The 121896-nt window shown below is 41.5% G+C and overlaps 2 protein-coding genes across 2 annotated transcripts; both read right to left on the bottom strand.

The window, feature by feature from the left end:
• Positions 1–8796: 8796 nt before the first annotated feature.
• On the bottom strand, positions 8797–25750 carry LOC308301083 (apolipoprotein B-100-like; the record flags this gene model as incomplete). The annotated part of the gene is made up of 27 exons (XM_080744981.1): positions 8797–9798; positions 10117–10303; positions 10394–10499; positions 10618–16008; positions 16110–16474; positions 16601–16710; positions 16797–16960; positions 17183–17355; positions 19102–19306; positions 19683–19801; positions 19918–20097; positions 20189–20394; positions 20493–20660; positions 20757–20960; positions 21074–21253; positions 21360–21555; positions 21678–21889; positions 21982–22128; positions 22221–22335; positions 22453–22900; positions 22995–23080; positions 23192–23316; positions 23444–23596; positions 23765–23912; positions 24811–24956; positions 25088–25200; positions 25699–25750. 27 exons carry the CDS (start codon positions 25748–25750, stop codon positions 8797–8799), a joined length of 10701 nt encoding a protein of 3566 aa, XP_080601107.1.
• A 15106-nt stretch (positions 25751–40856) lies between these two features.
• Positions 40857–85234, bottom strand: LOC308301082 (uncharacterized protein; the record flags this gene model as incomplete). Its single annotated transcript, XM_080744980.1, has 57 exons — positions 85112–85234; positions 84333–84365; positions 84009–84121; positions 83007–83152; positions 82698–82845; positions 82383–82535; positions 82162–82286; positions 81334–81419; positions 80788–81235; positions 80513–80627; positions 80279–80425; positions 79964–80175; positions 79641–79836; positions 79369–79548; positions 79057–79260; positions 78745–78912; positions 78442–78647; positions 78169–78351; positions 77707–77837; positions 76823–77036; positions 76532–76704; positions 76011–76174; positions 75789–75898; positions 75299–75672; positions 69089–75109; positions 68885–68996; positions 68762–68785; positions 68440–68626; positions 67333–68324; positions 56589–56701; positions 56206–56232; positions 55586–55698; positions 55292–55437; positions 54575–54722; positions 54295–54447; positions 54034–54158; positions 53851–53936; positions 53279–53720; positions 52839–52953; positions 52603–52749; positions 52258–52469; positions 51945–52140; positions 51653–51832; positions 51339–51542; positions 51086–51253; positions 50777–50982; positions 50506–50685; positions 50272–50390; positions 49821–50025; positions 49495–49667; positions 48772–48935; positions 48573–48682; positions 48087–48451; positions 42590–47980; positions 42364–42472; positions 41977–42163; positions 40857–41858 (listed from the first exon to the last, which is right to left on the bottom strand). Exons 1-57 carry the CDS (start codon positions 85164–85166, stop codon positions 40857–40859), a joined length of 22206 nt encoding a protein of 7401 aa, XP_080601106.1. The 5' UTR covers positions 85167–85234.
• Between the last annotated feature and the right edge of the window lie 36662 nt (positions 85235–121896).

Here is a 121896-nt window from a genome sequence, read left to right as displayed (position 1 = left end):
ATAGTGATGGCATCATAAACCAAAGGCCAAAACCCAGTGATGTATGTGGAATCAGTGTACAGAAGGTCCAGGTAAGGACAAAGACCATAAATGGTTTTGTTGCATAAAGAGGAATTGTAGAAGCTATAATCTCCCCCAATCATATTTCCAAACTTTATTTGCTTTATGGATATGTTCAGAACCATCTAGCAAAATCAGACTGTGAAGATGATTAAAGATATATACATTAGCAAGAAACTGTTGGGCTTTTGTTGCTGGGCAGATAAGGAGTAATTACACTGAATTTGTGTTTGTTATCATCAGAATTCTGAATTACAGTCTCTGTTCTTTGTGTACACACTGTACATTGATTGATTGATTGATTGATTGATTGATTGATTGATTGATTCATTCATTGATTGATTGGATACTTTATTAGACAGAAATGTAAACAGCACGAGGTATAGTCAGATATTTGGGTTAATACAAATATTCCACCAAAATAGAAACAAAAAACTTAGGTAGAAAATCTCCTTTCTATTGGAAAAGTGAGTTTACATCCCTTTTGTGGTCTCCTGAAAGGTGGATTTTCAGACCTGTTTTGAAAGAAGCCAGGGATGGGGTCAGGGTATGAACATTTTTAGTAGAAAGGGAATTCCCATGTTTGTTCTATAGAGGTGGTACCAGATCGTTGTTGTGTCACTCACTTTGGAGAAGTAATTAGTCAGATAGGCATTAGAGCAAAGCCCTGTTGACTATCTTATCATCATGTGTCATTTGGGGTTAAACCAAAGGGCCAATTAAGACACAAGTCTTGATAATCCTAAGAAACTGCTGCAGGCCATACACTATATTATGTAAACTGAGCTGTGTCTCAGATTTATTGTTGAGACTTGTGAGATGTATAGGCCTACTATAGTGGTATGTTTTACCCTTATTGACCTAGACAACTCAATTCAAACAAGTGTGGTGAGGACCCAAAGGCAGGACAGCAAGGCAGGCAAAGTTCAAAACCCCAGATTGTGTGATTTATTACAAAATAACAGGGGAAAACTTCACAATCACAAACTAACACAAAACATGATGTGACATCAAATAATGACTTGACAAGGAAGGACTGACTCACTGATTACACATGAGCTACAGCTGGGTTGGACAAGAAAATAGAACAATAAAAACTAGAACATATACATAACACATACCACAGACCTAGACAAGACAGGCAAAGTCTGACTGTGACAGTACCCCCCCCAAGATTGTGTGATTTCTTACAAAATACAAATATATTTTCACAATCACAAACTAACACTAAACCTAACCTCGCCTACCAGGCTTTCTGGGGGAAAGCCTGGTGTTCGTTCACAACAGTCCGTTTGGTTTCCGCCCAGCACGGAAACCACTAGAAGAAGCGGCGTCGCTTTGATTTGGATCCCTCCGTTTGTTTCCCCAATCCCTATTAAAATGCTTGAGTAGCCTAGTGTAGTCTTGCCAGTCGCTACGAGTTGGACTAAAAGATGCATAAACCAAATTATTTTTTCAAAAGCAAAACTACTCCGCATCAAGGAGTTTATTGGGTAGGCCATAAAAGTATGTCCTTGAGAGCAGGGGAATTATTTTCTGTTAAAACTGTTTCCGGTGGATAGTTCCGGCCAAATTGTAGTCTTTGAGTACTACAACATGACGTGTTGTGGTTTCCGCTCCAGACCGGTTACAAGCCCAAAAAGTGAACTGATCCCAGACTACACTAAACCTGATGTGACACCAAACAATGACTCAACAAGGACTGACTGGGGAACAGGACTAATATACACATGAGGACTGATAACACATGCGATACAGCTGGGTTGGACAAGATAAGAACATAGAACAACTAGAACTGCACTCGAGGTTCGAGGTGCCAACCTGAGTAGGCCATGTACTGTATGGCCTACTTGTGTGCCAGCCATGATGTGCGCCATGATGTGCGCTCACCACTGGCATCACCACTGGCGATGCCAGTGACATCACCACCAGCATCACCAGGAATGCTGGTCCCTCATTGGCTGTTAATGATGACTTTTCCAGAAATGCTGGTCCCCGATTGGGCTACAGGCTTAAAGTGTGGTTGCCGTGGTCCTCTTTCAAGTCAATGGGAAAAAATGATTCACTAATATTTTAATGGCCATATACTGTATGGAGATATCTGTGTCAGTCCATGTTCCTTTCATGCCCATATATGGAAATCCCTCATGTCATCAATATTAAGCCCATATCTTGGAATGCCCATGTATGGACATATACTGTGTCATTCTCATGGTTTATATAGGGACATACTCTGTCAGTCCCATGTGGTCTATGATGTCAGACATGATGATGTCAGACATCAAATCCATATCTGGGAAGTTTATTTTTAACTATAGTCAATTGAGAAAATTAATTCATGAATACATTTATATAAATTAAACTATATAATGTATCTCTTAAAACGAAATATCACGCAAAATAGCACGCATGCGTGTCCCTATGAAGCCGGTCGATTTGACATATGGCCCAAGTGCGTGCCACTAAAACTGTGGGAGGAATTCTGCAGTAAAAAAAAAGAAAGTTTACTTGGAATATGGATGATGGAATAAAGTCAGACAAGTACACTATGGTCTGGCTTCCCCTGCGGGGGCAACCACACTAATGAAAACTAGAAAATGAACGTAACACATAGAAATAAAAGACCTAGACAAGACAGGTCAAGTCTAACTGACACAAACACGTGCACGCGTGTGCACACACAAGCACGCACGCACGCACGCACCCACCCACACACACCCCCACACACCCCCCCCGCCCCACACACACACACACACACACACACACACACACACACACACACACACACACACACACACACACACACACACACCTCAGCACTTGCATATTTGTGCCAGCAGCAATTATTTTCATCATTCAATCCAGGTGCTGGGGTTGTTTACTTGGTCTCTTGTCATCACAGCCAAAAATGAAAATGCAACGAAAAGTATCTAATATTACAATTAATTAACTGGCCACACCCACTTTGAAGATGTTTGGTAGGGTATCGCTAGGAATCATCGTTGATTGGCTAAAAGTGCTGTGACACACGGACGCATCCTCACGCGCACACATGCACGCATGCACGCACGCACACGCACACACACCCACACACACACACACACACACACACACACACACACACACACACACACACACACACACACACATATCTTTTTACTATAGTGAAAGAAATGTAAAATGCCCTCCTTTCCATGCCATACCTGAAGGTAGCATTCAAGAGAATTGCCTTTTCCAAACTGTCCTGAACTTGAACGCAGCATCACACCGCCAGTAAAGGCTTGATTATACTTTAGTTGAGTGCAGTATCACACACCGAAAATAGACGATCTCCAAGTTCACAGCCTCACAAGCTCATGCTTCCTTCAATGCATGAGGAGTGAGCAAGCTGCTTCTTGTCAGGGGGGAGTTTCCCTGGTAGAATGCATGTGGAAGGAACACGTTATTCCCCTCCATCAGGCACCCGGCTGACCAGGGAGGCAGTAGGATTACTGCATGCTTTTTGTGAGGGTACCTACCCTAGGGGACAAGGGCACTGATGACGTGGAGGAGAGAACATGCCCCCAGCGCCCAAAGTGTCCCTGGCGAGAATCGAACCCGGGACCTTCTAGTGTGAATACTTTATTCGAAGTTTGCATAGGAAAAGGTACAGGACAGTATACAGTTCACTGATACAATGTCAACTAAAAGGATGAAGTCCACAAGAAAGCTGTTAAGCTTGTTTGCATTGGGGTCTGTTATGGCAATATTGGACTGTTAATTATTGATCTATCATTTCATGAGTGTATTATATCATGAGGTTCCATTTTCTCCACACCGGCTTTTGTTGGTAGCCAGCGTGTCACTCCTTTGATGAGGAGATGCAGGACCACACTCCACCTGATATCCCAAGACACCTCTTTTGTGTTTAGTTCTCTGTGTTAAATCAACCCTTTTTGATCAAGCTGTATATGTAAAAGGCCATGCCACCTATTGCTTCTTGGTCATGTGACCTCTTGAGCCTGGCTTGGGAGAGAGGTATAAGACACTGCGACACTGATTTGCCGTACAGATGTTTTTTAATGGGTGTGGCTAGTCATAGAAGTATGATATTTGGTATGGGGTATATCCTTAATGGACACGCAGTTCTGTCAGGTTCTCCTCTAGACTGCTGAACTATTGTCGCACAAGTACGAAACTGAACAATCTGAGCTGTTTATATTTTATTCAATAGAATAAAAAAACAAAAACAATATTCTGTTATTTTGTTGTTGTGTTTTTATGATGATATGGATCTTCCTGGGTCTGAAATAAAGATTAAATCATTCACCAATCAGAGTTCAACATTTGCATACATGGACACTGCCTTGTCTGCTTGATCTTTGAAAGACTCCTCCTATTATTAAAGTGGTGCTTAACGCTGAATGTTCAGCAAACATGAATGTCAAGAAGACATGATGAACATAAACAAAACTATATTTAGAGGACCCCCATTTGAATAGATATGCCAGGGACCCCCATAAGAGAAGATCTTTGCGGCTCTAGCAGTGATTCCGAACCATTTTAATTTCAAGGACCCACAGTTTGACATGCATTAGGCTACAGACTCCCAATTACATGCATTTCCATCTCTGGGACCCCAATTTATATTGAGGTCCCAGAGATAGAAATTCCCTTAAATGGGGATAGCTAACGGGTCCACTTGGTTCCATTTGTACAACCTCATAAAGCTAGCCTTACACCTAACAACTTTGGTAAGATTGTGGACAGATTTGGGAAAGATTTCTTAAAGACTACCCCTCACACTATAAGATTTGAAAAAGACTCCCCAAAGACTGTAGGATGATTTTTCAAAGATTTCAGTTGTTAGATGTGTATGCCTCTAAAGATTTTGTAAAGACTGGTTCAAGATTCCCTTTTATTTGCTGATATATGCCTATTATATAGCCTTGTGTTCCTAAATAAATTATAATATTATTATAAGGCATTAGGCTAACCATAAATGAAAATAGCCGATCTACAAGCTCAGTCACAGCGCGTCGCATCACAGTATTGCAGTATTGATACTTTTACTTGATTACTTTTTCCATCACTGCACATGCAGTGCACTGTCTCACACACACCGAGCTCCGCCTTCCTCCCTCAGCCCTCTGTGCCTCTCCTCTCTAGTTTTCTCCTCTCAGCCGGCGCAGATCGATCCTATCAACTATTATCAACGTTGAATGTTTGGAATAATGGAAACGCGGAAAAATAACTAATAAAGTGCTGTCGTAGTAGCCGCACCAACAACGACCAGGCTGGCAGCTCAGGCAGCGTCTTTTGGGGAATGAATGGCTTGGCTTTTGGCTTGTTCTGTTTTGGTTGTAGGCTAGGCTACGTCATTGTATTCATTCAGACTCAGCCCCGATTTGTGAAAATATTAAACCAGTTTGATATTCTCGTAACATAATCTACGAGAATTATGTTCTCGGCGCCCTCTCCTAATGTAGGGTTACTGTTTGTTGGTATGTATTGTTTTGTCTTCATGTGGGGACTACGGATGAAATTTAGCATTCTTGCTAATTCCGGCTTATTTACATTGCATTCATGTAGTGTTCATTAATATGCATTGTCCCGTCTAAATAAACAAATAAAGTAAAGTAAAGTAATCTGGGTCTCAAATCGGGGTAAAAATCGAGTCGGACCACTACCTCACATAAACGATTGAGTAACGACTGAGTCACGGGAGCGCGCCGCAAATAGCCTCGATTATATTACGACTGAGAAATCTTTACCAAGTTGTTAGATGTAAGAGGGCCTTTAAGGTTACAGACCCATAAGGGTGCATTTGGTTCCAAACCATCATTTAGCTGGGGACCTCTGGAACTCCCTCAAGGACCCCTGGGGGTCCCTGGACCCCACTTTGAGAACCAATGACGTAGGCCACATGATGGTCTAACTTGTAGGCAACACAAAATTAAATGGCGTAGGCTGCAGTTTTTGCAAACAGAAATCCTCTCTCTCACACTTATGCCAGTGTGCCAGTGATTACCCCCGTGCCAATGTTGCCACCCGTGCCAAAGGTTGCCGACCCCTGTCCTACATACCGAAATAATGGTTGTAGATCATTGTTACAAATCACAAGTCAACTCAAAATATACATGTATTGAAGTTGACATCAACACTTCTAAGGGTCGATTCACACTCTAATAAGGAGCCTAACTAATTTCGGTTCGGCACTGTCCAAACCCAAATATGGGTTTCCCCTCCCGGTTCGGGGGGACGTCAACTGACTAAACTCGGCTCCACGGTGCTGCCGAAATGTTGTGACCTCCCGACTTCATTTCGGTACTCAGCGGTGTCTTCTCATTCATTCAGCCCGGCTCCAAGTTCATATGCTCGGCTGTGAAGCCAGCGGTCTTTTGGGAGGGAGACACGCCGACTTCCAATGCTTGTGTGGCCGTGTATTGAGCGTCGCAGAGCTGGTTCTCGCTCTGGCTGGAGACGAGATGAGAGTGATGGACTGGGAGGCGCGCACGCGAGACACACAACACACACACACACACACACACACAGCTTTGCTGCGTGTCTCGCTAGTCGCCGACCGTTTTAAAGAGAAAAGAAGAGCTTAAACACAACTTTGCTAGTGTTCCGTGTTGTTTTCCACGACGAGTTGTGACTGTGTGATGACATGCATGCAGCAAGAGAGAGAGGCGGCCATAGGAGGCGGCACGTCTATAATGTGAGCTTGTAGATTAAATGTTTTCGACAGTGCTCGAGCGTTTGTGAGAGTGAGTGAGAGAGAGAAGAGACCCCGTCACATGCTGCTGCCTGCTGGAGCTGCTGCTCACTGGACCTCCAGTCATTCAGTGTGCAGTGCGAGGGCCAGTCAGATATGTATCCGCTCTGCAACGCTCATTCATCGGCCACAGCGTTGTCATGCCACGGACCTCCAATATTTACAAGCGACTTCGGCACTAGCCGTTAATAAAGTATGAATGGACTCCCGCCAAACTTAAATAATTTTGGGTCGGGGGAACCGAACCGAAATTAGTTAATGGATTGCATTTTTATAGCGCTTTTCTATGCAAGTTGCGAACTCAAAGCGCTAACTAAACTATAGTTATGGAAAGGTATGCACAATGGTTAAGGGTAGTGGTTCTCAACCTGTGGGTCGGGACCCCTAGGGGGGTCACCAAATTATTTTGGGGGGTCCCCAGATGATTAACTTAATGTGCAACATTGTTTTCTCACTCAACAGTAAACAAACCAGCATAAAGGTGTATGGAGCGTTATCTGCACATTCCTAAAGTGACAATTTTTAATACCTCTAAATGACAAATTAAACATTGGCCAAATTGTCAAATATTAGAGGCAGAAATTGTGAAAATAGACGATCTTAGTGCTCACGCCTAACGCCTCGCAACGTGCTTGTCAGGGTGGGGGGAGGTCCCCAGTTAAAATAGGATTATTTTGGGGGTCGCGTCCTGAAAAGGTTGAGAACCACTGGTTTAGGGGATGAGTAGTTCCTATACTCTGTATATGCTGTTAAATTCTTATAATTTGGTTTTCAATCATTTTCCCCCCCAAATCAAATGTTTTATGGTCATGATTCATCTCATATTATGTTGGCTTGGTTCAAAGCCTAAAGCTCTAGTTTAATGTGCCGTTTCATAAGTGAGCAATTCAGCGGCCTGCAAATTGGTCCAACGTCCCATTTTTCCGAAACACCAATATTCCAAAAATGTTTAGGTTGGTGTGAATTTAAGGCTAGGTTTTTATTTTTTGTTGTCTTGTGATGATATTTTCTGCATAGTACTGTGTTCTATTTGTCTGTCATTTAATGTTGTATGAGCTGTAAAAGGGGCCCCAATTTAAACAAGCCTAAGGCGTGGTTCTTGATGTTTTTTATCAATTATAGTGACCTTGAACTGTGAACTGTACTGTCCTGTATCTTTTCCTATATTCAAACCTCTAATACAATCTTCAATCAATCAATCAATCAATCAATCAATCAATCAATCAATCAATCAATCAGGCTTAGTAATAACTAATATTGTACCTTTTCCTATATGGAAACCTCTAATAAAATCTTCAATCAATCAATCAATCAATCAATCAATCAATCAGGCAGACTATATACTAATGCAGCTAACTAACTGCAGTATAGTATAGTAACCTTGTTTTAACATGGGTGGATTGTTTAGCTGTGCTAGGCAAGAAGATCCTACCCCCTATTGTAAAAAATACAGTAGGTGGACTGGTGGAGGATACTAACCTCTATTATGTAAACTACAGTAGGCAATCGTGTACAGTGTAATGTTCACATGTTGGAAAGCAAAGCATTAGGTAGGTTAAGCAGCTAAGTGGTGCAAGTAATGTGAGTGAATTCTCTTTTTAAAGGTTAGATACACAATATACTGTTGGTTAAAGCAGGTATTTGCTTTTATTCAAATGTAATTGTGTTTAGACAAGCAGTGTTGACAGATGTACAGAAACAAATCTATATCTCTCTGGATATAGCTGAACCTTTTTTAATAGTGTGATTCAATACGGAAGACCTTTAGATGACAATAAAAGAGCAACACAATATTAAATAGTAAACAGGTTTTATTTCATACTCATATTGCAGAAAGGTAGATAAGTGGGACTGATGATGTTATATACAGTACAGGTTGTTAAATTCATATACAAGTGGAATGTATATTTTTAAATAGAGCTTCTGTAAATGTCCAACATTCTTGTTAGAATGGTAGTGTTTTAGTCCATGACACTCGCTCACTGGCGGAGGTAGAATGGAAGGTCGATCTCAAGCCTTCCTCCCTCAACCTTCACGTACTCCTGGAACACAGCGGGAGCCTTCTGCATGAATTCAGAAACGGTGTTGCTCAACAGGCCCACCACAGATCTGAAAACCTCCATGAGGTAATCAATGGTGCTATTCAAATGCTCCATATCCACAACGGTGTAACTCTGATCCATGACCTTCTTCAGCAGAGTGACAAGGTTGCCATAGAAAGCATTGATGTAGATGGCAACGGCATCAAGGGTGTCAGACTTCAGGCTCTTATCAACAAACTCCTGAGCTTTGTCAACAATGACCTTCAGGGTCTCGCCCAGCTTCTCCAAGACCATGTCCAGGCTCTCCATGTTCCTAACCAGATCCACAACCTGGTTAAGGAGGGCCTTCACGGTATCTCTAAACTGATCGATCATCTGGGCTCCGGACATGACATCACCGATGGGCATGGTGACCTGAATGTTGCTCAACATGTCAACCATGGCGTTGAAAGTGAGCTCAGCATTAACAAGCATCATCTGGATGGCCTTCTCTAGTACAGTGGCAACAGTGCCGGTCAGCTTCTTGAGGACCTCAGGGAGAGTGGTCATCTCATCAGAGCCAGGCAGCTTGAACTGGGTTTCCCTCAGGAATTTGACAGCAGTATCCAGGAAGACCTGGACAATCTTCTGGTACTGAACAACTGTGTTTCTGAAGAGAATGGACAGCTGGCTGAGCTCTGGGGCCTGGTTGTTGACGGTGGTGTAAGTCTCCTCAACCAGATTGACGATGGCACTCTTCAGTCCGGTGACGTGTCCAATAAGCTGATACTTCTCACCAAAGTCATTCAGGGTAGAGACGATGGCAGGGAGCCTCTCCTTCAGTCCAGTGATCATGATTTCAGGGGCCTCCATGTTGAAGGCAACCTTGAGATTCATCCTATCACCCTCCTTTGCAGAAGCTTTAAGGATGAAGATGTCCACATCATCCTCAGGGGCAGACTGGCAAAAAGAAGAGAAGAAAAAATTAAGTTAAGCGATGCAATTATCACAATTTGATGATAGTTTCAAATAATAAATGTCAAAGTTATTTAGATATCATGTTGTTGAGACAGAGTCGTCGTTTTTACCCTAGTTTATTTGAAGCACTAGGCTTTTGTCTCTGAACTCTATTTATGTGATTATTTACCTTGTTTAAATTCATTCTTACTCCGCTTATTCCCATTTTACCACTAATCCCTCTGGACAAGAGAGTCTGCTAAATGTGTAAATTGTAAATTGTTTAATTATTCAGACAAAATATGAATGTAAAATACTCACAGCATAACGGCCATAAAGTCTGGCATTCAGCTGAGATGGCACCTTGCCCTGGAACTGAAGACCAAGGAAGCCAGTCGATGGGGTGGAGACAGAGGCACTTACACCATTTGTGAGCGCAGCATAGCGGAAGTTTGCATCAGTGAAGGTGGGGCTGGTGATGTCCATGTTCAAGGTGAGGCGGGAGTCACTGAATAGAGAAATAGTCATTAGAAACTTAGACAAGATTATCCTTATGAATAGATTATTACTTAATTAGGAACAAGTATGTAATATTTACCTGCTTTCCAAAACATGCTGAATATCCATGGTCAGGTCAGCATGGGTCAACACAGCCTTTCCAGTCAGGCTCAGGCCAGCATTTTCAAGACTTACAGTGATGGCAGCTATGGAAGAAAAATGTTTGACAATTAACAACTCATTTGAAACAATAAGTAATATGTATGTATTTAATAGAACACAGCAGTGGCATCTAGTTTTATGAAGACAAAAAAGGGCACTCACAGTCAAGGTCATAATCCAAGATGACAAATACAGAGGTAGCAGTGGACTTGAATGTCACTTTGAAGACAGGGGCATCACCCTCCAACTCAGCTGCTAGGCTTGTGGTGTACACTGGAGTTACAATCTTGGCATTGGCAGAGATCCTCTGCTTTGGGGCTGTCAGCTCAACAATGGTCTTCTCAAAGATGGTGAGTTCACCCAGGCTGCTTGGCTGAGACATATCAATCTCAATATCAGCGGTCAAGGAAGAGGTAGGTGCAAGGTCAACGGTAGCCTGGACAATATGCTTTCCCTTGGTGTTGAAGTCAACAACATTTGCCTCGTTGTTGCTGGCAATCTTCAGCACTGCATACACACGGCTAAGGGAGGCCTCAATAGCAAGGCTTTCATCCAGATCCATCTCCACAAGCTTAATGTCACCCTGGTTGAATCTGGTGTTTCCAAGGACCTTGAATGTGGAGCGCAGGCCATCAGCGTTTAGGTACAGATTAGCCTCATTGTTGAGTGCTACCAAAAGTGGATATTCTTCAAACAATGTGCCCTCAATATTTGCCATGGTGGTTGTTTCCATAGACACATCCTCAAATGTTCCCTCCAGCTTCAGGCTCTGTTCTGCCTCTGCCTTTCCAACAGCCTTGATGATGGGCACATTGAAATCAACCTTCATCTTCAAGGTGGAGACAGCATTTGCCTTGGTCTTGGTGTCTGCAACCAGGTTCTGGTTGGCCTCCAGGTTGAGGATTGGCAGGGCAATCTTGCCAACAGTAGCTACAGAGACAGCAGCCTCAAAGGTCTCAGGATTCACACTGATGGTGCTGTCATGGGTACCCTCAATATGGGGGTTCTCAAGGGACAGGGAGTTGGCCAGCTTGATTCCTCTTCTGGTGGTCAGGCTGGTGGTGCCATCAAGCTTAGCCTTCAGGCTCTCAAACACAGAGGCGGTTGTTGCTCCCAGACGGAACACAAGATCCTCCTCATTGTAGAGTCCAGCATTAAGATTCAGGTTGATAATGGCAGACTTGAAGGACAGCTCGGTGATCAGGTTACCCACAGAGGGAATCTGGATCAGACCCATCACATCAACAAGAGGGGCATACTTGCTCTTCTGGTAAACAATCTTGGTAGCGATATCAACATTCTGCTCTGTGGTGGTCAAGATGTTCTTCAGACCAGTAAGCTCATACAAGTTTATATCACTGATGGCTGGTGTGCGTAATTCAACAAATGGCAGATTAAGCTCAGGGATGCTGAGGGGGGTTGCCAGGAAGTCAAGATTAGTCTCACCATCTAAATCAGCAAAGATGCCAAACTCTTTCTCATTGTTGTTCACTGTGAAATTGTAGGACAGTTTATACTGATTGAGACGTGCCAGAGCAACAGTGTTGATCTTTTGGGTGTCAGGTTTGAAGGTAGCGAAGTAATCATTCTGGAGATCAATTTTGGCTGTCAGAGCATCAGTGAATCCCAGAACGGTGTTTCCCTTGTTCTGGAAATCAAAGACAACCTCAACGGGACGGATGACAATGTTGAGTGCATTAGACAGAACTCCACTGAGTGTGCCAACCAGCTCTGTGTCATGGGTCGCCTTCAGCTCAATCTTCATATCATAAAGGTTGACATTTCCAGATGCTACCAGAAGGCTGTTCTTGACAGCTGGGCCCTCTGCCTCAGAGCGGGCATCAAACTTGAAGTAGCTGAGGGTGACAGAATCAGCATTCAGGGTCTGTTTCATCTTCAGAAGAGCTGTGTCTGTATCGCTAGTGAATGTCAGCTTGGCAGTGTTGGGATTGATAATGAAGAGCAGGTCACTCTTGTGGACTCCATCATGAGAGTTGAACTTGGCAGTGCCCTCATTTCCAACAGTCAGGGTAATGGTGGTTCCCTCCTGGCGTGCAACAGCCTTTTGGGTCAGGGAGGTTTCACTGGTGATGCCAATCATTGGGATGTTAAGGACGTGAGTGTATGTGGTGTCAATAGTGGCAGACAAACCACCTGCAGTGGCAAAGAAGGCTTCATTCACAAGCTCAGCAGTGTAAGGTGAAGTGGTGGCCTTCACTGTGGTCTTAGCTGATGCCTGGGCTGAAAGGTCTTTAAGAGTCACAGATGCCTGGTGCTCAAGTCCAAGAACAGAGTGAGTAAACTTAAGGGTCTCAGCAACAATCACATGGCGTGCCTCTGGGACAGCAATGCGGGCTGTAGAATCCAGGTTGAAATTGAGGATCTCAAAGCTGGGAGATGTTGCCTGGGAGGTCACGAATGCTGTAACCTGAGGAGCATTCTCACCATCAACAGAACTCTGTAGCTCAGCAACATTTCTGATAGTGTAGATGGGGGAGTTGATTCTCATCTCACCATACAGTTTTCCAAATCCTGGCACCATGAACTCAGTAGGGAGGTTTGGCAGCTTGAACTCAGGGATCTGGAGAGTCTCAATGAGCTTCTCAACAGGAACTGCTGGGATGACAGGGAATGAAATCTCTGGAAGGGTGATCTCAGGGAGTGAAATCACAGGCAGGTAGTTCATGTTCAGCTGCTCCAGGTAGTTCATGACAGTAGACAGAGCAAAGTTGACAAACTCTCTGATGGCTTCAAGTTTCTGGGGGATTTCGAGTGCCTTGATCAGCTCATTTACTTGAGCGGAATAAGCAGAAATCATCTGGTTGAAATCAGCAGCAAAAGCATTGTAGTTGAAAGATTTAAGCTGCTGTACAATGGTGTCAAGGTAGACATTCATTTGCTCAATCACTTGTTTAATTTCTGTGGCCTTCAGATAGTTGATGGCATTTTCCAGTACCTGCATGATCTTGCCTGGCATGTCAATGGCCTTCAGGTTGTCAGCTAGAACTTGGACAGTTTCATCAATCTTGAACTGCTTGATGAGCTCCACAACCTTTTCCAAGATGGCCTCAACCTTCTGGTCAACTTCAAACTTCACAATCAACTCTCTGAGTTTAGCAATGAGTGTGTTGACCTTTCCAAGGATGTCAAACTGTTGGAAAAATTCTTTGAGAGTTTCAACTGCTGTACCAAAGAGGTTTGTTGGAAACTGTGCCATCAGTTCTTGAATGTAGGCATCCAGGTTGAGGGATGAAATGTATGTTTTCAGCTGTTCGGCAAACTCAGTAATGTCAAAGCTGGCAATGAACTCCTTCAACTTGCTGACAACCATTTCTAGCTTAGCCTTAACATCGAACTGAACATCCAGATCACGAAGGAAGGAAAGGCTACTTTCACTTAGCTTCTGCAAGTCAATCTGTTTGATGACCCCTTCAATGGCATCAACAATGGCAACAATCATATCCCTGATATTATACTCATCAAGGAAGGTATTCAGCTCCTGGTTCAGTCTCTTGATGACAGTCTCAGACAAGGTACCACTTGCAATCATTTCCTTGGTAGCTGAAATAATGTCCTGCATGCGGGAAGCAATTTCAGTCAGGAATTTCTCAATAACTACCTTCAAGTTGATCAGGGAGGCCTCCAGTTCTTCAATGGTGATAACATATTCCTGGGTGAAATCAACCAGGGTCTGCTTGAGCTGTGCTGCTTTGCCTTCAATATTCAGTTGGGAAACAAAGTCACTCACATACTGAGGAATAGCCTCAATCTTAGCCTTTATGTCTTCATTGTTGATGTAGTTTTGCAGTGCTTCTACCATGCTCACAACAACGACCTTGATGTCTTCAAGGAGAGCTGGGAAATTCTCAATGAAAGGCAACATAATCATGTGGCTCTCAGTGCTCTTATCATATTTAACAAAGCCAGAGATGGAAAACTCCTGGTTTTCACTGGATTCTGTGTTGAGAAGGCTAGTAAGGAGGGTGTTGGACATCTCGAGTCCAAGCCTCTCTGCATTGTTGTAGGCATTGATTTCCTGGTTCAAGGCATGGTTGTTCATCTTAGATTTCAGTATCATTGTGGCCTTCTGTTCCTGAGGAGTCAGCAATGCATCCACCTTGTTATCAACAGTGGTCTCAAGGGAGAATCCATTGTTCAGCTGCTGGGTCACTGAGGCTCTCAATTCATTTGAGGTGGCAAGAGACAGGGGCTGTGCCCTAAGAAGGAACTTGCCATAGAGCTGGCCACTCTGCTTGCCATACAGGGTCAGGTCACCATCAGCATTGAACATGGCATCAAGGTTGAAGTCGAAAGGAATGATGCTAGTGCGGATGGTGTGATCGTAGCGCATGGGCTGAGAGTTGAAGCGGGCATCATTGGTGATCCTGGCAGCAAAACCAACAACTTCAAGTTCGGTGTTCTGGTTCATGTGGGCTCCAAAGACCTTTCCAGTAGTGCTGCACTTAGCATTGGCAGTCACATCAGCAAAATTGATCTCATAAGTGTGCTTGATCTCCTCTTCACCATAGGTGGCTTTCAGGCTTCCAGTCAGATCCATCTTGTAAAGCTCTGCCTTCAACTGAGCCTCATTGATGATGTTGGCTGCCAGCAGTTTCAGGTTGTTGTTCACATTTGCAGAAGCGGTGTAGGGCTTCAGGGCAATGGTGATGTCATGAGTATAAGTAGCATACTCACTGACGATTGCTTCAGCCTTGGTGTCGAAGTCAAGGCTAGAGAGAGTGATGGTCAGAGTGTTGGCATTATCAAGCTTGATGTCACGCACTTCAGCCTTGTTGATAATGGACAGCTCAGCCAAACCTTCCTTGGCAATTTTCAGAGTAGTTTTCTGAACAGCCTCGTTCTCAAGGAGCTTCACAGCAGCATCACTGCTTAGAACTAGGCCATTTACATCAAGAGTGGCAGTAAGCAAGGAGTAGATGCGGTTTTCAGAGTGGTCAGCATTGGTCTCCATCTTGATGATGACTTCTTCGGCACCAGCAGAGGCTTCAGCCTGGTTGCGTACCTTCATGCCGAGTACAATAGCATTTGTATCGCATGTCAGGGCCAGTTTGTTTTCCTTGAAGGAAAGCTCTGCAGCTTGGGTCAGGATATCCTCAAAAGCATTAGTGTTTGACACAACACTGAGCTCACCATTGACAAATGTGGCTGCAATGGTGTTCTGAGCCTTAAGAATGGTGGTATCAATCTTCAGAGTGGAGTCGATCTTTGCTTCTGGCCTGAATGGGAAGATGCTGAAAGCCTGGGTAGAAATGGTGTTGCCATAGATAGGCCCAGCTTTGATGGATCCCTCAAGGTTGCTGTCAGCAGAAAGCTCTTCGGCATTGAAGCCAACTGTGCCAGTGTGTTCTAGCTCAATAACCAGGCCAAGAGGACTTGTTGCTTCAACCTTGCTGCTGGACTTGACACTGATTGTGTCAGCGAAGGTTCCAACTTCCATGATGCTCACACTGGCTTCAAGAAGTTTATGGCTCACAGCAGCTTTCATGTGGGCCTTGAGAGAATCAGATGTAGTGCCAACCAACAATCCAGAGCCTGAAACAGAATACAGTGCATTTGTGAGATTCAGACACTTAAAAATCAATCTTTAGATTATCTTTTACTACTGAATTTAATAAACATGAAGAATATTTTACCTTCCATCTTGAGGGACAAGATGTCCACTGGGGAAGTTCCCTCCATTTCAAACTTGGCTGAGTAGCTTGGTGTATCGGCAGCGTCTTTGCCCAGAGCTGCAGAGACCTCTAATTCATACAGGTTGGTGCTTGCTTTAGCTGAAACCTCAGCCTTTCCAAAGAGAGGAACAGAAATGGTCTCAGGGACAACCAACTCTGGGAGAGGAATTTCCATGGAGGCAACCTCCAGACCAAACTGGGGCAGTGACAGGCTTGGGGTGGCCAGGGCAGCTGGGAAGTTCAGGTCAGCTGTTGTTGACTTTCCTCCAAGAGGGATGGTGACGAGGAAGCGTTCATTGTTGAAGTTGTAAAGAGCCTTGCCCTCACTGCCAAAATAATTGAATATATAACATTATATGAACATATTTTTATTCATACGCTACATTCATACCCTCGTGGCTGGCTATTAAAATATGGCAATTCAATTTTTTTCTCCAAAAACCTTTACTTACGCATTGAAGAAAAGCTTCTCTGGCATTGTAATTTCAGGCATGGCAGGAATCCTTATGTAAGTGATGTATGGGATATCAGAAACATATTTGTCCATGTAGTTGTTGGTTGCCTAAATGGACACATTAGTACAATTTGTTAAACTTATCCATTCATGTTGAATTGAAGGATAAAGGGTTATGTGGGTATAGGTATTACCTCCACAGACTTGGCGAGGAATTGACGGACCTTCATGTCAGTCTGTCCAACCTGCATATCAAGAACTTCATTGATAATCCTCTCAACTGCCTCAGCATTGGGGAGCAGTTTCTGGATCTCAGAGTTCATCTCAGACTTGACCTCAGCCTCAATCTTGCTGTCATCTACAAGAAGTTATTTATGTTAGTTTCACATAGAATAATGTCAGTTGTTTAAACAAAGTTAAATAATAAATTCATATTTGGGGCGAGTGAATGAGGAAAGCAAAATTGGTGTAAGGTATGAACACAAGTTAACAGCTGTGATTAATGAGAAATCTGTTTGGGTGCAATAGTAGCACATAAAGGAGGATTCTATTATAGAGAAATGTAATATTCATTTCCTACCATATTTCAAGGCAATCTTCTGCAGTGAGGTGGTCTCTGGGAGCTTGATGTCACTTGCCAGCTCAAATTCCAATGTCTCACCACGCTTCAGATTGGCTGTGAGGGTGGCATCAGCCTTCATCAAGGGAACCAGCAACTGGAGCTGCAGCATAGCTTCCTCCACCGTCGCCACCCTAAGAGGAGGAAACCTATGAGTTGTCTCACACCACCAAATATTGATACAATATACGAGTACACTGATTTGTTTCTCATATTTAACATTATTGGAGAACAAAGGGGCAAATGTGTCAAAAACAAGAATTGACAATTGTCAATATTAAGCTGTGTTCACTTGCTGTTTTCTTTTAGCATAAGAAAAAAAAAGAAATTGAAAAAAAACATTTTTGAAAAAAAAAAAAAAGTTTGAAAAAATTTTTTTTTGAAAAAAAAAAAAAGTTTGAAAAAAAAATCTTTTTTTTAGGGGGGGCCCTTTTTTAGGGGGGGGCTTTTTTAGGGGGGCCCCTCGCGGGGGTTAATCCGTCCCTGGGCTCGGCCCTCGCGGGGGGTTAATCCGTCCCTGGGCTCGGCTGACACAAACACACTACGTTGTCAATTCACCATACAGTAAAGGAGGGGAGCGCACTTTTTATGAACTATATACCAGTTTGCTTGTTTCTCTCCCATAAGTCTGGCAACACGCTTCCTTCCTCCTCTCTCCACACTGTCCACAGTTTGGCTAATGGCTAATGCTAGCTCCGGTAGAACTGGTAGTTTTAAACTCTATTGAGGGAATTAAAAATGCTATCCTTAAATCGCCAACAAGTGCTGTCCCTATAACCCCATGGACATTGTTTGGAATTGGAATTATCTTTGTTTTTTCTTCAGCAACGTTAGGGTTAGGGTTAGGGTTAGTGTGAGTTATCACGCACACACACACACACACAGGCACGCAGCCACGCACACACACACACACACACACACACACACACACACACACACACACACACACACACACACACACACTCCACTGGCCTGGCCTCAGTGTGAAGGAATGGTGCTCCCTGCTGGACAAAATATTTCATTACACCAGTCCTTTTTTGAGCTGGTTTCCATAGTCTGGAGGAGCGGTAAACTCCCTGCTATCTATACTATAATTTTGCGAATGTCTGTCTGTCTGAGTGTCTGTCTGAAACCGCGTTTCTCCTCAGTGGCTGGAGCAATTGATCTGAAATCGCATCACCATCAGCATATGAACACACCTGACATAACTGTGAAGCCCGTTTGTCACTTTCACAAATCGTATGCTGTATAATTGCATTTTTATGGTGTATCTATATCTATTTAGCCTACGGTACCTTTTGTGACCACACATGTTAAGGGAGGGGCGCTGTTGTTCAGGCCATGCACAATCACACACAAACCCACACACACACACACACACACACACGGGGGGGGGGGGGGGGAGTGTGTGTGTGTGCAGGCGGGCAGGCGGGCGGGCGGGCGGGGGGGGGGGGGGGTGGTTCTGGCCCTGTTACAGATGTTGTCCAAAATCATGCAGATCGGTACACAGTATCTCTGTAGCCGTTAAATGGAACGGGTATTTCTTACATTGATGCTCCTACATATTAGCATGCAAGCACCAGTTAAAGTTACTTTCCATCCCTCATATACTGTGTGCACAGTGCACATCCCATAATCCACACACTGCACATCATTTCGGAGCTCATATCTTTGAACGGGTAAGGGCTAGTTGGCCCTAATGCAGTTCTTTCCCCCCATCGTCTGGAGGGCCGCTCCCAATCATGAAACTAGCTCGGTTACCATGTGACATGGACAGCCAACGGGCAAAAAGTCCTCTGTAAGTCCCGCGTTGAGATCACCTCTTAACTGAAGCTGTGTTTCCACACAGCTCAAAAATCATGTTTTGTTTGATTTCTTACTTGGCAAGGGCAACCAGGGAGAGCTGAGGGATGTTCTTGTTGATAAGGTCAAGGGAGACTGCGTAAGCTCCATTGCCCTTGGTGTTGGCGTCAACAACACCCAGCCTGAGTCCAGCCTCCAGGTCGTAATCAGGGATCTGGATGTCAGTAGTGAGGACATTCTTGTTCCTGTTGTACTTCACAGTTGCTGTGGCCTCACCAGCACCTGGTAAAGGTTAAAATGCCTTCAGCTGTTTACACTTTTATGGAGTTATACATTTCATGACAAAATGTGTAGATTATGTACGTAATGATCAGCTTTCATTTGCAAAGTTGCCGTAGTAGAAAAGTATTAATACATTGCTTGTTTTAGGTTTGAGTATGTAGACTAAAGCTATATTGCTAAAAGTATATTGCTCCTATAATATTCTCTGTCTTGTTCCAGATGAAACTGTACATGCACTGTAAGCCCCACATTTCAGCCCCAACAAACGTGTGTGTATAAATGTATGTGACAATATCAAGAGCTCAAATGTCAGAGAAATTCTATATCACATTATTAATTTGTAGCTTTGAAATAATTATTTGCTAAATCTGGTTACCTTCTGCTGCCAGGACCATTTTCATGGTGTCAACCTTCTCATCCTCTGTGACGAGCTCATAGGTGAAAGTAGCAGAGTATTCAGTCACCTCGCCAGTAGGATGGAGCTCCACAGCCAACCTGAGTGGTAGATTATAGTAGCCATTTTACAATTAGATTAAATTAAATACATTTTAAAGGCATTCCATTCATAAATGCTGTCCTAGCACTTTACAAGTTTCAGGGGTTTATCTTACTTGCTGTCTCCGGTGAAGGGGAAGTAGGGGGTCTCATAGTTGTAAGCATCAGTGTACATCAGGGAAGTGCAGTACTTCATTCCAGCGAAGAAGGGAGTGCACTCACTGACATCAACCTTGTCCTCCACCATAGGGGGGATAGTTTTAATCTCAGCACCATTCACAGCCACAAAGGTGTTTCTGTCAATAAGAAAAAAGAAAGGTTGGATTGTTGCATTTATAGATCTTAGATTCCATAGACTATTTGCATACATAGTCAGTTTAGGCTTACGTAATGCTGATGAGCTTGGTGGGAGTCTTGGGAGCAGGCATGGTGAACTTCATTTCACCACTTCCCATGGAGATCTTTGCGCTCAGTCCGCTCTGATGGAAGATGTTGGTGTGCATCTCCAGTCCAGAGTTGACGTACTCAGGAATGAAAGAGCCGATCTGAGTCGAAAACTCAATGCCAGCTGAAGGCATGAAGGCAATCTCGCTCTAGAGGGAAATAAGTGGACAGCCAGTGATGGGTTATGAGAGAGATACTGTATGGAATATTTCATTATAATTCATCTTTGTGAAAATGAGATTTTTACCATGTCACGAGCAATGTTGAGTCCACCCTTGATACCAGGAGTGAAAGTTCCAGACAATTTCATCCTCAGAGGCACACCAGTAGCAGTGGGCAGGAAGAATTCATTGTCCATGAAGATGTAATGAGCGAAGACTTCATTGTCAGCTTTGGTCATCAGTCCCTTCATCAACTGTCAGAAAATAAAGAAGCAGGTCAGTTCAACTGTGTCAAATATCACTAAGTAAATCAGCTAATTCTTTATAGTATAGAATTTATTTTAACGTACATCCATGGGGAGCATCTTGAGCATGTTATCAATCATCATGGCAGCAGAGTAGGCCATCGCCTCCATGTCACTGGTCTTGAGGTATCCCAGCTCATTTCCAAGAAGTCTCAGATAAACCATAGCCTCAGGGGTCTGCTGGGCTTTCAGTTCGTTCACCAGTTTGTTAAGGTTGCGTCCGATTTCTCTCATGATGTTCTGGGTGGTCTGAAGATATAAAACATGGAGATGGTTGGTTGCTTACTTGCTTATGAGTACTTTGTAGAAATAATTCAAAGTAATTATAAATTATCAAACATCCAAACACCTTTGTGACTTACCTGTCTCTTTTTTCTGTCGTTCCTGAGAGCGGGAAGCAGGTTCTTCAGGACCAGGCTGACCTCCTGGGGCATTTTGTCAGAGACAAAGTACATTGTCTTCAGCACTGTGTCTGGGAAGAAGCCGTTCTCTCCAAACAGGGCCTCAACAGTTGGCTCGAGTCCGGTGCCCTCCATGCCGATCTGGAAATTTAAGAATAAACATTTTAGTGTGACAATTGATAGTTAAGTTTGAATAATTGAGCAATTCATCATTATATCTTACAAGGAAAGACTGGGTTTTATCTACCTCCATCATGTCAATGTCAAAGCCAAAGGCTTTCAGGGTCATCTCAAGCATGACCTCCTTGGGCAGATAGCTGGCACCCTCAAAGATCATGTTTCCTTCCACAGATCCAGCCTTGTAGTTGCGGGAGAACTTGGTTGGGTCCATGACAGTTCCGATCTCATTACCCTGCAGGGCATCGAGAATCTTCTGTCTCAGCCTATAAGAAAGATTGATGTACTAATTAGAGGTAAGCATTAAATAGCATAAATAGGATGAAATCCTCTTCTCCACATATATTTTAACAGCTCATGCTCCATAATATTAAAATGCTTTACTTACTCCTGGGTCGCTGGCTCAGTTGAAGACAAGATGTTGGTAATGTGGGAGATGACAAAGCTCCTGGCTTGCTGGTCAGGTTCATTAGGCAGGGCAGCAGCCAGCTGGGCGAGTTCGCTTGGCTGGGGGTCTTTCATGAGCACCAGGTAGGCAGCAACGCGCTTCTGCAGGGGGCTGGCACTGTCCAGAAGAACCTGCATGAGAACCTCTCTGCCCTGTGACAGAGAAATACATTCATCATTAGATTCAAAACATAATTGTCTTCTGTGAAGTATACCAAAAGTAACTGTGAAAACAGTTGACTTGCCTCCTCTGGGACAGGGGTCAGCCTGTAGGCCTGGATGGCAGCTTGCTGAACAGCAAGGGATGCAGCAGGCTGGTTCACACACTCGATCACAGCAGTCCTCAGGGCAGGGCTGGCAGCACCCATGGCTGCAGCCATGTTTCCAATAACCTAAAGTCATGAAACCATTGATGAGTTTATTTTGTCATCTATTAGGCTATCTTTCATTGTATTAAGTATAAATCCATTAGACAACCACTCACCCTCAGAGTCATGAAGGTGTGGTCATTGTCACCAGTGCAGTCACCCAGCTGGGAGCCCATGAAACGAGCAACAGCATGGATTTCAGGGGTCAGTTTGCCTTCGGCTTTGTAGAACCTGTTAAGGAAATCACATCGTATTGAATATTAATGTGGCAGTTGAGTTGTCTACTCTGTAACAATTTGGATTTAAATTTTCTAGAGCAGAGTAAGTATTCAAGTTGCGGTTGCTCACCTCTTGACAACATTGCTGAGGGCATACATGATGGTCTTGCTGGGCTTGTACTGAGCCATCTCCAGCATGTCGTTGATCAGGAGGGCAGAGGGGTTGGACACCAGTCCAAGACCAAACACGGTGGCATCAACCTCAACAGCAGAGCTGTCGTAGGTCCTCAGGATCTGCATGATGGCACTGCTACACTCAGGGGTACCGCACTGGGACAGAACCTGGTAGCTCAGTGAACGGGACACCTCAAGAGCCTCGGGAATGGCAGAGCTCAGGGTCTCGATCTTCCATTCACGGACCACATCCACCAGGATGTGGAAGAGGTGGGCCCTCTTCTCGCCCTCGGTCTCAGGCAGATTAGCCAGTTCTCTCAGGAGAGCCAGACCAGCATCCTTATCCTGGATAACATTCCTGTCAAGAGGAGTCTCCATGTTCAGACCCTTGACATTGGCTGCATCTATTGTAAACAGAGAGTACAGTTGAAATGTCATTGTCCATTTCAATAAAAAAACATCCCTCTATACAAATAGCAAATTCAAAGAGCTCCTTACCAAACTCAAAAACTCCTTCCTCCTGAGCAGAAACTCCCAGCAAAGTCAGAGACTGCTTGCCCACGTTGGTAACACCATATTGTCCCCTATTGGCAGATAACAATTGAATAAGACCTAATAAAGGTATGTACAAGGGATATCCATACACATACAAAATCATGTATAGCATGAGATAACCGTATACATGGTTGACTTACTTGTGAGAGAAAGGAATCAGGATGTGGTTCTCAGTGCAGGCACCAGAGGTCATGTGCATGTTCTCATTGTCAAACTTGTAGTTGCAGATCTGGGAGCTCCTGACCAGCTGGGCAAGAGGGTAGTGCTGCAAGTAGATAATTATTTGTATTACTTATCATTTTTGTGAAATTCAGGGTGCATGCCAGCAATGAATGCTTTTTATTTCATAATCATGCCAGCCAGCCAACAACCATGCTGCTTAGATATCTCACCATGCCAGAGATCAGAGCCAGGGGGCTGGTCTGGTCTCTCATGGGGACAAACTTGTCACATTTGGACAGATCCCTGGTGAAGCTGACGTCAGTAGCGATGTCCTCTCGTGCGTTGACAGAGTAGGAGGTCTTGCATTTGCCATGGATGGTGGGCTGAAATGCAAGATCATAGAGAAATATTTATATTCATCGTATTCTTCGTATATTTTTCCTCAGATTTCAGAAGTAATACTTTCACCAGTTACATACTACTGTATGTAAAGTAAATGATCACATGTGGATGTCTGCTGTGTAAGTAAATTAAAGAGCAGTTTAATGTACCATGTTCTTGTTCTTTTCCTCCTCCAGCAGAGGCACGGCCAGGGCAGAGATGATTCCTCTCTTGATGTTCAAGATGGTCGTCGTCTCATCTTCCTCAGGGTACAGTTTGACATCGTACTCTCCCTCAACCACAACCTTCAGAGGATATCTAAGAAGAAAAAGAGGCACTTGCTATGAAGTCTAACTTGGAAAATATTTTAGTGCTTTTCTATCACATGAAGTCTTATTGGAACTTGAACAGGTTTTCCTTTACGGTATATATAAATAGAAATCACACCCAATGTGAAGTGAGTAGTGGTCATGCTTGCATAACGTCTTCAATTGGTAATTGGTGATGTAATACAGGCTACACACACGCACATTGCTATGGCAAAACGCCCGAGGAAAACACATTGCTATGGCAAACCGCTGAGGAAAAGTGGCTACAGATAGTGGCTACAGATAATTGGTGATGTAATATGATGTAATATGGCTACGCACACACACATATTGCTATGGCAAAACGCTGAGGAAAACACATTGCTATGGCAAAACGCTGAGGAAATGTGGCTACCGACACACGCACAGCCACTCTTAGGAGCGGTTTACCACCGCTCAAAAAAAGGTTATGTGCTGCTGGTGTAGTGATGCGCGGAAGTGGGGATTGAACACGGGATTCCACTTGTCAGACCAACGCACAACCAGTCGTGCTAATAGGGCTGAGCCCGATGCTCAGCCCTATTAGCACGACTGGTTGTTGTCGCTGGTTCATGGCTATACTGTGGGGGCTACAATCACCCCCCCGATCTTTATAGCGCACCCTCTCGCTTCACGCCGCGGACCACCGCACACAACATCCCTCATGTCCCTCACGCGAGAATACCACGCTCCTCATCCTGCCGACAACGCCAGATTGTAGTGATGCACGGAAGCGGGGATTGAAACCGGGACTCCCACTCACCAGACCAACGCACAACCAGTCGTGCTAATAGGGCTGAGCCTGATTAGCAGGGCTGTTGTCGCTGGCTTATGGCTATACTAACTGTGGGGGCTACACTGGCACTTACTTCTCCATTTCAGCAGCAAAGGCCTCAGAGCTGGGTGCAGGGACCACCACAGCATTGCCTTCTGCATCCATGTCGACCACCTCACTCAGGCTACAGCCTGTGGTGCGGACGATGTAGTTGCACATCTGGGGCACTTCAATCTCGACCTGTGTAGGTGTCATTTTAGCTTTTAGGATATTATGCTGAAATACTGTACTGACATGCAAACTAAAATGGGTACAACATTTTGGAAAATAAAAGTGAGTCTTATTTCCCATTGGCGTGGCATGTAATGTACCTTGCAAGAGCCCTTGGGTCCATTGCGAAGATTGGATGCACCGTTGATGGCATTCAGGGATTCAGCCTCATAGAAATATTCATATTTGTTGAAGGCCTTGTACCTTTTATTCACTGTTAAAAGATATTATGATTTAAAATAACCGTTAGCACACTGACAGTGTAGAAAGTAATTACACAGCAATAGATTTGGTCTAACATGTTGGGGAAAAATGAAATATATTGTGGTTATCCATGGTTGTGTGATTGCAAATGTAATTATTATTTGTACTGTTCTAAATTCACTTCATTATAAAGTCTAGGTTGACACATATTCAAGAAAATATTTTAACTTACACAGGCATGATCCCTCCTCTTGGGCATCTATAAGAAAAACAATAAATTACAATCAAGTCAAATATCTGTTCAATAAATGTTGTTATACAGAGTTAGAATTTGTCACGGTTTTCCATTTTACTACATCACTATTTAGAAAAGCACAACTAAAATCCATATCTAAATGATTTCATAGTATGTTCTAAGTATGAAAACGTAAACAATTATTAAACGTTTAACAATTAATAATATATAAACATTACATTGCATTGATGTATATATTACAAAAATACTTACAAGCCAAGGCAAGTGTGCTTAAAAGCAGCAGGCAGAGCTTTGCGTCCCCCATAATGGGTTCGTTGAAGCTCTCTCCTTTAGGGATTGGCGAGTACTCAGACGAGACTGAGGCCCTGGTGCTAGCAGAGCTCTTTTATACCCATGGTGTTCCATATGAAGGGGAGGTGGAAAGTTACTGTACAGACAGTACTGTTACAGCTCCAAAGTCCTCTCCATATGTGGAGGGACAAAGGCAAGGAGTTTCATAAGTTTCATTTTTCTGTGAAAGCTGCACATATTATGTTCAAACAGCATTATTGTGTACAGCTAAGACTAAAATGTATATAGGCTTCCATTTCAAAATGAAACAACAAGGCATAATAAATCATAGTATAGTGCACAAATGGCAGGGGATACCCAAGTACCAAATGCAAAGGCCCTGTAGTAATGAAGCCCCACACTTGCATTTGACCTAGAAGTATAGTATCATTTGGTAGGCAGATATACCCTGCCCAGACTTAAAAACAAACCAAAAATACAGCCTTATTGTTAAATCAAACAGGAAGTCAGACTCAGCTATTATGAATGTATTGTGCAATTTTAGCATTATTCTTTGCCATTTACAGAGGGCAACTCCTCTGTAAACTCCTCCTGAGAGTCCCGGCCTGTAGACAACTACATGCAATGAGTACAGTGGCAGTGGCCAAGGAAGGGTAACCGGAAACCTCACCCTAAAACACATTCACCCCCATTTATTTATTTCAAGGACCGCTCGCCCCCAGCGGTTCTTGAATTCTTGTATTCATGTTACTGAGGTTGGGTTAGGAATACATTTAGGGTTAGGCATAGTGTTGCTGAGTTGAGTTTTCAAACAATGTTAGTTTTAGGCATAATTTTAATGAGTACATGTTTAGGAATATACCTGGTGGCGACCGTGCCGAGGTCGCCGGTTTGACCCGGGGCGAGCGTGTTTTGGGCAGAGCTATTAATAGCGTTCTTGTATTCTCAGGAAGTGGGTGGCTGTTTGGGTTCAATCCATGCATCCATAACACTGGCTTTGTGTCAAAGGAACACCAGTGATCTTTGTAAATAATTTCTATATTGATGCATTGGTCTATACGTCACTAGGGAGATGAACAAATTGTGGGAATAAATTGGTGCACTTCATGTATTGCACGGGTTGTACTAAAATCTAGGCAGCTTCTAGGCAATGGGCAATGCAAGATGATTGTACTTTGAATATACAGGTATATGGCATAAACCAAAGGCCAAACCCTATGATGTATGTGGCCCTCTGTGTACAGAAGGTCCATGGGAAAGGATAAAGACCATAAAATGATTCTGTTGCATAAATTCAACAAATTACCACTCCCCCTAAAACCGGTTCTCCGAATTTACTTAGTATATGGTGATATTCAGAATCATCAAGTAAAATCAGACTGTGAAAAACATTATTTAAATGAATGAATGAGCAACCCAGAAACTGCCCCCGGGCATTGATAAGGAGTAATTACATTGAACTTCTGTTTGTTATCATCAGGACTATTGGACTGTCTCTGTCCTTACGTGTATGAATGATCTTGCTTACATCAAGTTCTTTTTCATGTTCTTTGACATGGCACGTGTTGCGTGAATAATTATTATCATTGTCATGTGTCATTTGGTATTAAATCAAACTCTTGATAATCCTAACAAAAAACTGCAGGCCACATACAAGTACAAGTTCATTGTAAATTAAAATTTACAATATTATTATTTACATATACTTTATTTTATTTTACATTTATTTTACCTGGGAATTAATTAGGAAATCATTGTTCTTTACAATGGCAGCCTGGCATAAGGCAAAGCCTTTTGAGGAAGAGGATAACAAGAAATGTCAAAATGCAGGAAGAAAATGTTTTGAGAGATTATACGGCAAGCATTACATGTGACAAGCATTACATAAATCACATGCAATCTAGCACACAATTATCTGCCATGTAGTTCAGTGGTTCTCATACCTTTTCAGGCCACGACCCCCAAATAATCATATTTTTCACAAGAGTATATTGTGTATATATACATGTATATATATTAGATTTTGTATACGGTTCTTTTGCGAAAATAGCAGATCTACATGCTCATAACAAGGCCTTGTGAGCATGTATTGTAGATCATCTATTTTCACAATTACTGCCTATAATGATGTGATGATGATGATGGTCGTGGACTTTCGTACGACTAATCGTGTTCCCCCGGTGCCTAGCACCATAAACGGAGAGGTGGTGGAGTTTGTGGACAACTACAAATTCCTTGGAATGCACCTGAACAGCTCTTTGGACTGGTCTGACAACGCTGAGGCGATCCTCAGCAAGGGGAAGAGCAGGCTGTTCCTCCTGAGAAGACTGAGATCGTTTGGCGTGTGCAACAAGATGCTTCAGATGTTCTACCAGTCAGTTATGGCTAGTGTTCTCTTTTTTGGAATATCTTGCTGGGGGGGCAACAACAGAGCGGGTGACACTGCCAACCTCAACAGACTGGTGAGGAAGGCGGGCTCTGTCGTTGGGTCCATACAAAGCAGCCAAAGGTATGGCTCCTCCATACCTCCAAAACCTGATCAACCCCTACACCCCCACCCGTGCACTTAGATCAACCAACACAGGGATGTTGACAGAACCCTCGCTAAAAACCCCAGGGCAAAAATCCACTCGTCCGAGACAGTTTGCCCTCCTGGCCCCCAAGTTGTGGAATAAACACCCTGTCGCACTTAGAACAACGGACTCACTCGCTAGCTTTCGCCGAGGACTGAAGACTCACCTTTTCAGACTCCACCTAAACCCTTAGCACTACTGGAAAAATCAATGACCATACATGAAGCTAGTTAGCATTTGTTTTTAGGTTGTTAGAAACCTTTTTTTTACGGATTATATAGTTTTTTTTTCTATATATATATTCATTCACATTTGTTATATTGCTGTTGATGTACTGACACTTAATCTTGTTTATTATTGTGATGTTTATTTGCTTATTGTAAGTCGCTTTGGATTAAAAGCGTCTGCTAAATGCCTAAACTGTAAACGGTAAACTGTCCTCCTTACAGGGGGTGGAGGAAATAGCCAGGGTGCTTACAGCTAGGAAGCTGGTCGCCATCTTGGAGAACTCCTCCCATCCCCCCTACCCTGAGATCTTTGGTTACTGGAGTATGAGAGGAAACAACCGTTTCCGCTACCCAGGACGGAGGTGCGAAAGACTTGGAAAGTCCTTTGTGCCGGTCGCTCTCAAGCAATACAACGAGACTCATGATGGTCGCTTGCCTAGGCCTAATAGGATTACCTAGGACAACTGTTACCTTGCACTACTGGAACAAAAGTTGTACTGACTCTGACCTCTAACGTACTTTTCCCTGAGAGGGTTGCTGTGGCGTCTTGCTGTGGCTCCCATTATTGCTTAAAAATCACACCCGTGGTTTACTAAAAGTTTAGAAAAAACTCGGGCGTGCTCAAACAACAGTAATAACTGCGTATTACCTTACTGTACTTTACTGTACTGTATACTGTACCTAACTGTACTGTACTGTACATATTCTGTGTTCTATATCTATGAATTCTATGTGTTCTAGATCTATGAATTCTGTCACCCCCCCCCCCCCCCCAGGCTAGTCTCAACAGCACCCTCTTACCCACCAACCCCCCCCCCCCCCCTCCCCCCTTCCCCCCTGTGTGTGTGTGTGTGTGTGTGTGTGTGTGTGTGTGTGTGTGTGTGTGTGTGTGTGTGTGTGTGTGTGCGTGCGTGTGTGTGTGTGCCTGGCCTGGCCTGGCCTGAAAACAGCGCCCCTCCCTTAACATGTGTGGTCATAAAAGGTACTGTAGGCTACATACAGACCCACCCACATACACGTATACATACACGCATACACGCATACACATCTACACACACGGCCACGTATAGGAGCGGCGTGACCACCGCTCAAAAAGGAAGGGAAAAAAAAGAAGAAAAAAAATATATATATATATCAAGCATCTATATCGGAGCACTTGGAGGCAATCCTAAACCAGAATGTTTAGCTACATATTCCCACAAACACCTCTCACAAACATAGCCACCACGTCGAACAAACGTGAAAATTTTAAAATGTCCACATTTTAAACATGCCACTCTTTGAACCGCATTTATTTCTATTTAACAAAATTTGCCTCACGCAGAGCAGCCACTCCTGACGGAATGAGCCAACTTTGACCGGCGACGCGATCTGCGTCACAAAAGGGCGTAAACACAACGCACTCCAACTCAGTAACTGCCTGCAAGCTGCAGCTGCAAGCAACAGAGATGGGGGGAGGATGGGGGGGTGGAGAGTAGAGAGAGTAGAGAGACAGAGCGGAGCTGTTCTGCTTCACACCAATCACTACACAGGGACACACACTGCCATTGGAATATGATAGGAATAGCGTGTTTTAAACCTTCTACTTTACCCTTTCTGCAATGACAACCTTAAAAATGCAGCTTACAGCAGAAAAATGACTTATTTAAGCCACGCGTGTGTGTCAGTTCTCCATGTTCTCAACAAAACATTGCTTCCCTCCATAAAGAGTAGATTATGCATGCGATGTTTGACCAGACACGCGTGTGTGTTTGTGTAGTCCGTTAACAAGCATGGTATGTTGGTAGCGATACTTTTGTACTTTTACTTGATACCTAACGTTGGGAAGTGTTACCGAATAGAGAGAGAGTTAAATTTATGTAATAAAATAAATTCGTTTTGATCCTACAACTTTTGAAACAGCTGTCACACATTTTCTTGATTAGCAGTTTTCAGGTAATTTGGGCTACCATATCAGCTGAAATGACGGGCACTGTTACGATGTTAATATTATGGGCTCATTGGGCTGTATGCAGACAAATACATTTACTGCACCCATCATTTAGCTTGTCAGAGTGGTCGTTGGAGCGCCTCAGTGCTGCTGCAGAAGTCACGTGCAACTTCTTCCAGAGAGATTGATTGATTGATTGATTGATTGCATAGGAAATAAATGAGTCAACTGTAACTCCATCAGGTGCTTTTGTTTTACATGCTGCTAGGAATACACCATGGAACAGTGGTTCTGTTCATATCAGGAACCCTCAAATTTTTTCTAACACATTTTTGGACACTGTTCCTACACATTTTGCCCAGTAGCTAGATAGATACATAGTAGGGCAGGAGAGAGGGGTCTACCAGCACCCCAATGACATGTTTTCGAAACCTGTTTTTTTTGGACCGTTATGATGTCTAGTTATGATTTCTGCTTGTTGCCGTCGCCAACTAATGTCCCATGGGGTTCATTTTTAACCTTTTCTCACAACTATTCCCAATCTGAACCATACAATGGTCATAACAGAAAATGCCATAACGCTTGATGTAAACAACCTACAGGGACAAATGAACACACTTTTCTATATGATTTTGACCCAGGGAATTCATTAAAGTGGTTATTTTTTACATTTAAGCACATCTTGACCCTATTTCAGGACAGAAACGGCGAATAATAACCCAAAAATGTTCAAAACACGTCTATACTTCTCTTTGTACAGATGAATTAAGGTGTATTCTTTTGATACCACAGGTTTTTTAGGACCCTTATGATGTCTAGTTATGATTTCTGCTTGTTGCCGTGGTCAACTAATGTCCCATGGGGTTAATTTTTAACCTTTTCTCACATATCCACAATTAGTGTGGGGATTTAGGGGAGCAAATGCTAAATTCGTGCAATTTTGACTTAAAGCGCGAAATTTTGCACAGATGTAGCCCAGGGCTTGCTCTAATGATTTAGCTTGGCCGCCCGAGTCTGCGACCTTCGGGGTCTCCACAGCGGTCAAATCAAGTTGGGCTTCCATTGACTTTCTATACAAGAGGAAAATACCCAGAAAAAGATTTTTTTTCTGGGTATTTAAGGAGGATCTGAGGGGTCTAACTAGGGGTTTGTCATGATGCTGAATCCATTGCAGGCATTTGTTTTACACAAAAAACATTCAGTGGGCTAGAAATGGCCTTAGAAAACAATACACGTATGGGTGAGTATTAATGTTAGTCGGAGGCCTTAGGGTTTTTTTTTCTCGTGCTAATCAGTCTAAAAGTTCAAGATTTTGCACAGATGTAGCTCAGGGCATGCTCTAATGATTTAACTAGGGCGCCCGAGTCTGCGACATTCGGGGTTGCCACAGCGGCCAAATCAAGTTGGGCTCCCATCGACTTTAGTGATGAAAAGTGATGAGTCATCACTTTTCAGAGTTGTGTGGGTGCTGTGGCGACCCCGAAGGTCGCAGACTCGGGCGCCCTAGCTAAATCATTAGAACATGCCCTGAGCTACATCTGTGCAAAATTTTGAACTTTTAGACTGATTAGCACAAGAAAAAAAAACCCTAAGGCCTCCGACTAACATGAATACTCACCCATACGTGTATTGTTTTCTGAGGCCATTTCTAGCCCACAGAATGTTTTTTGTGCAAAACAAATGCCTGCAATGGATTCAGCATCATGACAAACCCCTAGTTAGACCCCTCAGATCCTCCTTAAATACCCAGAAAAAAAATCTTTTTCTGGGTATTTTCCTCCTGTATAGAAAGTCAATGGAAGCCCAACTTGATTTGACCGCTGTGGAGACCCCGAAGGTCGCAGACTCGGGCGCCCTAGCTAAATCATTAGAGCAAGCCCTGGGCTACATCTGTGCAAAATTTTGCGCTTTAAGTCAAAATTGCACGAAATTAGCATTTGCTCCCCTAAATCCCCACACTAATTGGGGATATGTGAGAAAAGGTTAAAAATGAACCCCATGGGACATTAGTTGACCACGGCAACAAGCAGAAATCATAACTAGACATCATAAGGGTCCTAAAAAACCTGTGGTATCAAAAGAATACACCTTAATTTATCTGTACAAAGAGAAGTATAGACGTGTTTTGAACATTTTTGGGTTATTTTTCACCGTTTCTGTCCTGAAATAGGGTCAAGATGTGCATAAATGTTAAAAATAACCACTTTAATGAATTCCCTGGGTCAAAATCATATAGAAAAGTGTGTTCATTTGTCCCTGTAGGTTGTTTACATCAAGCGTTATGGCATTTTCTGTTATGACCATTGTATGGTTCAGATCGGGAATAGTTGTGAGAAAAGGTTAAAAATGAACCCATGGGACATTAGTTGGCGACGGCAACAAGCAGAAATCATAACTAGACATCATAACGGTCCAAAAAAAACAGGTTTCGAAAACATGTCACTGGGGTGCTGGTAGACCCCTCTCTCCTGCCCTACTAACATACATAGATAGACAGACACATAGATACATAGATATAGAACTCTGGCGGTGTGCTTCACTTCAAAATCTACATTAGTGGCATTTACCTGTCGCTCTTGCGCATTAACATCATACCTTATTTTAACACACCAAGCCAACACAGAGCAAGCTTTCCTCTACCTGAGGGGTTTGAATAGTAATAAAGTAAATGTCATGTTTTCAAAATGCATAACTTAGAGGGGAGATTCATAATAATTACGGTCAGCCTCATGGTGGTGCTATAACAGCCCACTTCACATTTTGCCCTATAACTCTTTAACCATAGGTCGGAAAATCAAAATGTATTTTCCCCAGGATTCCTGACATGACACATGTCCCCACATAGGCCACACCCATTTGCATCAGGACAGATTTTCCGCCATTGTAAATTTTCTTCAAAACACACTTTTTGCTCCTTTTCGACATATTTCCTCCAAATCTCGCCAAAATCGGTACACATGTTCTCTGGACCCATGCAATAAACATATTCAAGCGGCAATTTTCATAGTCCATATTGTTCACCTGTAATATGCTTCCAAAGTTAGTGGGAGGGGCCTATTTATCAGAAAAGGCCAAAAATCACAAACAAAACATCCAGTCAAGACTAAATTTGAATCACATGTCAAGGGTTGTATGCTCAACGAATTCCCAGAAGCAGGGCGTGCCACAAATGCACAAAATGCAACCGTTTCATGCCAAAACATGATTTTTGGGGGAGCAATCCTCCCAAAATGAAAGTTTGCTTATTTTGCTGACGCAAACATATTTCTCACATAAGCATATACTATACACTGTATATGCTTATGTTTCTCCATTAGCATATATGCTTATGTTTCTCTGGCAGTGTGAAAGGACTGACAGATACAGATCTCCATATATGCCCATATCAGTTGGAACACTGCTGCAATTTAGCTGTGAGCGCCCGCAAAGCGGGCGCGATCTCTAGACGTGAGCGGCCTGAAGGGCCGCGAACTTCTAGTATATATATATTCTTGACTTATTTGCACTGACTTTGGTCACTTATTTTCTGGCCCTGCACTATTGGGTTGTGTTGGTTGTACTGTGTACTATTGCGGTGTTGATATGGCGGTGTGATAGGCTACTTGTGTTGCATGACTGCATTGACTAGCAGTGACTGTTATGTGCACTTTTTCTTTTTTTTTGGCACTGTTTGTTAAGTTATGCTTTGAGTATAGCTTTTTTGTGTGTGCGACGTGTCACTTATGAGCGTTGAATGTTTCATGGGTCACTTCATGTATATATTCTTCTTCTTTTTTTTGCAATAGCTTTCGACACTTTGTTTTATTTATCTTTTTTTCGTGCTTGCTCTTTGGACTGTACGCTACAGTACTCTTTTTCTTTTTCTTACTTCTCTGTAACTTGTAACCTTAACTGCTGTGCTGCGTCTGGGCAACTGAATTTCCCCCGTGGGATAATAAAGGTATCTATATCTATCTATCTATCTATCTATCTATCTATCTATCTATCTATCTATCTATTTATCTATAATATTTGGCCAATATTTAATTTGTCATTTTAGAGGTATTAAAAAGTCCTTAAATTGTCACTTTAGAAATGTGCAAATACCCTCTATACACTTAATCTTTATGTTGGTTTGTTTACTGTTGAGAAAACAAAGTTGCAGTTACCGTAATCATCTGGGGACCCCCCAAAATATTTTTGGGACCCCCCTGGGTCCCGATCCACAGGTTGAGAACCAGTGATGTAGCTAGTAGACGAAAGAACAACGAAATACAACAACAAAACAAGTGTACACAAGCAGTAAGACATAAGCAACTGAATTGGGGATAACATTTGTCCACTTAGAGCTTCCATTTTGTTTTCCAAATTGCTTTGGCTGCAGCAGACTTGAATGACAGACCTAACATGGTTGGTATTAATATGTTTTGGGACCTTTTAACAGAATATAGTGCACACATAGTTTGTAAGAAACGGTCAAGGACAAATCAAGGACGGTTTTGTAGCATGAACATTGAGACAGGATGCCAGTTGACAGGAATATCGAGTGCAGTGGTGTGTTTTGAAATAAGTATATGCAGCAAAACGGATAGCAGTGTAAAAGAGAAAGAGAACATTACGCTTCTGGTGTGCGCTGTTGCACGCTGACCCAATTGTAACCAGAGGTATTATTTCAGTCAGATAAGAGGATGGCCAAAAAGTGACAACTTACAGTAAGTCCTTATTAACTAGACCAGGTCAACCTGGTTGTGCCAGACCCCCTGTCTGTCATCATCATTTATGACATCATGCCTTTTGTAGGCATGTCATCATCATGTCATCATCATATATACCCTTTATATAGAAAAGGGACAGACCGACATTTGCTTATGTAGGCCTACCCATTTCATGGGTCTGGCAAAAAAATGTGAAAATGTTAAATCTACAAGCTCACAACATGTCACAGCACAATGCATTCAGCTTGTAGATAATTAAATAATTTAAACAATACAATCTAGCAATAAATTGACATGCCCAAAATGAGGACAGCAGGTTGAAAGTACAATGTAAGGAGGTAGTAGCAGACAAGAAAACGATATGTGTCTATATGTATGTCATATATCACACATAGATGGATGGGCGTGGATTGAGATCGAATAGCCAGATCTACACTTTGATTAATTTGAAAAACATTTAGAGGTGGAGAAAATATGCATAAAATAACTGAATTTGAGGTTAATTGTGCCACTTCATTCATTGGGGACTCACGTTATTTGTGGGGGAAAAAAATCCTCCTCTAAGTATAATCATAATATCTGATGATCATGTTTTAGGGGGGGAAAAACCACAACACCCTGTTTTTAAAGTTGTACCTCTTACATATCTATTGTGTAGTAGGATCAAGCCCTGAGGTGCACACCATGAGGTACAGTGACCAGAGACATGCAGCCAGCCAACAAAGATAGAGTGATCAACAGTGTCAAAGGCTTTCAAGATAAGATAAGACATCCCATGAGGGAAATTCAGATACAGATACAGGGCAATAGTAGTGTAGAATAGATACATCAGGATTAAGACATCACACATGAAGTTCCATTAATAATCAACAAAGATATACACAGTATACATACACAGTATACATAGCATACACGTCTTCAACAAAGCCTGCATTTTGCAGGACAAAATAAATATTAGGTACACAGTAACCAAGTACGATCCTTACTGTCCTGACCTTACTGTAATGAGCTTTAAGACTGCTGCTCAAAATATCTTTTAATTTAAAGCCGAAGTGATGTCATTGTGAACTTTGAGGGTTGCAGTGACACAATCTCGGTCTGTCTCTGAGAGATTAGCAGTGACACAACACAGACATAATCAGATCGGAAAACTCCTTTTCATACACAAACTGTAAAAGTGAAAATAGCTGATCAACGAGCTAAGTGAGCTTGTAGATAAGATATGAGTGTACTGAGTGTACTGTATAATGTGTACAGATTTGCGTGATATTTGGACAGTGTTTGGAATAATAGCCTAAAAATGTTTTACAAAAACTGGCCTCCTGGTGGAATTATAATAGGCTAATGTGAAAGGGGTGGCATTTCTTCCTGGGCCAAGGCAAGGTAAATAAAGAAGGTACGGACATCTACGTCATTTTCACTATCACGCAATACGCGGAGGTACTGCAGGGGGTCCACAAAATTATTGCTTGATTCATGGAAATGAATAGCCTAAATAAATAAATACATTTCTTTTTCTCTTTTTCCCCCCCAAGTCCATTTGTCTTCAAATATTTTTAAAACATTTTCCATATTTATGTTAAAAAATAAAACATGGTTCTGTCCATTTTGAATAGCTTTTTTGATTACTGTGCTGTGCAATTGACATTATTATTGACAGGTCCCTGGCCTGAACACATTGAACACCCCTGTTCTTAAGTGAACAAGTTGCTTACCTAATTTTATTGATTGAAGAATGTATTAGAAGCCTGGAAAACGTACAGTTTCATGACAGTAGCCTACTTGGTGCAAGGTCAACTAAAAGGAGATCCTAGTGAGCTTTTCAGCTTATTTACACAGGAACCATTTTATTATCTCATATAACATTGAAAGCCCGACGGATGGGGCACAGTAGGCTGCTTTACATAGGATATCAGTAACAAGGCTTTTCAGTGTTTTAACCAGTGGTTCTCAGTGGTGGTTGTACCAATGTACTGTACTGTAGCCTACTTCTCTGTACCTTTGTCTCTGCAAACTGTAAGTAATCAATCAATCACTGCTGCAATTTAAAAATAATAAAGTTAGACTCAGGAATTAAAAATTAAAGTACTGGTATCAAAATATAATTAAAGTACCAAAAGTAGAAAGTGCTCATTATGCAGAATGTGGCATTTGACAAGTTATCAAATGTATACAAATCGGTCACATTGCGATGTGTTGTGAGGTTGTTGATGGTTATTTTCAATACATGCAGTAAGTGCTCATAAATAGCCTAGTGCCTGGCCCTTGTTGGTTCTTTTGGGCCTGTTTTCCTAGGCATGGTTGCTTATTTCTCAGAACCTGGCAACACTACCAGAAATTATACATGGCACTGTTTAAATGCCTCAATACAATTATACAGTGACAGTGTGCACATAAAACAACTATTGATTGGAAAACAACCTGTGATATGCATTTTTTTATATTCCTGGACCGATTAACTGACAAAGGACACAATCGTTCAGAAATTATTTATTCACAAGCATGGTCCAGCTGGCTGCCATCCTTCTGACATGGACTCCAATGCAGTGCCAGTTCACACAACTTCCGGTTCCAGTTTTGGCTCCCATGAGCGCCAATGGCGCATGCCCGGCCATTTTGGCGACCATACCTTGTTAATAATATATCTTGGGCCAAGGCTAGTGGGAATGTGCATGCAAAGTTTCACAGCAATCAGATGCTACGTTCATGATTTGAGGACGGAAACGGACGGAATTCATTTGCAAGTGTGACTCGTGTTGCGACAACCACACTGGTTATCATGAGACACAATATGTCCATATATGGGCATTCCCAGATATGGGTTTAATATTGATGACATCAGGGATCTTATATGGAGCGTGACATGAGGTGTGACAAAAGGCGTGAAGGACAGACATGATCTGCAGGTTTTCATACTAAATGCGAATTTGGGTCGCAATTAGCCTAACAAAACAAAACAAAAATCTCTTCTGCACGGGGGGACGGATACGTGTGCCACGCAGAGAAGAGACAAATTATGTGGGGGGACCTTTGGATTTGGTGAAGCGCCAGGGCCCTGGAGAGGGTTGATCCGTCACTGGGTGGGTCAATAAATGCTATTGGTTATTCCTTGACCTAGTGGGAATGTGCCTGCAAAATGTCATGGAAATCGCATGTGTTTTGAGGCATTTTGTTCCAAAAGGACCAATCCTGCAATAGTTGGGAGCCAATGTTAGCCAATTAGGATGAAATAGACAATACATTTCGGACAGATCTGTCTTGATCACATGCTTGCATGACAGAGATACTGTGTACCGATTTGCGTTATGGATAAAATCTGAAGGAGAAATATTAAAGAATGTGTTTTACTTAAGTCGGCCTCCTGGTGGCGCTATAAAAGGCACATGTGAAAAATGCAGGGCAAAGGTTTTTCCTTGGACTCTAGGGAGTGTGCATAAATAGTTTTAGACTCATCGATGAAGTTATAGGTTAAAAAACTAATCTAACCTGTTATAGCACCATCATGAGACTGATTTGAACAGATTGAAGTGGCATTTCTTCCTCTGCCTTGTGGGAATGTGCACAATTTCATCAATATTGCACGCTTTGTCCATGATTTGAGGCATTTTGTTCAAAACGTACCAATCCTGCAAACTTTGGAAGCCAATCTTAGACAATCATGATGGAATATGGAACATCTGACAGATTCATGTTGATCACATGACTGTAGAGATACTGTCTACCGATTTGTGTGATTCTTGGACAAAATCTTTAGGAGTACAGCATGTCCAAAAATTGTATTTAGCAAAAATCAGCCTTATGGTGGCGCTAGAACAGGCCCATGTGAGAAATGCGGCAGATGTTCTGAATGGGCATCAAGGGAGTGTGTGTGCACAGTTTGGCAGCGACCGGGCCAACGGTGCCAGAGATTAGCTGCATGGTAACAGACGGACGGCGGACGGACGGACGGTCGGACGGACAGACACCTGGTTTGGGGTTTATTGTTTAAAACCATCCATCCATTAGAACATTTTATTCTGCACCCGAATGTATACTTTCATTGAAAACAAACAGATAGATGTTTAGTTTTAGCCTACGTAATGCTATTGCATTCATACCCTTTTCACACCATAATTATTTTCTGGCTTAAAATATGGTTATAATGTTTTTAACTAGAAGGATGCAATTGGACATTGCAAGTGTGGTTGCCGTGGTCGGTGGTCCCCTTTCAAGTCAATGGGGAAAATGTATTCATTAATTAATATTCTACTTGAGTTTGTTAAACTTTCCAAGATGTGACTGTGAATGACAATGAGACTGTGAGGGCTGTATCTGGAAGGACGTACATTATTGTTTGTCTTTAAATGTTTCACTGAATTGAATACACAGAACCCCAATGGAAACAAGCCACAGGCTTTCGTGGGTTATCCTATTAGCATCCTCTGTGGGGCCTTTTCCACCAAGAACCGTGGTTCCAGAACCAGTGCCGGTTCAACTTTCTTGGAACCTTGGTTCGTTCTTGCGAACCGGCTTGCGTTTCCACCAGATTAAACCAGAGCCATTGTCCCCCAGTTCAGATGTTGGTTCACTGGAAAAACCAAGGATTTTGTGGTTCCGGTTCCGAACCAACTTTTACGGTTCGGAACCAACTCCGGTTCTCGGTGGAAAAGCACACCTCTGGTTCATCCCATAGGCGGTAGAAAGAACCAGAACCGGTTCTTTGCCGATGGAAAAGGCCCCTGTATGTGTCTGTACCATGGGCTTTTTTTGCAAACTGTTATTAAACTATTCAATCAATCAATCAATCAATCAATCAATCAATCAATCAGTTTTTGTGCAAAACTCACACAAATCGGTACACATTATCTCTGGGGTCATCAGATCACCATGTAGAAGTCTGATTTTGTGCTGGCCCTGGCGGAGACCTGTGCTCACTGCTCAGAGGAGCAAACTTTTCTAGTTCCCTCATGAGTTTGTTAAACTTTCCAAGATTTGACTGTGAATGACAATGGGACTGTGAGGGCTGTATCTGGAAGGACAGTTGAATTCAAATAGTCTGAATTATGTGTGCTCTACAGGGAAATAGCATATTAGCTATACTAATGAGCTATACATAAGTATGTAGGCTACCAATTATATGGTATGAAGACGGTTTGAAAATGGGTGAACTGGATTAATCTTTAATTAATATCAACAATGGGTAGGTGGGTGATCCTGCACACAATTGTGCAAAATAGCCTACTGAAAACAGTGCAATGTTTACATATTGTGCCACAAACCATCATGTTAAGCACTGAAATAAAAAAATGTGCAAGTAATGTTAGGGAATTATCATTATAAATATGATAGATACATATTACAGGTTAAACCTGGAAAGGACGTGCTCTCATCCTTATACTGTAACAGTGTCTAACCAGGCATAGTGTTGGCAGAGGTAGAGAAAGTGGAACCTGTCTGCACATAGTGAAACATGGGCAAATTACTGAAGACCTTTGGATGATAATAAAAGAGCCATACGAAATTAAATAGTAAACAGATTTTTATTTCATACTGATATTGTAGACAGGTAGGAGAGTGGGAGAGTTTCAAAATATTGTTATACTTTATATACTAAGCAATAGTACTGTTGGAATGATATTTGAAAATCTGTTTTATAAATATAGCTGAATGTCCAAAATTGCTGTAGGAAGGTTGTGTTTTAGTCCTTGACACTCGCTCACTGGCGGAGGTAGAATGGAAGGTCGATCTCAAGCCTTCCTCCCTCAACTTTCACGTACTCCTGGAACTCAGCGGGAGCCTTCTGCATGAATTCAGAAACGGTGTTGCTCAACAGGCCCACCACAGATCTGAAAACCTCCATGAGGTAATCAATGGTGCCATTCAAATACTCCATATCCACAATGGTGTAGGCCTGATCCATGACCTTCTTCAACACACTGACAAGGTTGCCATAGAAAGCATTGATGTAGATGGCAACGGCATCAAGGATATCAGACTTCAGGCTGTTATCAACAAACTCCTGAGCTTTGTCAACGATGACCTTCAGGGTCTCGCCCAGCTTCTCCAAGATCATGTCCAGGCTCTCCATGTTCCTAACCAGATCCACAACCTGGTTAAGGAGGGCCTTCACGGTATCTCTAAGCTGATCGATCATCTGGGCTCCGGACATGACATCACCGATGGGCATGGTGACCTGAATGTTGCTCAACATGTCGACCATGGTGTTGAACATGAGCTCAGCATTAACAAGCATCATCTCGATGGCCTTCTCCAGTACAGTGGCAACGGTGCCGGTCAGCTTCTTGAGGACCTCAGGGAGAGTGGTCATCTCATCAGAGCCAGGCAGCTTGAACTGGGTTTCCCTCAGGAACTTGACAGCAGTATCCAGGAAGACCTGGACAATCTTCTGGTACTGAACAACTGTGTTTCTGAAGAGAATGGACAGCTGGCTGAGCTCTGGGGCCTGGTTGTTGACGGTGGTGTAAGTCTCCTCAACCAGATTGACGATGGCACTCTTCAGTCCGGTGACGTGTCCAATAAGCTGATACTTCTCACCAAAGTCGTTCAGGGTAGAGACGATGGCAGGGAGCCTCTCCTTCAGTCCAGTGATCATGATTTCAGGGGCCTCCATGTTGAAGGCAACCTTCAGATTCATCTTATCGCCCTCCTTTGCAGAAGCTCTAATGATGAAGATGTCCACATCTTCCTCAGGGGCAGACTGGCAAAAAGAACAGAACAACAAATTGAATGCATTCTCATTGACTTACAATCTTAATGTGTAGAGGTAAGCGATTCAATCATAATGTTGTTTGATAATATAAATGTGAAATACTTACAGCATAACGACCATAAAGCCTGGCATTCATCTGAGATGGCACCCGGCCCTGGAACTGAAGACCAAGGAAGCCAGTTGATGGGGTGGAGACAGAGGCACTTAAGCCATCTGTAAGTGCAGCATAGCGGAGGCTTGCATCCGTGAAGGTGGGGCTGGTGATGTCCATGTTCAAGGTGAGGCGGGAGTCACTGAATAGAGAAATGGGCATTATAAACTTCATATAGTAAAGGACAAGATAACTATAATGAAAGTAAAATACTTAAATAAAAACAAGCATGGAATATTTACCCCGAGAGAAACAAAAAGTGAGTGTTTGAATTGTCTAGGAACAACTACAATTGTCAACTTCTTCTAAATCAGACACAATTCATCAGACAAAAGTGGGTACCTCAGAGCGTAGGACAGAACATGCTGAATGTCCATGGTCAGGTCAGCGTGGGTCAACACAGCCTTGGCAGTCAGGGTCAAGCCATCATCAGAGTTTACGGTGATGGCAGCTATAAAAGCAAAAGGTTTTAAAATGAACAATTACATTTTAAATAAATACTAAATAATATGTATACTGTATATAGTACAATAAAACGTAGTTTCATGAAGACAAAAGAGGCACTCACAATCCAGATCATAATCCAAGATGACAAAGACTGAGGTAGCAGTGGACTTGAATGTCACTTTGAAGACAGGGGCATCTCCCTCCAACTCAGCTGCTAGGCTTGTGGTGTACACTGGAGAGACAATCTTGGCACTGGCACTGATCTTCTGCTTTGGGGCTGTCAACTCGACAATAGTCTTCTCAAAGATGGTGAGTTCACCCACGCTGCTTGGCTGAGACATATCAATCTCAATATCAGCGGTCAAGGAAGAGGTAGGTGCAAGGTCAACCGTAGCCTGGACAATATGCTTTCCCTTAGTGTTGAAGTCCATGACATTGGCCTCGTTGTTGCTGGCAATCTTCAGAACTGCATAAACACGGCTAAGAGAGGCCTCAATAGCCAGGCTTTCATCCAGATCAATCTCCATGAGCTTGATGTCACCCTGGTTGAATCTAGTGTTACCAAGAACCTTAATTGTGGAGCGCAGGCCATCAGCGTTCAGGTACAGATTAGCCTCATTGTTAAGAGCTACCAAAAGTGGATATTCTTCAAACACTGTGCCCTCAATATTTACCATGGTGGTCATCTCCACAGATGCATCCTCAAATGTTGCCTCCAGCTTCAGACTGTGGTCTGCCTCTGCCTTTCCAACAGCCTTGACAATGGGCAAACTGAAATCACCCTTCAGCTTCAAGGTGGAGACAGCATTTGCCTTGGTCTTGGTGTCTGCAACCAGGTTCTGGCTTGCTTCCAGGTTGAGGATGGGCAGGGCAATCTTACCAACAGTAGCTACAGAGACAGCAGCTTCCAAGGTCTCAGGATTCACACTGATGGTGCTGTCATGGGTACCCTCAATATGGGGGTTCTCAAGAGAAAGGGAGTTGGCCAGCTTGATTCCTCTTCTGGTGGTCAGGCTGGTGGTACCATCAAGCTTAGCCTTCAGGCTCTCAAACACAGAGGCGGTTGTTGCTCCCAGACGGAACACAAGATCCTCCTCATTGTAGAGTCCAGCGTTAAGTTTCAGGTTGATAATACCAGACTTAAAGGACAGCTCTGTGATCAGGTTACCCACAGAGGGAATCTGGATCAGACCCATTACATCAACAAGAGGGGCATACTTGCTCTTCTGATACACAATCTTGGTGGCAACATCAACATTCTGCTCTGTGGTAGTCAAGATGTTCTTCAGACCAGTAAGCTCATACAAGTTTATATCACTGATGGCTGGTGTGCGTAAGTCAACAAATGGCAGATTAAGCTCAGGGATGCTGAGGGGGGTTGCCAGGAAGTCAAGATTTGTCTCACCATCTAAATCAGCAAAGATGCCAAACTCCTTATCATTGTTGTTCACTGTGACATTGTAGGACAGTTTGTACTGATTGAGACGTGCCAGAGCAACAGTGTTGACCTTTTGGGTGTCAGGTTTGAAGATAGCTAAGTAATCATTCTGGAGATCAATTTTGGCTGTCAGAGCATCAGTGAATCCCACAACGGTGTTTCCCTTGTTTTGGAAATCAAAGACAACCTCAACGGGACGGATGACAATGTTGAGTGCATTAGACAGAACTCCACTGAGTGTGCCAACCAGCTCTGTGTCATGGGTTGCCTTCAGCTCAATCTTCATATCATAAAGGTTGACATTTCCAGATGCTACCAGAAGGCTGTTCTTGACAGCTGGGCCCTCTGCCTCAGAGCGGGCATCAAACTTGAAGTAGCTGAGGGTGACAGAATCAGCGTTCAGGGTCTGTTTCATCTTCAGAAGAGCTGTGTCTGTATCGCTAGTGAATGTCAGCTTGGCAGTGTTGGGATTGATGGTGAAGAGCAGGTCACTCTTGTGGACTCCATCATGAGAGTTGAACTTGGCAGTGCCCTCATTTCCAACAGTCAGGGTAATGGTGGTTCCCTCCTGGCGTGCAACAGCCTTTTGGGTCAGGGACGTTTCACTGGTGATGCCAATGATTGGAAGGTAAAGCATGTGAGTGTATGTGGTGTCAATAGTGCCAGACAAACCACCTGCAGTGGCAAAGAAGGCTTCATTCACAAGCTCGGCAGTGTAAGGTGAAGTGGTGGCCTTCAATGTGGTCTTAGCTGAGGCCTGGGCCGAGAGGTCTTGAAGGGTTACAGATGCCTGGTGCTCAAGCTCAAGAGCCGAGTGAGTAAACTTAAGGGTCTCAGCAACAATCACACGGCGTGCCTCTGGGACAGCAATGCGGGCTGTAGAATCCAGGTTGAAATTGAGGATCTCAAAGCTGGGAGATGTTGCCTGGGAGGTCACGAATGCTGTCACCTGAGGAGCATTTTCACCATCAACAGAACTCTGCAGCTCAGCAGCATTTCTGATAGTGTAGATGGGGGAGTTGACTCTCATCTCACCATAGAGTTTTCCAAATCCTGGCACCATGATCTCAGTAGGGATGTTTGGCAACTTGAACTCAGGGATCTGGAGAGTCTCAATGAGCTTCTCAACGGGAACTGCAGGGATGACAGGGAATGAAATCTCTGGAAGGGTGATCTCAGGGAGTGAGATCACAGGCAGGTAGTTCATGTTCAGCTGCTCCAGGTAGTTCATGACAGTAGACAGAGCAAAGTTGACAAACTCTCTGATGGCTTCAAGTTTCTGGGGGATTTCGAGTGCCTTGATCAGCTCATTTACTTGAGCGGAATAAGCAGAAATCATCTGGTTGAAATCAGCAGCAAAAGCATTGTAGTTGAAAGATTTAAGCTGCTGTACAATGGTGTCAAGGTAGACATTCATTTGCTCAATCACTTGTTTAATTTCTGTGGCCTTCAGATAGTTGATGGCATTTTCCAGTACCTGCATGATCTTGCCTGGCATGTCAATGGCCTTCAGGTTGTCAGCTAGAACTTGGACAGTTTCATCAATCTTGAACTGCTTGATGAGCTCCACAACCTTTTCCAAGATGGCCTCAACCTTCTGGTCAACTTCAAACTTGACAATCAACTCTCTGAGTTTAGCAATGAGTGTGTTGACCTTTCCAAGGATGTCAAACTGTTGGAAAAATTCTTTGAGAGTTTCAACTGCTGTACCAAAGAGGTTTGTTGGAAACTGTGCCATCAGTTCTTGAATGTAGGCATCCAGGTTGAGGGATGAAATGTACGTTTTCAGCTGTTCGGCAAACTCAGTAATGTCAAAGCTGGCAATGAACTCCTTCAACTTGCTGACAACCATTTCTAGCTTAGCCTTAACATCGAACTGAACATCCAGATCACGGAGGAAGGAAAGGCTACTTTCACTTAGCTTCTGCAAGTCAATCTGTTTGATGACCTCTTCAATGGCATCAACAATGGCAACAATCATATCCCTGATATTATACTCGTCAAGGAAGGTATTCAGCTCCTGGTTCAGTCTCTTGATGACAGTCTCAGAGAAGGTTCCACTTGCAATCATTTCCTTGGTAGCAGAAATAATGTCCTGCATGCGGGAAGCAATTTCAGTCAGGAATTTCTCAAGAACTACCTTCAGGTTGATCAGGGAGGCCTCCAGTTCTTCAATGGTGATAACATATTCCTGGGTGAAATCAATCAGGGTCTGCTTGAGCTGCGCTGCTTTGCCTTCAATATTCAGTTGGGAAACAAAGTCACTCACATACTGAGGAATAGCCTCAATCTTAGCCTTTATGTCTTCATTGTTGATGTAGTTTTGCAGTGCTTCTGCCATGCTCACAACAATGACCTTGATGTCTTCAAGGAGGGCTGGGAAATTCTCAATGAAAGGCAACATAATCATATGGCTCTCAGTGCTCTTATCATATTTAACGAAGCCAGAGATGGAAAACTCCTGGTTTTCACTGGATTCTGTGTTGAGAAGGCTAGTAAGGAGGGTGTTGGACATCTCCAGTCCAAGCCTCTCTGCATTGTTGTAGGCATTGATTTCCTGGTTAAAGGCATGGTTGTTCATCTTAGATTTCAGAATCAGTGTGGCCTTCTGTTCCTGAGGAGTCAGCAATGCATCCACCTTGTTGTCAACAGTGGTCTCAAGGGAGAATCCATTGTTCAGCTGCTGGGTCACTGAGGCTCTCAATTCATTTGAGGTGGCTAGAGCCAGGGGCTGTGCCCTAAGAAGGAACTTGCCATAGAGTTGTCCACTCTGCTTGCCATACAGGGTCAGGTCACCATCAGCATTGAACATGGCATCAAGGTTGAAGTCGAAAGGAATTATGCTAGTGCGGATGGTGTGATCGTAGCGCAGGGGCTGAGAGTTGAAGCGGGCATCATTGGTGATCCTGGCAGCAACACCAACAACTTCAAGTTCGGTGTTCTGGTTCATGTTGGCTCCAAAGACCTTTCCAGTAGTGCTGCACTTAGCATTGGCAGTCACGTCAGCAAAATTGATCTCATAAGTATGCTTGATCTCCTCTTCACCATAGGTGGCTTTCAGGCTTCCAGTCAGATCCATCTTGTAAAGCTCTGCCTTCAACTGAGCCTCATTGATGATATTGGCTGCCAGCAGTTTCAGGTTGTTATTCACATTTGCCAAAGCGGTGTAGGGCTTCAGGGCAATGGTGATGTCATGAGTATAAGTGGCATACTCACTGACGATGGCCTCAGCCTTGGTGTCAAAGTCAAGGCTAGAGAGAGTGATGGTCAGAGTGTTGGCATTATCAAGCTTGATGTCACGCACTTCAGCCTTGTTGATAATGGACAGCTCAGCCAAACCTTCCTTGGCAATTTTCAGAGTAGTTTTCTGAACAACCTCGTTCTCAAGGAGCTTCACAGCAGCATCACTGCTTAGAACTAGGCCATTTACATCAAGAGTGGCAGTAAGCAAGGAGTAGATGCGGTTTTCAGAGTGGTCAGCATTGGTCTCCATCTTGATGATGACTTCATCGGCACCAGCGGAGGCTTCAGCCTGGTTGCGTACCTTCATGCCAAGTACAATAGCATTTGTATCGCATGTCAGGGCCAGTTTGTTTTCCTTGAAGGAAAGCTCTGCAGCTTGGGTCAGGATGTCCTCAAAAGCATTAGTGTTTGACACAACACTGAGCTCACCATTGACAAATGTGGCTGCAATGGTGTTCTGAGCCTTAAGAATGGTGGTATCAATCTTCAGAGAGGAGTCAATCTTTGCTTCTGGTCTGAATGGGAAGATGCTGAAAGCTTGCGTAGAAATGGTGTTGCCATAGATGGGTCCAGCTTTGATGGATCCCTCAAGGTTGCTGTCAGCAGAAAGCTCTTCAGCATTGAAGCCAACTGTGCCAGTGTGTTCTAGCTCAATAAGCAGGCCAAGAGGACTTGTTGCTTCGATCTTGCTGCTGGACTTGACACTGATTGTGTCAGCGAAGGTTCCAACTTCCATGATGCTCACACTGGCTTCAAGAAGTTTATGGCTCACAGCAGCTTTCATGTGGGCCTTGAGAGAATCAGATGGAGTGCCAACCAACAACCCAGAGCCTGAAACAGAGAATACAGTGCGTTTGTGAGTTTCAAAACACTTGAAAATCAAACTTTAGGTTATCTTTTATGACTGAATTTAATAATTACATGAAGAACATTTTACCTTCCATCTTGAGGGACAAGATGTCTACTGGGGAAGTTCCTTCCATTTCAAACTTGGCTGAGTAGCTTGGTGTATCAGCAGCGTCTTTGCCCAGAGCTGCAGAGACCTCTAATTCGTACAGGTTGGTGCTTGCTTTAGCTGAAACCTCAGCCTTTCCAAAGAGAGGAACAGAAATGGTCTCAGGGACAACCAGCTCTGGGAGGGGAATTTCCATGGAGGCAACCTCCAGACCAAACTGGGGCAGTGACAGGCTTGGGGTGGCCAGGGCAGCTGGGAAGTTCAGGTCAGCTGTTGTTGACTTTCCTCCAAGAGGGATGGTGACGAGGAAGCGTTCATTGTTGAAGTTGTAAAGAGCCTTGCCCTCACTGCCAAAATAATTGAATATATGACATTATCTGAACACATCTTTATTCATATGCTATATTCATTCATAAACTCATGGCTGGCTATTAAAATATGCAATTAATATAAAAACCTTTAACTTACACATTGAAGAAAAGCTTCTCTGGCAATGTAATTTCAGGCATGGCAGGTATCCTTATGTAAGTGATGTATGGGATATCAGAAACATATTTGTCCATGTAGTTGTTGGTTGCCTAAAATGACACATTAGTACAATTTGTTAAACATATCCATTCATGTTGAAGTGAAGGATAAAGGGTTATTTGGGTAAATGTCCGGTTACCTCCACAGACTTGGCGAGGATTTGACGGACCTTCATGTCAGTCTGTCCAACCTGCATATCAAGAACTTCATTGATAATCCTCTCAACTGCCTCAGCATTGGGGAGCAGTTTCTGGATCTGAGAGTTCATCTCAGACTTGACCTCAGCCTCAATCTTGCTGTTATCTACAAAAGGTTATTTATGTCAGTTTCACATACAATGCAAGATGAATTTTGCAGTTAATACTTGAAGTGAGTACATACAAAATATGTGTACGGTAAATAATAATATGATTTATTTAGTGCTTTTTCTTGTCGTTCAACATCGCTTTAAAGAAAACAAAATAAAAACTACTTAATTAGGAAAAACTATTAAAAAAGGATAAAAAACTAAAAGATAGGTAAACAAAGGAAGGTTGGGATTTCTGTACGGAATGCTCTCAAAAGGTGGGTTTTGATTGTGGTTTGGGCAGCTCTGATGTGAGCTGTGAGTGACTACCACATTGAGGGGGTGGCCACCCTGTCACCCCATATTCACTTATTTGTCCTGGGAATGTCCAGGAGGTTGGCATCACCCAGGAGGTTGGCATCACCCGACCTGAGGGAGCGGGAGGGGCGTGGCGTTGTATGAGTTCTATGTACCTAAGCTAACTGCTGTGATTAATGGGAAATCTATTTGGGTGCCATAGCGGCACATAACGGAGGATATTCTATGACAACGAGCAATGTTGTATTCATATCCTACCATATTTCAAGGCAATCTTCTGCAGTGAGGTGGTCTCTGGGAGCTTGATGTCACTTGCCAGCTCTAATTCCAGCGTCTCACCACGCTTCAGGTTTGCTGTGAGGGTGGCATCAGCCTTCATCAAGGGAACCAGCAACTGGAGCTGCAGCATAGCTTCTTCTATCGTTGCCACCCTAAGAAGGGGAACCCTGCTATGAGTTACTGGTCTCAAACCAAACATTGATACAGTACACTGATATTTGTTTCTTGGAGGTCAAATGTACATTTCTGAACATGATACATTTTGTTTCATTTCATCAAGCTCATGGTTTTGATTGATTTCTTACTTGGCACGGGCAACCAGGGAGAGCTGAGGGATATTTTTGTTGATAAGGTCAAGGGAGACTGCGTAATCTCCATTGCCCTTGGTGTTGGCGTCAACAACACCCAGCCTGAATCCAGCCTCCAGGTCGTAGTCAGGGATCTGGAGGTCAGTAGTGAGGACATTCTTGTTCCTGTTGTACTTCACAGTTGCTGTGGCCTCACCAGCACCTGGTAAAAGTTCACATATGATTCAGCTGTTTACACTACTATGCAGTTATAATAATTATGTTCATAAAAACATTTGTAGAGTATATGTACCTAACAAACAACATCACATTTTAGGCCCACATTTCAACCCCATCAAATATGATGTGTATAAATGTATGTGACAATACCGACAGCTCCAATGTCAAAGAAATTCCATATCACAATTTTTATTTAGCTTTGAAATAATTATTTGCTAAATCTTGTTACCTTCAGCCGCCAGGACCATTTTCACGGTATCAACCTTCTCATCCTCTGTGACGAGCTCATAGGTGAAGGTAGCAGAGTATTCAGTCACCTCGCCAGTAGGATGGAGCTCCACAGCCAACCTGAGTGGTAGATCCATTTTACGATTAGATTTGACTTAAATACAATACCATTCAAAAGGCATTCGATTCATAGATGCTGTCTTAGCACTTTACAAGTTGCAGGGGTTTCACTTACTTGCTGTCTCCGGTGAAGGGGAAGTAGGGGGTCTCATAGTTGTAAGCATCAGTGTACATCAGGGAAGTGCAGTACTTCATTCCAGCGAAGAAGGGAGTGCATTCACTGACATCAACCTTGTCCTCCACCATAGGGGGGATAGTTTTAATCTCAGCACCATTCACAGCCACAAAGGTGTTTCTGTCATTAAGAAAAAATAAAGTTTGGATTGTTGCATTTATAGATCTTAGATTCCATAGACTATTTGCGGACATAGTCAGTTTAGGCTTACGTAATGCTGATGAGCTTGGTGGGGGTCTTGGGAGCAGGCATGGTGAACTTCATTTCACCACTTCCCATGGAGATCTTGGCGCTCAGTCCACTCTGATGGAAGAGGTTGGTGTGCATCTCCAGTCCAGAGTTGACGTACTCAGGAATGAAAGAGCCAATCTGAGTTGAAAACTCAATGCCAGCTGAAGGCATGAAGGCAATCTCGCTCTAGAGGAAAAAAGGTGGACAGCCAGCGATGGGTTATGAGAGCTATACCATATGGAATACATTTCATTATTTTTCATTTTTGTGAAAATGAGAAAATTCTTACCATGTCACGGGCAATGTTGAGTCCACCCTTGATACCAGGAGTGAAGGTACCAGACAGTTTAATCCTCAGAGGCACACCAGTAGCAGTGGGCAGGAAGAACTCATTGTCCATGAAGATGTAGTGAGCGAAGACTTCATTGTCAGCTTTGGTCATCAGTCCCTTCATCAACTGTTAGAAAATAAATAAGCTGTTGTAAATTTCCCAAATTCCAAAGCAAATCACAAGATTCTTTAGAGCATTTTGTTTTACGTACATCCATGGGGAGCATCTTGAGCATGTTATCAATCATCATGGTAGCAGAGTAGGCCATCGCCTCCATGTCACTGGTCTTGAGGTATCCCAGCTCATTTCCCAGGAGTCTCAGGTAAACCATAGCCTCAGGGGTCTGCTGGGCTTTCAGTTCGGTCACCAGTTTGTTAACGTTGCGTCCGATTTCTCTCATGATGTTCTGGGTGGTCTGAAGATATAAAAATATTTAGACGATGACTTATAAATACTTTGTAGAAATAATTCAAAGTAATAAGTAAATTATCAAACATCCAAACACCTTTGTGACTTGTGACTAACCTGTCTCTTTCGTCTGTCATTCCTGAGAGTGGGGAGCAGGTTCTTCAGGACCAGGCTGACCTCCTGGGGCATTTTGTCAGAGACAAAGTACATTGTCTTCAGCACTGTGTCTGGGAAGAATCCATTCTCTCCAAACAGGGCCTCAACAGTTGGCTCAAGTCCGGTGCCCTCCATGCCGATCTGGAAATGTAGGAATGCTCATTTTTAGTGTGACAATTGACGGTTAAGTTTGAATAATTGAGCAATTCGTTATTATATCTTACAACTTAAGGAAATACTGGGATTTATCTACCTCCATCATGTCAATGTCAAAGCCAAAGGCCTTCAGGGTCATCTCAAGCATGACCTCCTTGGGCAGATAGCTGGCACCCTCAAAGATCATGTTGCCTTCCACAGATCCAGCCTTGTAGTTGCGGGAGAACTTGGTTGGGTCCATGACAGTTCCGATCTCATTACCCTGCAGGGCATCGAGAATCTTCTGTCTCAGCCTATAAGAAAGATAGATGTAGTAATTAGAGGTAAGCATTAAATAGAATTAAATCCTCTTCTCCACATATATTTTAGCAGCTCAAGCTGCATATTTAACATTAAAATGCTTTACTTACTCCTGTGTCTTGGGCTCAGTTGAAGACAAGATGTTGGTAACGTGGGAGATGACAAAGCTCTTTGCTTGCTGGTCAGGTTCATTAGGCAGGGCAGCAGCCAGCTGGGCGAGTTCGCTTGGTTGGGGGTCTTTCATCAGCACCAGGTAGGCAGCAACGCGCTTCTGCAGGGGGCTGGCACTGTCCAGAAGAACCTGCATGAGAACCTCTCTGCCCTGTGACAGAGAAATACATCCTTCATTAAATAGAAGGAAATCTCACCCAGTGTGAAGTGTATTTTATGAGTTCATTTGATTAAGCCTCTAAGCGTCAATAAACAAAAGTAACTGTGAAAACAATTTGACTTGCCTCCTCTGGGACAGGGGTCAGCCTGAAGGCCTGGATGGCAGCTTGCTGAACAGCAAGGGATGCAGCAGGCTGGTTCACACACTCGATCACAGCAGTCCTCAGGGCAGGGCCGGCAGCACCCATGGCTGCAGCCATGTTTCCAATTACCTAAAGTCATGAAACCATTGATGAGTTTGATCTGTCATCTACTATCCTTCAATGTATTAAGAATAAATCTGATAGATATCACCACTCACCCTCAGAGTCATGAAGGTGTGGTCATTGTCACCAGTGCAGTCACCCAGCTGGGAGCCCATGAAACGAGCAACAGCATGGATTTCAGGGATCAGTTTGCCTTCGGCTTTGTAGAACCTATTAAGGAAATAACATTGAATTGAATGAGACAGGAGACTCCTGTTACTGAGCGGAACAGCAATGTGTTCTATCAGAATTCATCAGATATTCAGCTAATCAGCTATTTAACACATGATGAAACTATCACTTACTTTACCTTTAAAATAAGTGTCCATTTATTTTCTCTACCTTATTATTGGTTTACAAACAATAAAATTACACTATGATTTAAAAAAAAAACACATTGAATTGAATATTATTAATATGTGGCAGTATCTACTCGGTAACACTAAATAAGCTAGTACTAACAGAGTAAGTTAAAGATGTGGTTGCTCATGCTCACCTCTTGACAACATTGCTGAGGGCATACATGATGGGCTTGCTGGGCTTGTACTGAGCCATCTCCAGCATGTCGTTGATCAGGAGGGCAGAGGGGTTGGACACCAGTCCCAGACCAAACACGGTGGCATCAACCTCAACAGCAGAGCTGTCGTAGGTCCTCAGGATCTGCATGATGGCACTGCTACACTCAGGGGTACCGCACTGGGCCAGAACCTGGTAGCTCAGTGAACGGGACACCTCAAGAGCCTCGGGAATGGCAGAGCTCAGGGTCTCGATCTTCCATTCACGGACCACATCCACTAGGATCTGGAAGAGGTGGGCCCTCTTCTCTCCCTCGGTCTCAGGCAGATTAGCCAGTTCTCTCAGGAGAGACAGACCAGCATCCTTATCCTGGATAACATTCTTGTCGGTAGGAGTCTCCATGTTCAGACCCTTGACATTGGCTGCATCTATAGTAATCAGAGAGTAAATATTTGAAATGGCATTGTCAATTTCAGTCAAATAAAAAACAACAAAAAACAAAAATACATTCATACTGTGCATAAGAATGACAAATGGCAAAAAGCTCCTTACCAAACTCAAAGACTCTGTCGTTGTAAGCAGAAACCTCCAGCAAGGTCAGAGACTGCTTGCCAACATTGGTAACGCCATACTGACCCCTATAGGCAGACAACACATAGTTAAGTTAAGTGTAAAGATCCATACACATCCAAAATCATGTATAGTGTGAGATAACCATGTACATGGTTGACTTACTTGTGAGAGAAAGGAATCAGGATGTGGTTCTCAGTGCAGGCACCAGAGATCATGTGCATGTTCTCATTGTCAAACTTGTAGTTGCAGGTCTGAGAGCTCCTGACCAGCTGGGCAAGAGGGTAGTGCTGCAAGTAAACAATCATTTGTATTAGCCTATTTCTCAGACTCACAGTTTGGTTGAAGTATTGTTTGAAATATACAGTGCATGCCTTCATAGCATTTTCCAAACCACCAAACAACCACATTGCTTCGATGTCTCACCATGCCAGAGATCAGAGCCAGGGGGCTGGTGTGGTCTCTCATGGGGACAAACTTGTCACATTTGGACAGATCCCTGGTGAGGCTGACGTCAGTAGCAATGTCCTCCCGTGCGTTGACAGAGTAGGAGGTCCTGCATTTACCATGGATGGTGGGCTGAAATTAAAGAATAATTTTTATATTTTCCCCTCAAATATCAAATCAAATATGTTTTCTTCATGCTGGTACCATATATACACATGCGGATGTCTGCAGGTATAAATTAAAGAACAGTTTAATGTACCATGTTCTTGTTCTTTTGCTCCTCCAGTAGAGGCACGGCCAGGGCAGAGATGATTCCTCTCTTGATGTTCAAGATGGTCGTCGTCTCATCCTCCTCAGGGTACAGTTTGACATCGTACTCTCCCTCAACCACAACCTTCAGAGGATATCTAAGGGGGGGGGGGGGGGGGGGGGGACATACAAGAGGACTTACTATCAAGTCTAACTTGAAAACTATTTCATCGCTTTAACGGTTTTGTTCCACACAATCCACAGGTCTTATTTTAATTGAACAACAATCATGTGTTCAGTCACATAAAAGAAATGATGTGCTCAGGGGCGTCACAAGCGGGGGGAAAGTGGGACTGAGTTACTAGGGCCCAAGGTGAAGGGGCCTTAATTATTTTATACTTTAGCTATTGAAAAATAGCAGATATACAAACTCGGTGCCGTGCTGTGAAATTGTAGATCTGCTATATTTGAAAAGTCGTGAAAATGTGTGAAAATCTTTGAATATCTTTTGAATCCTTTGAATTTTTTAAGCAAACATTTGTAACTCAAATTTTGCTTCTGGGGAGTCCCTGGAACTAATGTTTTATGGTGTGGGTTTAAAAAGAAAAAAAAAAACTTGAAATATAGATTTTTCAAAAATAGCACATCTACAAGCTCCCAGCTGTGAGCTTGTACCCTGTATATCTGCTATTTTTCAATACTTAAAGCACCCAGGGCCCAGACTTACTTCTCCATTTCAGCAGCAAAGGCCTCAGAGCTGGGTGCAGGGACCACCACAGCATTGCCTTCTGCATCCATGTCGACCACCTCACTCAGGCTACAGCCTGTGGTGCGGACGATGTAGTTGCACATCTGGGGCACTTCAATCTCGACCTGTGTAGGTGTCATTTTAGCTTTTAGGATATTACGATGAAAGATATACACAAACTAAAATGCATACATATGCGTACGTATTATTTAATGTTGGTGAGCCTCATTAAATATGTTGATGTATGATGATGTTGATGTAATGTTGATGTACCTTGCAAGAGCCCTTGGGTCCATTGCGAAGATTTGAGGCACCGTTGATGGCATTCAAGGATTCAGCTTCATAGAGGTATTCATATTTGTTGAAGGCCTTGTACCTTTGGTTCACTGTTAAAAAAATGCATTTTTAAACTTTAGCACACTGACAGAACAGAAAGTATTTTCAGCAATTCAATATGGTTGTGTGACCGGTTAAATTGATTGCAGATGTCAGAATGTATCAGAATTAATTTGTGGATAGCCCCTTGCAATGTAGCATCTAATGTTCTAGGGTGTCCTATAAAGCTGTACTATGTAACCTTTTCTGTTTGTTGAGAATACAATGTTATTTCATCAAATCTGTATGGCAGCGTATGTTATTACAATATAACTGTTACAATATAATATTTAGGTTTGACACGGCTGGTTGGCAAGATGTAGGAAGGTCAAAATTAAATGTATCCTTTGAGCAATGAGGCAGGCTCTATTAGCTCAGTGGTGAAATATTCAGCACTTGCACAGAAGACCAGGGTTTGAATCTGGGGTAGAACATGAAAGTTACAAAGTGCAGCTTTAAGTCAACAACATGAGGAAATCCATGTGGATTTTGTTTTAATAATAAATATTGGAACGTACACAGGCATGATCCCTCCTCTTGGGCATCTATAAGGAAAACACAAGAAATGTAAATTAATAATGTGGCACCACTCAATAAAATGTAGACCTATATTAAATAAATGTCTCTTTTAAGGAGATATCACATATCATCTACAGTATATCTACATCAATCATATCTAAATGTTATCTCAAGACAATCTGTTGATTTTCGTTTTTCATACTGTATGAAAACTCAAATTAGTATACAGTATCTACATCAATCATATCTAAATGTTATCTCCAAAGAACCTGTGGATTTGATAAAGGTTTTCATATGAAATGTCAAAATTAAACTAACATTTCACATTTCACATTACTCAATAATTAACTGCAATGTTTGAAGCAATTACAAAAATACTTACAAGCCAAGGCAAGCGTGCTTAAAAGCAGCAGACAGAGCTTTGCGTCCCCCATGATGGGTTTGTTGAAGCTCTCTCCTTTAGGGATTGGCGAGTACTCAGACGAGACTGAGGCCCTGGTGCCAGCAGAGCTCTTTTATACCCATGCTTTTCCATATGAGAGGAAGGTGGGAGTCGTTGTACAGACACATTGTACAGCTGTTCCAGCTCCAAAGTCCTCTCCATACGTGTTTGAGGGACAAAGGCAAAGTTTCACAAGTTTCGTTTTTGGGTGAAGGCGGCACATATGTTCAGCATTGTGTGCCAGTGTGACAGCAACTGACAGATAGGACCAAGTTTATATGCCATCTTAACATTAAATAATAATTCCAATACAGGGTCATAATCAGTTATATTACTATGCCTGTGAGTGGTCATGTTGAGCATACTATGGCACACAACTATCACTGGTTTTCAAGGCCCACGACCTGCTTTCGTCTTACATTGCACAAATCTGGTTTGGCCCTACTGTCATAATGTAATAATACATAATACTTTATTCAATTTTAGTAAGAGGATCTGTCCTGTTGGTTCAGAATTATGATTCATGCCATTGTTCATAGTCAATTGAGTTCAGATATTTGATATTCATTTTATCAGACAGACTCCCCTCCTATATGAACCCATTGAACTTATATGATAGACTCAAAGTTCATAGAACCAAGGGAAAGTGGGGACAGTGCAACAAGGGCGACTTCCAGAGGTCCCCTCAGGTACCACTCTGACAGAGTGTGTTTGGTAAAGCAGTATTCTCTGTTAGAGCCCCCCATCACTGTAATTGTCTCTCTACTGAAGTAAGCAGACCACCAACTATCTGACCTTCAAATTCAACCTTGGCTTAAAGTGAAGTGGCTTAAAGCAAACCAAGCAACCACTTTTTAACCACCTTTTACAGCCTGCTCAGGGACTACAGATGAAAATTTGTTTCTGGCTAACTGTGGACCATTTACATTGATGTGAAAACTGACGTGTTGATCAATGTGCATTGTCCCTGATAAATAAATAAATAAATAAATACATTGATAACACACATCCCTGGTTCTGGTGACTCATATTGAACACAAAAACAAAAAAACAATGACGATCCATTAGCACATTAGAAAGGACACTATCAATCAAGGAGTTTGAAGTTCAATGGGCTTATAAAGGAAGATATTTGATCAAATAAATCTAAATATTTAATAAAGCAACTTAAAGATTGCCTGAGGTGCACAGGCATTCTAAAGTGAAACATCCCTTTAATAATCAAGTTAACAACATTGCAGTTACTAGTTGCATTGTCACACAGTAATGTAAATTGACATCCATTTGTGAGAATCCTTTGGTGCATGACATTTATTGCTCAAGCTGTATTCAAATCTAGCCAACTGAGCAAAGCAAGATGATTTTACTTGAATATTGTTGGTTTAAACCAAAAGCCAAAACATAGTGATGTTACGTAGTCGGTGTACAGAAGGTCCATGTGCACGGATAAAGACCATAGTTTGCATCGGACACAATTAGACACAACCCAGAAACTGTGGTGTTTTTGTCCCCTGGTATTAATAAGGAGTAATTACATTAAACTCTGTCCATTTGTTTCAAGATTATCATCATTGCTTGCAATGTGGCAACTCAAAAAGGTCATGGAGTGTATAGGCACATTCCCACTGGGCCAGATAACAGATAAAAACATCTCTTTCTCCAGATATTTTTCCATTCAAAGTGGATGGTAGATACAGATAAAAAAGATATTTGCCACAGATAAAAGTATCTGTGGCAAATATCTGTGGTAGATATTTTTTTTTATCTGTATCTACCATCCACTTTGAATGGAAAAATATCTGGAGAAAGAGATTTTTTTTATCTGTTATCTGGCCCAGTGGGAATGGGCCTTATGTCTCAAAATGTATCTAATATGCCACTCTTATAATTTATGCAATCAAATGATATTAAAGTACCGTACTGTATCACTGTTCAGTATTAAGTACTGAACAGTGATGCTGTGTAAGCCAAAGGCCAAAACCCAGTGCGACCCCAGAAACTGGGGCTTTTGTCCCTGAGCATTGATAGGGAGTAGCCTAATTACATTACGTCTGCTTGTTATCATCAAACTTCTCCTCTGAGGACTATTGGACTACAGTCTCTATCCTTGTGTACACATGGTCGTGCTTACATTGAGTTCTTTTACATGTTCTTTGACATGGCACGTGTCATGTAGCAATAATTTATTGATCAGACTCACCTTTCTTTCAAAAATGTTTGAGGTGACTGATATATATGGCTGAATGTTCCTTCCTTTATTTAGCTTTGGGTTTTTTCATAGAAGTTCTTGGATCATTACGTATAAATTATTATGCAGTCACAACCACAAGGCATTCCCAAATCAGTTTAAAATTTATATTTAAGAGGTTTGTTGAAATAAATCAGGTACCCAATGCTTGAAAAATGTGACAACCATTTGTACAAAGAAATTGTGTCATAAACGTATAACCTACAAATAAACAACAGGTTTGCAGAAACAATATAGTGTGTGTAGGCCTATATATACATATTTTAATAGAACTCATGATCACTCTCTAAACAACACGTCTTTATACCTTATGTTGGGATGCAAACTTTGTGTTTAACATGTCATTATTTTTGCTTTCAGTGGGATAAATATATCTATAAACTTTAGTCCCAAGATACCGTAGGTCTAGGTATCATTCCTGTATTACAGCCAGTAACAAATTAACTAGTGTTCCTATGATAATTTGCTGGTGGGTGGAGGCAAAGCAGATTGTAAAAGTCTTTACAAACTCTCCATGCTTACCAGGACAGCTAACTCGGAGCCTGGAGCAGAGGCTGATTGACCACTGAGAGAGGACTTGCTCCATGACTTTCACTTGGAAATAATATTTCTGCAGACATAATATGTCTGCATGAAGACTGTCACAGCTGGAACCAATCTTAAGAAGGCGATCTTTATTATATACTGGGAATAAACATAGCATAACAAAAAATGGGAAAAGGGGCTATTCAAATATAGTACTGGACTAAAGGTTGAAGAAATGGATAATCTTCAAAAGTCAGGTAATATATATATATATATATATATATATATATATATATATATATATATATATATATATATATATATATATATATAATATATATAGACAGTCATAGGCCTACTCATACTGTACGGTGTACCATTTTGAAAATTGTAGCTTTAGACCTTTATTGATCCCACTTGGTAAATTCATCTGACAATACAGCAGATAGGCTAGAAAACACAAGGCAGAAGACAAAAGTAAATACAGCAAAGCCTGCAAAGGGTATCAACAAGATCACAGTAATGGAATTATACACATCTGATATAAGATGCACGTCTTTTCCTTCACCACCAGATGGCAATCACCAGACAGAGACCAGGTATCAATCAGGAGAACAAGGCAACAGATTAGGCTACTTATGCTGGTATTAATGTCAAATTTGTTTTTCCCCCCCGATACATTTTAACTTTAAGAAAATACATATATAATGGAAACATTATATCAATATGATTAATTGTGTTTTTCTTCCAGAAGATTATGGTGATAATAATAATGACGATGCAACGGGAATGTATGTAATATTGGATATGTTTCTGACTATCAGTCTTTTAAAAATGGCCATAATCTTAAATGCATGGTTGATGAATGATGATTGTCATAATACTGTTCACTGTTCATAAAGTGTATGAACAGAGATTCTGTTTCACCAGAAAAAAATTCAAATAAAGTTGACTGCAGAGACTTTTTTTTTTTGATTGATTGATTGATTGAAGACTTTATTAGAAGTTTGCATAGGAAAAGGTACAGTTCACTGGTACAAGGTCTACTAAAAGGAGATCCATGAAAAGACTAAGCTTATTTCCACTGGAAACCATTAAAGTATCTCATATAACATTGAATGACAGACACATAGAACACAGTACTATGCAGTAGATATGTAAAGAAAAACAAAAAAAGAGAACAGTAAGTCTAAAACAAACAGTATATACAAAGAAGGGGCAGGGGAGGGGAGGGTTGGGCTAGGTTAGTTTTTTTTTTACCAGTTGCGAACGGCTGCTGCCTGTAAGTGGGTTTTCAGGGCAATTTTAAAGGATGCTAGTGATCCACACTCCTTTATGGCCTTCGGTAAGGCTTTCCACATTTTGGTGGTATAGCAGAAAAACGAGTTTGACCCTTTTTTGATTTTGACTCTGGGTTGGAAGTGATCTGTAGCGCTGCCTCTGGTGTTGTAATTATGGACATCCTTAATGTTTATAAAGTATTTTGACAGGTACTTAGTTGGGTATCATAGTGGTGTAGTGTATCTTGTACACCAGGCCCATTGCAAGTTGCTGTACTCTGTCATCTACTCTGAGCCACCCCACTCTTAACTGGTGAGTAGCGGTGAGGTGAGTCTGATAGGGAAGGTTAAGCAGGACCCTAATTAGTTTATTTTGGGCTGTTTGGAGTTTAATTTTAAGGGCTTGTGGGGCGTCACGATACCATACGTGAACTCCGTAGTCAAAGAGGGGCTGGATTATTGCACCAGCTATGGTCTTCAGTGTGTTGAAATTGACCATTGGGGCGATCCTCTGTAGGAAACGAGTTTGTTGGTTGATTTTATTTATTACTTTAGAAGTCATCTTTTCGCTGGAAAGATTAGCTTCAAGGATGCATCCTAAGAGATTTCATTTTTTCGTGTTATGACCTTGTCACCCACTTTGATTGTGAAGTTATCGATTTTTTTGAGGTTATGATTTGATCCAAAGAGGATGGACTCAGTTTTTCCCAGGTGAATTGATACTTTGTTATCGTTAAGCCATGTGCAGATCTTGCTTAGTTCAGAGTTAAGTGTCTTTTCAACCTGCAAGTGGTCCTTGCCCGAGACTAGCAGAGCCGAGTCATCCGCGAACAGGAACAGGTTGCAGTCGCAAGCAGATGCCATGTCGTTCACGTATATTAGGAACAACAGAGGCCCCAGTATGCTACCTTGAGGAACACCACAGCTTACTGGGAGGGGGGGGGACAGGGTACCGTTAATCTCCACCACCTGTTCCCTCCCCACCAGGTAAGATTGCATCCAGCTCACTGCTGCGCTCTCAAGACCGATGGCTTTTAGTTTCTCAATCAGAATAGAATGATCTACGGTGTCAAATGCCTTCTGGGGGTCCATCATGACCATGCCGCTATATTTGCCGTCATCCGCTTCGCGTTTGATTTGTGAAAGAAGTGTCCAGAATGTATGATTTAAAATCAATATAGTAACTATTTTGCAAAGAAATTAAATGTGCGTGAAAGGTGTCGATCGTGCAGTTTTTTAAAGGGAAGAAAATATTATTATAGATATAAATAAGTATACACAGTGGCAAATACATGGACATTGTATTTCAACACATATGGACAAACCCGCACCTTGACATGAACACAGAGATAAGACACATTTATCGATAGACCTTCTTTTTTCTTCTTAATACTTCTGCTAAATATAAGGCACAAATACTTAGTTTCCATACAACCAATTATTTGCAATGCAAAATGATTACTGATTATCTGCATTGTTAAATTATACGATACAAAACCAAACTATACAATATTTTGTGGTTTGCATATCGATAGGCCTATAGATCGTTGAAAATTAAAATCGATTTTTCGATGCAGTTACTATTATTGTTACACCCCTATTACATCATTTAATTATTTATGAGTTCTGCCTTTCTCTTGGAGAGTGCTCACAAGCAGTACTCGGAATGGTAACAGGGCACCAAAACCAACTTCGTACTAGGGATATCTGGGCACCAAAACCATCTGGGCACTAGGGACAGGTGGGCATCTGGACAACTAGGCACTGGGAACATGTGGGCACCTGGACAACTGGGCACTAGAGACATGTGGGTACCTGGACAACTGGGCACTAGAGACATGTGGGCACCTGGACAACTGGGCACCTGAACTTTCCATAACATGCTGCTTTGTTGCCGTTAAGTGATATTTAACCCACTGTTCTTTAAGCCCCCAAACACAACAAGGTCTAAAGTACAATATAAGAGTTAATTGCCAAAAAAGTAGCCTACTGTTAAAAAGTGGAACAAATCAAGGAAATACCAAAAAATAAATGTATTTGCCCAAATAGAATTGGGAAATTTGTAAAATACCCAAACTAATTTAGGATACAAAAGATGGAAAAATAGAACAGTACACTATAAAATGAGAAGGGGGGGGGGGGGATTTTACCATTGTCCCTATTCCCAACATGTCCCGTGCCCAGTTGTCCAGGTGCCCACTAGCCCAGGTGTCCACTCTTCCAAGTGCCCACATGTCTCTGGTGCACAGATGTCCCTAGTGCACACGCCCACTCGTCCAGATGCCCAGTCATCCAAACAATAGGTTGCCCAGATGTCCCTAGTACCCACCTGACTTGTATTCCCTGGAATCCATAGATTAATACCCCAGGCACATTGTTATATCTTTTGAATTAAACCTTGATGGCCATGTCACCCCCTGTCCTGTATACCACAGTGGAAAAGATTGTCTTCACTGCTTTGAGACCACACTCAAGATTTTATTTGTTACAACCCATGTACAGGTAAACAGAAGTCAAATATAGGCATTTAATTGCAGTAAAAAGACACATGAAGGGGTGCCCGCTGGCCTGGTGGTCAAGGCGCATACCACATACTAGGCTATGATATGATGCCTGCTGGCGTCGCCGGTTCGATTCCAGATCCGGACGGCCTTTGCCGCGTGTCATTCCCCATCTCTCTCCCCATTTCCTGTCAGTCTACTGTCCTATCAATAAAGGCATAAAAAGCCCAAAAACAAATCTTAAAAAAAAAAAAAAGACACATGAAAAAGAATAGCTATGGGGCTGTTAAGTATGACATCATTTTGTAGGCAGAGGAGAATTTCTGCCCCCAGTTTCCGTGAATCTTTTTACTATTTTTACTATTTACAAATTTTTCTTCTCTTTGTTGTTGAAAGGAAAGTGTTAGAATTATACTTTAGTCGTTATTTTTGTCTCGGATCTGTTGAAATAGCGAGGGACAGAAAATGCTCTGGGGGCAGAGTTCTCCTCTGCCTACAAAATGATGTCACGGCTTAAAAGCCCCATAATTGAACAAGAAAAAAACGCACTATATAATGTGGTGAAGTTGCATGTGTCATTGTGTGTGCATAGCCTCGGAAACCCAGGTTTTTATTTTGGTGATCGGGAGGAAAAATAAAAGCCTGTGTGTGCACAGCTGCCTCAGTTTTTTGTGCTATATAAACCAGTTTGTTCATATAGACGCATTTCTGGTCCACGTTACACTGATAAAAACCTAGATGTGCACGCAGGTCGGTGCCAAATGAGCCAATGAAACCAGCGCTCCCCAAAACAACAGGTTTGGGGATTGGTGGGAATTGATTACATGATTGTGCATTTAGTCTCAATGTTTGTAAACAAGAAACGTGTCTATTACATTCTTCTTCTCGGTGTACCTCAGCTCAAGTACATTTTATTTGTACAGCACATTTCTTATCAGGTAAATCCAATCTGATTCACAATGAAACAAACAAACAAACCATTATACACAAACATTTGAAATATTTATATGTCCACATAAACAGAACACCCTGTACAAAGGACATAAACAATGCCAAAACAGTCAGACAATAGGAAAACAAAGTGCCTAGACAGCAGAACATTGTTACATACATTATAATTTAGTTGACATACTTGGCACACACAGCAGACATCAATCATGGATAAAGGTAACACCACCTCCTTCAAATTGAGCAGCTTCCCAAATAGCTGATATTTTAGCACTTCGGTTAGGAAGGTTTCCTCTAAAGTACAGCCAACCTCGAGAATGACTACCTCCCTATGGTTTTCATTGATGACAACAGCATCAGCAGCCGTAATTTTAGAGAACACAGTCGTCATTGCACAGGCTAAACATTCTCGGCTTCACAGTAGAATGCTTACAGCATTATGGAAGACCTGAAAAAAGAACAAAAGAGATATCTTTTGATATATTTTGATATCAAGTAGCCATACTGTAGACTAGGCTACTGTCATGCCTACAGTAATTGTAAAAGTATCAATACTGCAATGTAGAAATACTCCATTAAAAATAAAATGTCCTTGAATAAAAGTACAAAAGTATCAGCATCAAAAATTACTTAAAGTACCAAAAGTGAAATTACTCATACGCACATTACGCAGATTGTCCCATTTCAAGTTTGCAAATGTACAAAAATCTTTTGAAAATAGCAGATCTACAAGCTTACCAAGGATAATGGTTGTGAGCTTGTAGATCGACTATTTTCAAATGGCCAAAATGTATATAGGGCTGAATGGTTAATGTGTATTTTTTATAATAATCTAAATCTGCAAAGTGACAAGTAGCTAAAGTTTTCAAATTATGTGGGGTAAATGTAGGCTACAATGCCTATGAGATGTAGTGGAGTAGAAATAAAAGTATTGGAAATTGTAAGTATTAAATTACCTCAAAAGTGTACTTAAAGGGGAAGACCACCCATTTTCAATATTGAACTATGTCATTAATATACCTGTGTTGCCCAGAACTGGAGGATTGATTTTGGGGTTTGTATTGTAAATCACACGGAGATGACATCACACCGGTGTGATTTACAATACAAACCCTCAAATCAATCAAAGGGGGAGAACTTTTTTATTTTATTTCCACAAACTCCTCCAAGGTATGACATAGTTCAATATTGAAAATGGGTGGTCTTCACCTTTAAGTACAGTACTTAGTACTTAGTTACTTTACACCACTGTATGGCAGCCATTTAAAGCAGTAGTTCACCCAAAAAAGGACTTCTATCAATTATTCATTCCATGAATTATTGAATGCACTTTATTTTTGTCATATCCCTAAGCCAATCATTTGGTTATCGGTCAATAGGAGACTCTGCGGGTCAGCAAAGGATTGGCTCAGGAATGCAACAAACACTAAGAATTTCCCCTATGAATTCAGGGCTTCATGAGGTGTGTAATTAATAGAAAATACGTCACTTTTTGGGGGGTGAAATACTCCTTTAGGACGTGGGACATGGTTTCAGCTATTTGTTCAAGACCATGATGTATACAGTGAGGGGCATGATTGCTTGGAAACCAGATGGAGAGATTAGATGCTAAAACCTGCAATCTTGCTTTCAAAGTAAAGACAACAATACACTCATCTATGGTAACATTTTTGAGTGAGAGACAGAATGGTCCACAGCAGGGATACATGCAGTTTTACCTTGCAGTCTCAATTCAGTCCATTGTTGCCACTGCCTTTGTTGTTGAGCCCATGCACAGGAGGAAACCTTGTAGCCTGGATTGGCCAGACTATATACTAATGCAGCTAACTAACTGCAGTATACCACCTTGTTTTAACATGGGTGGATTGTTTAGCTGTGCTAGGTTAGAAACCTTGGACATTAGTCAGTGGAAATTGATGTTCCGTTACACAAACAGTCATAACTCTGAAAGAGATGCTGGGGTCAGATTTAACATCCCGAGTCTGAGACAGCCACAACCTCCGAGTTATACCCTACTGTATACTCCAAGGTAACTTCAGCCTAGCAGCACAGATCATTTAAGTCTGGCCAGTCCGACAGAGAATTGTAGCATCTTCAATTCTGCCACCTGCAGCTACACCTCCTGTCTATTTGCCAGCCAGTGCCACCTTATTCAAGCCATACTACAGCATAGCTGGTCTCACTACCATCTTCTATAACTTGCCTTTAACTCTTACTGGTAACCTTCTGCCACAAATCACTCCTGACATTATTCTCCATCCATTCCACCATGTTTTTGATCGGTGCTAGCTGCTCCAATTCCCTGGATTTGTGTGTGTATGTCCATGCAAAATGGACAGCCCATCAAATACTTATTATGTATTATTACCGTATGTCCTTTTTCTAATTGAACAATATCATGATGAGATGTCATGTAGGTCTATAAGTCATGTGGGTATATCGTCATCATCAGCACTGCTCACTTCACACGGTGTGATTATTTTTCAATGCAGGTAAAAGTCAACCGGCATGTAAATCAGATTGTTCATATCCATCAGTAAATTTACAGGAAAAGTTAAGAAGCACCTTTTTCAAAGGTTTTCTTTAAACAAAATTGCTGGTGCAAGTACTGAAAGCACAGTATTTGCTGACGCATAAGTAAGGCTTGGCGTATTGAAGATCTAGCCCACTTATTTTCAATTATATCATTATCCACATTATTGGATAGGAGGCTTGAAGTATAGAAACTCACTGCCCATAAGGCTGCTACAAACTATTGTACCTTGAACATTCAAAGGTTAAGCCAATGCTGCAAAGTCTAAGTCATCTGAAAATGATCTTCCCACTGTTAAAATAAGACATTCATTATATAATATATATGTAGTATAATAAACAAGACATTTCAAGTGATAGAGGTTTGAATGGTCTTTATTGATACTCTTCTCTCTTTACAGTAAATACTGAGTCAAAAACAAAAGGGCATGAGAATCAATACATTTCCAGTTCAATGTTGGTAAACAATAAGCCATTTAAATTAAAATAACAACAACAACATCTATTTAACACAGTCTTTGTGTTAAACTGACAGCTATAAATATATTCTAAAACACTAAACATCCATGTTTCTTCCTATGCTGTTTTTAGACAGATGGTAGTGTTTCATACAGTATAGACTTGGGTTTCAGTCTGTGAAAGCATCTCACTGCTGGAAGGGGAAGGGAAGGTTGATCTCAATCTTTCCAGCGCTAACTTTCATGTACTCATGGACCTCCTCAGAAGCCTGCTGCAGAAAATCAGAAACAGTGGTGCTGAACTGGTTCATTGCGGCAATGAACATGTCCATAATGTACTCGGCAGCATTCTGCAGCTGCTCCATATTTAGTGTAGGGATCTCATTCAGGACATTCTTAATGACAGTGAAAACGTTGATACAGAGGACATTGACATTGACAAGCATTGCGTCCAAGTAGGTGGAGTCAAGAGAGTCAACCAGTTCCTGTGATTTCTCAACAACGGCCTTCAGGGTCTCGCCCAGCTTCTCTAGCATCATGTCAATGCTCTCCATCTTTTGCAAAAGGTCCACAGCTTCATCATAGATGTTCTTCAAAGTTACCTTCAAGTCATCGTACATATGACGTACAGTAATTCCGTCACCGACTGGCATTCTGATTTTAACACTGCTGAATTGGTCAAGTACAAAGTTACCATAGACCTCTGCACTCTCGCAGATAATCTCAAGGGCCTTCTCAAGCATAGCACCGATGCTGCTGGTTAGCTTCTTGAGGACCTCGGGGACAGTGGTCATCTCGTCAGAGCCAGGCAGTTTGAACTGGGTCTCCCTCAGGAACTTGACGGCGGCATCCAGGACGACCTGGACAGCCATCTGGTACTTGACGACAGTGTTTCTGAAGAGGATGGAGAGCTGGCTCATTTGCTCGTCAAAGTGCATGGGAACATTATAGGCCTCATCGACACATTTCAGGAGTGCACTCTTCAGATCCTCCACAAGGGATGTCATCAGGTACTTGTCAGCAAACGTGGTCAGTGTGGAGGTAATGGAAGGGAGTCTCTCCTTGAGTCCAAGGAGCATATCTCTGGGTGCTTCCACGTTGTAGGCAATCTGAAGGTTCATCTTATCTGTCTCCTTAGCAGAAGCTCTGATGACTAGGATATCAACATCCTCCTCAGGGGCAGACTATTGGACAGAGGAAAAATAAAATAATTTTGTTTTTAGATTCTATACCAGAAAGATTTGCCTTTAATTGTCCTATGGAGGCAACGTGTTATTCAGAAAGACCAATAATACTCACAACATAACGGCTATAGAGCCTAGCATTCATCTGAGATGGGACCCTGGCCTGGAACTGGAGACCTAGGAAGCCAGTTGATGGGGTGGAGATAGATGCACTGATTCCATCTCTGCGAGCAGCATAGCGGAAGTTCACATCAGTGAAAGTAGGGCTGATGATGTCCACATTGAGGGTGTGACGAGAGATGCTGGAAAGTAATGAAATTGTAGATGAGAAATCACTGTAAACGTATTCATAACCTGTTCAATTTGAAACAATCTGATGGACATATTGTATAATACTTTGCAGGGAAACAAGAATGTATAATGTATTTGATATTTACCTGTCATCAACCTGCCGTTTCCTCCTTAAATACAAACATATAAAACAGTTACATTAAAGCTTCAACTATATACAGTATGTTATGATACATTTCATGTGAAACATGGTGTACAAGATATGTTACCTTAGAGCCTGGGAAATAATGTGGTGGATGTCCAAGGTCAGGTCAGTATGAGTCAATACAGCCTTGCTGATCATGTTCAGAGCGTCATTCTCAAAGTTTGCAGTGGTAGAAGCTATTGAGAGAATATTTATGTTATTTAATCATTCTGCAAAACAATGCTCAATAATGTTCATACAGTATATTTCTGGGAGAAGCTAAACTCACCATCCAAGTCATACTCCAGGAAGACAATGGCAGAGGTAGCAGATGACTTAAGAATGACCTTGAAGACGGGGGCTTCTCCGTCCACTTCAACTACCATGTCAGTGGTGTACACTGGAGTGACAACCTTGGCATTGAAAGAGATCTTCTGCTTTGGTACTGTCAAGTCAACAATAGCCTTCTCAAAGAGGTTGAGGTCACCAAGGTCACTTGGCTGAGACATATTGATCTCAATATCAGCAGTCAAGGAAGACATTGGGGCAAGATCAATAGTTGCCTGGACAACATGACTTCCCTTGGTATTAAAGTTGAGTACATTTGCTTCGTTGTTAAGGGCAAACTTCAGCACTGCATACACACGACTGAGGGAGGCCTCAACAGCCAGGTTCTCATTCACATCCACGCTGAGGACTTTGGTTTCCCCATTGGTGAGTTTGGCATCAGCAGTTACTTTGGATGTAGTACGTAGGCCATCAACATTGAGGTACAGAGTGGCCTCATTGTCCAAAATTCCCAAAAGAGCATACTGCTCAAGCACTGTGCCTTCAATGTTTGCTTTGGTGGTTGTCTCCATAGAAGCATATTCAAATGTTCCTTCCAACTTCAGGCTATGTTCTGCCTGTGCCTCTCCAACCACCTTAATTATGGGCATATTGAAATCACCCTTCAGCTTCAAGGTGGAGACAGCATTTGCCTTGTCCTTGGTGTCTACAACCAGGTTCTGGTTGGCCTCCAGGTTGAGGATGGGCAGGGCAATCTTGGCAACAGTAGCTACAGAGATGCCAGCTTCAAATGTCTCAGTAATCAGACTGATGGTGCTATCATGGGTACCCTCAATATGGGGGTTCTCAAGGGAAAGGGAGTTGGCTAGCTTGATTCCTCTTCTGGTGGTCAGGCTGGTGGTGCCATCAAGCTTGGTCTTTAGGCTCTCAAACACAGAGGCGGTTGTTGCTCCCAGACGGAACACAAGATCATCCTCATTGTACAGTCCAGCGTTAAGATTCAGGTTGATAATGGCAGACTTAAAGGACAGCTCTGTGATCAGGTTACCCACAGAGGGAATCTGGATCAGACCCATCACATCAACAAGGGGGGCACCTTTGTTCTTCTGGTACACAATCTTGGCATCTACATCAACATTCTGCTCAGAGGTGGTCAGGATCTGATCCAACATGAAGGCCTCGTGTAAGTTCAGGTCACTGATGGCTGGGGTGCGGAAGTCAACAAAAGGCAAGTCAAACTCAGGGATGCTGAAGGGGCCAGCCAGGAAGTCAAGATTAGCCTCACTATCTACAGCGACAAAGATACCAGCTTCGTTCTCATTGTTATCAACGGTGAAGTTGTAGGAGACCTTGAACTGATTGAAACGTGCCAGAGCCACTGTGTTGATCTGTTGGGTGTCAGGCTTGAAGATGACAGAGTAATCATTCTGGAGATCAATCTTTGCGGACAGAGATTCAAGGACATTCATTCTGGTGTTTCCCTTGTTTTGGAAGTCAAAGACAACCTCAGTAGGTCGAATAACAACATTGACCACATTGGACAGGTCTCCACTGACTGTACCAACCAGCTCTGTGTCATGGTTTGCCTTCAACTCAAGCTTCATATCATAAAGGTTAGCCTGTCCTGATGCTACAATAACACTGTTCTTAATTGCGGGGCCCTCTGAGTCGCAGCGGGCATTGAACTTGACGTAGCTAAATAAGGCAGATTCAGCAGTCATTTGCTGTTTCATGTTCAGAATGGCAGAGTCTGTGTCACCTGAGAAAGTCAGCTTCGCCTCGCTGGGATTGAGGGTGAAAACCAAGTTGCTCTTGTGATTGGCCTCCTCATCATTGAATTTGGCTTTACCTACATTGTCAGCAGTTAGGGTGAGAACAAGGCCATCCTGGCGAATAACAGCTTTCTGGGATAGAGTGGCATCACTAGTGAAACTGATGATAGGGAGGTTTACTCTGTGATTGTAAGTTGTTTCCAGAGAGGATGTCATTCCATCCCCAACAGCAATAAATGCTGAGTTTGCAATATCAGCAGTGTAGGGTTCAGTGATGACTTTCATTGTAGTCTTGGCTTGAGCCTGGGCTGCTTGACCATAGAAGGTTAAAGATGCTTGATGTTCAACTCCAAGAGCAGGATTATTAAACTTCAAGGTCTCTGCAAAGACAACACGGTTCAACTTGGGGATGGCAATGCGAGCTGTAGCATCCAGATTGTAAGTAAGCATCTCAAAAGTAGGAGATGTGGTCCTTGAAGTCAGGAATCCAGTGAATTGAGGTGTCATTTCATTTTCAGTAGAGTTTTGGAACTCAGCAGTTGTCTTGAAGGTGTAGATGGGAGTGATTAATTTGATCTCACCATACAGCTTGCCAAAACTGGGGATCATAATTTCAGTAGGGATAGTTGGCAGCTTAAAATCAGGTATCTGAAGTGTCTCAACAAGCTTCTCAACAGGGACCTGGGGGATGGTAGGGAGGTAGATATCTGAAAGGGCAAACTCAGGCAAGGTTATCTCAGGCATAGGAGGAAGGTAGTTCAACGTAAGGTCTCCAAAGAAAGCCTCCATATCAATCATCTTGATCTCAAAGTTGACAATGAAATCAATTAATTCAACGATTCTCTGCTTAATGTCCTCAAAGGAAATGGTGAAAGCTGGCACAGTGTGGAAGCCCAAAATGGTAAACTCTGGGATATCCAGTTGTGTTGGGATTTCAAACTCCTGAAGGCTGTCCATTCTGATCTTCATTGAAGGTATGACTAAGTCAGTGAGAGGGAAGGTGAATAATGGAATGTCCAGCTCTGCTGTCTTCAATCCAGTGATGAGCCCCTCAAGGATCTGCTTAATCTCTTCAATGATCTTTTGTTCAGGAATCACCTTCTGGATTACTTCAACCACATTGGTGAACATATCTGTGATGCAGGTGACAAGCTTGGTGTAATATTTGCTTGCCAGTTGCAGATATGGGGCAATTGCAGCTTTGACATCAATTTCAGTAACTCTCAGATTTTCAACGAATCCCTTCAGGTCATTAAGTATGGTATGGTCAACTATTTCCTTCACCGTGTTGATCATCTCTGCAACTTTGATTTCTCTTAGTTGGTCGAAGAAGCTCTTCATAGCTGAGAAAATGGAATTGACAAAATCTCTTGTGGCCTCAAGTTTCTGAGGGATTTCAAGTGCTCTGATCAGCTCATTCACAGAGGCAGTGTACTCTGCAATAATTTGATTGGCCTGATCCACAAAGGCATTATAATCCAATGACTTCACGCTCTGGACAATAGTGTCAATATACACACTCAGATCCTCAATCATCTGCTTAATCTCAGTTGTTTTCAAGTAGCTGACAGTTCCGTCCACGACTTGCATAACCTTGGCAGGGATGTCAATTTCCTTCAGTTTGCTAGCTACGGCTTGGATGGTGTCATCAATTTTGAACTGTTTGATTAGTTCCACAAAGCTCTCCAGAATGACCTCAATTCTTTTATCAACCTCAAACTTGGCCAACAATTCTCTCAGTTTAGCACTGAATGTGTTAAACTTTTCAAGGATGTCAAGATCCTGGATCATTTCCTGAACAAACTCAAGGGATTTGCTGACAAAGTCTGTGGGAATCTTAGCCATTAGGTCCTTGATGTAAGCTTCCAAGTTCATTGATGAAATGTAGCTCTTCACGTTTTCAACAAATGCGGACAAGTCAAAGCTCTCAATGACCTCCTTCAAGTAATTCAAAAACATCTCAACTTTAGCTGGCAAGTTGGCATCAATATCATGTAGAAAAGCAAGGCTGCTGTCCTTTAGGCTTTCCAGGTCAATCTGCTTGATCAGCCCTCTTATGGTATCAATCACAGCAATAATCATGTTCTTGATATTATAATCCTCATTGATGGCATTGAGGACTTCAGAGATCTTCTGAGTAACAGTTTCAGCAAAGGTGCCATCAGCAATCATATCCCTTACCATATCAACATAGCCTTGGATGCAAATGGTGATATCTTCCAGCAGTTTCTCAACAGCAACTTTCACTTTCAACAGATAGGCTTCCAGTTCTTCAGCAGTGAGAGCATATCCTTGGGTAAAGTCTGTTAGGTATTGTTTCAGCTGACTGGCTTTGTCTTCAATATTGAGTTGAACAATAAAGTCATTAACTTGCTGTGGAAGTGCCTCAAGCCTAGCCCTAACTTGCTCATCATTAATATAGTTCTGCAAGACCTCTGCAATGTTCACAATAGCAACCTTAATGCTTTCCAGGAGGGCAGGCACATTTTCAAATAGAGGGAGCTGAATCATACGACTGTTTGTGTTCTTATCATACTTCAGGAAGCTAGCAATTGTGAATTCCTGATTATCTGCTGAGTCAATGTTGAGCATATTTGTGAAGATGGTGCTTGAAACCTCCATTCCCATTTTCTCAGCGGTGTTGTAAACACTCATGTCCTGATTGAAGGTATGGTCATTCATTTTGGACTTCATCCTAAGACTAACCTTTTGTTCCTCGACAGACAGAACAGTGTCCATCTTGTTGTCAACAGTGGTCTCAAGGGACAATCCATTGTTCAGCTGCTGGGTCAGTGAGGCTCTGCATTCATGTGAGGTGGCAAGAGCCAGGGGCTGTGCCCTAAGAAGGAATTTGCCATAGAGCTGGCCACTCTGCTTGCCATACAGGGTCAGGTCACCATCAGCATTGAACATGGCATCAAGGTTGAAGTCGAAAGGAATGATGCTAGTGCGGATGGCGTGATCGTAGCGCATGGGCTGAGAGTTGAAGCGGGCATCATTGGTGATCCTGGCAGCAAGACCAACAACTTCAAGTTCGGTGTTCTGGCTCATGTGGGATCCAAAGACCTTTCCAGTAGTGCTGCACTTAGCATTGGCAGTCACATCAGCATAATTGATCTCATAAGTGTGCTTGATCTCCTCTTCACCATAGGTGGCTTTCAGGCTTCCAGTCAGGTCCATCTTGTAAAGCTCTGCCTTCAACTGAGCCTCATTGATGATGTCGGCTGCCAGCAGTTTCAGGTTGTTTTTCACATTTGCAGAAGCGGTGTAGGGCTTCAGGTCAATGGTGATGTCATGTGTATAAGTGGCATACTCACTGACGATGGCCTCAGCCTTGGTGTTGAAGTCAAGGCTAGAGAGAGTCATGGTCAGAGTGTTGGCGTTATCAACCTTGATGTCAAGCAGTGCAGCCTTGTTGTTAATGGACAACATAGCCTTGGATGCATCAAGCTCAGCACTGAAGGTGTTCTGCACATTCAGGGGGCTCTGGAGTGTGGTTGATCCACTTGTGGCCAAACCATCCTTGTTCATTGTCAAAGTAGCTTTGTGAACAGCCTCGTTCTCAAGGAATTTCACAGTGGCATCACTGTTTAGAGCCAGGCCATTGACATCAAGATTGGCAGTAAGCAAGGAGTAGATGCGGTTTTCAGAGTGCTCAGCATTGGTTTCCATCTTGATGATGACTTCACCGGCACCAGCAGAGGCCTCAGCCAGGTTACGAACCTTCATGCCAAGGATAAGTATGCTACTGGTATCGCATTTCAGGGCCAGTTTGTTTTCCTTGAAGGAAAGCTCTGCAGCTTGGGTCAGGATGTCCTCAAAAGCATTAGTGTTTGACACAACACTGAGCTCACCATTGGCAAATGTGGCTGCAATTGTGTTTTGAGCCTGAAGAATGGTGGAGTCAATCTTTAGAGAAGAATCAATCTTTGCTTCTGGTCTGAATGGGAAAATGGCAAAAGACTGGGTACAGATGGTGTTGCCATAGATGGGCCCTGCTTTGACTGTTCCCTCAAGGTTGCTATCAACAGAGATTTCTTCAAATTTGAAGTCAACCATGCCAGTGTGCTGAAGTGCAATATTGAGTCCAAGGGGACTATTTGCTTCAATCTTGCTGCTAGATTTTACACTGATTTTGTCTGTGATGGTTACATCTTCAATGACGTTAACACTGGCTTCAAGGAACTTATGGACCAAAGAGCCTTTCAATTCTGCCTTAGCAGAATCAGAGCTGGCCAGCAATCCAGAGCCTGTGTGAAAATAGAAGAATACAACTTAATTGATAGCCTAAACCTAAACTTTAATTCTCTATACCTAAACTTTAATTTTCTAAAATTACTTGGTCACATGTAATTCTATATTCCAACATCTGTATGATAAATGCTAATTTGATCTGATTGTATCAGCAAAAAATGCACTTTCTGCTAGTAACAATATACCTTCAATCTTGAAGGAAAGGATATCCAGTGGGGATGTTCCAGTCATATCGAACTTGGCTGAGTAGCTAGGTGTCTCCACAACATCTTTTCCCGCAGCTGCTGAGATCTCCAAGTCATAGAGGTTACACTTCACCACAGCCAAAACCTCAGCTTTACCAAAAAGAGGCACAGATAGTGTCATGCTCTCAGGAACAAATAGCTCAGGGATGGGAATCTCCATGGAGACAATCTCTAGTCCAAACCCAGGCAGAAGCATGTGTGGGGTGGTCAAGGCAGGTGGGAAGTTTAGCTCCTCTGTTGACTTTCCTCCCATTGGGATGGGGACGACAATGGTGAAGTGCTCATCGTTGAAGTAGTAGGCCACCTTTGCTTCACTGAAGAAAAGAAAATGGAAATTGCCTTAATTATAGCCTTTTAATAAGAAAAGGAAAGAAAATCCCGAAAGTACTTATTGATAGCTCCTGCAGTTACTGTAAATTTAAATACTTACGCATTCAGGAACAGTTTCTCTGGCAGTGAAATCTCAGGCATATCAGGGACTCTGAAGTTCTGAATGTAAGGAATATCAGCTGCAAACTTCTCCATGTAGTTATTTGCTACCTGGGGAACAAATACATTTTTTATATTTGTTTGCATTTTCAAAGGGGAATCTGTTGGTTTAGATGATGAAAATTATAATAATAATAATACTAATTAAAATAATAATACATACCTCCACGGATTTGGTGAGTATGTGACGGACTTTCATGTCAGTCTCTCCCACTTGCATGTCAAGAAGATCATTGGCGTATTTTTCAATAATGTCGCGTTGAGGAAGATGTTCCAAGATCTTGGAGTCTGTGTCAGACTTAACCTCTGCCTCTATCTTGCTGCCATCTATAATAAAAAATATGAAAAATGTTTAATTTGCGGTGCAGTGGAGTGAGCAATTTTGAGAGAAAAAGTATGACTGACAGATTTATTTCATAAACATTATCTGAAAAAGCTCATCAGAGCAAAACGTTGTGGCATAACCCTAGCATCTCTATTCAGTCATAATAGCCATAGTCATAATAGACGAGCATTCTGCAAAAATTGCCGCTCTACAAGATCACAACATGTTGCGACACGTTGTGAGCTTGTAGATCAGCTATTACCGCTATTTGACTTACAATTGAGTTATTGGGATTAAGTGGTTAAATGACAAGCCACAAATGTTTTAACCGTGAAAAGATTAAATACTTTGTATGTTACCATATTTCAGTGCAATTTTCTGCTCAGAGGTCATCACTGGAAGTTTGATGTTACTCTGGAGCTCAACTTCGAAGTCGTCGCCACGCTTAAGGTTGGCTGTAATGGAGGAATCAAGGTCGAAGAAGGGGACAAGAAGCTGGAGCTGCAGCATAGCATCCTTCATAGCAGCCATCCTGTGAGGAGGAAAGCCATTAGTGCTTCTAAAATGGTATTCACTTTCTTTTCTTGAATGAGATAGATGGTAGTACTTATTTAGATTTCTTGTGGATGTGGATTTGTTTGATTTCTTACTTGGCACGGCCAACCAGGGAGAGCTGGGGGACATTGTTGTTGATCAGGTCGAGGGAGATGGAGTGAGTTCCCTTGCCCTTGGTGTTGCCGTCGACAACACCCAGCCTGAATCCAGCGTCCACGTCAAAGTCAGGGATCTGGAGGTCAGTGGTGAGGACATGCTTCTTCCTGTTGTACTTCACAGTAACTACGGCCTCAGTCCTCTGGTCTTCCCCTGTTGATTTAAAAAATACAATTTAGAGTCTCCACAAGATCCATTCAGTTTTTTGATGGTATAACAGCTAATATATATATATTTCTTTGCTGTTGGTCCTGCTCCGATGCACCTGTCCTAGTAGGTATGCAAAATTACTTTCCTCTACAAATTAACAGCTAATTTAACCACTTTCTACTGTAACTGGTGTCCCTATTTTGGGCATATCGTTATAGGCAAAAATAGCGGTGCCATGGCATTGGTTCGAAATCTCATTGTTCCTACATCCCATTCGTCAGAATCCGGTGATGTTAACCTCGTGAAAAACACTATACCTAAACCTAAACCTAACCTCAGTAAAACTATGCCTAAACCTAACCCAAACCCTAACCTCAGTAAAAATATGCCTAAACCTAACCCTAAAACCTAACTAACTAAATTCGGACTGATGAGATGTAGGACTTATGGGCAGTCCCCAAAATATGGCCAAACTACAAACTCACAAGGCATAGCATCGCTGTGAGCTTGTAGATCAAATTTCTTTGCTGTGCGACAGTATATATAATCGAGCTAAATTAAAGTTAAAATTTGATGATAGAAATTAAAAGAAGCAATTGAAAATACATCACTGTCGTCGAGTGATACTGTCAGGCGACCAAGTTTAAATGTTCCTTAAAATAATCTGGTTTACCCTCAGCCCTCAGGATCATCTTCACAGAGTCAACCTTCTGACGGCCCTCTTCACCCTCCTTGAGAAGTTCATAGGCAATGGCGGCAGTGTATTCAGTGACTTCACCAGTGGGGCGGAGCTCCACAATAAACCTGGTAAATCAGTTCATTTTCATCAATTTCATAAATGTTTTTAAATGCATTTTAATACCCTTGCTAGTTCAAGTTTCAAAGGTGTGTTTTATAACAGTGACTTTATTTGAAACCCCCAGTTTGATATGCATTAGGCCATGGACCCCCATTTAATAAGATTTATTTTATCGCTGGGATCCAGTGTAAATCGTTACACTGTAAAATCCAAACTTAACTCTCACAATGTACAAATTAAACTAAATGGACCACTTTCAATAATTTTGCTGGGGAACGCCTAGGGGTTCCCGGACCCCACCTTGAGAGCCACTGGTTTAGATGGTTTTGCACTTACTTGCTGTCTCCAGTGAAGGGGAAGTAGGGGGCTGTCGCCTCATTGTAAGCATCAGTGTACAACAGGGCAGTGCAGTAGGTCATCCCAGTGAAGAAGGGAGTGCACTCGCTGTTATCAACCTTCTCCTGAACTCTAGGGGGGATGGTGTGTGTCTCCGTGCCAATCACTGCCACTAGTTTATTGCTGCAAGTGAAATGGAGGAAAATTAAAATAAATTCCATTACAGATATTCAACCCATTAGATATGTATTTGAGAAGTGCTTCCGAGCTTACGTAATGCTGATGAGCTTGGTGGGGTTCTTAGGTGCAGGGATGGTGAGCTTGATTTGGTCGCTTGCCATAGAGATCTTGGCGCTCAGTCCGCTCTCATGGAAGAGGTTGGTTTGCATCTCCAGTCCAGAGTTGACGTACTCGGGAATGAAAGAGCCGATCTGAGTCACAAACTCAACGCCAGCAGAGGGCATGAAGGCAATCTCGCTCTATGGGGAAACAGTGGATGAGATAAGGGAGAGATACCAAATGGAGTGGAACATTTCAACATTTTGCATCTTTGTGAAAATTAGAAGTAGATTTTACCATGTCGCGAGCAATGTTGAGTCCACCCTTGATACCAGGAGTGAAGGTACCAGACAGGGCGATCCTCAGAGGCACACCAGTAGCAGTGGGCAGGAAGAACTCATTGTCCATGAAGATGTAGTGGGCGAAGATTTTGTTGTCGGCTTTAGTCATCAGTCCCTTCATAACCTATGGTGGATGAAAGATACACACAAGTATGCACAAGCAAGTGATACAAACGCTAACAAATGTAATTTTCACAAACATTTGATAATGTTGTCTGCTAATGAAATGTGTGAGTAAGCAGTGTTTTGTCTGTGCGCTCATACTCACGTCCATGGGGAACATTTTGAGCATGCGGTCAATCATCATGGCAGCAGAGTAGGCCATCTCCTCCATGTCATTGGTCCTGAGGTATCCCAGCTCGTTGCCTAGCAGTCTCAGGTAAACCATTGCCTCAGGAGACTCTTGGGCCGATAGATCTCTCACCAGTTTATTGAAGTTACGTCCAATTTCCATCAGCAGGCTCTTTGAAGCCTGTTGATAACCACACTTGTCTTAGTAAAATATTCGACATAATGCTCACATTTGTCCAAGCATTTTCAAATAATTAACAAAAGCACAACAAAACGTATCACTGAATACCTCTCTCTTCTTCCTATCATTCCTCAGAGTTGGCAGCATGTTCTTCAGGATTTCCCTGAAGCCGGATGGCATGTTGTCGGAGATGAAGTAAATTGTCCTCAGAGTGGTGTCAGGGAAGAATCCGTTCTCTCCAAACAGGGCTTCCACAGTTGGCTCAAGTCCTTTCCCCTCCATGCCGATCTTATGGTAATGAAGAAAATTGAAATTGTTGTTATCTCTGCGAAAAACACCTGCAAGTCTGTTTTCTGACTAAAGAAAAAAAATGGCTTTACCTCCATCATGTCGATGTCAAAGCCGAAGGCCTTCAGGGTCATCTCAAGCATGACCTCCTTGGGCAGATAGCTGGCACCCTCAAAGATCATGTTGCCTTCCACAGATCCAGCCTTGTAGTTGCGGGAGAACTTGGTTGGGTCCATGACAGTTCCGATCTCATTGCCCTGCAGGGCATCGAGAATCTTCTCTCTGAGCCTATATGAAACACAGGTAGTTATTACAAAAAATGCAGTGAAGAGTTACAGTATGAGTATTGACCATATTATTACTTCAATAATCTATACCTATAATTTGTGTTACTTTTTTTACATTCTTCACTTACGCCTGGGTCTCTGGCTCAGTTGAAGACAAGATGTTGGTAACGTGGGAGATGACAAAGCTCTTGGCTTGCTGGTCAGGTTCATTAGGCAGGGCAGCAGCCAGCTGGGCGAGTTCGCTTGGCTGGGGGTCTTTCATCAGCACCAGGTAGGCAGCAACGCGCTTCTGCAGGGGGCTGGCACTGTCCAGAAGAACCTGCATGAGAACCTCTCTGCCCTGTGACAGAGAAATACATCCATCATTAAGATAAAAACAAACAAAGCAATCACTTTCTGGATAGTTTATCTTAATATCTAAGAAGTAACAAAAAAAGACTTGCCTCCTCTGGGACAGGGGTCAGCCTGAAGGCCTGGATGGCAGCTTGCTGAACAGCGGGTGATGCAGCAGGCTGGTTCACACACTGGATCACACCACTCTTCAGGGCAGGGCTGGCAGCGCCCATGGCTGCACCCATGTTTCCAATGACCTAAAGTCACACCAGTCTATTGTTATATTTATTCTTTCCAACTTTTACATTTCTTATATTTCCAAGATTTCAGAATAACATACTCACCCTCAAAGTCATGAACGTGGTGTCCTTGTCTCCACTGCAGTCACCCAGCATGGTAGCCATGAACTCGGCAACATTGTAAATCTCAGGGATAAGTGTACCTTCAGCCTTGTAGAACCTTATAGGGCAAAGGAAATGTTTGTTATAGTTAATTTCATGAGTGATTTATGTAAGGCATACAAAGGCATTAAGGATAAACAAAATAAAATAAAAATACCATATAAAGAATAAAGGTCACACACACATAGGCTCTACATGTAGGAATAATGTTTACTCACCTCTTGACAATGTTGCTGAGGGCATACATGATGGGCTTGCTGGGCTTGTACTGAGCCATCTCCAGCATGTCATTGATCAGGAGGGGAGAGGGGTTGGACACCAGTCCCAAAGCAAAGACGGTGGCATCAACCTCAAGAGAGGAACTGTCAAAGGTCCTCAGGATCTGCATGATGGCACTGCTACACTCAGGGGTTCCGCACTGGGCCAGAACCTGGTAGGTCAGAGCAGGGGACACCTCAAGAGCCTCGGGAACGGCAGAGGTCAGGATCTCGGTCTTCATTCCACGGACCATGTTCACCAGCTTCTGGAAGAGGTGTGCCCTCCTCTCGCCCTCGTTCTCAGGCAGATTAGCCAGTTCTCCCAGGAGAGCCAGACCAGCCTCCTTATCCTGGATAACATTCTTGTCAGTAGGAGTCTCCATGTTCAGACCCTTGACATTGGCTGCATCTAAAATAAGCAGAGTAAACAGTTAAAATGGTATTGTCAATGACAATATAAAAACATGCTCGGATGAAAGAAAATGACAAATACAAAGAGCTCCTTACTGAAGTCAAAGACTCTGTCATTGTGAGCAGCAACCTCCAGCAAAGTCAGTGACTGCTTGCCAACATTGGTAACACCATACTGACCCCTATGGGCAGACAACATTTTGGTTAATACAAAATAGATATACAATTAGTAAGGGGAACATAAGAAAATCTGCAAAGTAAATCGTTACCAAGAAATTTCTTCACCAATGTGTTTCTAAAGGTGTGTAATAATATGTACTAAAAGGTTGAAATTCAACTCCCGGGTGAAACCTCATAAAAAAATGATTTGTGTTTGTGTCCCATTAACTTTACTATACAGGAAAACAATACAAACAATAAATATGCTTTAAGTAGCATGTGAGGGGTCAAACTAGGGTTTTTTTTCATGATGCTGAATCCATTGCAAGCATTTATTTTGCACAAAAAACATTCTGTGGGCTACAAAACGGTGAAAAGTGATGATTCATCACAAAACCATCGTTTTGTGGGTCCGTTTTTAGCCCAAGGAATGTTTTTCATGCAAAACAAATGCTTGCAATGGATTCAGCATCATGAAAAACCCCTAGTTTGACCTCTCACATGCTACTTAAAGCATAGTTATTTTTTGTATTGTTTCCTGTATAGTAAATTAATGGGACAAAAAAGTTTTTTTATGAGGTTTCCCCCGGGAGTTGAATTTCAACCTTTTAGTACATATTATTACACACCTTTAGAAACACATTGGTGAAGAAGTTTCTTGGTAACGATTTACTTCGCAGATTGGTCAAATATCTTATAAAATCCCCTTATGACTTCATAGAATCAAATATATTACAAGATAAGAGTTTTGACGTTTTGACTTACTTGTGAGAGAAAGGAATCAGGATGTGGTTCTCAGTGCAGGCACCAGAGATCATGTGCATGTTCTCATTGTCAAACTTGTAGTTGCAGGTCTGGGAGCTCCTGACCAGCTGGGCAAGAGGGTAGTGCTGCAAGTAGACAGTTGTTTGTTATTTGTCTGTTTGTTGATAATAATGCTAAATGATGATTTCGCATTATTAGACATTATCATTTGGATGTCTCACCATGCCAGAGATCAGAGCCAGGGGGCTGGTCTGGTCTCTCATGGGGACAAACTTGTCACATTTGGACAGATCCCTGGTGAGGCTGATGTCAGTAGCGATGTCCTCTCTTGCGTCGACAGAGTAGGAGGTCCTGCATTTGCCATGGATGGTTGGCTGAATTTGGAAGAGAAATCACCATTCATATTCATCACAAGTTTATCCTTTTCCTCCAATTTCATAATTCACATTTTCATCAGTTACATACTTTACTGGGGAATACAAAAATCACTCGTGGATGTCTGCAGTGTAAGTAAATTAAAGAGCAGTTTAATGTACCATGTTCTTGTTCTTTTCCTCCTCCAGCAGAGGCACGGCCAGGGCAGAGATGATTCCTCTCTTGATGTTCAAGATGGTCGTTGTCTCACCCTCCTCAGGGTACAGTTTGACATCGTACTCTCCCTCAACCACAACCTTCAGAGGATATCTAAGGAAAGCCGCATAGAGTGGGATTTTTCACATTTCAAGTTATGAATAATGTTTTAATGTTTGTTTTTTTGTTTTGTTTTTATATGAATGTACAGTATGAGCCTTGTAAATCGCATAATAATGAGATGGATTGATTTCAGTGATTCTGACAGTGCTTACTTCTCCATTTCAACAGCAAAGGCTTCAGAGCCAGCTGCAGGTCTAAAGACAGGGGTGTCCCCCTCAAAATTGCTGTCCACCTCGCTCAGGGTACATTCCCTGGTGCGGATGACAAAGCTGCAACTCTGAGGCACTTCAATCTCGACCTGTAAGACAGAAGGCAAAATGTTAGAAAAGGAATTTCGATGGGCCTGTCACAATGATCGCCTTATCCAATTATTTAAGCTAACTTCAATTATTTTAGGATAATTATCAGAATCTAAAAATTGTTTTAGTTGTTGTAAAGACAGCTGGATGAATTAACAATAATTGTCATATTTCCATAACTAATTCCACATGTGAGTGTGACCACGCTCTTTTAATCACTTTTAACCTGGTGTGCATATTTGGGGCATTTAGTTGAGTTCAAAAATGTTGAAAAATTTTCATACTGTACATACATTTTCTCAACTTTTCAATGGGTCATGATGTGACACACATTTAGTGGAAAAAAGATAAAACGTTTAAAGATATTGGAAAATGTTCAGACATATATTTTCAAACGATTTCAGTGATAGCTCTAAAATACCTGATTTGCAAGCACACAACTGGTTGCAAAGCGACATATTGTGAGCTTATAGATCAGCTGTTTTCGCTATTTTGGAAAATTTGTGAAGTATACAATTGACATCAGGGATCTCCAAATATGGGCATAAAATATGTCATATATAGTGTGTCATTGTAGTCCTTAGCGGCCATTTCTTGGGTCAAAACACAGGTGTTTCAATTATTTGATTGCATAGAACTAATGCTATAGTCTAATCAGAACACCTGTGTAAGGCTGTGTTTACCCAAGAAATGGCCGCTCTTAGAACTACATTTGGCACACCCTATGGAGATCTTCTTATCCAGAACCACTGATCCGACCGATATGCCCATATATGGACCTGTTTTGGCAATAATACATTTTTATTTTTTGATTATTGGCATTGGTCACGGTCAATCTGTCATCTTAGCTTGTACCTTGCAAGAGCCCTTGGGTCCATTTGCCATCGTTGAGGCACCGTTGATGGAATTCAAGGACTCAGCTTCATATAGGTATTCATACTTGTGCAGAGTCTTGTACCTTTTTGCCACTAGAATAGAAAAACAAACACCAGTAAGGGGTCTAGAAGTGATTACATCTGTCCCATAAATTATTGGACCACAAAGCCAGAAGCTAATCTTATTAAAGTCAACTATGTGATAAAAATTACAATGTATTTTACCTGTCTTTTTGACAAGGAATAGAACCTGACTGACAAACAACATGTGATGCATAAGTAAATATTGACTTTTGTAACTTACACAAACATGTTGGCTCTTCTTCTTCTTGCGCAACTGTAAAAGATAATGAAACGTATTCAGTATTATCCAGGAAACAAAATTATAATGAACGTCACTGGCATTTAATAACCTTTATTCTAAGATAGGAGACATTTCCTCTCACTTGTAATATTTAATAACATTTCGGTCAACATGTCATTTGACAAAGAAATGTAAAACTATTGTTCAAGACTACAAAGAATAGTTTGGAATGTAATAATTTGTTGTTAAAAAGTAAAAACTTATATTCTGCTAATAGTCATTTCTATAAAGTGTTTATTTATTAACAGGGCTCTCCCTGTCTCTCCAGCTCTTTAATAAACAGAAAATACAATTTCAGTCAGTTTACCAATTTCATCCAGTAAGGAGAGTAGGCCTATGCCCATTTATCAACTTCAATGTTATATTGTTCCAATTCCAATTTGCTCTGCTCAGATCTTTGCGTCATATCTTCAGATTTCATTCGTTTATTCTGTGTAAACTGTATGAGTTATCTCTTTCCTGATTAGATTAAATTGGTATCTGAGCCTGAAATTTATTTTTTCAGTGTACTAAATTGTTAGAGAGACAAGGAAACCCCTGATACTGAACAAATTCTCTGTAGCAATTATGATAATATCAGAATAAAGAATATCAGATTTATATCAAATATCAGATTTCTTTATATTCCTCAATCGACAATCTCACTACTCTTAGGTTAAACGAAACACACATAAATAACCTAAATAAACTCGGCAGCAAAGAAATTAAGATGTACTCACAAGCAAAAGCAAAAGTGCTTAGGAGCAAGAGCAGGCAGAGCTTTGAATCCCCCATGATGGGTTCTTTGAAGCTCTCTCCTTTGTGGTTGGCGAGTACTCCGACGAGACTGAGGCCTTTGGTCTTCGTATGGGACTTTTATACCCCCATGTGGGCTCCTGCAGAGGGACTGGAAGGCACAGGCAGTACTTTAAAGTCTCAAAGTCCACTCTACCCTCCCAAGTGGAGGGACAAAGGCAAAGGGTTTAGAAAGGCTATGCATGGACCGAGTTATCAAACTGGCCGATGCAGTGCAACATACAGTAAAACCACGGGTTTGTGAAGGTGAAAATGTGCACTCACTGGGTTTAAAGATAATTAAAAAAGAAATGCATAATTATTATTTATTCGCAATATTTCACACTAATGTTTGAGTCCCCAATTAGCCAACTTAAAATTTAAGTTATATAAGTTATATGCCCTATGTAAAGGCCCATTTGTTGAGATTTTGATATGTTAATAACTAGAGTAAGTGATTTTATATAAAATGGACAATAGTTTGACTATATTTATATGCATAGGAAAAGGTACAGTTTCATGACAGTACAGTTCACTGGTACACGGTCAACTAAAAGGATCGACACCTCAAAAAAGCTTTGGGGCTTGTTTAAATTGGGGTCATTGTTTAACTCAGATAAAAATACTTTATAATCTTGGCAGTCTATTTTACATATATTATATTAAATGTACAATTGATACCATTACCAGATGAACAGTTGTTAATTTACATCTAACCCTAACCCTTTTGTTGAAGAGGGTGTCATATTTTAATATTCTCATTCTGGGGTGTTGTACTTTGTAATTTTACAACCAATGGAGAAATATTAGCAGCAACTCCAGTTTAAACCAGGTCAATCATAAGTATTATGGTTCCTAATGAGTGCTGAGTTATCAAGGCCTGCTCCAAAGACAAAGTCCTTTTGGAAGCTGCTGCTAGAGTCGTGACATTGGCACTTAAGATGTTTGCATCTTTCACCCTGCCCAGCAAACAATCCAACATTGTAGAGCAATGTGAAAAAAAAAAATAATAATAATAATAATGAAAAAGGGTAGTTGATTGAGATGTTTTATATAATGGTAAAGCATTGATGTTGATGTTCTTACATTTGATGTACCATTGCTGCATGAATATATGCATCCATCCACCCGTGTGTGTGTGTGTGTGTGTGTGTGTGTGTGTGTGTGTGTGTGTGTGTGTGTGTGTGTGTGTGTGTGTGTGTGCGTGTGTGTGTGTGTGTGTGTGTGTGTGTGTGTGTGTGTGTGTGTGTGTGTGTGTACTGTATCTCTGTATAATTATCGTGTCTTTTGAAACAAAAGGTACACTTCATATCGTGGACAAAAAGAAAACACAAAAAGACCTGCAAAGCTTAGACAAAGGTCACAAGGGCAACTGTGATCTATCAAGTCAGATTCACATGGCTATATTTTCACTACAGATTTTGGGATCCGTAATCCAGATTGTGGCAGTTACTTCAAGTGCAAAACATAAATAAATTTGGTAACCTTTCAGTTTTTGTTTTGGCATGTTTTAGTATTTTTAGCTCACGTGTTGATTGGCTATTTTCAGATTAACCGCAAGATAGGGTCCTTCACCTCATGATCTCATGTGCTAATGTACTGTATAAGATTTTGAGGAAAGACATTTTTCATCACTAAAAAGCAGTGTCTATTTGTCATTTTGTCTATTTACTAACAGTTTGTTTTATAAGATTGACCTATTTCTTTACACTCAGAGTCAATCTAACACCCCAGCTATTACCTATAGTTCAGCTGTTATATAGTTCATGTTGTGTAATAATGACCCAACATCAACTTTTGCCTGAAGCGATATACATTACCACCCTGAACTCAAAAGGATAACGCTGTCCAGATTAGCACTCAATATTGTGCTTACTTCACAGCACTTACAAACAAGCAAGTGCACAGCCATAGTCCAAAGGGGCCTTGAAGCCTTGTTGTCTGGCAGTGCAAGATTCTGAATTGACATGTTTGACATGTATAGCCGACTTTGTCATGTATGCTGTATTTTGTAGAGAGAAAGAACTACGTATTTAGTTTTGTGAAGCAAAGATTTTGTGTGATGAAACAAAATGTAGTATTTAAAGGTGATACACCATGCATTTAAAAAGTATTTATGTCATATTGTTTATGTCCCAAAAACGTTTTTCAAAAGGTTTGAGGCTAAATTACCACTCCTGAATAGAGAGCCTCTCTCATTTTTGAATGGCTCTCAGAGCATTTCAGCTGCAGTACCACCTTTGGCCTGAACTGCGCCCCCCCCCCCCCCCCCCCCCCAAATCTTTTTGAATTTTTTTTTTTTTTTTTTTTTTAAGAATTATTTTAGAAAAAAAATGTTTTTGATTTTTTTGATTTTTTATGATGACGTCACTATCGGCAGATGACGTCACAATCGGCAGCAAATCTGGATAGCCTGTTTTGAGAACCCGTGGGATATACTTTTAACCTTCGCCCTCTCAAAACCAGAGAAAGACACAACGGTCAGAAATGGGACTTTGTGAGGATAGAAGGTGCTAGTGGGACCCCAAAAAAAGGTTTTAAAATAGGAAAAGTGAAATTTCATGGTGTATCACCTTTAATCATACAGTAATTAGACTACACTAGACTGGGGCACCGATCTACTCAAGAAGGATGCAAATTAGGAATGCATGCCCCACCTTATGCAATACCCCTTGTAACCGGTACAAGTACCCATTAGGCTTATACCCATCTGTCTGTGTCCCTTTTGTGCCCATAGATGGAGCTCTCTGTATCTGTCTCCCTGTGTCCCCTTTATGCCCATATATGGAGATCTAAGGACAACTCTCTGTGGATCTGTGTATAAGTCATCAGTATATGCCCATATATGGATATGGACAACAAAGAATGGCATATCGGACGGTTCTGCGATTCTTTGTACAACCACCTATCCAAAGACAGACACAGGCTCCTAAAAGTCCTTGCCGACGCACACACTAAGTTTGACATCAGTTGGCCCCATATAGACAAATCCACAGAGCGGCGACTGCGGCGTCATAACTGCGGCGTCATAACTGCGGCATCAAGTGGCACCGCTTGGCACTGTGACGCAGCAACTACACAGCAACGCTCTGTGGATTCATGTGTGCATTTAAATGTCCATATGGTCTGTATATCGGTTGGATCGGTGGTTCTCCATACAGTATATCCCTATATTTTATGCCCATATTTGGAGATCCCTGATACAGTATATGCCTATATCTTCCTCTAAACTGATTCATTATAATATACTGGATCAGTTTAGAGGACTCTGATGATTTTACTGATTTATACCCAAGAGAGTTTATGAAATGTAATTAACTTTTAAAAAATAGCATCTACAATGCAATGCAATCTGAGCTTCTAGACTAGCTATTTTCACACCATCACACGTCAAATTAGAAAATACGGCTTAAGTGGTTAGCTTAAAGTGGATTTTACTGTGTACATGTGGCTGGGTGTCCACTTAACCATCCTATTCTAAGCCCCACAGCACTTGTCCAAGGTTCAAATTAGATCAATGTATCTGTACATGTATCTCGCAGAATGGTCATTGATCTCAGAGAACCTATAGAGCAAACGATAGATTGTGTGTGTGTGGAAGGAGCGACTTTGAAAGAAAGGGTTGCAAAAGGATAAAGGTTTACTGTAGCATATGGATACCTGGTGTACAAATGTCCTGCACTTGATTCCCGCTCAGTGCAATGCATACATTTTGATAAATGTACCACAACACACTCTTGCTTTTACAGCATAAGATTGCACTTTGAACAACATCTACTGTAAGCAACAGAATTGTGGGAAGCTATCTTTACTTTCTGCCATAAACATAATCATATAAAACTATTCCACTGTCCAATTTATTATTGGCAAGAAAGATTTGAGACTATAAGCCTACTATGTGGAAATGCAACATTTTGGTGTACAGTAGCTTATTATGCATGTGTAAATCATGCAACATTTTGGTGTAGCTAATTAACATTTGATCATCATAATTCAATGTGACCAAAACATCTCCCTCTTTAGTCTGAGAAAGGTTAAACGTGTCACACATTATTTGTTTATTCTTTCCATATTTACTTTTGTCATGAGATGTGGATAACCTATGACTTATTGTCCTTTTTATCCATAGGCATTATTGCTAGAAGAACACATGACATAATGAGTCCCATAAGAGTGTGAAGTGCATGCTCCACACAGGAGCAGACAGATACTGTGTGTCTAGTCTCCCCCAGTGGAGCTTTTTGGGCACTCTTGCTTCATCAACAACGCAAAAGGGTAAAGGCCAACCGTTTTATCGGCTGCAATAGATAGACAGACCTTTATTGATCCCGCCAGGGGAATTCAGTTGTCATATAGCAGAAGAAAGAGAAGGCATTATGTAAGCATGGAGCAGTTTCGTATCATATCACATCTGAGATGTCTCATGATAACCTCAATCATTTGAGAAGCCCATCAAGAGAAGTATTTGCAGTGTGCACAACTTTAGGCCGATAGTGTTCCTATTTTGGGTATGTCCTTTTTTAATTTATTTTTTTATGTTTTTTATCCCACGATTTTTGCAACCCATTTTTCTCACCCGGTGACTACCTAACCTGTAGTCCTGGTTTCCGCTCTCCCCTGCCGCACCAGGGGACATTGGGGAGCACCCGTCTGGCTAGGGGTAGTATAGAAACCAGGACTACTGCATGTTTTTGTGTGAGGGCCTATGCCCAAAGAGACACGGGAAGAACATGCAAACTCACCACAGAGATGCCCCATCGGCGCGCCAACCCCACCTAGGGTGTGGGTGCTGATGACGCGGGTGGAGGAACACGCCCGGGTATGTCCTTTTAGGTGAAGATCTTCACACGTTTTTGTTTTTTACAAATTCTCACAAATTGCTAAAATAGCATAATTGCGACCGTCAGGTCGCAGTTACTACCAAAACCTCCACCGGCTGTCTGTCAGTCAGTCAGTCTGTCAGTCTGTCCGTCATGTCACACTTTTCCCCAACTCATATCTCCGCCACCGTTACCCCAATCCATGCCAAACTTTGCACACACACTCCTTGCCTGCCAATCCACAACTTCCACCCCACCAGGGACCCCCGGAGCTCTAGGGACCCCCAAGGACCCCCTTCCACCGCCGCCAAAAAGTGCAAAAATGACCAAATGACCACCCAAACGGGGCTGTTCACGGGGAATTCCTGGGGACCACCGACTCCTGGTGCTCCAGAAAGGATGCCCCTAGTGGAGGACCCCCGCCACTGCAGCACACATAAAATGCCGTAACTCGGGCTAGGAGCGACCGGGAGAGCCGGGGCCGGTACCCACGCGTCCGCCTCGGCGGCGCCAAGAGAAATGTCAACATGAATCTGTCCCATATAGCGCCACCATCAGGCCCATTTTTTCAAACACATTTTTGGACACTGCTCCTACAGATTTTGCCCTAAAATCACGCAAATCGGTACACAGTATGTCTACACTCATGTCATCAACATGGATCTGTCCCATATAGCGCCACCATCTGGCTGATTTTTTCAAACACATTTTTGGACACTGCTCCTACACATTTTGCCCTAAAATCACGCTGCGACCTGACGGTCGCTTATCTCCCGATTAGGGAGTCTTACTGGTATACAAGTACACCTTCACAACGCTTCACATAGACCGGCTATTTTCATATGAGACCATCATATGACTAAGTATAAAATTGGGCTTATTTGCACAATAATCTGGGAACAATCATTGTTTTCAGATTACTGTATTCAAGAGACTAGTTTCTAGTCCAGGCATGTCTCTTTCCAAAGTATGGTCATGTAGTCATGCATTGGTCATGCTGAGAATTACTCAAACTCTGCAGGCATCGACTACTGTATGTTATCAGCTGACCTTTGAATGCTCCTAATTTAACGTTCAATCAATAATATCATCTCTAGTAATCATGCTAACAAGTCACACTAGTATAATTGTTGATACTGAAGATATGATGCACTAGAAAATACTGTTCCTGAAGAAACAGTGTGGGTTCGAGTAGCAGTAGTAGTAGTACAGTAGTAGTAGTACAGTAGTACAGAATAATGATTATGTATGATGATGATGAAGACATGTGCTGATCATTATATTGTCCAATGAGAAAATGGACATGCGGATAGGGACATCAATCTTTGATACAATGGAAAACACTGCATATGGTTATACACACAAAGTCACGCAGTGGAGCGGATAGCACCGCTCAAAAAGATTTAATTTAACAAGAACAGATCTAAATCTTAGACCAATTCCTTCTGATAAATTATATGTTTTTGGCCGAGAACTGACATCTGAAAATATGCCAGGGAGACGACTCCAGAATAGAAGATTTGTGTAAATGTAGAGGTCTAAATTAATCATTTTTTCTCAAGATATTTAAAAATGTTATAAAACAAATTAGCAGATGTAGATTGTCTATTTTTGAATATTCAAATTATAGACCCAACTTTGAGAAGCACTGATTTAGATACCATAGAAAGTCAAGCAAAAGCTCCAAAAGAACCTTTCATGGTTATTCTTGGACTATTTATTCCATCCCTGTTTTGTTGATTGACAGTGGGGATGCATGACAGTTCAACAGGTTTGGGGTCAAAAGTTTGATATTCATGCAAACTGCCAACTGATAAAATCATGAATCTTATGCAAGATTCAAACATACACAGGCACATCCAGAGAGTTCATTTAACTCTGAGGGTGTTAAAACGATCAAATTACATTCCTAGAGTTAAACACAGAGTCAAAGAGGAGTTTGCTGTCCACTCTACTGTAGATAATAAAAATAAATCATGAAATTACTAAAGCTTGAGTTTATTTCGTTAGACACAAGAGTGTCAAATCATTCAGTGAATCAAAATTGGCAAACAACAAAATACTCATATTCTGCACATTATTTATTCAATTTAAAAAAAGAAAATGGCTTATAATTTCATCCTCATACTGTATTAATCTTTATAATGACATAATTGCTATTAATCACTGCACATCCTCGGGGGTCATCTGCTGCAACAGCAAGTATGAAGTCAAACAGTTAGATGGCGCCTATGTTAGGCAGCGGGAAAGACACACAGACTGACAGATTATGTATAAAAAGAAATGCGATAGACCGCTTTGATTTTGCAGTGTTTCAGTTTCGATTCATGCATTAATATAAATTTTGAAATGGTCTTGTGTTAAAGGACAACTCCAGACTAAATAACATCTGGGCTCATTTTACTACTTATACAGGTATTGATCCCAAATGACTGTCCATTAGCAGAAACGCCCCTGTCGTCCGGTTTCCCCAGCAGAACCCAGCAGCCCTCAAAGCATGGAGTGGAGCCTATCGCTTTTCAACATCAAGCTGCCTCATGCTACAGAAACCAGAAGAAGCGAATGCATTTTCCGGCAACTGCACCTGCCGCGGAACTGGCGTGGCAGGCACCGCCGCACGTCCGGCAGTTTGACCACCGGCCGCCGCACGGACCGGCAGTTAGACCGGCAGTCGCGCTGCGTCGCTGGCAGTAGGACCGGCATCGCCGGTAACTGCCGCGGCAGCCACCACCGCACGGACCGGCAGTTTACCGTGCCGTTGCCGGAAAATGTTTTCGCTCTCCTTCACAGAAACAGGAGATGGGCTCCTGCCCTATGTGCCTCATGGCTTGGCAAGGCTTTAAGGTACTTACGTACTTACTTTACTTTACACACACATCCATGCCATCGTTGTCCCACACGAGCCGCCACACTCTGCTAAACAGATCCGTCCTGGAAAAGACGCGCTGTGATTGTCCAGTACAGTCACTTTGATCGGCAGTTGTGCCGAATGCTCACCCCAAAACATGATTTATGAGATTGTGGCGGCTCATGTGGGACAACCAAGGCATGGATGTGTTTGTAATGACAACTAGTAACACTTTAATGAAAAAAGAAAATCAGTTTTGACCGCAACAAATATTGAAAAGCGATATTCTATGCTATACTCTATGCTATTAGAGCTGCTGGGTTCTGCTGGGGGAAACTGGACAACAGGGGCATTTCTGCCTAATAGACCCCATGGACAGTCATTTGGGATCAGTAGGAAAATGAGCCTAGATGTTATTTAGTCTGGAGTTGTCCTTTAAATTGTATTACATGTTTTGAACCCCAATCACATCTGTAAAAGCACAATATAAAACAGAAAAGAAAAATGAAGATGAAAACGAATTTAGATGATTGATTATGCAGCCAGTATCATCTATCTACTGGCTGACCTTGTTTTGTGAGAGATGAAGCCACTTTCAAACTGATCGACTTTGCTATTGACCTATGAGCTAACAGAATATGAGAGCTTGCATTATGTGGTATTTAATTTGGCCATCTTGCAATCAGGTTGATCCCCAGCCCCACCTGGCTTCATGTATCCTTGAACAAGATGTGTAACTGTTCCCGAAGAGCAGGTGCAGCCAGGAGCAGCTTTGTATGGTTCCCTCTGCCGTCTGTGTGAATGTGTGAATGGGTGAATGTAATGCAGATTGCAAAGCACTTTGGATAAAGGCCCTATATATTGTAAATGCATAATTTACCATTTAATTGGCTTATTTGTTGACATTTAAGCATATAAAGGACTTACTGTATATCCAGAAACAATGGATTGAGAGATTTCCAATTATAACTCATGTCTTCCAAAACTGATACAGTACATAATATAAATAAAAAACAAACAGACTGGGCCATACTTTACCAAAAGCAAACGGCTATTATCCCAATAACCCTTACTGTATTACATAATGCAGTAATTCTCTGTGACACTGTCGTCTCCCACTGATTACTGACCTATTAGTCAATCTGATAGGGCAAGGGTTTGCAATAAGTCCAGACACAATGAAGTCATGAACAGCGTATCAGTGAGTCATAAACCAGTGTTGTATCCATTCCAAGTTTGGTCCGCTGCCATTATCCAGGGAATGAGATAGCAAATTGGACCAAACATGATGATAATCTTTTCACTAATAAAGGCCAAGGTTTCTCACGTATCACATGTATGTATGCATTTATTCCCAGGTGTAACAGCTTGAGTGTGTGCAGTATACCGATGACATTGACAACATTGATTGATGATGTAGGATAAGTTATATTCTTATTTCTTTTGTTGGGGGGGGGGGGGGGGGGTCAAAAGGTGAAAGTACTATTCTGATAGTAATCATTGCTACAGAGAGTTTGTCCAGTAACAGGGGTCTCCCTCCAGGGACGTGCTGGGCCCCTGATTCAGCCCGGGAAAAAGAGTTGGAGAGGCCCTCATTGCACGCCAAAGAGCGAGATCTCTCTCCATAGCGCTGCTGCTACTCAAAGATTTGCCATTTCAGATCATGACAAGTGACAAGCCAGTGGGCCAATTACATGAGTTATATTTAGTTGTTGTCGGGTGGAAACCTTGAATGTCCAAAACCGTTTGTTTTGTATTTATCATTTTAAAAATGATTTAAACTAGTGAAAACAGCCGATCTACACTGTGTGCTTGAAGATCGGCTGTTTTCACTACTTTTGTGCAAACAGTTTAATTTTTACTTTTGTGCAAACAGTTTAATTTTTTCCTAATGGCCGGCCTGGACCAGCCGGGAATGAACCGGCCGTTCGGGAGTTGTCCCACTTTTCCCAATGGCCAGCACGTCCCTGTCTCCCTCCCTGTCTCTCCAGCTCTTTAATAAACAGAAAATACATTTTCAGGTTGGTTCCAGCCAACCAGGAGAGATTACCCATTTTCATCAGCTTACATTTTGAGTCAACACTTCCAATTCCACTATTTTAATCTGTATCCTACAGTTTGTGAGTTCACCATCCTGATTGGCTAAAATTGGTACATCTGATTGCTGACCTGGAATGCATTTTCTGTTTAATAAAAAGCTGAATAGACATGGAGACTCAACAAAAACCTGTCCAGCAATGAGTACTATCAGAATATATTGAACACTTATTTTAACAAAAACAATATCATGCTTAGAGTGTACTGTATGTTGGCCTACTGTACTGTATGTGCAGAGATACACTCTGTATCACTACTGTATATTAGGCTAATTTCTCATGCACGCACAAAGGCATGCAGGTAAGTACATACATGGCATGCAGACACTCGCACACATGCACTCACACAAACACATAATTAATGATCAGCAGGTCTACTGGTTCTCCATTCTGTATTAATAATAATAATAATAAAACTTTATTTGTATAGCACCTTTCATGACATGAAATGCAGCTCAAAGTGCTTTACAGAGCATAAAATGAAGCACAAGTGCTTAACAGAGAAAATGTAAAATAAAAAAAATAAAAAATACATATAAAAGAAATAATTAAAATGATTACAATAAAGCAAGAAAAAATAAAAGCATAGAACATTGAAGAACAATTTCAGAGCAGTGCGGACGTCAATAGCAGCACAGGGATTAAAAAAAAAATCTTCAGCTAAAAGCAAGAGTAAAGAAATAGGTCTTGAGCTGTGCTTTAAAGCTATCCACCGAGGCTGCCTGTCTTAGGTGTAGTGGGAGTTTATTCCAAGCTGTCGGTCCATAGAAGCAGAAAGCTGCTTCACCATATTTTTTATATGTCATTGTTGGCGCCTCAAGTAGGTCTGCACTAGAGGACCTGAGTGGGCGGGTTGGAACGTATCTATGCAGGCAGTCATAGCGGTACGAAGGTGCCAGACCATTAAGAGCTTTATAAACAAGTAAAAGAATTTTAAAATCAATCCTAAAAACAACCGGGAGCCAGTGTAGCGACGCTAAAACTGGAGTAATATGTTCTCTTATCTTAGTTTTTATTAAACGTCTTCTCTAATGAGATCCTCCTATGGTGTGAACTCATCTGTTTGATGAAAACATATGCTACGTACATGATGTCTTCACTTAATAATACTTGCATACAGTAGCATCTCAATTAGCTGAAGATTACATTTTGTACCACATGACATAACAATACCTAAGATTATACTGGCCATGAAAAATACTTACAATAACCCTAGCCTGTCTCTGTCTCTGTCTGTCTCTCTCTCTCTCTCTCTCTCTCTCTCTCTCTCTCTCTCTCTCTCTCTCTCTCTCTCTCTCTCTCTCTCTGTCTCTGTCTCTGTCTCTCTCCCTTCTCTCTCTGTCTCTGTCTCTCTCTCTCTCTCTCTCTCTCTCTCTCCAACCTTTGTTCTTTCACCGATTAGCTCATTAGTGCCTTTCATACAAGGGGGGTTTACGTTTTGGAAGTGGTTTGCACAACGCACCAGTCACATATTCACATACAGTATACAATTTACAATTTACAATTTAGGCATTTAGCAGAAGTGTATAGGCCTACTGTATAGCCAATTTATTCCCCCTTTACGATGTGCCTCTTTAAACTAATGTTAAAAAGCACTAATTAGCACAGCAAGAAGAAGTAACATAAGATAAGATTTCAAGTATCAGATCCTTCAACAGTGAATATCTGGATGAAACAATCTATCAACAGTTAATGTAGGACTGTCATCCCAAACAACATAACATAATGGGGTCAGGCTAATTATGGACACTGATGACCATTTATTGGCGACTGTAGGTCGCAAGTTTAGTATGTTAACGGTCACAGCTTGTCCGTATGTATCTATGTATGTATGTATCTCTGTCTATAACGCCTGACACTGTGGATCTATGGGTTTGACGCTCTGACATCACTGTGATGTCACACTAACAGAATCCCTTTTATGCCCATACATGGAGTTCAATGATGTCATCAATATTAAGACCATATCTAACAGGACTACAGATGGGAATGCCCATATATGGATTCCACATTGGCCACATACAACACTAAAGCCTGGTTCTACAGATAGGCATGTATGGGTATAAAAGGGTATGATGTCAGATGTCAAAGACATCATACATAGGACTTTCACATAATGAATAACTGAGTAAGCATGTTTGGGCTCTCACAGCATATCTCCATATACAGTACATGGATCTCCATATGTGGGTAGCAGTGGTCTCCATATACTGTATGGGTAACTGGTCAGATAGACATCACTGGCCAGATGGCCAAGAATGTCGCCCTCGAGGCATCTTACTAGTAGACTACTTGCTCACATTTCATGAGATGTGTAGCATGATCCAGGAAATGCTGCATGTGTGCAAATTGCACATGTTGAAAATAAGTGCAAAGACATGCACCACTATCTACCTTGATTCCAATGTCATGTGTGCCTAAATATTGACAGGGCTATAGGACATATGTGAGAACATTGCCCCACTGTCTGTTTAAAGTATAGACAGAGAGATCAATATTTGATGTGTGCATCCTGCTGCTATGTGTGCTCACAAACCACTGTCGTTATGCTGTAGCATTGGGAACCAGCAGTTCCTAAGCCATGTGGCCAATACGGCAGGAGCCTATCAACTGTTTCTGAGGTGGTTTGAGTGGACACCACCTGGACATGACGCAAGTATGTCGCTGGGACTTAACCCCAATCCAACCCTTGGTGCTGAGGCATTGGGTCCCATTTGGGCAGCAGTGGTTCAGGGGTAAAGAGGCCGCTTGCAATTGGCTACCGGAAGTGCAGTTTTCCCAGCAGGGCTCCCCCAGAGTTCTCCCGATGAGTTACCTTGCATGGTTTCCTTCACCATCGGTATGTGAATGGGTGAATGTAATGCACAATCTAGCACCTTGGATAAAGGTGCTACAGGTATATAAATGCACCATTTACCATTTAAATAGTCTTTGGTATGACTATTTGGGGAATTGAACCCCAACCTCCCAACCTCAGGGCTGATATTCTAACCACAAGGCCACTGAGCTTGTGATCTACATTATATGCAGTACTAAACGTACATATGAACGAACCAGTGTGGTTGCAGAGCAGAGGTCATAATAGCGTTTACACACTATTTCTCAAGAGTTCCTATTTCCCAAGTATGATATAGTGCAGAAGGTCATGTACTGTAACACAAACTAGACATATGTACTACACAACTGGCAGTGTAAATAGTGGTCTACGGTAGCTTCATGAGTAGGCTAAAGCTTGACACTTACACACAAGTAGGGCTAAGGTTTACCAGGGACGTGCAGAGAATGTTAGAGAGTCAGGGGCTGAAATTTCTAAAAATGCCTTTTTGTGAAAATATTGAAAATAGCCGACCTCCAAGCTCACGACACGTCGCGCTGCGACAAGTTGGCTTGGAGGTCGGCTATTTTCGGTACTTGATACCACACTAAACAACGCATAATCATGTGAATACTGGAAATGTGGCATTTATTTCAACATAAGATTTCAGGAGAGTTTGGACAAGGCAATTATCTTGAATGCTGCCTTCAGGTATGGCATGGAAAGCGGGCATTTGCATTTCTTTCACCATAGTAAAAACTGCATTCATGTCCTGGAGAGGGGCACTTTTTACAGACGGATAAAAGGGCAGGGGCTTAAGCCCCCTTTGATGTCTATGTGTGCACGTGCACGTGTCTATGGGTTTACATTTCCACAGGGTCAACTGAATAAAATAGACTAGCTAACTAGACATATCTACTGCATAGTACTGTGTTCTATTCGTCTGTCATTCAATGTTATATGAGATACTTAAATGGTTTCCTGTGGAAATAAGCTTAGTCTTTTCATGGATCTCCTTTTAGTAGACCTTGTACCAGTGAACTGTACCGTCATGAAACTGTACCTTTTCCTATGCAAACTTCTAATAAAGTCTTCAATCAATCAATCAATCAATCAAAGCTATGATAAGGAGCAATGCACAAAAGCATCCACCGCAGGATGCTTTTGTTGAGACTGCAGGCAGATCCAACATGTTTCTATGTTTTAACTTATTCTTTGTTTATTATTATAGGTGAGAACCTTGTATAAGCCCTATATGGGCTTCCTTTCTCGCCTGCACTTATATCTATGCATTTTAATAATGTTAACCTTGTATTGTTTTTTTATTGTGCAAATAAATAAATCAAAATCAAAAATCTCAAATCTGATCTTTTTTTATAAACTATATACAAATAAAGTGTAATATTATTATTATTTAGGACTGACAGTATACACTGTTATTTGCAAGTGAACAGATCATATTTGTCTATTAAATTTAAGACATATCTGTTGATGTGGTAATGACCTAACAAGTATGAGTAATGTTTAACCTTATCAACACTCTCTGAAAATAACCAATCTCCAAGCTCACAATGTGATGTATAGCCTGACCCACAGTAAACCACAAACTTACTGTGGATCACAAGAGGTGCATGTGTGTGTGTGTGTGTGTGTGTGTGTGTGTGTGTGTGTGTGTGTGTGTGTGTGTGTGTGTGTGTGTGTGTGTGTGTGTGTGTGGCAAACAAAAACCTCCATATAGAAAGAAAAACAAGCTGAAAGAATAACTGACCGGACGTAACTCTGGAAATCATACGAAGAAACCAACTGGTCAGTAATTGGCTGGCTAGGGATTGTGCCAATGAACACCCCTACTACTGTTTACAAATGAACAGGTCAGATCGAGCTACTGTATCAATATTATGAGGTGAGGGTTCATCTCTGGGAAATGCCCATGACGTTTCTTTTGAAACTCTTTAGTGATTAAAATGATCTGGTAGCAGAGCACATAAACTTCCCTGGCCGAAGTCTCCCAGGGCTCTATATTGGGCCCCTAGCTAGTTTTGTCCCTCTACATATCAAATATCTTTGGCAAAAAATGCTGATCTACAAGCTCACAATTCACCGTTCGCCCCAGAATATAAAGAGATGATAGGGTTCTAGTCGATAACATGCATGTGTTTTGACAAGATTTTGTTTATTTTTGTCCCACCAAAAAACTAAAACGGGGACACATCAAGGAAGCTGATTGAACAACAACAAATTGGGGAATGAATCAAACTAAATAAGAGAAAAAAAAGTTAATAATCAATTGCTGCATCACAACATTAAACTATGTCTGTGGTCAAAACTACAATGAGAATGGAGTATTGCAACATTGCCACACTGCCCTCTAGTGGATCATTGTGGGCTCGCCTATAAGGCGAGCACACTTTAGATATTGTCATTATTGTGGGCTCGCCTATAAGGCGAGCACACTTTAGATATTGTCATTATTGTGGGCTCGCCTATAAGGCGAGCACACTTTAGATATTGTCATTATTTATTTATCTATCAGGCAATCAGTAGACGGGATCTTCGGTTCCTTTCTACTCCTACATACTTAGTGAGAAAATGAAAATAAAAACATCAATGTGTTCAGTTTACAGTGGCGAAGTGTGCTATTATTTTTTATAGCAATCGGCCAAATGGTGGCGCTGTAGGAAGCCTTCGAAAGTGCGATCTTTGAACAGGTATAGCTCATGCTGTGTTATACATACAGCCATGAAACCTGTATACACTTATGCGTCTCCTCATGCCGAACAACTTTTTCCCTCTAACTTTTGACCTCTGACCTTTAGGTCTCCCACAATTCGGAATTATATGAAAAACAGTAAAAATCTATCTCCTCCTGGGATTTTCGCGTCAAGTGCACAAAACTTTTTTCACATGAACTTTGGACCAATACGGTCAGATTGATCAACCAGATTTTTTTTAAAGTGAAATATAATTTTTTAATAATTTAATCAATATTGCGGTTTTATGCAAATTATTCTTCGGCCTCTAAATCATACATGCAAAGGTACACGTTCATGGCATTTGGCAAAGATGTGGAGGGTTAGTCAAAGTATCACTGAAACCAATTTTATTCCAATCGGCCAAAGGGGGGCGCTATACGAAGCGTTTGAAAATTCAAACTTCAAACGGGCATAAGTCATGACTCGTTTCGTTTGAAGACATGCAACTTGTTATACGCGTGCTTTGACTCGAGCGGAAGACATCTGTGTCGTTGTTAAGTAAGCTCCGCCCTTCGATTTTCCGCCATTTTGAGCAGTTTGTAAAACGCGTAAACCCGCTTTTATTCTGGAATTTTCGCTCCACGTGCACAAAACTCTTTTTTACGTGAACTTTGGACCGATATCTAAAGATCTGTCAGATCGGATTTCTTTAAAATTGAAACATGCTTTTTTAAATAAATTCAATGAATATTGCAGTTTTATGCAAATTATTCTTCTGCCTCTAAATCATACATGCAAAGTAACATGTTCATGGCATTTGGCAAAGATGTAGAGTGTTAGTCCAAATATCACTAAAACCAATCTTACCCCAATTGGCCAAAGGGGGGCGCTATATCATTTTGAGCAGTTTGTGAAACGCTTAAACCCATTAGGATTTTTTTTTTTGCAATTTGCATGAAACATTCTACACACAATCTAAGGACCTTTATCTAATATGCCTATGAAGTGCACACACACAAAAAAATAAAAAATAATAATGAATATAGCTGCAAGCAGCGATAAAGTGGCCAAAGCCAAAAACACCTCAAATCATGAACACAGCCTGCAATGGGTGTGAAATCTTGCAAGCACATTCCCAATAGGTCAAGGAACAGATACCACCCTTCTTACATTGGCCTGTTATAGCGCCACCAGCGGGTCAACTTTTGCACAACACATTTTTCGAACAAAATGGACCAATCTTTGACGTCAGTAACGTCAAAGAGAGCACTGCCTGCGATCTTGACATTTTGTACTTTTATAGCCATTGTTTTCCGGCTTGAAGCGAGCCCACAATTGTTTCGAAGGAACAATATTTTTCTAGTTTATCTATCAGTCAGTCAGTCAGTCAGACAGTAGACGGGAACTTCGGTTCCTTTCTACTCCTACATACTTAGTGAGAAAATGAAAATGAAAACATCAATGTGTTCAGTTTACAGTGGCGAAGTGCGCTATTATTTTTTATAGCAATCAGCCAAATGGTGGCGCTGTAGGAAGCCTTCGAAAGTGCGAACTTTGAACAGGTATAGCTCATGCTGTGTTTTAGTTACAGCCATGAAACCTGTATACACGTATGCGTCTCCTCATGCCGAACAACTTTTACCCTCTAACTTTTGACCTCTGACCTTTAGGTCTCCCACAATTCGGAATTATATGAAAAACAGTAAAAATCTATCTCCTCCTGGGATTTTCGCATCAAGTGCACAAAACTTTTTTCACATGAACTTTGGACCAATACGGTCAGATTGATCAACCAGATTTTTTTTAAAGTGAAATATAATTTTTTAATAATTCAATCAATATTGCGGTTTTATGCAAATTATTCTTCGGCCTCTAAATCATACATGCAAAGTTACACGTTCATGGCATTTGGCAAAGATGTGGAGGGTTAGTCAAAGTATCACTGAAACCAATTTTATTCCAATCGGCCAAAGGGGGGCGCTATACGAAGCGTTTGAAAATTCAAACTTCAAACGGGCATAAGTCATGACTAGTTTTGTTTGAAGACATGCAACTTGTTACACGCGTGCTTTGACTCGAGCGGAAGACATCTGTGTCGTTGTTAAGTAAGCTCCGCCCTTCGATTTTCCGCCATATTGAGCAGTTTGTAAAACGCGTAAACCCGCTTTTATTCTGGAATTTTCGCTCCACGTGCACAAAACTTTTTTTACGTGAACTTTGGACCGATATCTAAAGATCTGTCAGATCGGATTTCTTTAAAATTGAAACATGCTTTTTTAAATAAATTCAATGAATATTGCAGTTTTATGCAAATTATTCTTCTGCCTCTAAATCATACATGCAAAGTAACATGTTCATGGCATTTGGCAAAGATGTAGAGTGTTAGTCCAAATATCACTAAAACCAATCTTACCCCAATTGAACAAAGGGGGGCGCTATATCATTTTGAGCAGTTTGTGAAACGCTTAAACCCGTTAGGATTTTTTTTTTGCAATTTGCATGAAACATTCTACACACAATCTAAGGACCTTTATCTAATATGCCTATGAAGTGCACACACACAAAAAAATTATAATAATGAATATAGCTGCAAGCAGCGATAAAGTGGCCAAAGCCAAAAACACCTCAAATACTGAACACAGCCTGCAATGTGCGTGAAATCTTGCAAGCACATTCCCAATAGGTCAAGGAACAGATACCACCCTTCTTACATTGGCCTGTTATAGCGCCACCAGCGGGTCAACTTTTGCACAACACATTTTTGGAACAAAATGGACCAATCGTTGACGTCAGTAACGTCAAAGAGAGCACTGCCTGCGATCTTGACATTTTGTACTTTTATAGCCATTGTTTTCTGGCTTGAAGCGAGCCCACAATTGTTTCGAAGGAACAATATTTTTCTAGTTGTGGGCTCGCCTATAAGGCGAGCACACTTTAGATATTGTCATTATTGTGGGCTCGCCTATAAGGCGAGCACACTTTAGATATTGTCATTATTTATTTATCTATCAGGCAATCAGTAGACGGGATCTTCGGTTCCTTTCTACTCCTACATACTTAGTGAGAAAATGAAAATAAAAACATCAATGTGTTCAGTTTACAGTGGCGAAGTGTGCTATTATTTTTTATAGCAATCGGCCAAATGGTGGCGCTGTAGGAAGCCTTCGAAAGTGCGATCTTTGAACAGGTATAGCTCATGCTGTGTTATACATACAGCCATGAAACCTGTATACACTTATGCGTCTCCTCATGCCGAACAACTTTTTCCCTCTAACTTTTGACCTCTGACCTTTAGGTCTCCCACAATTCGGAATTATATGAAAAACAGTAAAAATCTATCTCCTCCTGGGATTTTCGCGTCAAGTGCACAAAACTTTTTTCACATGAACTTTGGACCAATACGGTCAGATTGATCAACCAGATTTTTTTTAAAGTGAAATATAATTTTTTAATAATTTAATCAATATTGCGGTTTTATGCAAATTATTCTTCGGCCTCTAAATCATACATGCAAAGGTACACGTTCATGGCATTTGGCAAAGATGTGGAGGGTTAGTCAAAGTATCACTGAAACCAATTTTATTCCAATCGGCCAAAGGGGGGCGCTATACGAAGCGTTTGAAAATTCAAACTTCAAACGGGCATAAGTCATGACTCGTTTCGTTTGAAGACATGCAACTTGTTATACGCGTGCTTTGACTCGAGCGGAAGACATCTGTGTCGTTGTTAAGTAAGCTCCGCCCTTCGATTTTCCGCCATTTTGAGCAGTTTGTAAAACGCGTAAACCCGCTTTTATTCTGGAATTTTCGCTCCACGTGCACAAAACTCTTTTTTACGTGAACTTTGGACCGATATCTAAAGATCTGTCAGATCGGATTTCTTTAAAATTGAAACATGCTTTTTTAAATAAATTCAATGAATATTGCAGTTTTATGCAAATTATTCTTCTGCCTCTAAATCATACATGCAAAGTAACATGTTCATGGCATTTGGCAAAGATGTAGAGTGTTAGTCCAAATATCACTAAAACCAATCTTACCCCAATTGGCCAAAGGGGGGCGCTATATCATTTTGAGCAGTTTGTGAAACGCTTAAACCCATTAGGATTTTTTTTTTTGCAATTTGCATGAAACATTCTACACACAATCTAAGGACCTTTATCTAATATGCCTATGAAGTGCACACACACAAAAAAATAAAAAATAATAATGAATATAGCTGCAAGCAGCGATAAAGTGGCCAAAGCCAAAAACACCTCAAATCATGAACACAGCCTGCAATGGGTGTGAAATCTTGCAAGCACATTCCCAATAGGTCAAGGAACAGATACCACCCTTCTTACATTGGCCTGTTATAGCGCCACCAGCGGGTCAACTTTTGCACAACACATTTTTCGAACAAAATGGACCAATCTTTGACGTCAGTAACGTCAAAGAGAGCACTGCCTGCGATCTTGACATTTTGTACTTTTATAGCCATTGTTTTCCGGCTTGAAGCGAGCCCACAATTGTTTCGAAGGAACAATATTTTTCTAGTTTATCTATCAGTCAGTCAGACAGTAGACGGGAACTTCGGTTCCTTTCTACTCCTACATACTTAGTGAGAAAATGAAAATAAAAACATCAATGTGTTCAGTTTACAGTGGCGAAGTGCGCTATTATTTTTTATAGCAATCGGCCAAATGGTGGCGCTGTAGGAAGCCTTCGAAAGTGCGATCTTTGAACAGGTATAGCTCATGCTGTGTTATACATACAGCCATGAAACCTGTATACACTTATGCGTCTCCTCATGCCGAACAACTTTTACCCTCTAACTTTTGACCTCTGACCTTTAGGTCTCCCACAATTCGGAATAATATGAAAAACAGTAAAAATCTATCTCCTCCTGGGTTTTTTTCGTTACGCGCATGAAACTTTTTTCACATGAACTTTGGACCAATACGGTCAAACTAATCTCGGCGGATTTCTTTTAAAGTGAAATATATTTTTTTAATAATTCTATCAATATTGCGGTTTTATGCAAATTATTCTTCTGCCTCTAAATCATACATGCAAAGTTACACGTTCATGGCATTTGGCAAAGATGTGGAGGGTTAGTCAAAGTATCACTGAAACCAATTTTATTCCAATCGGCCAAAGGGGGGCGCTATACGAAGCGTCTGAAAATTCAAACTTCAAACGGGCATAAGTCATGACTCGTTTCGTTTGAAGACATGCAACTTGTTACACGCGTGCTTTGACTCAAGCGGAAGACATCTGTGTCGTTGTTAAGTAAGCTCCGCCCTTCGATTTTCCGCCACTTTGAGCAGTTTGTAAAACGCGTAAACCCGCTTTTATTCTGCAATTCTCGCGTCACGTGCACAAAACTTTTTTTACGTGAACTTTGGACCGATATCTAAAGATCTGTCAGATCGGATTTCTTTAACATTGAAACATGCTTTTTTAAATAATTCAAACAATATTGCATTTTTATGCAAATTATTCTTCTGCCTCTAAAACATACAAGCAAAGTCACATTTTCATGACAAAATAGTGTAGAGGGTTAGTTCAAATATCACTGAAACCAATCTTACCCCAAATGGCCAAAGGGGGGGCGCTATATAATTTTGAGCAGTTTGTAAAACGCTTAAACCCGTTTTTATTCTAGGATTTTTTTTGCAATTTGCATGAAACATTCTACACGCAATCTAAGGACCTTTATCTAACATGCCTATGAAGTGCACACAAAAAAATTATAAAATAATAATAATAAATATAGCTGCAAGCAGCGATAAAGTGTCCAAAGCCAAAAACACCTCAAATCATGAACACAGCCTGGGATGTGCGTGAAATCTTGCAAGCACATTCCCAATAGGTCAAGGAACAGATACCAACCTTCTCACATTGGCCTGTTATAGCGCCACCAGCGGGTCAACTTTTGCACAACACATTTTTGGAACAAAATGGACCAATCTTTGACGTCAGTAACGTCAAAGAGAGCACTGCCTGCGATCTTGACATTTTGTGCTTTTATAGCCATTGTTTTCTGGCTTGAAGCGAGCCCACAATTGTTTCGAAGGAACAATATTTTTCTAGTTGTGGGCTCGCCTATAAGGCGAGCACACTTTAGATATTGTCATTATTTATCTATCAGTCAGTCAGACAGTAGACGGGAACTTCGGTTCCTTTCTACTCCTACATACTTAGTGAGAAAATGAAAATAAAAACATCAATGTGTTCAGTTTACAGTGGCGAAGTGCGCTATTACTTTTTACAGCAATCGGCCAAATGGTGGCGCTGTAGGAAGCCTTCGAAAGTGCGATCTTTGAACAGGTATAGCTCATGCTGTGTTTGAGGTACAGGCATGAAACCTGTATACACGTATGCGTCTCCTCATGCCGAACAACTTTTACCCTCTAACTTTTGACCTCTGACCTTTAGGTCTCCCACAATTCGGAATAATATGAAAAACAGTAAAAATCTATCTCCTCCTGGGTTTTTTTTGTTACGCGCACGAAACTTTTTTCACATGAACTTTGGACCAATACGGTGAGATTGATCAACCAGATTTTTTTTAAAGTGAAATATAATTTTTTAATAATTCAATCAATATTGCGGTTTTATGCAAATTATTCTTCGGTCTCTAAATCATACATGCAAAGTTACACGTTCATGGCATTTGGCAAAGATGTAGAGGGTTAGTCAAAGTATCACTGAAACCAATTTTATTCCAATCGGCCAAAGGGGGGCGCTATACGAAGCGTTTGAAAATTCAAACTTCAAACGGGCATAAGTCATGACTCGTTTCGTTTGAAGACATGCAACTTGTTACACGCGTGCTTTGACTCGAGCGGAAGACATCTGTGTCGTTGTTAAGTAAGCTCCGCCCTTTGATTTTCCGCCATTTTGAGCAGTTTGTAAAACGCGTAAACCCGCTTTTATTCTGGAATTTTCGCGTCACGTGCACAAAACTTTTTTTACGTGAACTTTGGACCGATATCTAAAGATCTGTCAGATCGGATTTCTTTAACATTGAAACATGCTTTTTTAAATAATTCAAACAATATTGCATTTTTATGCAAATTATTCTTCTGCCTCTAAATCATACATGCAAAGTAACATGTTCATGGCATTTGGCAAAGATGTAGAGTGTTAGTCCAAATATCACTAAAACCAATCTTACCCCAATTGAACAAAGGGGGGCGCTATATCATTTTGAGCAGTTTGTGAAACGCTTAAACCCGTTAGGATTTTTTTTTTGCAATTTGCATGAAACATTCTACACACAATCTAAGGACCTTTATCTAATATGCCTATGAAGTGCACACACACAAAAAAATTATAATAATGAATATAGCTGCAAGCAGCGATAAAGTGGCCAAAGCCAAAAACACCTCAAATCATGAACACAGCCTGCAATGTGCGTGAAATCTTGCAAGCACATTCCCAATAGGTCAAGGAACAGATACCACCCTTCTTACATTGGCCTGTTATAGCGCCACCAGCGGGTCAACTTTTGCACAACACATTTTTGGAACAAAATGGACCAATCGTTGACGTCAGTAACGTCAAAGAGAGCACTGCCTGCGATCTTGACATTTTGTACTTTTATAGCCATTGTTTTCTGGCTTGAAGCGAGCCCACAATTGTTTCGAAGGAACAATATTTTTCTAGTGACAATATCTTCCCGTCTACTGACAGGCAGGCAGTCAGTAGACGGGAACTTCGGTTCCTTTCTACTCCTACATACTCAGGCAGAAAATGAAAATAAAAACATCAATGTGTTCAGCTTACAGTGGCGAAGTGTGCTATTATTTTATACAGCAATCGGCCAAATGGTGGCGCTGTAGGAAGCCTTCGAAAGTGCGATCTTTGAACAGGTATAGCTCATGCTGTGTTATACATACAGCCATGAAACCTGTATACACGTATGCGTCTCCTCATGCCGAACAACTTTTACCCTCTAACTTTTGACCTCTGACCTTTAGGTCTCCCACAATTCGGAATAATATGAAAAACAGTAAAAATCTATCTCCTCCTGGGTTTTTTTCGTTACGCGCACAAAACTTTTTTCACATGAACTTTGGACCAATACGGTCAAACTAGTCTCGGCGGATTTCTTTTAAAGTGAAATATAATTTTTTAATAATTCAATCAATATTGCGGTTTTATGCAAATTATTCTTCAGCCTCTAAATCATACATGCAAAGTTACACGTTCATGGCATTTGGCAAAGATGTGGAGGGTTAGTCAAAGTATCACTGAAACCAATTTTATTCCAATCGGCCAAAGGGGGGCGCTATACGAAGCGTTTGAAAATTCAAACTTCAAACGGGCATAAGTCATGACTCGTTTCGTTTGAAGACATGCAACTTGTTACACGCGTGCTTTGACTCAAGCGGAAGACATCTGTGTCGTTGTTAAGTAAGCTCCGCCCTTCAATTTTCCGCCATTTTGAGCAGTTTGTAAAACGCGTAAACCCGCTTTTATTCTGAAATTTTCGCTCCACGTGCACAAAACTTTTTTTACGTGAACTTTGGACCGATATCTAAAGATCTGTCAGATCGGATTTCTTTAAAATTGAAACATGCTTTTTAAAATAAATTCAATGAATATTGCAGTTTTATGCAAATTATTCTTCTGCCTCTAAATCATACATGCAAAGTAACATGTTCATGGCATTTGGCAAAGATGTAGAGTGTTAGTCCAAATATCACTAAAACCAATCTTACCCCAATTGGCCAAAGGGGGGCGCTATATCATTTTGAGCAGTTTGTGAAACGCTTAAACCCGTTAGGATTTATTTTTGCAATTTGCATGAAACATTCTACACACAATCTAAGGACCTTTATCTAATATGCCTATGAAGTGCACACACACAAAAAAAATAATAATAATGAATATAGCTGCAAGCAGCGATAAAGTGGCCAAAGCCAAAAACACCTCAAATCATGAACACAGCCTGCAATGTGCGTGAAATCTTGCAAGCACATTCCCAATAGGTCAAGGAGCAGATACCACCCTTCTTACATTGGCCTGTTATAGCGCCACCAGCGGGTCAACTTTTGCACAACACATTTTTGGAACAAAATGGACCAATCTTTGACGTCAGTAACGTCAAAGAGAGCACTGCCTGCGATCTTGACATTTTGTACTTTTATAGCCATTGTTTTCTGGCTTGAAGCGAGCCCACAATTGTTTCGAAGGAACAATATTTTTCTAGTGACAATATCTAACCGTCATATCAAGTTCTCCTCAAAACTTCGGTTCCTTTCTACTCCTACATACTTAGTGAGAAAATGAAAATAAAAACATCAATGTGTTCAGCTTACTGTGGCGACGTGTGCTATTACTTTTTACAGCAATCGGCCAAATGGTGGCGCTGTAGGAAGCCTTCGAAAGTGCGAACTTTGAACAGGTATAGCTCATGCTCTGTTATACGTACAGCCATGAAACCTGTATACACGTATGCGTCTCCTCATGCCGAACAATTTTTACGCTCTGACTTTTGACCTCTGATCTTTAGATCCCTCAGAATTTGGAATTATATGAAAAACAGTAAAAATCTATCTCCTCCTGGGATCTTTGCGATACGCGCATGAAACTTTTTTCACATGAACTTTGGACCAATACGGTCAAACTAGTCTCGGCGGATTTCTTTTAAAGTGAAATATATTTTATTAATAATTCAATCAATGTTGCGGTTTTATGCAAATTATTCTTCGGCCTCTAAATCATACATGCAAAGTTACACGTTCATGGCATTTGGCAAAGATGTGGAGGGTTAGTCAAAGTATCACTGAAACCAATTTTATTCCAATCGGCCAAAGGGGGGCGCTATACGAAGCGTTTGAAAATTCAAATTTCAAACGGGCATAAGTCATGACTCGTTTCGTTTGAAGACATGCAACTTGTTACACGCGTGCTTTGACTCGAGCGGAAGACATCTGTGTCGTTGTTAAGTAAGCTCCGCCCCCCGATTTTCCGCCATATTGAGCAGTTTGTAAAACGCGTAAACCCGCTTTTATTCTGGAATTTTCACTCCACGTGCACAAAACCTTTTTTACGTGAACTTTGGACCGATATCTAAAGATCTGTCAGATCGGATTTCTTTAAAATTGAAACATGCTTTTTAAAATAAATTCAATGAATATTGCAGTTTTATGCAAATTATTCTTCTGCCTCTAAATCATACATGCAAAGTAACATGTTCATGGCATTTGGCAAAGATGTAGAGTGTTAGTCCAAATATCACTAAAACCAATCTTACCCCAATTGGCCAAAGGGGGGCGCTATATCATTTTGAGCAGTTTGTGAAACGCTTAAACCCGTTAGGATTTATTTTTGCAATTTGCATGAAACATTCTACACACAATCTAAGGACCTTTATCTAATATGCCTATGAAGTGCACACACACAAAAATAATAATAATAATGAATATAGCTGCAAGCAGCGATAAAGTGGCCAAAGCCAAAAACACCTCAAATCATGAACACAGCCTGCAATGTGCGTGAAATCTTGCAAGCACATTCCCAATAGGTCAAGGAGCAGATACCACCCTTCTTACATTGGCCTGTTATAGCGCCACCAGCGGGTCAACTTTTGCACAACACATTTTTGGAACAAAATGGACCAATCTTTGACGTCAGTAACGTCAAAGAGAGCACTGCCTGCGATCTTGACATTTTGTACTTTTATAGCCATTGTTTTCTGGCTTGAAGCGAGCCCACAATTGTTTCGAAGGAACAATATTTTTCTAGTTGTGGGCTCGCCTATAAGGCGAGCACACTCTAGATATTGTCATTATTTCTATACTAAGCAGGCATATCAAGTATCAAAAAACTTCGGTTCCTTTCTACTCCTACATACTTAGTGAGAAAATGAAAATAAAAACATCAATGTGTTCAGTTTACAGTGGCGAAGTGTGCTATTATTTTTTATAGCAATCAGCCAAATGGTGGCGCTGTAGGAAGCCTTCGAAAGTGCGATCTTTGAACAGGTATAGCTCATGCTGTGTTATACATACAGCCATGAAACCTGTATACACTTATGCGTCTCCTCATGCCGAACAACTTTTACCCTCTAACTTTTGACCTCTGACCTTTAGGTCTCCCACAATTCGGAATTATATGAAAAACAGTAAAAATCTATCTCCTCCTGGGATTTTCGCGTCAAGTGCACAAAACCTTTTTCACATGAACTTTGAACCTATATCTACACAGGCTATGTGGTGAGAAGCTTGTACGTTAAATAATGTTTTTTTAATAATTCAATCAATATTGCGGTTTTATGCAAATTATTCTTCGGCCTCTAAATCATACATGCAAAGTTACACGTTCATGGCATTTGGCAAAGATGTGGAGGGTTAGTCAAAGTATCACTGAAACCAATTTTATTCCAATCGGCCAAAGGGGGGCGCTATACGAAGCGTCTGAAAATTCAAACTTCAAACGGGCATAAGTCATGACTCATTTCGTTTGAAGACATGCAACTTGTTACACGCGTGCTTTGACTCAAGCGGAAGACATCTGTGTCGTTGTTAAGTAAGCTCCGCCCTTCGACTTTCCGCCATTTTGAGCAGTTTGTAAAACGCGTAAACCCGCTTTTATTCTGGAATTTTCGCGTCACGTGCACAAAACTTTTTTTACGTGAACTTTGGACCGATATCTAAAGATCTGTCAGATCCGATTTCTTTAACATTGAAACATGCTTTTTTAAATAATTCAAACAATATTGCATTTTTATGCAAATTATTCTTCTGCCTCTAAAACATACATGCAAAGTCACATTTTCATGACAAAATAGTGTAGAGGGTTAGTTCAAATATCACTGAAACCAATCTTACCCCAAATGGCCAAAGGGGGGCGCTATATAATTTTGAGCAGTTTGTAAAACGCTTAAACCCGTTTTTATTCTAGGATTTTTTTTTCAATTTGCATGAAACATTCTACACGCAATCTAAGGACCTTTATCTAACATGCCTATGAAGTGCACACAAAAAAATTATAAAATAATAATAATAAATATAGCTGCAAGCAGCGATAAAGTGTCCAAAGCCAAAAACACCTCAAATCATGAACACAGCCTGGGATGTGCGTGAAATCTTGCAAGCACATTCCCAATAGGTCAAGGAACAGATACCAACCTTCTCACATTGGCCTGTTATAGCGCCACCAGCGGGTCAACTTTTGCACAACACATTTTTGGAACAAAATGGACCAATCTTTGACGTCAGTAACGTCAAAGAGAGCACTGCCTGCGATCTTGACATTTTGTGCTTTTATAGCCATTGTTTTCTGGCTTGAAGCGAGCCCACAATTGTTTCGAAGGAACAATATTTTTCTAGTGACAATATCTAACCGTCATATCAAGTTCTCCTCAAAACTTCGGTTCCTTTCTACTCCTACATACTTAGACAAAAAATGAAAATAAAAACATCAATGTGTTCAGCTTACTGTGGCGACGCGTGCTATTACTTTTTACAGCAATCGGCCAAATGGTGGCGCTGTAGGAAGCCTTTGAAAGTGCGAACTTTGAACAGTTATAGCTCATGCTCTGTTATACGTACAGCCATGAAACCTGTATACACGTATGCGTCTCCTCATGCCGAACAACTTTTACCCTCTGACTTTTGACCTCTGACCTTTAGATCCCCCAGAATTTGGAATTATATGAAAAACAGTAAAAATCTATCTCCTCCTGGGATTTTCGCGTCAAGTGCACAAAACTTTTTTCACATGAACTTTGGACCAATACGGTCAGATTGATCAACCAGATTTTTTTTAAAGTGAAATATAATTTTTTAATAATTCAATTAATATTGCGGTTTTATGCTAATTATTCTTCGGCCTCTAAATCATACATGCAAAGTTACACGTTCATGGCATTTGGCAAAGATGTAGAGGGTTAGTCAAAGTATCACTGAAACCAATTTTATTCCAATCGGCCAAAGGGGGGCGCTATACGAAGCTTTTGAAAATTCAAACTTCAAACGGGCATAAGTCATGACTCGTTTCGTTTGAAGACATGCAACTTGTTACACGCGTGCTTTGACTCAAGCGGAAGACATCTGTGTCGTTGTTAAGTAAGCTCCGCCCTTTGATTTTCCGCCATTTTGAGCAGTTTGTAAAACGCGTAAACCCGCTTTTATTCTGGAATTTTCGCTCCACGTGCACAAAACTTTTTTTACGTGAACTTTGGACCGATATCTAAAGATCTGTCAGATCGGATTTCTTTAAAATTGAAACATGCTTTTTTAAATAAATTCAATGAATATTGCAGTTTTATGCAAATTATTCTTCTGCCTCTAAATCATACATGCAAAGTAACATGTTCATGGCATTTGGCAAAGATGTAGAGTGTTAGTCCAAATATCACTAAAACCAATCTTATCCCAATTGGCCAAAGGGGGGCGCTATATCATTTTGAGCAGTTTGTGAAACGCTTAAACCCGTTAGGATTTTTTTTTTGCAATTTGCATGAAACATTCTACACACAATCTAAGGACCGTTATCTAATATGCCTATGAAGTGCACACACACAAAAAAATAATAATAATAATGAATATAGCTGCAAGCAGCGATAAAGTGGCCAAAGCCAAAAACACCTCAAATCATGAACACAGCCTGCATTGTGCGTGAAATCTTGCAAGCACATTCCCAATAGGTCAAGGAACAGATACCACCCTTCTTACATTGGCCTGTTATAGCGCCACCAGCGGGTCAACTTTTGCACAACACATTTTTGGAACAAAATGTACCAATCTTTGACGTCAGTAACGTCAAAGAGAGCACTGCCTGCGATCTTGACGTTTTGTACTTTTATAGCCATTGTTTTCCGGCTTGAAGCGAGCCCACAATTGTTTCGAAGGAACAATATTTTTCTAGTTGTGGGCTCGCCTATAAGGCGAGCACACTTTAGATATTGTCATTATTTATTTATCTATCAGGCAATCAGTAGACGGGAACTTCGGTTCCTTTCTACTCCTACATACTTAGTGAGAAAATGAAAATAAAAACATCAATGTGTTCAGTTTACAGTGGCGAAGTGTGCTATTATTTTTTATAGCAATCGGCCAAATGGTGGCGCTGTAGGAAGCCTTCGAAAGTGCGATCTTTGAACAGGTATAGCTCATGCTGTGTTATACATACAGCCATGAAACCTGTATACACTTATGCGTCTCCTCATGCCGAACAACTTTTACCCTCTAACTTTTGACCTCTGACCTTTAGGTCTCCCACAATTCGGAATAATATGAAAAACAGTAAAAATCTATCTCCTCCTGGGTTTTTTTCGTTACGCGCACGAAACTTTTTTCACATGAACTTTGGACCAATACGGTCAGATTGATCAACCAGATTTTTTTTAAAGTGAAACATAATTTTTTAATAATTCAATTAATATTGCGGTTTTATGCAAATTATTCTTCTGCCTCTAAATCATACATGCAAAGTTACACGTTCATGGCATTTGGCAAAGATGTAGAGGGTTAGTCAAAGTATCACTGAAACCAATTTTATTCCAATCGGCCAAAGGGGGGCGCTATACGAAGCGTCTGAAAATTCAAACTTTAAACGGGCATAAGTCATGACTCGTTTCGTTTGAAGACATGCAACTTGTTACACGCGTGCTTTGACTCAAGCGGAAGACATCTGTGTCGTTGTTAAGTAAGCTCCGCCCTTCAATTATCCGCCATTTTGAGCAGTTTGTAAAACGCGTAAACCTGATTTTATTCTGGAATTTTCGCATCACGTGCACAAAACTTTTTTTACGTGAACTTTGGACCGATATCTAAAGATCTGTCAGATCGGATTTCTTTAACATTGAAACATGCTTTTTTAAATAATTCAAACAATATTGCATTTTTATGCAAATTATTCTTCTGCCTCTAAAACATACATGCAAAGTCACATTTTCATGACAAAATAGTGTAGAGGGTTATTTCAAATATCACTGAAACCAATCTTACCCCAAATGGCCAAAGGGGGGCACTATATAATTTTGAGCAGTTTGTAAAACGCTTAAACCCGTTTTTATTCTAGGATTTTTTTTGCAATTTGCATGAAACATTCTACACGCAATCTAAGGACCTTTATCTAACATGCCTATGAAGTGCAAACAAAAAAAATTATAAAATAATAATAATAAATATAGCTGCAAGCAGCGATAAAGTGGCCAAAGCCAAAAACACCTCAAATCATGAACACAGCCTGGGATGTGCGTGAAATCTTGCAAGCACATTCCCAATAGGTCAAGGAACAGATACCAACCTTCTCACATTGGCCTGTTATAGCGCCACCAGCGGGTCAACTTTTGCACAACACATTTTTGGAACAAAATGGACCAATCTTTGACGTCAGTAACGTCAAAGAGAGCACTGCCTGCGATCTTGACATTTTGTGCTTTTATAGCCATTGTTTTCTGGCTTGAAGCGAGCCCACAATTGTTTCGAAGGAACAATATTTTTCTAGTGAGAACTTGATATTGTCATATCAAGTTCTCCTCAAAACTTCGGTTCCTTTCTACTCCTACATACTTAGTGAGAAAATGAAAATAAAAACATCAATGTGTTCAGCTTACAGTGGCGAAGTGTGCTATTATTTTATACAGCAATCGGCCAAATGGTGGCGCTGTAGGAAGCCTTCGAAAGTGCGAACTTTGAACAGGTAGAGCTCATGCTCTGTTATACGTACAGCCATGAAACTTGTATACACGTATGCGTCTCCTCATGCCGAACAACTTTTACGCTCTGACTTTTCACCTCTGACCTTTAGATCCCCCAAAATTTGGAATTATATGAAAAACAGTAAAAATCTATCTCCTCCTGGGATTTTCGCGTTATGCTCACAAAACTTTTTTCACATGAACTTTGGACCAATACGGTCAGATTGATCAACCAGATTTTTTTTAAAGTGAAATATAATTTTTTAATAATTTTATCAATATTGCGGTTTTATGCAAATTATTCTTCGGCCTCTAAATCATACATGCAAAGTTACACGTTCATGGCATTTGGCAAAGATGTGGAGGGTTAGTCAAAGTATCACTGAAACCAATTTTATTCCAATCGGCCAAAGGGGGGCGCTATACGCAGCGTTTGAAAATCCAAACTTCAAACGGGCATAAGTCATGACTCGTTTCGCTTGAAGACATGCAACTTGTTACACGCGTGCTTTGACTCAAGCGGAAGACATCTGTGTCGTTGTTAAGTAAGCTCCGCCCTTTGATTTTCCGCCATTTTGAGCAGTTTGTAAAACGCGTAAACCCGCTATTATTCTGGAATTTTCGCGTCACGTGCACAAAACCTTTTTTACGTGAACTTTGGACCGATATCTAAAGATCTGTCAGATCGGATTTCTTTAACATTGAAACATGCTTTTTAAAATAATTCAAACAATATTGCATTTTTATGCAAATTATTCTTCTGCCTCTAAATCATACATGCAAAGTCACATTTTCATGACAAAATAGTGTAGAGGGTTAGTTCAAATATCACTTACCCCAAATGGCCAAAGGGGGGCGCTATATAATTTTGAGCAGTTTGTAAAACGCTTAAACCCGTTTTTATTCTAGGATTTTTTTTGCAATTTGCATGAAACATTCTACACGCAATCTAAGGACCTTTATCTAACATGCCTATGAAGTGCACACAAAAAAATTATAAAATAATAATAATAAATATAGCTGCAAGCAGCGATAAAGTGTCCAAAGCCAAAAACACCTCAAATCATGAACACAGCCTGGGATGTGCGTGAAATCTTGCAAGCACATTCCCAATAGGTCAAGGAACAGATACCAACCTTCTCACATTGGCCTGTTAAAGCGCCACCAGCGGGTCAACTTTTGCATAACACATTTTTGGAACAAAATGGACCAATTTTTGACGTCAGTAACGTCAAAGAGAGCACTGCCTGCGATCTTGACATTTTGTGCTTTTATAGCCATTGTTTTCTGGCTTGAAGCGAGCCCACAATTGTTTCGAAGGAACAATATTTTTCTAGTTAGGATTATGATAAAGAACAAAAGCTACTGTAGGACATCATGCTAGTGCAATATATACTCATTTAAATAGTAATAGTAATTCAATAGTACCATACTGTCTCTATTGGGGAAAAGGTAACTGTAATGTTGATCTGATTTTTTAATTATTATTATTCTCTTCTTCAATTAGGCAAAACAAAAAACTGATTATATGACAGACAGTCACAGCTTTTGTCAATGATACGCAAGTTATATTAGTGTTAGAAACAAGGAATCCTCCCTCCCCCTCCCCCTCCAAGGCTGTTGTGCTCACTATTGAGGGACATAAACACTCCATGTGCTTAGAAACACAGGTGTCAGGCTTCAGAGAGTCAGAGAGAGAGGGAGAGAGAGAGAGAGAGAGAGAGAGAGAGAGAGAGAGAGAGAGTTAATTATTTATCCACACTCTAAAGTGCTGACATACATACCACCCTTTCTGCAACTGTCACTTCACCATGGGAAGTCATTCCTGTCAGTGATCTTGATTGGACAATCGATAGCCCTCTCCACCCTGGGAAATTTGGAAGAAAATAAATAATCGATCAATTGAGATAAGAAAATGTTTTCCAATTTTTCTATTGAAACTCTGTTCTATTATTCTTCCGCCACTTTTCCGCCACACACACAGTAATGGCTTGACCACGAAGTTGTTTTTTTACGAAACTTGGCTATATGGTAGAAGGCTATACCAAATGGTGAAAACAAAACTCACAACCATAGGCCAAAGTGTGGTGCTTTAGCCCTCAATTGAAAATCCAAACTTTGAACAGGTATAACTCATGCCCTGTTTGATCTACAGCCATGAAACTTCATTACATGTGTCTCCTCATGCCAAACAACTTTAACGCTCTGACCAAAAATCATTTTTGTGGAATCCTTTCTTGGCATGTGGGACGAATGGCTCAATGATGTATCCTCTCAGTATGAAGGTCCCCGGTTTAAGCCTTACCTCATGAAGGCTTTATTTAAATGTCATTGCACAAAACATGACCGTGTTAACACTTTGGATGCCTAACACATCCAGGAGCGTGATAACGATTACCCCCTGTGGAGTGTCACAGCCCCGTTATCACGTCCAACGTGTTAACTGGTTACCATGGAAACCGATAGCCCCTGCGAGTGAGTGAAAAAACTCAATTTCCCATGATTCCTAGCGGAAATAGTATTCCGCGGACATCCGGTTCTCATTGCTTTGTATCTCATTGCTTTGTATACAAACTGGCTGCAGAAACCTTTCCCATATGGATTGTTTGGTCAAAACAGCTTGTTTTCTATGGACCATAGCTTACACACAGATCATCGCTAGCCTGATACTTCAGTCCGCACATCACCACCCCCTGTTGGTGGGTGGTGTGTAGTGTGGACTGAACCCGGAGATATTTTATTTTATTTCAAGCGTGCCTGAAGAGCGGGCGCATTGAATGGGCCAATCAGGGCTGTAGACTTGAGGCACGTGGTATGCTGGTCCGGTCCCAGCCCCCTCCCTTCGGAGCTGTTCTGCCCACGTGAGATTCCGTAGTGGACTCTGATTGGTGCTCTTCTGCCCACGTGAGCCGCTAGTGGACTCTGATTGGTCCGTGAAAACTGTCATGGCGGAGTCAGACTCGACTGGAATTCTTTTAACACTTATGTTGCAATGATTTTTTCCAGCCAATGTCCCGCGTTGCCATGGTTACCATAGACTTCCATGTAATTGTGCAATTGTGTAAAAAGTGCACGCCCATGCCTAGATGATGCACCACGTGTGTGCACACTGTTCACAGCTTTCAAACAAAAAAATCCACTTGGAAATCCGTTCAGGCATTCATGATTTATGGGCCATTATGTTTTCTTCAGATGTAAACAAACATGGCTGCCATGTTTGAAAGAATGGGTTGGTATGGGGGTTAAACATGCAATTTCGCGATCGCGATCATGCCTAATACATTTCTGGAGGTCCAAAAAAAATGTTTGAAAAAAAAGATTTTGAAAAAAAAGAAAATGTTTTTTTTCAAAAACGGCCCAAACTCGGGAAACTCGGGGTTGGCACAGCGTTGGTATCAATACAAACTCGGGAAACTCGGGGTTGGCACCAGATGTGTTAATAAACAATACAATAGTGCCGTTTCATTACGTTTTAATACCATTTTGCACTAACGTAAACATGCAGTCATATAATATGTTATGAGAAATAACATATTTTTGCAATGTCACGCCGCGTCGCCATCGGCGACACACGGGGCTGTGTGTGTGTATGTGTGTGTGTGTGTGTGTGTGTGTGTGTGTGTGTGACGTCAATAGGCTTTACCCCGCCCCCGCTGAAGTAGAATCTCCGTCCCCAGGCTCAGACTCAATCCCAAAACGAAGTGTGTGATTGAGTCTGGCGCTTGCAGTCAGGCTAGATCATCGCAGCTGTATTTATGTTATGTATATTCACAAATCTCTGCGAATCCAAAGGTCCTGGGTTCGATTCCTGTCCCCAACAATGTGTTGAGGTGCATTCATCTCCTGGTTGCTCTCCTGCGGTGTTCATTTTGTCGACTAAGAATAAAAGAATTTCAGAAGACTAAGACTATTAGTAAAATATAGACTAACAGTAAAATATTTTGATATTTAGTCGACTAAGACTAGACTAGACTAAAACAATTTCAGAAGACTAAAACAGGACTAAGACTATGGTGTGTTATTCAAAAGACTAAGACTAAATTAAAAAAATTGCTTACAAAATGAACACTGCTCTCCTGCGTGCTAGATATGAATGCCTCAGCTGTGTAAAGCTAAAACCTATAGTTCCCATGCAGGAATTATAAACGGATGGACTTTATTTTTAAAAGGCAAACCTTTATGCTTTTAGCCGATTTAAACCGGGCTGTTTAATGCGTAGAGTGGACTCCTAAAGACAAGGTCACAGGTTTGATTCCAGTCGCTGTCTTGATGAATGAATTTAAGAGTTTGGAATCTGCCATTCTAAGCAACATACTGTATTGACAATCCCTCATCACTCTGCTCAGCTTTTTAAAATGCTCATTTGTTAATTGCAGGGTGTCCTTTCTCTCAAGTTCAGTCTTCAATGTTTCTATGGCTTATTGTGCATTTTGCATATATCTTTTTTCATATAGCGCATGCGGTTGACACGCAGTGACATTTTGCACCTTACTCCCGTGTAGTCATGTACGACTGTCTTTTTGTGTGGTTTGCCCGAGCGGCCCAGGCTCCAAAAACAGTCAAGATGTCTTCTAGGGTTTTTATTTCTCCAGAACTCACTGTACAGGCTAACATGGATTTGAGGTAGACGAGGTAATACTGGTCAAAATAACAAAAATAGAGCAATGAGGGGAAAAATAAATACATACTTGGGCAAACACTAATAAAACGACCCCACAGGCTAAGGGCTCTCTTCAGGTAATACCTGGATCACAGCAGATCCTGTTGCTCTCCCTCAAGGATATTCCCAGTGTGTTTGCCCACATCACACTCCATTGATTGTCTATCTCTGCAGCCTCCATTAAATAAGGAGTGGACCATACCACATGACAGTGCCATAGCAAACACGCTTCCATCTAAATACTTCCATATACAGTATACGTTCCTAAATAACCCACAGCTAGTAAGAGTAACCTAAGCATTCTACATGATGCGTTACACTTAAACTTGGGTGAACTTCAAATGAATGACATTCTAAATAAACACATTACTCTGAAAACAAAAGAAACACCCCTCTCCTCCTCAGCACTTGGCACGTTCCTATTAACCAAGGAAAGGAAGTGACCACACCCATTATTACCACTCCCCCAATCATCCAATAAACTGGCAAACATTAAAATGCATTGGATTGCAGTTAAGTGTGTGTACAGTGTACATTGTCCTCACTCATTGTGTGTATACTGTATAGCCTAGGGCACTGGCTGCCCTGTGACAGTGCACCTTAACTAACTTCCATAAGTATAGCCTATGCACAGTTCACATCTCCTGTGCTCATGCACATTCCTACTTAGGATATCCTTGAAGCTAATCTTTCCAGCGTAAATATTACTTCAAAGGTAGGCTAATTAAAAAATCAACCAACCCCGATGGTCAATTTCAACACACTGAAGACCATAGCTGGTGCAATAATTCAGCCCCTCTTTGACTACGGAGTCCATCGTGACGCCAAAAGCCCTAAAAACTAAGCTCCAAACAGCCCAGAACAAACTAATTAAGGTCCTGCTTGACCTTTCCTATCAGACTCACCTAACCGCTACCCACCAGTTAAGAGTGGGGTGGATCAGAGTAGATGACAGAGTACAGCATCTTGCAATGGGCCAGGTGTACAAGATACACACTACACCACTAAGATACCCATGTAGGCCTACCTGACAATATAGGCTACTTTAACATTAAGGATGTCCACAATTACAACACCAGAGGCAGCGCCACAGATCACGTTCAACCCAGAGTCAATTCAAACAAAGGGTCAAACTCGTTCTCCTATACCACCAAAA

This window comes from Nannobrachium achirus, assembly GCF_963921795.1.
Source record: "Nannobrachium achirus genome assembly, chromosome: 16".
Lineage (NCBI taxonomy): Eukaryota > Metazoa > Chordata > Actinopteri > Myctophiformes > Myctophidae > Nannobrachium > Nannobrachium achirus.
Note: the sequence above shows the minus strand (reverse complement) of the source record. Positions and strands in the feature narration are given on the sequence as shown.